This window comes from Perognathus longimembris, chromosome 3 (assembly GCF_023159225.1).
Source record: "Perognathus longimembris pacificus isolate PPM17 chromosome 3, ASM2315922v1, whole genome shotgun sequence".
Lineage (NCBI taxonomy): Eukaryota > Metazoa > Chordata > Mammalia > Rodentia > Heteromyidae > Perognathus > Perognathus longimembris.
The window spans coordinates 19,599,331-19,741,526 of record NC_063163.1 but is presented as its reverse complement, the minus strand read 5'-3'; the positions used below and the strand labels follow the sequence as shown (position 1 = coordinate 19,741,526).

General features: G+C 37.3%; 1 protein-coding gene across 1 annotated transcript; it reads left to right on the top strand.

The window, feature by feature from the left end:
* The first annotated feature begins 20,848 nt into the window (after positions 1-20,848).
* Positions 20,849-79,954, top strand: Ndfip2 (Nedd4 family interacting protein 2). Its single transcript, XM_048341201.1, has 8 exons — positions 20,849-21,202; positions 55,979-56,144; positions 59,596-59,729; positions 66,043-66,136; positions 70,052-70,176; positions 73,040-73,106; positions 76,029-76,134; positions 78,967-79,954. Exons 1-7 carry the CDS (start codon positions 20,864-20,866, stop codon positions 76,130-76,132), a joined length of 1,029 nt encoding a protein of 342 aa, XP_048197158.1. The 5' UTR covers positions 20,849-20,863; the 3' UTR covers positions 76,133-76,134; positions 78,967-79,954.
* The last annotated feature ends 62,242 nt before the right edge of the window (positions 79,955-142,196 follow it).

Below are 142,196 nucleotides of genomic sequence, written 5' to 3'. Positions count from 1 at the left end.
CTAGTGGCTTTAGTGTGGTCTTGCTTGTAATCTTCTGGGTGGATGCCCAAAAGTGGGACTAATGGGTTGTAGTGGAGCTCTATTAAACATAGAGCTCTATTAAACATAGCCTTCTGCGGAATCTCCATATCTACCACTTTCCAGAGTGGTTAAACGAGTTTACATTCCCACCAACAATGTAGTAGGGTTCCCTTTTGGCCACATCCCTTCCAGCATTTTTTATTGTTTTTGGCATTCTTTTTTAACCAAAAAGATAAGACTCACTGAAAGATAAAAGTCAAAATAGGGGCTGGGGATATAGCCTAGTGGCAAGAGTGCTTGCCTCATATACATGAAGCCCTGGCTTCGATTCCAGCACCACATATGTAGAAAATGGCCAGAGGTGGCGCTGTGGCTCAAGTGGCAGAGTGCCAGCCTTGAGCAAAAAGAAGCCAGGGACAGTGCTCAGGCCCTGAGTCCAAGGCCCAGGACTGGCCAAAAAGAAAAAAAAGTCAAAATAAATGTACTGGGAAAATAAAAAGAAAATGATCATTATCTTCTTCTTACTTCTCTTTTTCTCTTCCTCTTCCCATTCTGGTTGAATTTTGTTAAATGTTATTTTTTTACAATAATTAGTAATCATTATCTGTTGCTCTTCTTTAGATGGTTAGTATGATAAATCATATTAACTAAAACAGTCTTGCATTCCTGGGATAGCCATTTTAAGCTTGACCTGTATATTTTTATATATTGTTATCTTATATGCTAATGTTTTGTTAAGGACTTTTGTGTCTCAGAGAGATTATATAGAATTAGTTATTTCTTTGAAAATGTTGGTAGAATTCCTTAGTGAAATAATAGGCTTTTTTTCCAGAAGACTTTCAAACTATGAATTTCAGTCTTTTAAGTAGTTATCTATTTCAATTTAAATGATTTTTGGTAGTTGTGGTTTTTCAAGAATTTCCTCTTATCATTCATGCAAAAGGGTTATTAAGCTTTTTTGATAGAGTTATTTCTACCATTCTCTTATTCTTTTATTCTCTATCTGGTCTGTAGTTATACACCCTCTTTCATTTGTGATAAACTTTGTCCCTTATCTCTATTTTACTGAGTTAATTACTTTTACTTTCACCCCAGATCATCACCTCTGTTTCATTAACTTTCACTATTACTTTTAAAATGTTATTCATTCACATTCTGTTCTTCATTATTTCCTTTTTCTTCCTCCTCCTCCTTCTCCTCCTCCCCCCTCTCTTCTTTCTCCTCCTCCTTCTCTTTTGTCTTCTCCTTTTCTCCTTCTATTTCCTCATTTTCTTCTTCCTCCTCCTCCTCCAGTTACAAAGGAGAAGTAGAGCTTCACTACACAGGAGGTGGGCAGTGTGATGAATTTAGGAAATTCTGTGCCAGGCCTCTTACGTGCATAATTGTATGAAAATGATATCCCTTCTGCAAAAAAATTAACCAAAGCTTAAAAAGAAATTAAAACAAAAAGAGAGAAGATTATTGAGAATACAGATCCTCTAGTAATTATGTTTTGGATTATTACACTGGTAAAGCACCCCAGCCAGCTCAGCTTCCTTCTTAAGAACACTATCGAAAGAGCAGCTAAAATAATGATCAGAGGGTAAAAAAAGACAAACAACTACAAAAGCAATACTTACAAAGTGGTGAAAATGAACTGAACAACTGAACAACTCATGGGGGGGAGGGGGAAAGGAAGGGGAGGGGGGGCATGAGGGACTAGGTAACAAACAGTACGAGAAATGTATCCAATGCCTAATGTATGAAACTGTAACCTCTCTGTAATTGAGTTTGATAATAAAATATATATATACATAAAAAATGATCAGAGGTGCCAGATAATGCCAGCCAATTACAGAACCACAGTAGTCACTTCGCATATTTTCTATTGTTTATTATATATGTACATTTATTTGTATAAATTGATTATTGTTTTTCCTCTCTTGTATTTTTATTTAAAAGTTTTAAAAGATTATACTTACAATGTAGCCTTTATGTCATAGCCTTTAGTAGAACTATGATGGAATTACAATAGAGTATTTGTAGTAACCCCAGGATTTGTTGTCTCCTCATTTTAGGAAGAGAATAAGAACTTCTACTGTGAAAAGGCATCTATCTTGGGAGGGGAACTTGAGTTGTTTTGTTGCTTCACGGAAGTTTAAACATGTGCAGTAAGATATGGGTGATAATTGAGAAGTCAATGAGGTACTGCACAATTATCAGTTTATTGTCTTCTAAGCTCAAAATGCATCATTCTTTACCCTGCCTTGTGATATTGCAGCTGGATCTGGTAAGCAGATCACACTCATCCTTTGGGGAGTGTTAGATTTGTCAGATGAGATCCCACAAGACAATATTAACAAAAAGACAGTTCCCTTCCAGGCTTCATTGGTTGGAGGGTATTGGGGCTTGAACTCAGGGCCTGGAACTTCATTTAATGGCTGTCAGTCTACCACTTGAGTCAAGCCTCCAGCTAGTTAATTGGAGATAGAGTCTTTTTTTACTGAATTGACTTTGCACTGTATTCCTCCAGGTCTCAGCACCCTGAGTAGCTGGGATTACAAATATGAGCCATCAAAACCCATCTCCAGATTCCATTCTTTATGTACTATTATTCAGAGTACATCAGTAGCTAGCTGCGGATCCTCTTAATATTAACACATCATTATGTTTCACCATATAAATTTTGAGATAACACCTTTGGACCATAACACACTGTGAGCAAGAAACCAGATTTTTAAAAAGCAAGTAACTTGCCCTTATTTACTGAATTTATCAAGATAGGAAAAGGTCTAAATCAGATTGAAATTTAATTTATAGTGTATTTCTTGTTCTCTAAGCTCCTGTCCCCAAGAAGAAGAGGATGTAGTGTGGAATTTGATGTTATCTATCATGAAATAAACAAAAGGAACCTCAATGCTTGAATTAATGAGAAGGTTTGGAGAAGCACTGTTGTAAATAATTGCCTGGAATTATCAAAGAGAGGTGAAATGGAAATTGTTGACGGTTCATAAATTTTATCAGTTGGAACAAATGAATCAGTGGTAAGTTACCTATGTTTTCTCCTTTTAGATATTTTATTTTCAGAGCTATAAAAAGCTCATTGTAATTCTTTGCAGTTAGGAAAAAATGACATTCTTATCTCTGGAAGGTCTTTTTTTTTAACAAAAGAGTATATGACTAATACCTGAAGCGTAAACACAAAGAAAAGATATGGATAACTTTTTACTTTTAAAAAAGAATTATTTAATATACAACAATCAAGACAGAAAAAAAAGTTCCATGTTGGGAACTAGAAGATTTTGAAATATTCTTCATAAGCCAATTTAGAATTCTCCTTAGGAAATCTGTAGAATGATCTTTCTCATTTTTACCTGAATTTTTGATTATCTTCATTTTTCCTTCTGTCCTGAATCTGTATGGCATAGCCCCTTAAGCACATGCAAATTCTGTCTTGTCCATTTTGAAATGCTCTATCCATTTGAGATTCACCTTATGTATTGTCTTTTTGGAGAATTCTTGTTAGATGTGTTTCTCCCTACTGGATTAACTACTATGAAATTATACATCCCACAATGGACATGAAACTTACCCAAGTTATCAGACATCACTGACATGTTCTTGGCAACCTATCATTTAATTGTGGGTTCTTATCTTTGCTAGTATTAATTTAATAATTGTCCACCAAACGGTTAATCTCCTTAGAGAAAGCATAGGGAAAGAATAGTATGGGAAATTAGAAGTGTCCTCTTTCTGTGCTAGCATACCACTGACTCATTTCAGACCCATCCTCTAAAGTTCATCACTGTGACATGTAGATAGTACCTGTTAAGGCCAGAATTGTAGCATTTCTTCTTTATTTGGACCTGAAACTCTCTTGACCATTACGTTTCAGGATGCGTTTCCCTACTTACTGATTATGTGTCATTTTTTTTTCCTTTCTGAACTGATGATTGACATTGTTCTGTTACTAACCTAAGAATTCTATCAGCCCATACATATCCAGTTTAAATAAGCCCTATTTCCAGCACCATAGTCTAGACTGTGTGATAAAATGGTGTCATGGAACATGACTGTACAGTATCAACAAGTGAGTACTCTGATGTGCATATACATATTGTATAATCTCTAGTGATACATTATCAGCAAAAAATACATGGGTATGAAGCTACTGTAACCTGTCCCCTATTGCCTTGATCTAATCCTCTTGTACATACTTGAAGTGGTACTGGGTATGTTACTAATCTTGGAAGAATTAAGGAAATTGTCACTCAAATAATTTTTCCATATTTTGTGACTTAGAATGAGAATGTGGCATCTCAGTGCAATCAGAAAATATGTGTTTGGCTGTGCTGTTATCTAATAGTATTCCTTCAAATTATATCTTGACCCCTAATCAACATAGTAATAATATTACATGATTATCCTTTGAAAGGTAATTTGGTCATGAGACTCTTATGAATATAATTAACCTAAATGAGAGACATAAGAGGGCTGATTTGCTCCTTGCCATAAGAGGATGTAGCTAGAAGCAGCATTTGTGATCCTAAAGGTGAGCCTTCACGAGAAACTGAATCTAATGGTCCCTGCATCTTGAATTACCCAGCCTCAAGAATGTTGAGAAATAAACTTCTATTGTTTATAAATTACTCAGCTTAAGATATCTTGTTATAGAAGCCCAAAGGACTAATACAGATGTGGTGAATATTTTTGAAAGATACAATTCTTAAATTTAGGAAATTTCACCTAGCTTAGGCTTTAGTGTTTTTTTTAACATCAGATCATGCCTACCCTTTCTCTCCAGACTGATTGCAAACTCTAAAATGATAAAAATTCAAGATTTTTAATGCTGTCTCTCCTAAATAATTTCCTACTAGTCTTACCCTCGTACTTTATGGTCCAACAAAACTGGAATACTTAGAATTCTCTAATCTAGTTGAATCTAGAACTAGGGATAGAAGTTAAACATACTTACAAGGAATGTATCTTCCGTAAGCCATCTGTACATGTCTCAAACTTATGGGAGGTTAAGTTCTAACTCATAAAATATTTAGTTTCTCATTTCTACAAGGCATATTTAATTATAATAAGTTTTAAACAATAACAATAAAAAAAGGTATGGGAATATGGCCTAGTGGTAAAGTGCCCGCCTCGTATACATGAAGCCCTGGGTTCGATTCCTTAGCACCACATATATAGAAAAAGCCAGAAGGGGTGCTGTGGCTCAAGAGGTAGAGTGCTAGCCTTGAGCAAAAAGAATCTAGGAACAGTGCTCAGGCCCTGAGTCCAAGCCCCAGAATTGGCAAAACAAAACAAAACAAAAAACAATAAAAAAAGAAGCAAATATATTAGAACCAAGATTAAAAAAAATTGCTTACCATCAAATCATACACAGATTGGATGCATCTATTTCATGCATTGACAATCCATCTAACTCAGGAAAAGTATAAGTAAAGTTATGAATAAAAAGATCTTGAGTAAGAATTCCAGTACTGCAGATCTATAATTTATTTTAGACAATTAATGACAAAATTATTGAGAAATAAAATCGAGTGTCTCATAGGAAATAAGATTTCCTTGCACTATATTTTTAAAGGAAATATTTTATCTGGGAGCCAGAATTGAGAGTCAACTTGATATAAATGGCATGCATGCAAAACAAAGTTATTGATTTAAACATAATTTTAGCACATGTTCAAGTACATTGAAAGGCCTACAAAAGAAGTTACCAAAAATATCAAAATAGAGGTAACAACTATTCCTTTGAAGTTCAGTAAAAAGAATGGATGCGTCACAAACTACCTCAGCAAAGCTGAAACTTGGGGCAGTTACCCAGAACTCTGTGAGGGAGTGGGAGATGGAGACAGAGGGTGTCATTACTGGCCAAAAAAGCAACTATGATCAATGGAGCCTGGCTCAGGGCAGTTGATGATTTCACACAGAGGAACTAGTTCAGTCACTGGAAAAAACAGGTGAGAGCTGAGGCTAGTGTAAGCCTCTGCCAGTCTCTATCTTCCAATGAAGAGTTGCATATTTTCTCTCTTATTCTTCTTAAACAATACTTTAAAGCCCCTTGTTCCTCACATTTATGCAACTCTTCCTACATAAAACGGTTATTCAAGCCACAGGAAGGAGGATGAGGCTGTCATGTTGAAAACAACCCAAACTGGTAGTATAAAAGATTGAACTCTTTATTTACTGTAACATAGTAAATATATTTGTTTTTTTAATTTAATTTTGTTGTCAAACTGATGTTGAGAGGAGTTATAGTTACATATATAAGGTACTGAGTACATTTCTTGTCATAATTGTTACCCCCTCCTTAATTTTTCTCCTACCTTTGCTCTCTCCCAGTCCTTCCCCCCCAAGCTGTACAGTTAATTTCTAACATATTGTCTAGTAAATATCACTGTTTAGTTGGTTCAACCTTCATTCTTTCTCTCACCATTTTGTTTTTCCTTTTCCCTTCCCAAATTCAGATAAATGTATATACAATACCCAGGATACCAAAATCAAATAACATGACAACAGGGGCTAAAACATAGGAAAGAAAAACAAAAGAAAAAATAAATAATTTCACATAGCACATTAAAAACAAAAACAAAGAAAGATCTCTTGTTTCCATATCTTTTTTTTTTTTTTTTTTTTTTTTTTGCCAGTCCTGGGCCTTGGACTCAGGGCCTGAGCACTGTCCCTGGCTTCTTTTTGCTCAAGGCTAGCACTCTGCCACTTGAGCCACAGTGTCCCTTCTGGCATTTTTCTGTATACGTGGTGCTGGGGAATCGAACCTAGGGCTTCATGTATGGGAGGCAAACTCTCTTGCCACTAGGCCATATCCCCAGCCCTCTTGTTTCCATATCTTGGAGTTCATTTCACTTCGCATTATCTTATATGATCATATCTACATAATCATTGAGCTATTGTGATCCTCTGCTAGGTCTATCCTAGACATACACTAATTATTACCAATGAGGGAAACCATGGAATCTGTATTTCTTTGAGTCTGGCTCACTTCACTTAATACATGATTGTTTTCAAGTCTTTCCATTTCCTTATGAATGGGGCAATGCCATTCTGATGGAAGCACAGAAGTCCACTGTGTATATATACAATATTTTCTTGATCCATTCATTTACTACTGAGGGGCATCTGGGTTGGTTCCATATTTTAGCTGTGGTAAATAATGCTGCAACTAAACATAGAGCTCCTATATGACCCAGCAACCCCACTTCTGGACATTTACCCAAAGGATCACAAACAAAGCCATACTAAAGCTACCAGCACAATCATGTCCATTCCAGCATTATTTACCATAGTAAATATATTTGAAATTTATGAACAAGAAACCAGTATAAATACATTATTTAGGAGTATGGTGATGAACACCATAAGAAAATATGTAAGTTGAAAATGTTTTCATATGAAGAATGTAATAGAGTTTGGCAAGGGAGTACAGTAAGAATACTGATCTTTTTTCTTCTTTTCCTTCCTAATTTTTTAAGAGTCAAAGTCTCTTCATGGGAGCTGGGACTATGACTTAGTGGTGGAGTGCTTGTGTAGCATGGAGCCCTGGGTTCGATTCCTCAGCACCACATAAACAGAAAAAGCTAGAAGAGGCACTGTGGCTCAAGTGATAGAGTGATAATCTTGAGCAAAAAGAAGCCAGGGACAGTGCTCAGACCCTGAGTTCAAGTCCAAGGACTGGCAAAAACAAAATGTCCTTAATTCAGTCTCCTACATTCTATTTAAGGGATAAAACCAGAGTGTACATAAGGATCAACTATATCCTGGACCCAGTGTATCACTAATAATTAGTTTAGAACAAATGTGATCTTATACTTAATGTACTTCTTCTGAGAGGATGTTTTTAAGACCTAAAAATAATATCATATAAACTAAAATAAATATACCTTGGTGAAATGTTACATTTTGTAGAAAAGACAGAAAACTTGAAAATTGGAAGTGAGAATTTTTGAGATAGGCCTCCTCTGAGAAGTAAAACTTAACAATGCACACAAGGACATTGCTGGCTTGAACTGGTCTGGTCAGGATAGACTGGGACAGAAAATTCCAGTTCTGTAGTTACAGGTAAGGTTGACTGTCTCAGACATAGGTGTGGGTAGGGAACCAGCAGCTCAGGACCCATGACCTAAACAGCCTTGCTTTAGTTGTTGCTATGTTACAGTGTGGTAACATGGCCTTATTTATGGGTGAGTCATGCTTACAAGTAGAATAAATATTAATAAATGAAGATGGTTTGCATGGAAAACTCCTACTTCAGCTAACTTATGAGATCATAATCCTCACATCTGAATTTTTTCAAGTTCTCATGAAGTAATATGTATGATGGTCAGTTAAATTTGATTCTCAAATACCTAATGAATACCTAATGAATTTCTTAGTTGTTCCTAATATTGCAATATTGTTCCTAATATGCTTATGCTAAACAAGAATCCATTATACAAAACAAGAATTCAGCTGGATGTCCTGCATTTTTATTGCTATATTTGGCAACTTTTTACAAAGAAAATGAGTACAGTTTCTTACCTTGTTATAGGTCTGCAATAGACACAGCATCTTTTCCTCTTTCTCTCCTGAGTCCACTCTCATGATCTCTAGATCCTTATCTTTTTTCTCAAGTACATTAGTTTTCTTTTAAAAAGATCCTGACATCTTACCGTAGGATTTACTGAGAAAAGGGAAAGAGCAGAGGACAGACAGATGGAATTCTCTGCTCTTTTCTCTGAGTGTCTCCCTTCTTCCTTATTCATGTTGTGGAACTAGGATCCTCTTCCAAATGAAAGTCTTCTCCTTGCATAAATTCTGGATCATGGGAATCTAGTCATTCTTGCCACAGTCTCAAAGTTCTCACTCACTGCTGGTTTGTTCTTTGGCATCTTGATGGCATTGGCACAATCAAGATTTATCATGCTTAATCAAAGACTGTCTTCTTTTTCCTTTAACATTCTGGCTCTTTGAGTAGTAGTCTGCATTGATCAGTCCCAAATCTGATTCATCATTAGTGTGCATAGTTTTTGTTTTATTTGGGAGATAGTGTTTTTTTTTTTTTTTTTTTTTTTTTAATGAAGCCTAGACTGGCCTTGAACTCATGATCCTCTTGCCTCAGCTTTCCAAGTGCTAAGTATATGCCAGTAAGCCTGGCCTAATCATTAGCTTTATCTGAAAATTTTTATTTAAACTGTTGTTTTCAAATTCCCCCTGCAGACATACTAAATCCTAAGGTAGTTCCCTTACTAGATCTCACCAGTTCTTCCATATCTCTGAACAATCTTGGCCTGTGCTAGCTTCTGAGTGCCCATTATTTGTGCTTTGGTTCAGGCCAAGCATGCCTCCTGCCAGGATACTGTTGCCACATCTAGTGTGTTATGTATCTCCTGCAATACTCTCCTACCAGTCATTTACATTGATTGTGCTAAAACCATATCATTCCTAATTTGAGTTCTTCAACAACTTCTTCTTGCCTTCAGATTAAAATCCAAATTCCTTAGCACTCTCTCAACAGTGTTCTCAATTATGTGAGTACTCTGAACCATGTACCTAAATCACTCATCACTCTCCCTGCCCCCGCCTTCCCTCACTACTTAACACTTGCAATTCCTCCAGGCATTGCTCATTCCTGTTTCCTAGGTTGTATTTTGTGAACTTTGAAACTTCTACTTGGAACATCTTTGGCCTATCTCCTTACTTCACTTGTAATGTTTTAAGATGTAGGAATTAGCCGTATACCTGTCTGTCCTTGCCATTGATAATGAGTTCTTGAGGACACACAGGGTATCAGATCCATTTTTGTGGGCCCCATTATGTCTTGGTTAGATCAGACTACTATAACAAAAGTACTACAGACTGGGTAGTATAAACAACAGAGCTTGTCTTTTCACAGTTCTGGAGGCTGGAAACCCCAAACGAAAGAGCCAGCAAACCTGTGTTCATGTGAAAGCATTCTTTCCTATTACACACTGTGAACTTTTTGTCTTTTGTAGGTGGGGAAAAAACCAAAAGAGCTCTCTCTCTGGGGCCCCTTTTATAATGCTATTCATGATGGCTCCACCTTCATGACTCAATTACTTCTGAAAGGCTCACCTTCTAATACCATCACACAATACGAGGTATGATTAAGATTTCAATATAAGAATTCTGTGAGGACGAAAACAGTTTCTAGCACAGACTGAAATATTTTACTGAAAAACAAAACCAAACCAGACATTATATCTGAGATTTGTTTCAAAATGCGTAATTCAATGAAGGACGGGGGTTGAGAGAGACAGGTTATAGATGAAACAATTGTTCAAACAATCTGACATTTCATGGAAGTTTATTATTACTAGTATATCTACATCTGAGTATACTGTAATTTTTATTCTGAAAAAGATAAAGAAAAATAGAGGGTGAGTAAATTTGAGATATACCATAACTATATAAGAAAACAACATAAAGAATATCAATGAAAGCTCTTGATTAAGTGGGAGAGGGGTTGAGTCTGTTGAAGTTGATTTAGGAAGGAAGATGAGAATAAGGAAGAGTGAAGGAGTAGCAATTCCTTGGAATACATTGTATACATATATACAAATGTCACGATGAAACCCCCTTTTGTATAGTTAATTCTAAAAAAACTTGTTATAGCTAAGTATTTGAAATGAATACATTGGTAAGCATGTTGCATGTTTTTCCATTTAATGCCCATAATAAAAACATGAGATGATTGGCATGTTACAGTTACTTTATGAGATCTTTACTACAGATGAGCAATTCCTTCAAATAACTTAGTTTAGGCCACACTACAAACAACTTTAAATATTGCATGAGACTTTAAAAATTTAGGGAAAAAATACTAAACTTGAATTGATGCATCATCAAAGCATGCCATTCTGTCTATAGTCATAGTACATTACTGTCCACAAGAACTTTCTGCAATAAGAGAAAAATCCTACACAATCACTACAATATGGTAGCCAGGAGCCATATACAGCTACTGAGATGAATATCCTGAGCAAATAGCTAGAATATCTGTCAAGTGTCTAATGCAATTAAAGGAATGAAAATTGAAATTTTATTAATCCTCATTGATGTGCTTAAGTACTTTTAAAAGATCAGACAAATTATGTTTTTAGTAAATATATGTATATATATAATCCCTTAGACACGTGAAAAATAAAATCATTTTATAAACAAAATTGAGGATCAGTAGTTACACTACTTGATCTTAAACACTTTGGTCAATGCTGAAATTTAAATTGAGAAAGTATAACACATTTTCTATAAATTTATTAGACCCAAGGCCTTCACAACAAATTATCACAGACCAGGAGGTCTGAGCAACATAAATCTTTTTTTTTTTTTTTCTGGAGGTTCTGGAGGTTAGAAGTCCAAGAAAACAAGTGTTAGGGCTGTATTATTGCTGAAGCCTCTCTTCCTGGCCTACAGATGGCTACATCCTTGATGTTTGTGAAAGTGACATTTCTTTTTTGAGTGTGTGGAGACATAGCTTGAGTTTCTTTCTCTTCTTATACCAAACCAATCTTATGTGATTAGTACTCAACACTGAAGACTGCACTGGACCTTCATTATCTCCATTAAAGCACTTAGCTGTCAGTACAGTCTCTTTGGAGTGAGGGCTTCAGCACATGAATTTAGAGGAAGACACAATTGAGTCAATGACAAGGTTTTAATGTAATTAGTTAATTACTATATCTACCTTATTTTAAGATTTCATTAGTTAGAATACCAACCAAGGATTTTAAGTAGCTAATAACAATAGCAGGTAAGAGTCATAAAGTACTTCTCATATATAAGGCATTATTCTAAGCATTGTATATATATATATATATATTAAATTAAACATACACCAATGATTTAGGTAGAAAAAGACCATACTTTTTGTATTAGGTTGGCATTGATAAGGTAGGCCCACTATTAATATTCCCATTTTTTTCAATAAAGAACCTGAGACATAGAGAATTAGCAACTAACTCAAAATTGCCTTTGAAACTGGGGGAGAGGCTGGGATTTGGATGCAAAAATTTGACTCAAGTCCATTCTTAATTGGTTTGTTATATCATCTCTCTTAAAATAATTGTCCTAGAAAAGATTAAAAGAGAATGAGTAATTACACATTAAAACATGTTCATAAATATTTTTCATCACTTTGGAAATGTATTATGGACGGTATTGCCTTTTACAGTTAAACAAATACAAGAAAGTTAGATTAAAGACAGAAAATCATTGTTCTGTCTCACCCTCATACTTTTATATCTTCAAAATTTCTTTAACCAGAAATTTAGTATTAAACTGTTCCTATTAAAATGATTAAGAATACTTAAATTTCTTTATAACTTATATTAATATTTTAGATTAAAAACAATCTAAATTCAGTTTATCATTACAGCTCATTCAAAGTTATCCTGAAAGGTTTGACTACTTATTTTCCCAGAATCTCATCTTGAGAACATTAATTTTAGTTGGATCTGAAGATGCATTTATTGTTATTAAATACATATTTATAAGTTATTAAATAATGTGCTATGTATTTTTTGTCAGATAAACAAAGTGAAACATTTTCCCCTAAAAAGGAAAACCATTGATTTTCCTGAAACTATACTTTTTGAATTGGTATTTTAATCTTGCTGAGTTTGGCAAACAGATTGTGGGTGGAAGAAAAAGTACATGTCTCAGAAATTATTCCTGTCTTCCTTCATTGATTTTAGAAGCTTAAAAGCCAAAAATGTCTTCAGGAGATGTTATATAGATTTGACCTAAGATGACTTTTCACAAAGCAAAAGACACATTGCATATATTAGTTTGAATAATTCTGAGATACATGAAACAAACTCTTCAGTTGTCTGCTATCAATATTTCTAGCTGCCAGTTGCTAGATACCTATGATATCGCCAGATGTATACTAAATATTTTCTCATGTTAGTAAATCCTCATTCTAGTTCAGTGAGGTATTTTATTTCTATTTTTTCTCCCTTTATTGTCAAAGTGAGATACAGAGGGGTTACAGTTTCATATGTAAGGCTAGTACATTTCTTTTCTTTTTTTGGGGGGGGAGGTTTATTACATATGTTTCACAGTATACATTTTGACATTCACAATGATGAAAATTGTCGTTCTACTCTACATAGCTTATGAAGTCTGACCTTTAACAATATTTGTATTTTTGACTTAAAAAATGTTACTAAGAGAATACTCAACTTGGCCAGGGTCAGCTGTCCAAGTTGTAAGAGACAGAGCTTTAGAATTCAGTTGAGAAACTGGTTGTTTACAGGTAGAAAAAAAAACACACCCAATGTCCATTCATGGCTGATTGGCTAAAGGAAATCTGGCATGTAATTCAGCAGAAAATTATTTAGCCAAATGAATAATCCAGTTGCATAATATAAGATGGAATGAAATTTTGACACATACTACAAACAAAAAAGAATAACATTTGATACTTTTTCACATGGAAGCATCTACAGAACTTGATGCTAAGTGAAATAAATTAAACACAAAAGAAAAAATGGTGTATGATTTTACTTATAGAAGGTATTTTAACAGTCAATATCAGAAAGAAGGGTAGTTACCAAGGAATTTAGAGTTAATGTTTACAGAGTCTCAGTTTGGGATGCTAAAAAGGTTCTGGAGAGGAATGAATGGTCTTGGTTGTGGAAAAACAATGTGATTGTCCTTGATGCCTTTGAACTGTTTGCTGGAATCAGTGAATTTTATGTTTTGTATATTTTATCACAATAAAAAGGCACCAATGAATGCTTCAGTAGTATTTGTGCTTCCCTCTCCCTCCTCCTCCCAGAAAGATGACAATTTTCTGGCCTCAGAATTTGACCTTGTTAGGGAATAGGGTTGTTGCAGATATGAGTAGTTAAGCTAAGGTCATGCAGGAGTAAGGACTAATGTGGATCACTAATACACAATGACAGATGATCTTATAAAATGGACTAATCTGGGAACAGACATGATATAGAGAGTACAGTGAGACAATGGAAGCAGAGATTGAGTGATACTTCTACAGGCCAGTGAGCACCAAAGTTAGAATCACTGGAAATTGTGGAAGAGTCACAGAACAGATTCTTCCTTTGGGGCATTTGAAGGAACCAACCTTGCTGATATGCTGATCCTGGACTCAAAGCCCGAATAACAGTGAGACAATAAGTTTCTGTTTCTTAAGTCATTCTGTGGTCCTGTGTGCTGACAGTCCCAGAAAGTACAAAGCCCAAACTAGAAACAACTGAAATGCCTATCAGTCATATTTATTCAGTAAAAATTGTAAATTAATAAATGGTATATTAAAAGATTATCAGCAACCAAATGAACAAACTACAATCACAGTTAACATGAATAAATATTAACAATATGAGTAAGCAAAAGATAATCAGGATACACATAGTTTGATTATACACACATATATAAAGTTTAAAAAATTGAAACTAATGTATGGTATTGCAAGTCCACATAATTGGTATCCTTTATACAATGAGAGAGAAAGGGGTGTCTTGAATTCTGGTAATATTCTACATAAAGAATTATGTAGGGCTGGGAATATGGCCTAGTGGTAGAGGGCTTGCCTCGTAAACATAAAGCCCTGGGTTTGATTCCTCAGTGCCACATACATAGAAAAAGCCAGAAGTGGCGCTGTGGCTCAAGTGGTAGAGTGCTAGCCCTGAGCAAAAAGAAGCCAGGGGCAGTGCTTAGGCCCTGAGTCTAAGCCCTAGGACTGGCACAAAAAAAGAAAAAAAAGAGAGAGAGAGAGAGAGAGAAAAAAGAATTATGTAGGGCTGGGAATGTGGCTTAGTGGTAGAGTGCTTGCCTAGCATGCATGACCATAGGTTCAATTCCTCAGTACCACATAAACAGAAAAGGCTGGAAGTAGCACTGTGGCTCAAGTGGTAAAATGTGATCCTTGAACAGTCAGGGACAGTTCCCAGGCCCTGATTTCAAGCCCTAGGACTGGGAGAAAAAAATTATGTAAATTTTAGCTTCATAGGTTCATTCTGTTCGTGAAAATCATCAAACTGTAGACTCTTATAAGTAGTGTAGTTTCCTATGTGTAATTATATTGAAATAAAAAGTTGTTAAAGTAAAAAATATCCATCTATATCTCTTCTTAAACTTGTTTTATGGTCTCTGGTAAATTTCTTATTTTTTTAAAATAAATTCTTTAAGTCTCATTTTCTGATAAAATGCTAATAACAATAGTGCTTATTCCATAATTCATTGAGAAAACATAGTAAGACAATACATAGAAAGCACTTAGCAAAATCACTAGTGGCATTTTGCATGTTAGCTATTATTATCCTAACCAGGATTGACAAATATACAGTATAATAGTTTTACTACTGGATAAACAATTGCTGACACATTTTCTATGGTTACATACATAGAAGTTTATTACTTATTCTATGATGAGTCAGTAGAATATAAGCTCAATCACTTAGCCTGGAAAAGAATATGATGTGGTCCAGCAATAGTATTCTACTGGGTAGTCTCTATCTTCTCTAAATTATAATATTCATTCAGCAGTATAAGTGCAAAAGTTTATTTTTTTTCCTTTGGCAACTACTAAAAAATTAAAGAGATCTCAAGAATAATTATCTTTTGTATTAGTATGGTTACAGTTTTTTTCCACTTGACCTTTATAACAACCTGTGAGACAGGAAAGAATTATTCTATTGTAAAGATGAGGAAACTAGCTCAGCAGGCTAAGTCACTTATCCAGCAGCCACATTATTAAGATATGTCTGAGTTGAGGTCAAGGCCATTACAAATTATTTAGCTACTTCAGGAAGTAAGGAAAGAGGGTATTTTAAGACCCAATGAACCTTTCTGTGATACAAATGTTTTTTCTAAATCTGCAATATCTGGTATGGTAGCCAATAGACTCTGATAACAACTGAATACATGAAATGTGGTTATGGTGACTTTAAAAAAAGGAAGTATTTACATTATTTAACTGATGTGTAGGTGGTCACATGGTAGGTAGTCTACTGTATTGGACAGTGTGGCTGTATGGTTACAGAAATCACATCGTCGGGCCACATTGTCACAGAGTGGCGGCTGGGCCAAGAGAGGTAGAATTTTGTTTACTTTGTATGTTTTGGTTCTCTTATAACCAACGTTATATATATGGATTTGTATGATATACAGAGGGGTTAGAGTTGCATAAGTCAGGTACAGAGTACATTTCTTTCTGGACAATGTCACCCTTTGCTCACTGTCTCCATTTGGGATTGTTTACTATCTGATTATCATCATCATTTCCTCCTTCAGATACTGAATGCCCTTTATCCTCAGTAATGACACCAAGCAATCTTATTACATGGGAACCTTATTAATTGCTGTTGTGTTATGTTAATGATGAAGCAGTAAACTGACATGAGACTACATTTAACAAGTTGAGGCCTTGTTTTTATTGTGGAGGAAAATGAACCAATGGTCATAAATCTTTATAAACTGACACACAGGAGATAGTTTTCTCTCCTAACTTTACACACACACACACACACACACACACACACACACACACTCACACACAGCATAGGGTAGCAGGAAGGGAGAAGGAAGGAAGGACAGGATGGGAGAGAAAATAGGGAGTGTTTTATTTTTACATGAAGATCACACATTATTTAATCCAGGGAAATCTGCTGTCAACCTGCTTTTTTTTGTGGCAGGATAGGGCTGCAGAGAAAAATGGAGATAAAGAAAAGTATATAAAGCCCTGCTTTAGCAGAGCCAAAGAACAGTCTTCCATACTCAAGGAAAAAGAAAGATCATTTTAATAATTTATGAGTTATACAATTTCAAGTTTGAAATCCCAAAGGAAAAACAACTATTGATTTGCTCACATTGTTGTCCCTGACCAAAGAAAAATGGGATTGCTAAATATAAATATTGTGAAGACTTAGATACAGCTCATCAGAATTTAAATCTTTTCTATTTGTTGCTTGATGTCCCCATATGCAAATATACATAACAATATATAACTATGTATATATATACACAAAATAAGGCTGATAGAAAACTTAAGTATAGAAAATTATTTTAATCTATACACTAACTTTTTAGTACTTTAGCTTGTTCCATTCTCTATTTATTCATCTTTATTATAAAAAGCCCACTGAAGCTCATAATGATTAATTAATCATGTGATGTCAGGTTGTGTCAACATAGCTTAGACTGTAGCCTCAATTACTGAGTCAAACACAACTTTAGTTGTGATATTTTATAGATGTAATTAAAGTTTCAAATCAGCTGACTTTAAGTAAAGATAATTTTCTATAAGGGGCCTGCCTCAGTCAATTAAGTGTACTGAGAACTGAGGCTTCTCTAAAGAAGAACAATCTGTTTGAGAAGTTTTAGCTCTTCCCGCCAATGATATAGTGGTGCACTTGCCAAAGCATCCCCTACAACTGCATAAGCCAATTCCTTGTAATAAATTTCTCAATATTTATCTTCTATTGATTCTATTTTACTACTTGAATTGACTGATGAAAAACATTAGGTGTATTCTAGATATTTTTCCAATGTACTAGAATGAAGGGCAACCAAGAGACAATTCAATTCAGTGTTAAATTGCTTTTTTTTAGACTTCCTCTCTAAAATTATAGAGATGAACAGATGACAGGAATCTAAGAATTCATTAAAAAAGAAACATGATATGAGGTCTAACCTTACACATTGTTTAAAAAGATGCACACACACACACACACACACACACAAAGAATGGAGATAAAACTTCAAAAACTTTGGAGTGGAAAATGTTTTTTATTTAATATAGTAAAAATCAATAGTTTATTCTATTTTCTAAAATATATCTTACAATTGAATGTTCAGGATATACTGACTAGTGCCTTTTCAGTAGCTATGGACAGAAACTTTCCGATAGAGAACTAAGCAGAAAAAAAAATATATATATATATATTTATATATATATATATATATATTTTTTTTCAGTACTGGGGCTTGACCCCAGAGCCTAAGTACTGACTCTGGCTTCTTTTTGCTCAAGGATAGCACTTACCACTTGAGCCACAGTGCCACTTCTGGCTTTTTCTGTATATGTGGTCCTGAGGAATTGAACCCAGGGCTTCATACATGCTAGGGCAAGCACTCTACCACTAGGCCACATTCCCAGCCTAGAATAAATATTCTTTAAAGGGAATGTTGGCAATTCATTTGTCTAATACTGCATGGTAAAATTTTGGGCTGTTGTATTTAGAGATGAAAATGAAGTAGACTAAAATATGAAGTTAGTCAAGTGCACTAAAGTCCAAATTTTACTTAAGGTAACTTATTTAAAGATTGCTCCCAGAGAGATAAGTCAGTGCCTTGGCTTGTGATGGTCTGTTAAATACAGGTCAATGGGCTTAGATAAAATGGGCAAAAAGGACTTCAAGAAGGCTCTTTGGGAGATGATAAGGAAAAAAAATCACTATTTCATATAAATGAAGAAGGTGGAATATTTAGAGAAGTCAGATTGGCTCTTTGTGGTATCACTATATACACTGGGGTTTTGTTGTGTGTGTGTGTTTTTTTTCTTCAGTGAGAGTTTCATGGTAGTGGTGTCCAGGAGAGAGAAAAACAAAGGTTCCTTTTTTTGCCTTTTCTTTTTATGAGGGTGTATTATATAGCATAATGCTTAATAAAATGGAGGCTCTGATATCTATTATCTCTTACTGGTGGTTTCGTGTTAAAACAGTTCTTGTGATTCTCTATACTTGTTTTCTCATCTGTTAAATGAAGGTTTTAATCATGGAGTTATGAGAATAAAATGATGTGTATTTTATAGCTTAAGAAAAGCTCAGTACTTGTATACTGTTGTTATTGTCTCCTCTTTCTCTTACTCCTCCTCTTTGAAGTTGTTAGATGAACAAAATGTCCAGAGAATTTAGAGTAAAACGGGAAGAATCTGTTACACTGACTGGATTCAAGATTCCCTGTAGTTTTAAGGGTTTTCTTCTCAGTGCTGTTCTGGGGGTGGGGGGGGGAATGGCATCTTCTCTGAGTAGTCTATTTCTATTTCAGAAACAAATGAGCATACAAACGGTCAATGAATACACAAGTCTATATAAAATTCAGTTCTACACCAACTTTATAGGAGATAAATGATACAGGAATCTAATTTTATTTTGCTAACACTGGCTGTTCTTTTGGCCATTGAGAGACAATTCCTTTGGGGTGACATTGTGAAGGGTATTTATATCACTAAAATAGCTTATGTTTATTACCTTGGGATCCAAAATACATTATGCTAGATCATAAGAAAGCAAGTTTAAGGAAAATGTAGTCAAATGATTGCCTTTTATCAGTTTGTCTAGTAACGTTGTCTTCTATTAGATGGTTTGATATGGTAAAAAATAGGGAGCTGATGAATGCATTGAATAAAATGTCAGGAAGGCTTAAAATTTCTAGTTGGTAATCTCTCAATTTCCATCTTTACTTTTTCCAGTCATTTAAACCAGCTGGTCATGCTCATTTAATGGCTTCCTTCACTCCACACTTAAGAAGGACTTAAAAAGGGTGGGGCTCCAGGTACTTCTTGCTGCCTTTGGGTCTATTCACTGTAAGAATATTTGGAGAAGAAGGTTTAGGCTATTTTTAAAGACACTTGGGCTGACCATGTTGGATCATAGTCTATAGGGTCCAAAAAAACAAAAAAGAAAAAAAGAAAAAGAAAACATCAGGTATTTGGGTTAAAAGGTACTTTAGTTGAAACCTGCCTCAAATACTCTTCTACTAGTTGTTGAAACAAACATGTTTTGTGCCAGAGCTGAACACAGTTCATGTGTGGTAAGTCACTGAAATGTTAGTATAATGCTCTCCACACAAAATAATTCCTTACTCTGTGTGTATGCGTGGTATTTGCTGTTGTTTTGTTTTTCTTCTCAAGACTAGCACTCTACTACTTGAGCCACAGATGCACTCCAACTATTTTTTTTTAGTTAATAGGAGATAGGAGTCTTAACGGATTTTCCTTTCCTGGGTTGGTTTAGAACAGTGATCCTCAGCATAAGCCACTGGCTTCAGACTTTTATTTCTTAAACTCTGGAAATTTTGAGTCCTACCACAAAGCAGTCCTACCTCATTAATTTTTTTCCCCATCCTTCTTACATTCTAGAAGTCTAGGACACAGATTTCCCTTGCAAGTCATCTGAGTATGTCTTCAATCGGTTAAGATTCTTAATCTTCTGTCAGGAAGGGAAGAAACAAATTAAAAAGTGATCATACATAAGATTTTCAAGGCAGATAGAATGTTATATGGTCTTACAGTCGTGCAGTTATCACGTATTTGCCAAAAGCTCCCGGGTGTCTACCACCACCAGAATAAACAATGCCAACTGCGCACTCCAGGTGACAATGGTATGCTAACGTAACAAGACGCACTGCTCCAGTGGGGGAGGCTCCGCCATGTGAGGGAAAGGGGCGAGGAGTAAATGGGATTTCTCTGGTCCTTCAATTTCGCTGAGCCTAAAACTGCTGTAAAAAAAAATCTTAAAAAAAAAATCCTTTACCTCACTAATGATTTTTGAATGCACGTACTAGAAAGGCGTCTCGGGGATGTTTTAGGCTGGGTGCGTAGTAAGAGAAGTGTCGGGTTGGCGGCCACCTGTCCCCAGGTATCCAGGAAGGCGTCCTCTCTCTCTCCACAGCAGTTTCCGTGCGGTGTTTGTGCATTCGCCCAGGCCCTGTGCCGCAACCCGCGCACTCGGAAAACAAAACCAATCAAGGACAGCTATTTCGATCTTTTTTTTTCTTGCCACCGCCCACTCCCGACAGGCTGACAACCTAGTCAGCGTCCCCGTACTAGCCTGACCTCCCTCCTACCCGTCGGTAAGCAGCCGCGGGGCGGATGGGGCAGCGAAGGAACCAGGGAGCATGCGCGTCTTCCCCGAGCATGCGCAGCAGCGCCCACGGCGTGCCGGAGCACCGCCGCGGAGACGAGGTCAACGCGGAGATTTCCGCGGCTGCGGCGAGAGAAACAGGAAGTGAACTGGTCCCGCCGGGCGGCCGCGGCGGCGGCAGCAGCAATCGAGGCGGAAGGGGCCCTGCGGCGACGACGTCGTCTTTGTCGTCGTCGACGGAGGAGGCCGAGGGAGTCGAGCGCGGAGGAGGTCGGCCCGCTCGGAAGCGGGATCCCGAGCCGGGCAGGATGGACCACCACCAGCTGGGGACTGGCCGCTACCAGGTGGTGAGTTCCCAGCCGCCCGGGCCGCCCCCCGCCGCGGCCCCGGGACCCCAGTCCTCGGGTGGTACGGAGGGGGGGGGGCGTGCTGGCTGATGACTGACGGTGTAGGCTGTTCTAGCCCGAGCTTCGTCCCTCACCTCCCTGTCAGACCTCCGCCGCGACCTCGTCACGACCCCTCCCGGTCGCCCCACAGCTCCTCCTAGCTCCCCTCCCCCTCCCGTGAGACCCCGCGCCCCCACCCGCTTGAAACTTGTCTTGACTTTTCTCCCGATCATTTCCTCTTTCCCCGACTCGGGCCCTCCGGAAGCATTCCCATCTTTTTTTTTTCTTCCTAGTGCAAACAGGAAAATAGGACTGAATTCCCATACCTGGCCCGGAAGGTGGTGTGCCCTCGTCATAAATGGGGTGGATGGTGAGGAGCTGTAAGCACCATGTAGGATAGGATGTGGATCTGGTGGAAACGTGGCTTAGGAATTGAAGAACTGTAGAGAATACCTGGAGTGCTCATCTTGCCTCTGCTCTGGTTAACCTTGCCATTTTGTCGTTTTTCGTTATGTTAGTATACCAATGGTTGTATTCTTTCTCCATTCCAACGTGTGAGATATACATATATATATGCACCCATGTGTATATACATACATGCGTGTGTACATATGTGTGTGCGTGTATATACATAGATGTGTATCTGTGTATATGTGCATATACACAAATATACAGGTGGGAAGATAAGTTTTATTAGAAAAAATCTTGTTTGAAAAATTAGTTTTTATTTAAGGTTTTCCATCTTAACCATATAAACTTCTGTAACTTTAAATGAGTGAGATGTATTCTGTATTCTCCTTTTGTGTAGCTATTCTGTGTTCTTTTTTTTTTTCTACTGTGTTATTTGTTTTCTCTTGGTGTGTTAATTCCAGTGTTATCACTGGAGATTCCTCTTTGGAAATCCTATTCAACAATTAACTTGGAAATAGTTGACTACTGTGTTGCAGCCAGGTAGTGTGCTAATCTGTAAACTTTCGGATGGTCATTTAGTTAAACCTGATTAGTAAGGGAGACAAGAAAAACATGTATTGCTGATGGTACAATACAGTTTTACAAATGTCCATATGTTTGTCCCATATTTCACCTTCTAGACCTATTTGTATGCATGTTGTGAAGTAATAATTTCTGTTAATAAATACAGTTTGACAGCTATGAAGGATATTGGAAGATGAGGTGCTGATGTGTAGTTTTCCGTTTTTTTAAGGTAATAGATCATGATACTATTGTCATCTGGCTTATGCCCTGTAAAATATCCAAAAGGTTCACACTTCAAATTTTCTGAAAGTTGTCAGTATTTCCAGACAGGTTTGGAAAATAATTGCTTTCAGTATAGAAGGTCTTTTTCAAGTTATCAGTTTATACATTTTTAAGTGGGTTTATTTTTAAGAGTTTTCTTTTTTTTTTTTTTTTTTTTTTTTCCAATCCTGTCCCTGGCTTCTTCTTGCTCAAGGCTAGCACTCTGCCACTTGAGCCACAGCGCCACTTCTGGCCATTTTCTGTATATGTGGTGCTGGGGAATCGAACCCAGGGCCTCGTGTATACGAGGCAAGCACTCTTGCCACTAGGCCATATCCCCAGCCCCAAGAGTTTTATTTTTGTAAATGTTAGGAAAAATAAAATGTAGTAGATAACTAATATCAGCTTATGTGATTCATTTTTCTATTTTTAAAAATTCTTAAATTTTTAAGTCATATAGGTGATATACAGAAGTTTCATTTCTCAATTTTTAATTTTTATTGTCACAGTGCTGTGCAGAGTGCATACAATATCATATATAAGGCAGTGAGTACATTTCTTGTCAAACTTGTTACATGCTCTCTCCTTCCCTCCCCCCAGTTGTATATAGTTGGTTTACAGCATATTGTCTTGTAAGTATTGCTGTTGCATTGGTTCGTACCTCTTTTACCATTTGTCTCACCATTTTGATGATTCTCTCCCTTCTCTGATTCAGATAGACATATATGCTATACCTGAGGTATCAAAATCAGATACAGTGACAACAGGGGTAAAACCATAGGGAAGAAAAACAAAAGAAAAAGGCATAATTTTACACAGTATGTTGAAAATAACAACCATGATAAACCATTCATCGCTGCACAATTTACCATAGCTAAAATATGGAACCAACCCAGATGCCCCTTAGTAGATGAATAGATCAAGAGATTGTGGTATATATACTTCTATCATAAAGAATGACATTGCCCCACTTGTAAGGAAATGGAAAGATTTGGAAAAAAATCATACTAAGTGAAGTGAGCTAGACCCAGAGAAACATAGATTCTATGGTTCCTTCATTAATGTATGTCTAGGATAGTCCTAGCGGATGATCTCAATAGCTCAGTAGCTATTGATGCTAAGTGAAATGAACTCCAAGTTATGGAAATAAGTGGTTTATCATTTTTTTATTCTTTCTTATTATTTGTTTCTCTTACTGCATGAGCTGATTTAAATTCTTTTTTTTTTAAATTTTTTTTATTTTTTGCCAGTCCTGGGCCTTGGACTTGGCCTGAGCTTCTTTTTTTGCTCAAGGCTAGCACTCTGTCACTTGAGCCATAGCGCCGCTTCTGGACGTTTTCTATATATGTGGTGGTGGGGAATCGAACACAGGGCTTCACGTATAGGAGGCAAGCACTCTTACCACTAGGCCATATTCCCAGCCCGATTTAAATTCTTTCACATAGACTTTTTTTTTCTTTATTGTCAAAGTGATGTACACAGAGGTTACATTTTCTTTTTTAAAAAATTTTTATTATCAAACGGATGTACAGAGAGGTTACAGTTTCATATGTTAGGCGCTGGATACATTTCTTGTACTGTTTGTTACCTTGTCCCTCATTCCCCCCTTCCCCCTCCCCCTTTCCCTTTCCCTCCCATGAGTTGTTCAGTTCATTTATACCAAACAGTTTTGCAAGTATTGCTTTTGTAGTTGTCTTTTTTACCCTCTCTCGATTTTGGTATTCCCTTTCAATATCCTAGTTCTAGTACCAGTCAGTATACACGGTTTCCAATATACTCAGATAAGATACAGAGATAGTGTAGGTACAACCACAGGAAGGGGTACAAGAAGACCATCAATAATAGAAGCTACAGTTAGTTACACATAGCACGTTGAAAGTAGTTCCAACCGTGATGAAACAATTGTTTCCATAACATGGAGTTCATTTCACTTAGCATCATCTTATATGTTCATAAGGGTATAGCTATTGGGCTCTTGTGATCCTCTGCTGTGACTTGCCTAAACCTGTACTAATTATTCCCTATGAGGGAGACCATAGATTCCATGTTTCTTTGTTTCTGGCTCACTTCACTTAGTATAATTTTTTCCAAGTCCTTCTATTTCCTTACAAATGGGGCAATGTCATTCTTTCTGATAGAGGCATAAAATTCCATTGTGTATATGTACCACATTTTCCTGATCCATTCATCTACTGAGGGGCATCTGGGTTGGTTCCAGATTCTCGCTATGACAAATTGGGCTGCGATGAACATTGTTGTGCTGGTGGCTTTAGGGTGATTTTGTTTTTGGTCTTTTGGATAGATACCCAAAAGTGGGGCTGCTGGGTCATAGGGGAGTTCTATGTTTAGCCTTCTGAGGAATCTCCATACTGCTTGCCAGAGTGGCTGAGCCAGTTTACATTCCCACCAACAATGAAGTAGGGTTCCCTTTTGGCCACATCCCCTCCAACAATTGTTATTGTTAGTTTTCTTGATATAGGACATTCTTACTGGGGTGAGATGGACTCTCAATGTTGTTTTGATTTGCATTCCTTTTATGGCCAGTGATGTAGAGCACCTTTTCATATGTCTCTTGGCCATTCTCATTTTCTCATCAGAGAAGTCTCTTTAAGTCTTTAGCCCACTTGATGAGGGGGCTATTGGTTCTTTGCGGTTTTGTTTTGGAGGAATGTAATTTTTTTAGTTCTGCATATATTTTAGATATGAGGCCTTTGTCCGTTGTATGACCAGTAAAGATCTTCTCCCAATCTGTGGGCTTTCTGTTTATCTTGCGAGCTATGTCCTTTGCCCTGCAGAAGCTCTGCAGTATGATGCAGTCCCATTTGTCCAACCTTTCTTTGATTTATAGCCTTTCTGGGTCTTTGTTAAGAAAATATAAAGGGGATCCAAATAGGAAAAGATGAAGTTAAACTTTCTCTCTTCGCAGATGACATCCTATACCTAAAGAACCCCCCCCATACTCTGCCTCCAAGCTACTAGAGCTGTTCCAAAACTTTGGCAAAGTTGCAGGATATAAAATAAACCCTCAAAAATCAATGGTATTTCTATATGCTAATGACCCGGACGCTGAGGCTGAAATCAGGAAAGCAAGTCCTTTTGCAATAGCCTCAAAATACATAAAAAAATCTAGGAATAACCTTAACCAAAGAAGTGAAAGACTTCTGTGATAAGAACTTTAAAAACATGAAAATGAAATTAAGGCAGAACTAAGGAAATGGATAAACCTCCCATGCTCCTGGATTGGGAGGATTAATATAATCAAAATGGCAATATTGCCAAAGGCTATCTACAAATTCAATGCAATACCCATTAATATTCCAACACCATTTTTTTTAATGAAATAGAGGAAGCAATCCAGAAATTCATATGGAACAATAAAAGACCACAAATAGAAAAAACAATCCTAAGCAGAAAGAAAAGTGCTGGAGGAATTACAATACCCAACTTCAAGCTGTATTATAAAGCTATAGTAATAAAAACAGCTTGGTATTGGCACCAGAACAGGCCTGAAGACCAGTGGAACAGAATTGAAGACCCAGAAATGAACCCACAGAACTATGCCAACTTAATCTTTGATAAAGGAGCTAAGACAATAGTCTGGAAGAAAGATAGCCTCTTTAACAAATGGTGCTGGCAAAACTGGTTCAACATATGCAACAAACTAAAACTAGATCCTTATATATCACCCTGCACCAAAATCAATTCCAAACGCACCAAAGACCTCGAAATCAAAACAGATACCCTGAAAACACTAAAGGAAGGAGTAGGAGAAACACTTGGGCTCCTTGGCACAGAGGTTACATTTTCATACGTTAGGTATTGGATACATTTCTTGTACTGTTTGTTACCTCCCTCACATAGACTTTTGTTTATGGGACTTTGATACACAAGCCACTACTCAAAAATATGTGTGTGTGCGTACATACGTGTGTACCAGGGTTTGAATATAGGCCCTCTTGCTCACAGCAGGCTTTCTTGCTTACAGATAGCACTCTACCACTTGAGCCATGTCTACAGTCTAGCATTTTTGTTGGTTAATTGGAAACTGAATCTCTGACTTTTCTGCCCTAATTTGCTTCAAACAGAGATTCTCCAGGTATCAGTCTCCTGAGTAGCTAAATTTCCAGAAGTGAGCCATTGACTCATGGCTCAAAACATTTTGAACTAGTATAACTACCCCTTAAATAATTTATTATTGTTTCATTTGCTTTCAGTAGATATGACTAGTTTGAGACTATTTAAATTCCTCCCCTGAAAACAGTGGAATGTACGCCTTCAGTTTTAAGAGATCTCCTGTGCAATTTCTTTCAAAATAAAATGGATATCATATTTTACTGCCTTTTCCTCCCTCTGTACTCCCAAGCTGAAGCTGTGTGCTGTGTAGACTTTGAATAGGCAGAGGCATTCCTTGAGAGTAGAGGGCAAAAATCATTCTAAAGGTACATTCCCTTTAGCTAGGAAATGTTTGTTTTACTTGTAAGGCAGAACTTTACAAAATCTTAGCACCATTTAAATTTGTGATTTTTTTTTTTTTTTTTACTGTCTGTGTAGGAATTTCATGCATCTAGACTCTTGAGTTCATTGAGAATTCACTAATAACTATAGGTATATGGCATATGGCACAGAAACAGCTGCATTTAAATTCTGAGCAGATGTTATACCTAGTTATCAATCAACAGTTCTAGCTTGTATGATAAACATAGCTGTTTTATGGCTGTCTTTAGCCCAGTTCTTTTAAAAAATAAACTGGAATGATTAATAAATGAGCAATATAAGCATCTTTGGTTGTTGAGTGTTAAAATATAGTTGAGTCAGAAGATGGACAAATACACTTACAGTGAAATGGAATGCTGTGTAAATTATTACTTAATGAGCTAAAATTTATCTTTCCATATTTGTAATACCTATGATCATCAGAATGACAATGATGTTCTACCATAAACCAGTGTACTTTATCTGGATTGCTGCCACCTCCCTCCATTAGCCTCCCACTTCCCCCATACTGGGGATCCAACCCAGGCAGGGCATGCTTGGAAATTACTCCTGTTTATGCTAAGCAATTGCTCCATACTGAACTACAACTCCCCTCCACCCCCAACTCTTATCTTTCTGAGTTGAGGGATGACAGCTTTGCGTCACTGTGCTGGGTATAAAAACTGAAGTGGAGGTGGTGTTGCTATTATTGTTTAATCTCTTGACCCACATTTTGTGTAGTAAACCAAAAGTTAGTATAACCACTGTAACAATGTAGAGCTACAGTATTGTTTATTACCTTCCTAATTTCAGAAATAAAAAACAGGTATGATATATAGTTTCATTGTGTTTTAGGTTATAAATTTGGTTTTGCTTGGTAGAAAAAGAGCAGTGTTGCCATACTATTAAGTAGTTGACTTGCAGTAGTTAGACCACTTTGATGTTCTCTATTTTGAAGGCTCATATATCTAGAAGGCTCATATATCTACATCAAGTGGACTACTAAGACATATTGTGCATAAAAAGTAAGTAGCATTCATTGTAGCAGTAGTGTCCCTGAGTGTATTTCAGAATGATGACAGTAAGTGTCGAATAATATAATAATAATAACATAATAAAGCCACAAGAAATTGTATTATAAAGACAATGGTTTAGATTTGGCTGTTCTAGATCTTCCTAGTCTTTGACCATAGTGATTTTTTTCAACATTATGTTAACATTTCCAAAATGTTACATTCCTATGACATGCAATTCGATTCAAATTTTGTGAAGATCTGAGTATTTTGCTCTTGTAGAGAATTAAAGTTGGCTTTGATATATCAGCTAGGAAGGAGGCAGCTCGACAATTAATGGTTAAAAATAAGTTTGGGGCTACAGTGGTATAGTGCTTGACTAGAAAGTGTACCCTCAAGGCCCTGGCTTTTGTCCTCAGGACTACAAAAACAAAATGAAACCTGCTTTAAGTCATCTGGATTTATATTGAGGTTATATTAGGTGCAGTTTTTGAAATGTTTAGTCACTTCACATCTTGAAGGCTCAGTTTCCTTATATTAGCCTCAATGTTTTGAGAATTAGGCACTGTACTATATGTATAATTAGAGACTGATTCATGATAAATAAGTACCCTATTTACAGCTAGTAAGTTAGTCTGCTAATGTTTTGTGGTTGCTGGCACTGCCAAGACAGAGGCAAACAACTTTGCTTATAATACAACAAGCAACATGAACACCAGCAAATTTGACTAGCTTTTCCTTGGTGGTAAGTCACAGGAGAATAGTGAGTGGGTGTTCATATGGACACAACAGTAGGTATGCATCACTGCTGAGGATCTCTGAGCCAAGGGTGCAGCACATTTTAGTTATAAGCAGCAAACATTGTAACAAACCACAAGCATGCTAATGTGTCCCTCATAGGGAGGGCAGTTACTTGATGTGCTTTCTAGCCTTAATCTTCTTTGTTTGCTATATAACTTATTACACAACAAACAGTTCAGTCTTTGGGATAGAAATCTCTAAAAATGATGAGCACTCTCAGCCAGAACTATAGGGACAATAAAGCCCTGGCAGGCTACCTCTCCCCAATAGTACAGATTCTGAATAAGAAAATATGTGGCATTTTAAAAATTGTGGTCATTTGCTTTATTTTTCCATTTTAAAGAAGTACTGTGTTCTAGATTCCCTTGATTGAATTTATCAGTACACTTTATCTGGTTTATAGTCTTACCACACCTCTTTTTACATAATGAAGGTTACCTACTTACATAATTGAGTATTTTCTCATTCTTTTCTTGCTTTAGTTCTCTGTTAGGTTAACACTGAACTTGATTCTTTGGATTCCCTTATTTTTGATACCAAGAAGCTGATCTTCCTCTTTTGACTTTTCTTGTAGTGAATGCTTTTTGTACTCAAGTGTTGATACTGTCCATGTCATTAAATAGGTATTACTATTTTCTTCCATCATCTGACCATCTTTCAGTTTGTTTGCACATCATCAGTCATATTTGTAGGATATAAATGTGATTATTTCTTTGCCCCCCAAAATGAGAAATTTCAAATATGAAGAAGAGTTGAAATATTTATATAGGCAATTGGACCACTTATATAAATTGTAGTTAACAGTTTGTTGAATTAGTGGTTTTGTATATCTTTAATCTATTTCATTTTTGATACTTTAAGCTACAACCAGTGTACTTCCTTGAAAATATGCCTATCATTAGCCTAGAGTTTAATATCTATAGCTTTTTTTTCCTTTAGATTAAAATAAACACATAAGTGAAATGTTCCATGATGTGTTGGAAGAACTTTGACGAATATATATACCCACCTAACTCCATACTATTTTAAGGTAACAGTAGGGATCAGTAAAATACAGTCCTATTCTTGTTTTTGCAAATAACGTTTTATTGGGACATACCCATCCCTATTCATTTACAGTGGTAGAGTTGATTATGTGAGGTAAAACCTACAAAGTCCAAAATATTTACTCTTCTGGCTGCCTTAGTTAACTTGGGCTGTCATAACATGTACTATAGACAAACAACAGGAATTTACTTCTCAGGTATTGAGGCTCAGAAATTCAGTATCAAGATGCTAACTGATTTGGTTCCTTGCTGAGTCCTTGCTTATAGATGATGGCCACTTAAATATTTTGTCCTCATTTGCTGGAGTCCTCTTCCTCCTTCCCCTCTTCTCCTCCTCCTCCTCCTTTCCCCCCTCATGTGTGTGTGTGGGGGGATGGGGGCAGGGCCATGCATGTCTGTACTAAAACCAGAGCTTGAATTCTGGACCTTGTGATCTCAGCATTCATATTCATCTACATTTGGGCCACATCTCTGTTCTACCACTTTTCTGGTTAATTGGACATGGACTCTCTTGTACTTTTCTGCCTAGGCTGATTTTCAACCATGATTCTCCATGTTTCAGGAGCCACTGGTTTCTGGCTCTCTTACTCTTTTAAAGACGGTCCACTACAGGGACTCTACTCCTAGGTCCTTCTCTAAACCTGATACCTCCCAAATACAGTAACTTTGGGAGTTGGAGCTGCAACATAAAAATTTTGGTGAAACAAGCAGTTTTTACCATTGCTTCTTACATGTAAAACTTCCTAATACGAGACAGGGTGTTTCCAGCACCCTAGAGATTCCCCCCATGACTTTTTTTTTTTTTTTTGGCCAGTCCTGGGCCTTGGACTCAGGGCCTGAGCACTGTCCCTGGCTTCTTCCCGCTCAAGGCTAGCACTCTGCCACTTGAGCCACAGCGCCACTTCTGGCCGTTTTCTGTATATGTGGTGCTGGGGAATCGAACCTAGAGCCTCGTGTATCCGAGGCAGGCACTCTTGCCACTAGGCTATATCCCCAGCCCCCCCCCCCCCCATGACTTTTTATCAGTTTTTATCTCCCAGGTAACTGGTCTGATTTTTTTTTTTCACTTCAAATTAGTTTTGACAGTTCTAGAATAACACACGTACCCCATGAAACTTTAGTTGGCAGATGTCAGGATACCTTGGGACCTCTGTCTATTCTGAAGGAGTAGTGGTCCTTGATTGAAATGTGAAGATCTTGTTCTAGTTGAAAATTGTTTCAGGTGTGATAATGGCCCATGGTGGATATGAGTATGTTGGTTTAAGAAACAGGAAGGAAGCTGTGTGGCTGCAGCAAGGTAAAGAGAATGGCTTACAGTTGAATGGAACAAAACACAGAATAACTTGTATGCTGACTTCAACAGAATCATGAAACTCTCACTTGTAACTCCAGTTTATAATTTTTGTTTCATGAGAGCAATCAAGCCAATTACATAATTTATAAGATCCAGTGCCAAAGGAAAAGGTAGTAAGACTGGCTTAGGGTGGTGAAGTTAACCTCCTCTTCCAGTAGTCTGCTGTCCCAGATCATGGCAGGAAGCCAGCCATGCTTGGACATTCTCAATACCAGAATCAGCAACAACCAACAGGCTCTGATATGCCAACTGAAAGTGCCAATGTGTCAGTCTGGGATGGAGATGGTCAGTAGCGTGTAGCTGATTAAGAACCATTCTTGGGGAAGCAAACTATGATCTGAGGTTCTAACTCCCTGGCACATGCTCTGTCCTATTTGAGTCCTGTTTGAGTTCACTTATAAAACTCAGATTCAAAGAGTATTAAGAATTTCAAGACAGTGGACAGAAAGTATTAAACCCGAGTCTCAGCTGCCTATAATCCCTAGCACTTGGGAGGAAGCTACAAGTTCCATATCAGCCTGGGCTACATAGTGATTTTGAGGTCAGCCTAGTCTGTTTTAAGACACAGAGGTACCTTACTTAAAAAAAACACAACAAAAAACCAAAACTCAAACACCTCCCCTAACCAAACTAAACAAATGAAAACATCATCAATAAAGGGGCCCATCTGGGGTGGGATCCTCTGTGAACGCAGTGGTAACTTGCTCATAAAAAGGCCCTTATTGGGGCCAGGAGTTTGGCCTAGTGGTAGAGTACTTGCCTAGCATGCACAAAACCCTGGGTTCGATTCCTCAGTACCACATACACAGGAAAATTCAGAAGTGGCATTGTGGCTCAAGTGGTGCTGTCCTTGAGCAAAAAGAGGTCAAGGACAGTGCCCAGGCCCTGAGTTTAAGCCCCAGGACTGGCCAAAAAAAGGCCATTATAAGATCAAATAAGTAACTTATTCTGTAAAGGGCCAGGTGTAAGTAAGTATTTTAGGCTTACCAAACCATGTGATTCTATCCCAGCTACTCCTATCTGCCATTGTAGCATAACAGTATCTATGCCAAAAATGACAGTGAATGAGTATGGCTACTACATTCCAACAGCTTTGTTTCCAAATCCTAATGGATTTGACCTGCAGGCTTCAGTTCACCCATCCTAGAATAGATGTACCTTGTGTAGGCTTGTCGAACCTTTGACCCATTGAAGGATATTTTTTTTGGTAATTTATTTATTAATTAAACACAAATTTTTTGACAAGGTGTTGTGCAAAAAGGGTACAGTTACATAGTAGGGCAGTGTGTACATTTCTTGTGATATCTTACACCCTGTTTTTCTTTCCCTTCCCTAGGTCAGGTAGACATATATACAATACACAATGTACCAAGAACATATACCATAGCCACGTGGCCTATGCCCAAGAAAATTCGCCTAGGGCTTTAAATGTAATGTCAATATTAGACAGTATGTCGACAGTAGTCTTATATGAATGTACATACATAGCTTTTGAGCTATTGTATTCCACTGAGAGGTCAATTTTTGACCTTTATATGTTGAGTAGTTGTTTGGTTTTAGTTACATAATGTTGGGTCGCTGACCCAATCCTGTGGGAAGTACCATTTGACAAGCAGTTTTTGGTTTCACAGACCTGGTCTCTACTGTCTCTCCATCACCCCATCTTTTTTTTTTTTTTTTTTTTTTTGGCCAGTCCTGGGCCTTGGACTCAGGGCCTGAGCACTGTCCCTGGCTTCTTCCCGCTCAAGGCTAGCACTCTGCCACTTGAGCCACAGCGCCGCTTCTGGCCGTTTTCTGCATATGTGGTGCTGGGGAATCGAACCTAGGGCCTCCTGTATCCGAGGCAGGCACTCTTGCCACTAGGCTATATCCCCAGCCCCTCCATCACCCCATCTTAATAGTCATATATCAGGGAGATCATGCCCCTTTGTTTTCTGTGTTCTAGGCTTGTCTCGCTCAACATTATTTGTTCAAGTTCTGACCATTTCCCTGCGAATACCAATATTTCACCATTCCTAATCGCTGTGTAGTATTCCGTAGTGTATAGGTACCACAGTTTTTGGATCCATTCATTTGTGGAGGGACATCTGGGTTGTTTCCATATTTTGGCTATTGTGAATTGTGCAGCGATAAACATGGAAGTACAAATGTCTTTTTGATATCTTGGGACCTGTTGTTCAGGATAGATGCCTAGGAGTGGTATGGCTGGGTCATAGGGTAGGTCTATATTGAGCTTTTTGAGAAACCTCCATACTGTTCTCCAAAGTGGTTGTACTAGTTTGCACTCCCACCAACAACCCCCTCCAGCGTTTGTTGTTGCCTGAGTTCAGAGTATAGGCCATTCTAACTGGAGTGAGGTGGTATCTCTGGGTTGTTTTTATTTGCATTTCCTTTACTACCAGGGATGTTGAACATTTCCTCATATGTTTCTTTGCCATTTTTATCTCTTCTCTTGTGAAGTCTCTCTTTAGCTCCTTTGCCCATTTCCTAATTGGTTTATTGGGCTTGGAGGGGCTTAGTTTTTTGAGTTCTCTGTAGATGACAGATATTAGGCCTTGGTCTGTTGCTGTGCTGATAAAGATCCTTTCCCACATGGTTGGCTGTCTTTCTATTTTAGTGGCTATGTCCTTAGCTGTGCAGAAACTTTTTAATTTGTAGTAGTCCCATTTGTCGAGCCTCTCCCCTATTTGTTGTGCCCCCGGGACTCTATTCAGGAAGTTCCTTCCTGTGCCTATAAGTTCTAGCATCTTTCCTACTCTGTCGTTCAGTAGTTTCAAGGATTCAGGTCTGATATTGAGGTCCTTGATCCATTTTGAGTTGATCTTTGGTGCATGGTGATAGGCTTGGGTCTACTTTGAGTTTTCTGCATATGGCTGACCAGTTCTCCCAGCACCAGTAGTTGAAGAGGCTATGTTTATTCCATTGTATGTCTTTAGCTCCTTTGTTGAATATCAGCTGACTGTAAGAGTGTGGTTTTATTTCTGGATCTTCAGTTCTAATCCATTGGTCTTCCGGTCTTTTTATACCAATACCAGGCTGTTTTTGTTATGATGGCCCTATAATAGAGCTTGAAGTCTGGTATTGTGATACCTCCTGCACTGCTTTTTTTGCCTAGAATTGCTTTGGCTATTTTAGGTCTTTTGCTGTTCCATATGAATTTATGGATTGGTTTCTCTATTTCAGTGAAGAATGTAGCTGGGATTTTGATGGGGATTGCATTGAATTTGTATAACAATTTGGGCAATATGGCTATTTTCACTAAATTGATTCTGCCTACCCAAGAGCATGGGAGGTCTTTCCATTTCCTTGTGTTTTCTTTGATTTCCCTTATTAGATTTTTATAGTTCTCATTAAATAGGTCAGTCACGTCCTTGGTTAGGTTGATCCCTAGGTACTTTATTCTTTTTTTGGCTACTGTAAATGGAATTGTTTCCATAATTTCCTTTTCTGCTTGTACATTGCTGGTGTACAGAAAAGCTGCTGACTTTTGTGGATTGGTTTTGTATCCTGCTACTTTGCCAAAATGGTTTATTAGGTGTAGGAGTTTGGGGACTGAGTTTTTTGGGTCCTTTAGATATAAGATCATGTCGTCTGTGAATAGGGATAGCTTGATTTCTTCCTTGCCGATGTGGATCCCTTTGATGTCCTCCTCTTGCCTTATTGCTATGGCTAGGGATTCCAGCACTATGTTGAAAAGAAGTGGGGAGAGTGGGCATCCTTGTCTTGTTCCTGAGTTTAGGGGGAATGATTTAAGTTTCTCTCCATTTAATATGATGTTAGCAGTTGGTCTGTTGTATATGGCTTTTATTGTTTTGAGGAATGTTCCATCTATTCCTGTTCTCTCCAGAGCTTTTAATAAGTATGGATGTTGTATTTTGTCAAAGGCTTTTTGGGCATCAACTGAGATAACAATGTGATTCTTGATTTTAGTTCTGTTGATGTGGTGAATTACATTGATTGATTTACGGATGTTGAACCATCCTTGTGACTGAGGGATGAAGCCTACTTGGTCATGATGTATAATCTTCTTGATCAGTTTCTGGATCCTGTTAGCTAATATTTTATTGAGGAGCTTTGCTTTTGTCTGTGTTCATTAGTGATATTGGTCTGTAGTTCTCTTTTTTTGTTGGGTCTTTGCCTGGTTTGGGAATGAGTATGATATTAGTTTCATAGAATGAGTTTGGGATTTCTCCCTCTGTTTCTATTTCTCGGAAGAGTTTGAGGAGTATTGGTATTAGCTCCTCACTAAAGGTTTTATAGAATTCGTTGGTGAATCCATCTGGGCCTGGGCTTTTCTTTGTTGGGAGGCTCTTTTTTTTTTTTTTTTTTTTTTGCCAGTCCTGGGCCTTGGACTCAGGGCCTAAGCACTGTCCCTGGCTTCTTCTTGCTCAAGGCTAGCACTCTGCCACTTGAGCCACAGCGCCACTTCTGGCCATTTTCTGTATATGTGGTGCTGGGGAATCAAACCCAGGGCCTCATGTATACGAGGCAAGCACTCTTGCCACTAGGCCATATCCCCAGCCCCTGTTGGGAGGCTCTTGATTACCCCCTGTATCTCGCTGTAAGTTATTGGTTTATTTAGTTGATTTATTTCTTCTTGGTTCAGTTTGGGCAGTTTATACTTCTCTAAGAATTGATCCATTTCTGTAAAATTATTGTTTTTTAGTGAGTAGAGGTTCTGGAAATAGTTCCTTATGATTGCTTGAATATCGTGTGTACTTGTTGTAATTTTTCCGGTGGAGTCCCTGATTTTACGTATATGAGTCTCTTCTCTTCTTTTTTTGTAAGTCTTGCGTGGGGTCTGTCAATTTTATTTATTTTCTCAAAGAACCAGCTTTTAGTCTTATTTATTTGTTGAATGGTCTTTGTATTTTCAATCAGATTTATCTCTTCTTTAATCTTGGTGCTCTCTGTCCTCCTAGTCATTTTAGGTTCGATCATTTCTTGTTTCTCCAGTTGTTTCAGTTTCATCCTGAGGTTATTCACCTGCTCTGCTTCCATTCTTTTAATGTGAGTGCTGTGAAGGATATTTCTTGGAAATTATTTTTTTTATTTTATTTAGCTTGTAAGTACATCCTCAGGAATATGAAAGATTGTTTTACATTCCTTCTACCTTGTATTCAGGCATATACAGTCTTTCACTAGAATGTGAGGAATGGGATAGAGTTAAAAAATCTTTCTGTGCGTATGACAAAGGCAAGTTTCTCAACTCTGGTAGAATCTTCATTCTGTTTGAGCACTCAGACTGTTGTTGACCACCCTATGTAAAATCACCATACCCCTTCAGAGTACTTCCTATCTCAATTCCCTGTATTATGAATCTTCTGCTTATTTATTTCTGACTACCCATCGTCCTCTCCCCAGTTAAGCATCACAATGGAAAAGAAACTGATTTTTTTCACTGCTGTTTTCTTCTGTATTTAGTATATGATAACCAATCAATATTGATAAGACTTCATGGGTAAATGAATGTTGTACCTTGGGACGTTGCTTCTGTTATTCATATACATAGATAACTATATTTTATAATTTCTACTAAGATATGAACTCTAAGGTGGTGGTGGCAGTGCCTTTTGAAGTCTCCTCTTGTTTAACATATTGACAAGCTCTTTCTACATTACTTGCCTCTTCTGAATTGGTTTCTCCTAGATTGTTCCTTAAGTAATGTATGGGATTGTAATGCAATGGTCCAGCTTTGTATCCAAATTAAATAAGAAGGTGTGGATTCTGCTTTGATTTTCCTCATCTGTTTTGTATTGATTGCAATGTTGTTTTTATTCTATGCTTGATATCCTAAAATACTGCCCCATTGTATGTGTAATAATGATATATTATCTTAGAATTCTATTTGTATTCTATATGTGTAGTCCTATGGAATATGTTCCTCTGGCATCTCTTAAGTGTAAATTTACTGGCCAGAGCATTGTAATTAAGGTTGACCTGCTCACCACATAATGGTAAGGCCTCACATGTTTCATGTCTGTGTTTTCAGGCCATGTTGTTATGGTTTCTTTCAAAAGTTTAATCACTTAGCTGGAATTAAGGTGTGGGTAAAATTCTTGTTAAAGACGTGCCAAATGCAAGTTGAGAAATGCTGCAGTAGTTGAAGATTTAGCATCAGATTATTTCAAAGTTTTAACTTGCTTTTAAGATTTGTTTGAACATGAACAATTTAATAATTTAAAAGTTCAGGAATGTACTGTGCTTGTCTATGATGTTTCTCCAGAATTACATATAACATATAAAGAAATAGTGCTATTTTGACAGAGGCTTAGAGAATAAGGAATTAAGCTAGAGTACTATGTCAAAGAATTTTTTAGTGGAATGGTGGTAACTTTTTTTAAAATTTTTATTACTTTTGAGATCTTAGGATACCAGTTGAATATTGAAGAAATCCAATTGTGACATTTTCTATAGAACATTTGTGCTCATATGACTTTTTGTGTGATATCTCCCAAAAGGGAAGGATTTTAAAATAACACTTGAATTTATAGTCTTTGTAACCTTTAGAGAACAGCTCGAACACCTACCTACCTACCTACCTCATCATTGCTTAGTTTATTATTGCATTACACTCTTCTGTCATGTTTGGAGTGATAATTCTCTTACTCTCTGTCCTCTAATCATTTCCCCCACACCATGCTCTTTTGTGTTCCAACTTTTAGCTATTTTTTTTGTTTGTTTGTTTGTTTTGAGAGCTGAGGACTGAACTGAGGGCCAGGCAACTACTCTTCCACGGAGCCAAATCCTCAAACCCCACCTTCTGACTTTAAATATAATGCTCCTCCTTTTTCTTTTCTCCTTCATTTCTTCAGGACTAACATCTATTCTTTATTCATATCTATATGCATATGTTGTGTTATTTAGAAAACCTTCTCTTACTCTCTGCCTCTCCATGTCCATTGTTTAGTCTGTACTTTCAAGTTCTGTGTACTCTTAACAGTGCACTCATACCTGTTTTAGCCTTTATTTTATGGTGTTTGTTTCTCCTAAGTAGGACTAAGATCTCCCCTAACGTGGTCATTGATCTGTCTGGTTTATATTAGTAAGCCACGTTGTTCTGGGCTTCTTTATTGTAGGAACAAAATAAATACTTAAGAAATAAATGTCTTTTCTGAATGATTACAATTATATGCAAGGAGATGGGGGCTATATTTTATTATATTTACAAAATGATAAATATATTTATAGAATTCTGTGCTAGAAAAGTGATAATGTAATTTGAAACTAGCTTGAAAATGTTAGCTCATAATTAGAACATGTACTTTGCTATTAATATTTTAGGTAGATTCTAATGTTACATAATCCTTCTGATCGGTTGCTTGCATTTACAATAGTGCAACCTTGGTTAGATTATTTAGAAAGGAGAACAGGGTATTTCTAAGTATTGTGTTAGTAGGGGAGTGAATATTTTCCTCAGTTTTTGAATTTGATAGAAGACTGTGTGGTACTTTCTGTTTCAAAGTTATGCAACAAAGCTTAGAAGAGTGGAAATTTCTTAGCTTTCCCCTCTATTTCCTGTATTTAACGTTTCTCTTAGTATTTTTGTTTTATTTTCCTTTCATATTGGCATTATTTATTTTAAATACTTAACCTTTTTCTTCCCCTCCTTCTTTAAATTTGGGTGTTACTTCTGTGTCTTATTTACTTCCTATTGACTTTATATTGTGGACTTGTTGATCTGTGTGTTTTAGAGTTGTGTCTTTTTTTTGGTGAGCTAACTTTTTCTTTGAAGCATTTCCAAATGTCAGCATCTGCCATTTAGTTATGAAGCTATAGCAATAATTTAATGAGGTATTGGGAAAGGTGGATTGATAGGCCAGACAGTAAAGTTAGAGCTAAATAGAAAGAAGGTCTTGTATTTCATTGTAGTAAGGTAACTATCGTTAAAGAAGAGGTATTTAAATGTTTACAACAGAGAAATGAAGAATGCTTAAGGTGATAAAAATATGCAGAAAAGTAGTGGAAAAATATAGTGTCTTTTATTAGGGAAGTGGCAATGAAGTGGCTAGATTTCACAAAGTTGAAGGTGAGCGTGCATGCATATGTGTGTGTATGTGTAGGCACTTATGTGTGTGCATGCTCGTGTGCATCTGTATGTATTTAAATAATTATTACAAAATTCATAGAAGTCAGTTTCTGGAGAGAAGGACTGTTGCTATCTGAGAACTTTCTGTTGGAGTCATCTTGAAGAGCCTGAATTTAGAGACAGTAGAATCACAGTTTGAATCTTGACTTTCTGCCTATGCCTAGGTGTGCTATTCCAATTCTTTAAAATTTATTTAGTCATCTAAGAGAAGGTATATAATAGTCAAAACATACCTATGAAAGTAGAAACTTTGAGGGGAGGGATTGGGCTGGGAGGCGGGATGGAGGAGAATGATGAAAAGGATGACATAGGTCAAGATGCATTGTATTTATAAACTGGTTTGTTGCATAGTAACTCCTTTGTACTACTACTTAAAGATAATATAATTAAAACGTGACAAGGGCAAGATGCCTTTGTTCCTCTGATTACTTTGAATATTTATGAATAGTTAGGATAATGTTTTTACTCTGACAAACATTATACTATTAATAATAACCCATATTTTGTAATTCTCACAGTGCTATAAGAAATTGTCTCCATTTTATAATTGGTAACAGAGTCCCAGAGTCAATTATTAAGTGCTGAAGCCTGTATTTGTGTCTAGGAAACTTGATTGCAGTCTGCATACTTAACCTATGTACTTATTTCTATCCTAGCATTTATGATTGAGAGTAGAAGTGAGCATAGTTTGTGCCATAAGTTATTTCAATATCTGTATAACATTCCTTCATAATGGTTTTCAAAAGTACTTTTTAGAAAAGTACTACATAATGAAGTATTTTCAGCTCTTTTCATTAGGGTATTAGTTATTTAACTAAAACTTACATTTTGAAGCAGAACTACTTTTGAGAAAACACATTTCACGGGCTGGGAATATGGCCTAGTGGCAACAGTGCTTGCCTCCTATACATGAAGCCCTGGGTTCTGTTCCCCAGCACCACATATATAGAAAATGGCCAGAAGTGATGCTGTGGCTCAAGTGGCAGAGTGCTAGCCTTGAGCAAAAAGAAGCCAGGGATAGTGCTCAGGTCCTGAGTCCAAGCCCAGGACTGGCAAAAAAAAAAAAAAAAGCAAACACATTTCACAATTTAGACTACCAGATTTTTTCTCTCCAAAACTGTTGGAGGAAATATATACTATTATGTGTGCTGATAGAAATTTGTTGACAGTTGAAATTCCAATACCATAAAGAGCCAACTACTCATTTTTTTCTCTGGTTTCTTCAATGGCACATTGTAATATTACTTTTTTGTGTCTCTTTGGTCCACATGAATGCAGTGTTGAAATCTTAAGTGCATATTTTTTTTTTCTAGACAGTATTTTTTTATAGCTTAATTTCATAACTTCCTGTTTGAGGATATATTAGAAGCTAGATATGTGTCCAGAAAATAAGTTAGCTAAACGTAAGCTGCAGTAAAGTTATTTTTTAAAAAACAAGGTAAGGACTAAAGTCCTATCAAGGCACAATAGATTAAGAAGGCCTCACCCTGAATTATTTCATCAAGCTAATGAAACTGGTCTGCTTTGGCAGAGCTAGCTAAATTTTGTGCTCTTTTTTTTTCTTTGTCTTTTGTTTTTTAAACTTCAAAGGTTGTACAAGGGGGTTACAATTTGACATGTCCATGAAAGTGTCCAGTGCTTCCTGATCAGCCACTCCTTTCAATTATCTCACCCATCCCATCTGCCCCCCCAAACTCATTTAATGTTTTAGAAAAAAATGGTGCTAATCAGTTCTTTTTTTTTTTTCTTTTTAATTTCAGGTTAGCAGTATTCTTTTTTTTTTTTTTGCCAGTCCTGGGGCTTTAACTCAGGGCCTGAGCACTGTCCCTGGCTTCTTTTTGCTCAAGGCTAGCACTCTTATCAGGTGAGCCACAGTGCCACTTCTGGCCTTTTCTATCTATGTGGTGCTGAGGAATCAAACCTAGGGCTTCACGTATACGAGGCAAGCACTCTTGCCATTAGGCCATATTCCCAGCCCAGCAGTTTTCTTTATATTGATTAGCACTTGAAGAAATTTGACAGCATTGTCATTTTAACTTGGAAAAAAACGTATTATATAAGAAAAAGAAGTCTGTACTTTCTAAAGCAGAAAGCACTAGTCCCAGCTGGTTTTACTGCTGCGATCTACCAATTGTTTTAAGGAAAAAAGAAATCATTGCAGCTCTCTTGGTTCTTTTTCAGAGATTAGGTGATATACTTGAAAAGTCATTCTATGAGGCCAGCATTATCCTAATACCAAGGCTAGCAAAGATATTGCAAGGAAGAAAATCTATACACCAATATTTCTTGGGAATATAAATGTAAAAATCTTCAACAAAATATTAGCAAATAGAATCCAGCACAGTATGAAACTATAGCAAAGTGTGAGTTATCATAGGAAGTTCAGCATTAAAAAAGAGTCAGTTAATGCAATCTGTCACTTCAGGAAAAGCATATAATCATAAAACAGGTACAGGAAAAGCATTTGACAAAATCTAACACCCACATACAATACAGTTACTAATTTAGAAATATTAGAAGGGAAGAGCTACTAGAAACCATCAGATATTTTGTTTAGTTGTGATAAATTTTCAGCTTTTCCAGTAAGAATGAAAGTAAGACTAGGATAACCCCTGTCAGGACTTCTTTTCAGCTAGTAGTCTTAGCTGGTGCAGCATGACAACAGATGAAGTCAAAGGTACAGATTGGGAAAGAAAAGTATCCTTGTTGGCAGAGGACATGATTATGTAATCCTAAAAGAATCAATGAAAAAGCAAAAACGAAAAACCTCATGGAACTAATAGGTGATTATATCAAAACAGGAATTTTAATATCCCAAAGTCAGCCATTTCCCTGTATACTAGCAGGGAATAAGTGAAACTTAAAACATAGTACTACTTACATTAGTACCTGTCACAAATATTTAGAAACATAGTTAATAAAATATGTAAAATATATAAATGAGGAAGTTACAAAAGTTTGAAGAAAACAAAGATAAAATGGAAAGATATTTCATGTTAATGGGTAAGTAGGTCTAATATTACAATGTGCCAGTTCTTTGCACATAGGTTTGTAGATTTGATGAAGTCTCAGTCTAATCCCAGCAAGTTATTTTGTGATTGATCCTCACTTGTATGTGGAAAGGTATAAGATTCAGCCAAAAATTTGGAGACTAACAGTACCTGACTTCATGATTTACTAAAAAACAATTATAATTTAAATCGGGCCTGCCCTGGTGGCTCACACCTGTAATCCTAGCTACTTAGGTGAGATCTGAAGATGATGGTTCAAAAGCAGTTTGGGCAAGAAAGTCCATGAGACTCTTATTTCCAATAAACTATCGAAAAGCCAAAAGCAGAGCTGTGGCTCAAATGGTAGAGTACTTGAGCCTTGAGAACAAAAGCTCATGGACAGTATTGAGGCCCTGAGTTCAAGCCCCAGGACCAGCAAACAATGATAACAACAAAATTTATGACAATCTAAACAATATGATAATGGTGAAAAAAATTAGTGGAATAGAATAGAAAATCTAGACCTATATAATTGTATTCAGTTGATCTGGACAAAGGAACAAAGCAATATATTGGAGCAAAGATTGTTTTTTTTTTTTTTTAAGGAAATTATGTTAGAAGAGCTGGGCATTCAAATGGAAAATGATCTTAGACATGGACCATTGCACGCTTCATAAAAATTAGCACAGATTGGATCACAGATGTAAATGTAAAAGGATAAATGATGAAATGTTAAACAGCATAGAAAAAAAATCTCCATTAGCTTGGTTGTGGCAATAACTTTTTTTGTTGTTGTTTGTGACTGGGACTCAAACTTTGTACCTGAAGCTTTTGCTCATTGGCTGGCATTCTACAAACTGACCCATGCCTTCCCAGGCAATAACTTTTTAAGATTTAACATCAAAGGCACAATTTATGAAAGAAATGATAAGTTGGAGTTAAGTTTAAAAATATTGTTTTGAAAATTGCCAATAGAGTAAAAATTTAAACCATAGACGAGGAGAAAAGAATTGCAAAACATATCTAATAAAAGTATGCTATCGTGTGTGTGTGTGTGTCTGTGTGTGTGTGTAAAACTTCAAATTCATCAATAAGAAATGGGGGCCGTCAGGTGCAGTGGCTTATTCCTCTAATTCCAGATACTCTGCAGATTGAGGCTGGAGTTGTTAGAGGCAAGCCTGGGCAGCATAGAGAGACCTTGTTTCAAAAACAACCCAAGGATGATATTGTCCAAAAAGAAATATATTCATTACCTGACTTATGTAGCTGTAACTTTTGACATTGCAACAAAGAAGATATGTAAGCATACGAAAAATACTCCATATCATGTTACTTCCAAGTAAAAACAGCAGTGAGTTACTACTGCACACCTGTTAGAATGGCCCAAATGCAGAACACTGACAACTGAGAATGTGGAAAAAGAACTTTCGTTTGGTGCACGTTGAGATACAAAATGATACAGCCGCTTTGGAAGATAGTTTGGGTGGTTTCTTTCTGTTTATTGGTAGAAATGGGTTTTGGCATCACAGCCTTAGTCTGCTAGGTGGGCACTCTTACTATTGAGCCACTCTTCCAGCTCTATTTTTTGCTAGTTATTTTTGAGACAGAGTCTTGCTTCCTGACTGTGTACCTGGGCCCTATACACCTATGTTAGCTAAGGATAACATGCATGCACATCGAATCCAGCTCTTAACTTTTCTGCTGCAGCTGGCTTCAAACCATGATTCTCCTAGCTTCAGCTTCCCAAGTAGTTAGGATTATAGGTATGAACCACTGGTGCCTGACTTTAGTGTGTGTGTGTGTGTGTGTGTGTGTGTGTGTGTGTGTGTGTGTGTGTCTGTCTGTCTGTCTTCATACATGGCAGTCATGGGGCTTGAACTCAGGGCCCAGGTACTGTCCTGAGCCTTTTCTTTCTCTAGTGCTCTACCATTTGAGCCACAGCTCCACTTCTGGCCTTTTTGGTGCTTAATTAGAGATGAGTCTTACAGACTTCTGCCCAGGCTAGCTCCAAACTTTGACCCTTAGATCTCAGCCTCCTGAGGAGCTAGTATTACAGGCATGAACCACTGGTTCTGGGCTAATTTGGTGGTTTCTTTTTTTTTTTTTTTTTTGCCTGTCTTTGGGCTTGAACTCAGGGCCTGAGCACTGTCCCTGGCTTCTTTTTGCTCTAGCGCTATGCCACTTGAGCCATAGCACCACTTCCAGCTTTTTCTTTATATGTGGTGCTGAGGAATTGAACCTAGGGCTTCATGTATACGAGGCAAGCACTTTATTTACCACTAGGCCATATTCCCAGCCCTGGTGGTTTCTTTTTTTTTTCTTTTATTCTTTTTTCAAATTTTTATTATCAAACTTACGTACAGAGAGGTTACAGTTTCATACTGTTAGGCATTGGATACATTTCTTGTACTGTTTGTTACCTAGTCCCTCATACCCCCCCTCCCCCCTGGTGGTTTTCTTAAAATCAGCTTTCCTTTTTACTATACAGTCCAGCAGTTTCTCCATGGTATTAATTTTAAGAAATTGAATATTCATGGTTTATGTTAAAACATCCACCTGTTTATAGCATCTCTGTTTATAAATTCCCAAACTGAAGCAACCAAGATGACCTTTAATAGGTGAATTCAGAACTCAAAAGTTGAGCTACCCAGACATCAAAACACTTAGAGAAAATAAAAATTTGTATTACTAAGGGAACAAAGCCAATTTGACAACTTTATATATTATATAATTCCAGGTTTATACAAGGTAAAGCTGTTCTGGAATGTTAAAACTATGAAGACAGTAAAAAGGCCCATGGATGCTATTATGTGTTAGTGGGAAGGAGGGATAAATACGGGAAGCACAGAAGAATTTTAGGGCAGGGAAGCTGCTCTGCAGCTTACTGTGGAGGTGGATAGATGTCATTATACATTTGTCAAAAGCCATCAAATTAATCTCTGAGAGTGAACTGTACTTCACTCTGTAGTTAACTATGGGCTTTGAATAGTAACAATGTAGGTTTATCAGATACAAATAAATGTACCATAGGTAGAAGCTGTTGATAATGGGTTAGGTTTTGCATGTGTGGGGTTACATGGAAAGTCTCTGTACCTTAAGCTGACTTTGCTGTGAACATAAATCTAAAAAATAAAGTTTTTTTAATAATGAAATCTTTTAATATTTTAAATGAAATATTAAAATCAAATACAAATTGCAACTGCATTGTATTCCTCCCACCCCAAAAAATAAAGTTTTAATTATTAAAATTAATGATATACTGAATCAGTATAGAGGTGGATGATTTCTAACTTCCATAAAAAGACAAAGAGTGGGTAAGTGAGTGGTTGTCTGTGTTTGTCTTCTGATGTAGGAGCCAAGTTTTGGGAGTTGGTGCTTTTGCTTGTAACACTGATGGACAATTTCTCTATTTTCATTTTTTTTTTTCTTTTGCCAGTCCTGGGCCTTGGACTCAGGGCCTGAGCACTGTCCCTGGCTTCTTTGTGCTCAAGGCTAGCACTCTGCCACTTGAGCCGAAGCGCCACTTCTGGCCATTTTCTGTATATGTGGTGCTGGGGAATTGAACCGAGGGCTTCATGTATACGAGGCAAGCGCTCTTGCCCCCAATTTCTCTATTTGCTATAGTGGTGTCTTGGAACTTGTTGCTTTCTGAGGAATCAACAATAATTGTTATGTCTTAGTAACTGATGTCATTGTATTTAGTTTTGCCTGAGCGTTCTGTTAGTAGCTTTTTGTATGTTTTCTGAAGGAAAAATGAAACTTTTAATGAGACATGAATGTGTTGTGGCTCAAGTGGTCAGTCAGCCTTGAGCAAAAAAGCCAATCAAGATCGTGTATCCCTCAGTTTAAGCCCAAATGCTACATACAAAAATAAATTTAAAGACAGGCTTTTTTGGCTCATGCCTGTAATCCTAGCTCCTCAGAAAGCCAAGATCCTGAGGATTGTAGTTTGAAGTCGTTTGTACTGTGCCAGGTAAATTTGTGAGACTCTTATCTCCAATTAAACACACAGGCAATGCCAGATGTGGAGCTACGACTCCAGTGGTAGAATGCTAGCCTTGAGCAAAAAACAAAAGCTCAAGGTCAGCAGCCAGGCCCTGAGTTTCAGCCTCCTACCGGCATAAAAAAGATCCCCCAAGCCCCAAACCCTTTATTTGAAGAAAGTTGATGTTTCAAATGTAGTTCTTGTTAATTGAATATGTTAATATTTGAATATGTTAATATTTTATTATGTTAATATGTTTATAATATGTTAATATGCTAATTCTTATTTTCCTTTATTGATATGCAGCGCTAGTCATACCATATTAGTATTTTTCCTTAGAATTTCTTGTTTTTAGGAACTCCAAGCTCCAAATATTGATGAGATTGGATTTGTACCGATATTAGTGTTGTTATTGAATGGCTGATGATAATTGACTGACTGAAAATGCATGAATGCTAGAATGAAAACAAAGCTCAAACAGGTTAGTAATTCTAAGTTATCCTGCTGGTAGTAGGACTATATCTTAAATTTAGATCTCTTGGCACCAAGTCATGGTTAGTTTGGTTGTTGTTGTTTTTTTTGTATACTTATTTAGCAACTACCTGATACTTTAAAAGAACAAGATATCAAATAGGATAGAACAGCATGCTAATTTTTAAAATGACAAATGAATTCTATTAAGAGTAACATTAGCAATATTACATAGTTGTTTTAATGATCTTCCAAATGAAACTTAAACCAAACAACCAGTTACACACCATTTAGCTGTATCCAGTTCCTATGTGTGAGAGGCAGTATCCATTTTGTTAATTCAGTTGCTGCTGTGTCTTTAAATTAGCCAGAGGAGAATAAGGACCCTACAGAAAAAACACAATGAATGGTCAAAGGTAGGAGGAACACCAGAAAGGGACTCATTGTCTGGAAGTTTGGACTATGGTCAAGTGGGTTGAATAGATGGGAGATTTAGCTAGGCTGAGGATTGAAAATAAACTTTTGAACTTAACTATCAAAAGGGCATCATTTTTTAACACTAGTTCAAAGCCCGTTAATGGATTAGGGAGGAAATGAGAATTAGAAGTTCAGAGAATAGACATATTTTCGCTCGGTTTTATTTTTTCAGCATATTTGAAAGAAGGAAGAGATAGAAATGGTTCAAAAAGCAGGGGAAAGTATTTTTAGGTGGGGGCAGGTTTTTTCTTCTTAAAAATATGCAATGAATAAATTATACATATGGGTACAAAGAAGTTTCCACTGTTAAAAATGAAGGAAGGATATAATTTAAATGAAAGATCTTCTGGCAGGCCGGATCTTCTTGGTATATTTGTCTGGCATTTGGGAGTGAGGAATATGAGGTAGGATGGATGCCATAATGCTAAGTTTAGAGCTGCAGATGAGAGCCGTGGAATAAGCTCCCCCTCACCCCTCCCGCCCCCCAGTAAGAAGCAAAGATTTTGTCTCCAAGTTCTGTGGTTAGAAGTAGATAGAGGAAGAAAGGATAATGGCAGAATTAAAACACGTGTCATGGTGACCACTAATTGTGACAGCCTTGCTAGAATTGGAAGCTGAAATGGTGACATCAATCTACATAGTTGTGTGATTTGTTTCTTGCCTCCAGAGGAAGGCAACAGGCTTACCCCAGCTTATTTCTTGATGGGGTATTTGTGGCTGTGGATAAGAGGACTAGGGAATTGGGATGCTGGTGAGTCTCATTCAGGCTATTCATTTTATTGCCTAGGCTATAGAGGATAGAAGGCAGTGAAAGGAACAGACTTAGTTTAAGAAAAGGAGAAAGGTAAAAACCTGGAAAATGTTATCAGAATTCAAGGTGTTTAAATTTAACATTTTTTAGAAGCATGTCTAAATGATAACTTGGTCAAGAAGTCTGCCAAGGGAATAGAGAACTGAAGCAATCACTGATTGCTTAATTCCAGATTCCATTACTTGATGTTGTCTTTTTTAAGATTAAGAAAATATTAGGTGGGAATGTGGTGGAAGAGCTGGCCTACAAGTCTTTTACTAGGGGTTATTTGGACTCTTGTGAGTACTACTGACAAGAACAGGATGAAAAAGGTCTGACAGATTGGATGGATATAGCATGAACTCAAAAAGTGATTTTGATATGAAATTGCAATATCCTAAACAACTTTTTTCATCTTATTTCTAGATAAGGAATAGGAGTGAGAGGAATACTTTTCCTACTTGAAAGGGATAGAGTGCCATCTAGGGAATGATGGATTCCCAACCATTTTTTTAAAGCAGAGACTCCATTTTATAAAGTGGCTGAGTATGCGGAAGAGTTAATGATCTTAAAGGGTTTCTAGAGATAAGAGTGGAAATTTGTAGGAAACGAATTGTGTTTAAAATTAATGTATTGATTGTTACATGCTGTATTGTTACCCACTTTAAAAAGGACTTCATTTTAACATAATTTTAGACTCAGAAATGTATGATTAAAGACCCTCCGGAGTTCCTGTGTACTTCACCCAAGCGGTAACATTTTACATTTTGCTCTTATCTCTTTATATGTATATAGGCAAATACACATTCATTCCCGAAACAATGAAAGTAACTGGTAAGATGTCCCTTTGCATCTAAGTATTTGGGTATTTTTGCCTAAAAACTCTTATACAGCTATCCTATGATTATCCAAATGTACAACACCAACCTTGTTGTAAATAACCACTTTTCCACTATAGAGATTTTTGTTTTGAATTAGAACCTAATTTATGATTAAACAGTATGATTAATTATCCAGGCAGACTCTTTATTTTTTTGTTTTTGTTTTTGCCAGACCTGGGGCTTGAACTCAGGGCCTGAGCACTGCCCCTGGCTTCTTTTTGCTCAAGGCTAACACTGTACCACTTGAGCCACAGTGCTAACTTCTGGCTTTTTCTGTATATGTGGTGCTGAGACTTGAACCCAGGCCTTCATGCATGCTAGACTCTACCGCTAGGCCACACTCCCAGCCCCACAACTCCTACTTTTATAGATCTTTAGTTTAGCTTGGAGAACATTGTAAATGAATGACTACATTTAAAAAATGCTATTGTGATAACTGCTCTGAGAAACAGCTAAGGCTCAGATCATGTGACACAGACTTACTCTGGGGTGACAATAAAAGGCTTTCCTGAGAATTTGCCTATAAGCTGAATGCTGAACAATATATCAAATGAGCGGGCCTTGAAAAAAGGTCAAATCCAGAGCTCTTTTTTTGTGTGTGACTTTTTTTTGGGATGTCATAAAAAAGTGACGGGGTGGGGGGGTGGGGAAAAGGGGGATTAAAGAATGGATGTCCAATCTGAAGCTCAGAAGGCTCTAAGTTGGCAATAAAGGTATCTTCATGAAGTGCTGGTTCAATCAATTTCTATTAAAAAATCTCTTCCCTTTTTAAGCATCCATCTTCAAAAATAGTTTCTTATTTGCATTGTTTAGATACATTTTTGTTTGAGTACAGTTCCAGCCTGTACTGGAGAAGTCCTCACTGTAAACTGACCACAAATCTCTGTTATGGGGTCCATGGATCTATAGTCAATGAGTCACTCAGATTAAAATTAAAAAAAGATTTTACTGCAGTTCGGGATCTCAAGATGCAGTCCCCAGCCATCTCAGAAGGCTGTTTATATACCCAAAAACTACAGGAATTTTCCCTTTAGCTTAACTATAGCTTTAACTACAGGGGCTTGTTACTTCCAACATGGCCTTGTTACTTGTAAGAGGTATCAGTCACAACAGGTCAGGGCATCTTGATCATCACGACCATCTAACAGCTAGGTGGCAAAACAGGATGGAACTCTGGGGTGTGTGGGGGTGTTACAGGTGTGATCAATACCTAGCAAAAACAAGTTTAAAGCAAGTTAGGTGAATACAATCTACATAACTTTACATCAGAGGCCAGCTTCCGAAAAGTTTTACATTGAACAATATAGAACACTAAGAGTTGTACATGGAACACTACACTATTAGCAACAGAACACTATTTGTTGTTGAAAGCTAGCATAGGAATAGATTTATCTTCATCACTTCAGTCACCACTGAGGAGGAGTGACCATGAGAGGTATTGGGAGGAGGTAGGACTTCTGAGTGTTTTGTAGGGTGTGACTAGAAGAGGGGGTTGGTTTCATTATTCTGTAACTAGAGCTAAACTGCCTCAGTAATTGTTTTTGTCTTTTGAGAAAGCATTTTATCACAGGACATAGTGCATATCTTGATATTTTGGCTTCTGAGACATGGCAAACCAGAGATTAGAGGTTTCATACTGCATTTTGATTTTTATTAAAGATTTGGGTTTAGTGGGAAAAGTATTTGGAAAAGAAACCTGAATTTGAGGGAAAAAAGCTATTTTTTTTTGCTTAATGGGTATACATAGGCGAAAAACTGCAATTAAGCTTTTTTTGGTGGAAAGTCTAGGTCTGAAACAGAGCGGCATGGTTCAGTGAGAACCCTCTGAGTTTCTGGTTTTGATTGAGGATTTCTTAGCACCTGTGTTGCCTAACGCCTTGCACAGATGAGGTGAGCTCACTCTTGTGTAATTAATAAACAGCTTGACTCTGTTCTTTGATTATATTGCAATTCCAATCTGTTTTCTTCTCTAAATTAGGTATTAAATAAGGCAATGTTGGATGATAGGTTTTTACTATCAAGATCTTAAAAATTAGAAGACTTGATCACCTACTCCCTAATACCTTCTGGAGACGACAATTACATAATATATAGTTAGATCATTTAATTACCAAACTTGAACAACTCCTCTTCCTTCTCTTCCCTGTCCTCCCCCACCTCCTCCTCCTTTCTCTCTCTCTCTCTTTTTGGTACTGGTCCTCCTGATTCTTGATCCTAGCTAGCTAGGATTACAATTGTGTGCCACCAGTGCCAGGCTAAGCTTGAACACTTTTGAGAGTGAAAGAGATGAGATATATGCTAAACTGGATGAGTCCCTGAAAAGTAGGCATAAAGTAGAAATATCTTTGGGAAAACATGGAATTGTCCTAGTTTATACTGTAGCCTTAGCAGATCACCATCCAAGGCTAGTGCCACGTGGTATCTTTAATAAGAATTAAGAACTCAGGTAAACTTAATCTCATCGCACCTGCTAGCTCTCACTTACTATGCTTTCCTCTGTTACTAAGTACATAATTTGGCAGCACACAAAATACATCAGGTCTTTGGATACTGCTTCTTCTGAAAACTTAAAAAAGTGAATATGTTTTTTCTTCTGCAAGGTCATAGTTTTTCTTTTCTTTTTTTCCATAGATTTTCTTTTGTAGTAACAAATGATGCCCAAACCTGAAAGTAATGAATTAGAGGTTGGGGGTAAGACCATTCTCCTGCTGCCAGATGCAGGTGACTGTGATGTATCCATATCATTTTATAGCACATCTCCGCCATCTCTTCGTGGTGCTATGTGCTAGGAAACCTTCTGCCTTCACAAAAGCAAAGCATCTGATGCTGCATTTATATTTCACCACCTAATAATAGATTAAGAGTTGTTCTGTAGGAGACAAGCCCATTTGAAGCAACAGTACTTCATTTACTAGAAGTCTGGACTTCAGTTAGTTTATTATAATGTGTATAGTTTCCTAGCCATTAAATACATATACATTTGATATATATACATTTGTAGAAAGAGTATACTCAATGTACTTTTGTAGAGAGTAGCTACTTTTAGTGCAGCCCTAATCTTTAAAAAAAAATTGTTTCATTTAGTATGTATCTCTTCACACCTTCTCTTGCTTTATTAAAGAGAAATGGTAGCTTTCATGTGCCACACTATATTACCCACATGTTTTCTAGGGGTTCATGAGTGTGGATAAGGCCCAAGAAGTCAGGTCAGCATTGTTTACAAGTTGCTCCCCACTGGACTCCTGTTTTCTGGTTTTTCTGTTTAGGTAATTGCTAAAGAATATAAAATAAAACCTTGGAAAGAAATGGTTTCCAAATTGACATTTTCTAACTTGATAAACATACTTTGATTTGAGTCCTTGTATAGATTTATTTAAAAGGTAGTCACAGTAGGTTGGTATATACAAGCAATTTCATTGCCTGCAAAGATGTAAAATTGCAGCATTGTACTTAAATTGGAAGTTACATGCATTCATGGATAGCTTGTTGACTGAGTTACTTGGTTTTACTGTTGATGCATAGCAAATCTTTCTGTATATCATAACCTTATAAAAAATAAAACTAGGTGTTAGGCAAGTCAGTCAAAATAATCTAGGATATGTTTTTGTAATGTTGCAGAGTTTTATTCCTGAGTCATATGTGAAAGTGCCGGTAGTTATTCTTTTTGTTATAATTAAGTAAACTTGACAGCTTTCAAAAATGGCTTAGTCATTGAGGAGAGCAGATCTGTATACCATATTTAATGTGGTAAGGAATATATTACCCAAGAGTAGTGAAAGCATAGGTCTCAGCCATCTCAGAGGACCATGCGGAGATAATCACAGACAGGAGAAGTAGGTTCATAAGGAGGTTTATTAGTGGGGCACAGTTCCCACAGGAGAGGGAGAGCTACATGGCGTCTGCACCTTATCCAGGTGGCAGCTTCTCTCTGGGGGTAAAGGGGAAGTAGGTAGGTAGTGAGTAGGAGTGGCTCATTAGGTATGGGTGGACCTGGGGGCTAGTGGGAGGAGCTGAGGACCTGAGGCTAGGGAAATGCTGACTAGTAGAACTGAAGAGCTATTTTGTTATAATCTTTTCCTTCGAGTATTTGAATTTCAAAGCGGCAGTTACAGAGTTCAGGGTGGGGGCAGGGCTACAGGGAGCTAGGGTTTCTACATCCCCACCCTGCTTTGAGGAATTCAGCACGCCCATTACCTGGGGGTGAGTGGGACTCCACCTCCAAGAGTTTTTGGAATCTTGATGGAACCAAGATGGCGCTTGTTAAAACCAATTCTATTGTCCACCACGTGGTCAATGCTAGAGTAAATTTAGGATTTAGCCAACAATGAGCAGAATTTAACAGAATCTCCAATCTTAACAAATATCAGTAACAAGAACAGAAAACCTTCCTTTGTGTCCTTCAGAGCAGATGTTAAACATCGGTACCTTTGGAAACTAGTACCAGCCAATCCTATATCACAGGAAGGAAGGCAGGCAGAGTTGAGAGAGAAAGAGACAGAGAGAGAGAGAGAGAGAGAGAGAGAGAGAATTCCATCTGCCCGAGCACTCATAAAAGTTAATGTAAGTCCTGTAAAATATCAGGGGTCCAGTGTCCCATGAAGTTCCAAATTTGGGGTCATGAGGCTTAAGATTGGGCTCAACTTGAGCAGCTTTCCTGAAGCATTTTAGACTGTCCCCCACCCTTGATGAGTGACCAGGAGAGCTGAACTAGAGATACCCACCAGCATCCCAGTGGGGCTCTGTTCAGTTGACTCCAAGATGGAGTCGACTGTGAGGGAATAAACAGCTAATTGGAGCTGTCACCCGCAGTTGCTGATTCCCTTGATCTAGCCTGGTGACTTATGGTCCCTGGGAGTGGGCCTTGGAACTTGGCACCAAGATTTTGGTGAGGCCTGGTAGCCTAGGCCCTGTGACCTTACGGAATCCAAGCCCTGGTTAATGGTCACTCACCCTGGTTGGAGGTTCAACTCTGTTGTCGTGGTGGATAGAAGTAGAGCACTTGGTCAGGAGAAAGTTACCTCAGTGCTCCTCTGGGTGGGCTTAGGACAGCAGAATAGGTCCCGGGGGCAGCTTGGACCCACCAGAAATGGGGGAGCAAATCCACCGGGGAACCTATCCCAGGTTTCGGTACCAATGAAAGGATATGTCCCAGCCATCCCAGGGGACCATGCAGAGATAGTCATGGTCAAGAGAAGAAGGTTCATAAGGAGGTTTATTAGTGGGGCCATATCTCCCACGGGAGAGGGAGCAACATCGCACCTGCACCTTATCCAGGTAGCAGCTTCTTTCTGGGGCTAAAGGGGAAGTAGGTATGTCTTAATAGCGAGTAGGAGTGGCTCATTAGGTGTGGGTGGATCTGGGGGCTAATGGGAGAAGCTGAGGACCTGAGGCCAGAGAACATATCTAACATTTGGGGCTTTAATACCAGGTATGGAAAAATGATACATGTTTTTCCTTTTTAACAGCTTTGTGGTTACTTAGTTTAATTGAAACTTCCAAGTAAATATCTGTACTAACCTTTGTCTTATGTTGCTGATGTAACATTTTGTTCTAAAGTCTAGTAAGGTAAAGATGACTGGTCTTAGAGGATTCCCTTGGGTAGGTTATAAGGGGACAGCATAGGCAAGGCTCTGAGCTGCAGCTATAAGATGTTGCCAGTCAAGAGGTAGTAATTTAGAGCCTGCTTGGAAAAGTGCTACAAGTAACTATAAAGCACATACAAAATTCACATTGTGATTACTTGAACCAAGAATTTAGAGGGTGATTAATTTTATTATTCAAACTCTTGCTGTGATGTGTGTGCAGTGTCTTAATGTGAGAAATTATTTTAGGTATATTTGTGATGGTTCTATTGAAAGTGATACATTTATCTTTTAATTTTCAAAATGCTTTTGTAGTATCACATACTAAAGCATATTAAATCAGCATTGTAATAAATTACCTCCTACTTGACTTTGCTTATGTTGTTTTTATATTTTAGAGACATTAGTGGCTACTTACTGGACTGCTAGAGACTACTTTGTAATTTGTTTCTACCTCATGAATTAGAGTTGGAGACATGTATTTATTAAATGCCTTCTCTGTGCTAGTGGCTATGTCATGTTATCCAAATACTGTTTTACAACTCTTTGAAGATTCTGGCTGTACTCAGAACCTGTAGGTGAATTCTGAGACACAGAAAGCCAACTTTACCCAGGTTCCTCAGGGGTAGGGAGAAGGGGACTTGCATGCTCTTCTTTCTGAAATCAGGAATCCATGGTAGTTTTGCTACATCACAACATTCAAAATGCAGTTTGTACTAGTAATGTGATGCATTTCTTTGGAGGACGTTTTTAACATTGTATTTCTTAAGGGAATGAACGAATGAAAAGTAATAGTGAAAACAGTAGTTTCTTTTCAAACTGAGATTCTAGTTTAAAAGTCTCTTAAAATGTTTTAATAAGTAATAAGTTTTAATATGTTAAGGATAAATTATAGTCTCTCTTTGATGCACCACTTTATGATATTGATGCCATTGACTTACTTCATATTAGTTTGCATGTAGTTATCAACTACTGAATAGTGATCATTTCAAAGGTCATCATAAATGCATAATTTCTGACTTTAGCTTTCCTGGCTGTTGTGATATTTGGGAAGTTATGTTAAGTCTGTGCTTCAGTGGTTCCCCACCATCACTTCTGTTTAGTCACTGGGGATAAACAGAATCTCATACATTTATTGTGAGGATTCCGTAAGTTGAGTGGTTAAAAATTTTAATATATTATTCTTACTGACTGAACTATTGATAAATTACTTTGGATGAAGAACTTTTTTAGGATATAGACTGACTCATTTTACATATTTCTATACTTTGGAAAGCTTAAGAATATTGTGCATTTTTAGATTGTTTCAACATTATTCTATTTCCAATTATAGATTCAAGTGTAATAGAGATGGTATTGTGCTTGGGCTCACAGGATATTTGCCTTTCTTTGCAGTACAAATGTAGTATTTGCACAATGATAGACAATATCTACTAAGTGTAGGCTTATGCAAGTTTGAATCTATTTTGAATTCTAAAATCTTTACAAATTTATAATTAAAAATAAGGGAAGTAACATTGCCTTGATTCTTTTTCCTTTGTTTTCTTAGCTTCACAATGAAGAGGATAATTCTGAGTCATCTGCTTCAGAGCAGCCATCTACTTCAAACTCAACACCACAGACTGTGCTGACTACCCCTTCTGCACCAGCACCTGAGACAGATTCCTCTCCTCCACCATATAGTAGTATTACTGTGGAAGTACCAACAACTTCAGGTATGAAACTGCTTGCTGCTCGTGTTTTTACCAGTTGCTTTTGTTGACATTGTTTCTTTGTGATTATCAAGTCTGTTAATTAGCTTTAAATATATCCACACAATATACATGCACATACAATACCCAGATACATACACATGTGTATGTGTACATGTTTATAGAGTGTTAATAGTAATGATGATGAAAGTGATGGGGACCTTGTGGGTAGCTATGGCTGAAGGGAGAAATGTGTACTTAGTGTTTTCAAATACATGTGATAGTTCTTGAATGCAGTGCAGTGATTATTGCTAGCTGCTGCTTTTTTCTTCATTCAGGCCTTTTTAGAGAGATACTTTCAGTTATCTTTTCAACAGTGCTATAAGTTAGTTAATGTGTTGATGTGTGTGAATACTATTACAATTTTTGTGTACTATTTGATTTGTACTATTTTGAATACTATTATAATGTTTCCAAGTCTGATTAGTTTCTAAAGTATGAATCAGGTTTCTAAATATTTTATACATGTACATTATGAATCATTTCAAAATCAGCTGTTTAAACATTTTAACTGAAATAAAACTTCCACTAGAATATTTTATCTTTCACATTTCTTATTCTATAATTAATGCCATTTACATCTCCAACTCATGCCAGCCTTTTCTGGTTACCATTCATATTCATTCATTCATTTATCAATCGACCATGGAACTTGAACTCAGGTCCTGGGCACTGTTTCTGAGCTGTTTCTGCTCAAGGCTAGTGGTCTACCATTTTGAGCTACAGCGCCACTTCTGGCTTCTGGTGGTTAATTGGAGATGAGAGTATCACCGACCTTTCTACCTGGGTTGGCTTTGAACTGTGATCCTCAAATTTCAACTTCCACTACCAACTTCACGCCACCAGCACTCGGCTTGGTTATTGTTTTCAAATGTGTGAAAAATCTAGTATTTTTTCATCAAGTTCCTCTGTTTTTCTAATGCAGTTGCTGAAAATCATGTTCTCCATGAAAGTGTCTTTACTAAAACATTGACAAATGTATATTCCTTTTATTTGTATATAATGTTTATTTGATCCTCATGCTTATTTAGTACCCAGTTTATGCAGTTTTCTTGTTTCAGGTTGCTTGCTTTTTTTTTTTTTTTTTGGTGCTGGAAATGGTACCCAGAGCTTCATGCATGTTTGCCAAGTACTCTACCACTACCTCCAGCCCCTCAAGCAATTTATTTGTTGACTTCCATGAGATCTATTTAAACTTCTTTGAAGATTATTAAATTTTATTCTGAATTATCATCAGTATTTTCAAGTTTCTGGGATAAAAGATAATAAATTTGCTATCCTAGCTTGCTCTTCCTTTTTTTCTCTTTCCCTCTCCCCCATTCTCTTCTTTCAAAGTGTGCCACTTACTGGTTGTTCAGTACCTGGCAAGTTACTTAATTTTTTCTGAACCAGGAGAGATGCTCAAATTAATGTATAGAGGAGTAGTATATTAAGTGTTTAGCATTATTTTTCCTGATATTTAATAATTTTTTCTGACTATGAAATAATAGGAAAAAGTACTAATTTCTTTGTGCATACTAATAAGCGTATAGACAGGGCTCAGGTTTTGTGAGATTCTTAATTTCCTCCTTTGAAACTCCTTTTCCAAATCTCCTTCTTGATGCCCTTTTTTATTTTTATTTATTTTTTTAAATTGAAGATTCAGACATTTTATTTGATTAAAATAAATTTGAAATGTGCAAATGATTGACTACTAGTCTATCTGGAAACAAATCAAAAGACAAGGACAAATGTACTAATTCTTTTTCCAATAATAATAATAGTGTTGTGTGGTGTGTAGTATGTGTTTGCTGTATATTGTGGTATGTGTGTTGTATATGTGCACAAGGATAAAAATATAACGCACTAATAAATAGAACTGCTGCCAAACTTACAAAAATACAAGTTAAAGAACTAGGTTAATAAGCTAAGTCAAACTTCAAAGTTCTTATAGCTAAAAATAACAGCAAAAATGCTGTTTTGTTTCTTTTTAAATTGTTAAAGAGGAGCAAACATGGGAATCTTACACCTCAGGCTATCGGAAGTCTTTTTCTTAAAATTAACCTAAATTCAGACACTTACTGGGCCATTACACCAGGACATAGGTGACATTAAGGACTCAGTCTTTACTTGCATACTTTACACATGGCTTAAATTGCCAGGCACTCAATCACTTCCCACAATAATTGAAATTTTTATTCTATCAAACACATTTCTTATAATAAATTATGGAATATAATGGAATGGAACCTGAAACATAATACTGTCCAAAAGCCAGCTATGCCATTATGATGTGTATTTATTTTCACTCAAGTTCACCTATCCCTTTAAAGCTGGGATTTAAGGAGAAAAAAAAAATCAATCAATAAGGTTTAATTTATGTTAGTATCCAAAAAAGTACAAATTTCCCATTAAAACTGGAAAGGTAAATAATTCTTCTCATTCACATTTATACAAACTTTCTGATACATATCAACTTTCAAAATTAATTGCAGCTATAATCTTACTTGTAAATAAACAAAACTTATTGTATAGGCTCAAGAAAGGCTGTTTAGATTTTTCTAGGACAAGAAGTTTAGTTGCAGCTGCTAAGTTAAGCATTTCTATTGACCTTCATGGAAAAGGGGATAGAAGAGAACTTTTTTTTTTTTTTGGCCAGTCCTGGGGCTTGGACTCAGGGCCTAAGCACTGTCCCTGGCTTCTTTTTTGCTCAAGGTTAGCACTCTGCCACTTGAGCCACAGCGCCACTTCTGGCCATTTTCTGTATATGTGGTGCTGGGGAATTGAACCCAGGGCCTCATGTATACGAGGCAAGCACTCTTGCCACTAGGCCATATCCCCAGCCCAGAAGAGAACATTTTTAAGAGATTATCATAGTGGTTTTATTCAACAGATTCCATGAGTCAACTAGACCTAGAAAAATTCTTTAAATAAAATAACAAAGCCAATCTACCTAGCATATTCTCACTTGCAAAAAAAAAAAAATCTACCAAAAATATTTAATGTTTCATTAACTGTATGAAGCAAAATCATTAAAATAATACAACTGTTAAACAGAACAAATCAAATAGTTTCATATCTAATATATAGGCCCAAAACTGACTTTTTACTCTTTTTTCCTAGTATATTCTATGGATTTAATTATAAGGAGCTTATTCCTATAAGATTAACTAAAATGTTGAGGCCCTTTTTTTAGTGTACTAGTGTTTAGATGGTATTTATCAGCCTTTCTGTTTATAATAAATACATGAGTAAGGTAAAATATTTGGTAGTAATAGTTTTTTATGTGATGTAGGGAGCTTAAGGCACAAGACTACAATCACAATAGTAGTCTTTAGTGTCCCATTGAAAATAGAGTATTAAATAAATAGTCATGATTGTAACATTCTATGCAACTGTTTTTAATGCTTATCCTTTAAAAATTCTTTTTGCTCAGATACAGAAGTTTACGGTGAGTTTTACCCTGTGCCACCTCCCTACAGTGTTGCTACCTCTCTTCCTACATACGATGAAGCTGAGAAGGCTAAGGCTGCCGCCATGGCAGCTGCCGCCGCAGAACCATCTCAGAGAGTAAGACATTGGTCGTTTATTTTGACATTATTGGCTTTGTTGTTTGATATGCATTATCAAAAATAGTTCTTTGTGTGTAAGAGCATGCATTTTCACTGTGTATCATTATGTGTCATATTGCTGAGACTGGTACTCTTTTTGGGCTCCTCATTTCACTGGCCTCCTCTCTACTCCACCTCAGCTTGTTATTTCAGGCCTTGTTTGTACCCATGCTTTATTGTATCTCAAGTCATGACCCCAGGTGTTCACGTACTAGCTGCCCATTCGAACTTACCCACCACCTAATACTCTCTTTCACCTGGACTTCATACCCACTCACCTTAACTGTCCATGTACTTACTTTTCCTCCTTTACATAGTTTAGATTTCATGGTCTATCACAGCGAGTCATCTTTTTAATCTTTTATATTTTTACTTTGCTAGTTCTTTAGAAAAAACTCCAAAAAAATAAAACAAAGTCTACAAAAATAAGGTGTAAGGGCACCGGGCACTGGTAGCTCTTGCCTGTAATCCTCGTTACTCAGGAGACAGAGATCTGAGATCATGTTTCAGTGCCAATCCCAGTAAGGAAGGTCTGTGAGACTCTTATCTCCAATTAACCATCAGAAAACTGGACGTGGCACTCTAGCTCAAAGTGGTAGAGCACTAGCCTTGAGCAGCAGAGCTCAGGGATAGCACCCAGGTCCCCCCAACAGATATGAGGGCTTCGTCGTTTTATTCATCTACCGTTTAACATATCTTACCCTAGAATTTTGGAATGATGAGTAAAGATTTCTCTTTTCTTTCTCATTAATGCACGCATGTCTGGCTGTTTCAATAATGTAGAGACAACAGGATGCATGTGTGCTATTCTGTTTCCAAGTGAAAGGCAGGCATTATTTATATTTTAGTCTGCCTGCAAGCTAAGTTAGAGGCTTTTGTCTTCTTTGTTTATTTGTGTGCTTGCTTCAGACTTTAGAAGTCTTGTTTCAGGTTTCTAGATTCATCCCAGTTTGCTTAGAAAAAAAAACAACACAAACTTTTACCTGGGAAAGTTAGGATGAAGTGAGGAAGTGAGAGGGAAATGCTTCCCTGTTTTCTCTTGTTCACTCTGGTCACCCATGCTAGGCCTCATTACTCTAACATGTCATGTATGATCCTGTCTTAGGACATTAGCACTTTCTGTGCGATATATACATAGCCAACTGTTGTACCATTTAAGTCTTTCTTGAAGTCTTACTCTGTTGATCTCTCTGTCAACTTTTCTTTGTTTTTCTTGCTAGGAGTTTGAGCTTGGACCTCTTATTCACTTGGCTTGCTTGCTCTGCTGGTGCTTTTGTCACTTGAGCCATACCTCTAGCCTAGCTTTTTTTTCTGATTATTTAGGAGATGACATCTCAATATCTTTTCTGTGTAAGTACCGCGCACTCACCGATTGTGCCACTGGAGCTCCATCAGTATCTTTTCTGTATAGACCAGCTTCAAACTGTGATCCTCCAAATCTCAGCTTCCTCAGTAATTAGGATTATAGGCTTGAGTCACTGGTGCTCAGTGTTACCATATTTAAAATTTCATTCTTTTTTTTTTTTTTGCCTGTCCTGGGGCTTGAACTCGGCCTGAGTACTGTCCTTGGCTTCTTTTTGCTGAAGGCTAGCACTCTACCACTTGAGCCACAGCGCCACTTCTGGCTTTTTCTATATATGTGGTGCTGAGAAATCGAACCCAGGACTTCATGTATACGAGGCAAGTACTCTTGCCATTAGGCTATATTCCCAGCCCTTAAAAGTTCATTCTTAACTATTTCATTCACAAACTTTTCTTTCCTTCTCTTCTTCCTTCTCTGCTCTGCTTCCTATTTTCCCTTCCTGTCCCCTCTTTTCCCTTCTGCCTATCCCTTCCTACTCCCTCTTTGCCTCCCTTTATTCCTTCCCCACTCTACTCCTTTTCTCCTCTCTGCCCACCCTTTTCTTCCTCCTCTTTCCCCCCTTTCTTCCTTCCCCACTCCTCTTTTCACCTCCCCTCTATTTTCCTTTTCTTCTCCCTTTCTCTTCCATTTCCCTGGCCCTCTCTCCCTCCCTCCCTTCCATTTTTAGACCTTTCAATAATTATAAAAGTAACTACCGTACCTTTGTTTATTGACCAACTCCCCTGACTATAAGATAGGCTCCAGAAGGGCATATGTACTTGTTTCATTTACATTGTCCTATCCTGAGGCCGAGGAAGCAATTTTGTATAGAATGACTATTTCAGTAATATTTATTGAAAATTGGAAGTAGTCATTGAAATTAGGTTTATATATACTCTCAGAGAAGTTCTTTACACTTATAATATGTTTTATTACTGTACTTGGATTTTAAATGGGACTTTACTCTTGTTAGGTAGGTGCTCTACCACTGTAGCCATGTCCCAGTCCTTTTAGGTTTATTTTTAGGATCTTTGTGCATTTTGCATTGGGTTGGCATTGAACTGAAATCCTCTTACAGCCATGAACCTCCTATATACTTGGGATTATAGACATGCACCTTATACCCATCTTGCCTGCTAAGATGGAGTGTTACTAACTTTGTGCCTTTGCTGGTCTTAAAATATGATCTTACTGATTTCCACCTGTAGAGTAGCTATGATTATTACTTTCAGCACAATTAATTTCTACTGAATGTTTTTTGGACATTATTACTAGAATATTAATAGAATATGCTAGGATGTTAAGGATGTAAATATTTTCTCTAATGTACTTTAAAATGTTTACTTTTGTGTATATGTGTGTGCACACATTTGCCAGTGTGCCAGTCCTGGGGCTTGAATTCAGAGCTTGAGTACTATCCCTGAGATTCTTTTTGCTCAAGGCTAGCTAGCACTCTTATCACTTGAGCCACAGCTCTACTTCTGGCTTTTGTTGGTAGTTTATTGTAGATAAGAATCTCATGGACTTTACTGCCCAACTGCCTTCAAACCATGATCCTCAGATCTCAACCTCCTGAGTAGCTAGGTTACTAGCCTATACAACTACCTGTCAACAATCTGAGGCTTTACTCAGCTTACAAACTAACTGATTAATAGTTTCTTAAATGCTGGCAAAAGGAAACTGCTTGAATCAGAAACATATTTCATTATTCACAGCAGTTGTAGAGTATTAGCATTTTATTGTCCCAATTCTTTGAGCCCAAGTTACCACAGGCAACACAAAGAAGGCTAAGTGATTGCCTCAAGCAATGATGTATTGGTAGAAGAACCCTCAGTCTAGAGATCTTGATCTTCCATTGGTCAATAAGAATGCCCACACCTTTGCTCTGAAGGGAGATGTGCTTTCTTTTCTAAGGCTCTCACCAGATAAATATTTAGAAGAAGGCCTCTTTTTGGAAGTCATGTAGAAGCATGAAAGAGGTCTATAGAGCATTACTTCCTAACACAGTCCTTTACTGATGGACATTTAGATTGTGTCTAATCTTTTGGGCTTATTAGTATTGCTGTAATAAATTATCTTCAATATTTTACATCTGTGTGTGTGGAACCTCAGGTCTTGTGCTTGCTAGTCAAGTGGTCTGTGACTCGAGTTATGCTCTAAGTCATTTTTGCTTTTAGTTATTTTTCAGATAGTTTCCTGTTCCTTGACCTAGTTGGTTCTCCTATCAATACCTCTCATATAGTGACAGTTTAGCGCCATACTTTATGGTTTGTTTGTTGAGACGGAGTCTTGCTAAATTTTTTCCTGAACTGATGTTTGGACCCAGATCCCTCTGTGTCCCTACTTTCTGAGCAGTTAGACTCAACAAGTTTGAGCTACCAGGTCTTGGCAATACTTTATTTCTTATAAGTAGGAATTTGCATATAGGAATTTGTACAATATATTATAAAAACTGGAATTGCTGGCTCAGAGGGTAGTTTTTAAAAGAGAAGACACATTTGCTTTACTTCCTTGATTTTGCAGGGTTCAGTCCATGACTTCTTGACTCTGATACTGTATATCATAGAGTTATGAGTATGTGGACCTCATGGTGGCCAGAGGCAGACTGGAGTAGTTTATACTGTGGCAGACAGCATGAGGAGTGGTGGGGGTGGTGGATAGGGGCCAGAGCAAGACATGCCCCCCAACTCCTTTGTACAACTACTTAAAGATGATAACAATTTTAAAGAAAGCTATTCCCTCAAAGACACATTCCATAACCCCACCAGCTGGGAACCAAGCCCCAACAAAGAAGCTTTTGGGAGGCATACCTTATATCCAAACCACAGCATTCCAACTCAGTGCCTAATAGGTTCATAACCATGTCAGTACAAAACTAGGCCATGGCCTAGAGTCCCTGAAGTTGTAACAGTTCTATCTTGTTCAGAACTATAAGCTTAAAGTTTATACTGAGATTGAAAGCAGTCTCTTACTTGTAGACCTTTGTAAAAAAAAAAAAAAAAAGTCACATACTTCTAATGCACAATGGTAGAATAACCAAAAGGGGGAGGATTAATGCATAGAAAGGGGAATGGGATCAAAGCAAGACCAAACTTTGTAAGGCAAACATTAAATACTGTAGCTTCATGTTCAGCATGTAGGGCATGTGATGATGTGATGTGAGCTCCAGTGGGCTTTAGTAACTTAATACTTGTGACCTTGATATTTGCTAACTCCGTTGAGCCAACTTCACTGCTTCCTGCAGCTTTCCTCAGAAGATGTTCCATATTCCTGGCATCTCCAACATCCTGAGGTCTCCATCGCAGCTTAGTCTTCACTCTCACATTTCTATATATCACTCTCTCAAGGGCTACTTTCAGGGAATATGACCCTGTTACACATTACCTGGCCTCTGGACTTTTCTTTAAAAGTTGAGTGGTCTTCCATGACCCAAATCCCTTGCTTTCTATACTCCTGAAGAAACAGCATCATATGGATGACACCAAAGACCTTTGTCAACTCATACAGTAGGTTTGGCTGCAGTAACCTCTAGTCAGCTGACCACAGTGAGATGAATCCCGAGGAGAAAACTTCCTTGTCCACTCTGTGTGAACAGGGAGACCTGGAAATATTTTCTTCTCAAGAGAAAGTCTTTTAATCACGTTATTCTTTCATAAGGTTGAGCTAGCAGATAGGTGGATGCATGGTTAGTTTCCATCTGGCCAATTCCTGAGATGCTCTGAAAGCATCTTTTCTATTTTCGAGATGCAAAGTGTGTTTTTTAATTGATGTTAATCTCTTCAGAAACTATGCCTTTCTTAGCTCCAAATGAACACTGGCTTTTCTGACAAGTTTTTCAGGTGTTTCTGCTTTGCTTTTGCTCCTAATTCTACTATAAACACAGCTGAAGCAGCCAGTGGTAGCTATGCAGCTTCTTGGATGCTGTGCTATCTTGAATTTCCTCCACTAAATAGCCCATTACTTTTAAATACAATTTCATTCAATGAGTGAGGACACAGACAAAATATACACAGGTTTATTTTCAGAATATAACATGAGTTGCTTCTAGTACAATTCCTAATGGAATCCTCATTTCTGACTGAATCTTACCAAGACAGCTTTACTGTCTGCATTTTTCTCCACATTCTGGTCTTCTGGGCTTCGACTAGAATTGCCTGTTTAAGTTCTGCTTAAAGTACTCTCTCTCCAGCACACTTTTCCTAGCAGAGTCTTATCTGCCTCCTGGTGGCAAGGAAACAGATGGGGAGAGGGCGCAGTTTATATTAGGGAGAAGCAAAAGTGTTATTTTTATAAATAATTGCTAAATTACAAACCAGAGATTGTACCAATTTGTGTTCTACCACTGGTTAATAAAGTTCCTGTTTTTTCCATTTGACAATAAGGCAGCAGTGTGATACCACTATCACTTAGTACTATTTTTTGTGAACTTAGCTTCATTCAGCTTTTTTATGTTTACTTTTAACCTTTACAGAGGTGCCCATGAAAAAGTAATATTTGCTGCAGACATTGCAGTCATCTCATTTTGTCTATACAACAAATTGAGAACAAGGGGCTGGGAATATGACCTAGTGGTAGAGTGCTTGCCTTGAGGGGGAAAGAAAAAAAGAAGCCAGCAAAACTGCTCAGGCTCTGAGTTCAAGCCCCAGGACTGGCAAAAAAACAACCCAAAACCCACAAACAAACAAAAACCAACGAATTGAGAACATTAGCTTTTTTTTCTTTTACTATTATTTGATACAAGGTCTCACTGTGTAGCCCAGACTGGCCTACAACTTGGCAGTTCTCCTGCCTCAGCTTCCCAATAACAGGAATTTCCATTTGTGCCATTGAGACCCTGCATGGAGCATCACATTATTACTAAAGTGTTCTTACTCTTAAGGTTAAGATGATAATTACTGTAGTAAGATGTCTTGATTTCTATGATTTATAGAATCCAGAGGAAGAGTGTCCACAAAGAGATGACTTCAGCGATGCAGACCAGCTTAGAGTGGGTAATGATGGCATTTTCATGCTGGCGTTTTTCAGTAAGTAATCTTTCCAAGCTGTCTTTTTATTTTTATTTTTTTAAAAATCATGTTGCCTGTGTGTTTTTATAGCAACATATTGAAAACATTGCTAGCATGTATTTACCTCATTTAAAATGTAGATTTTTCCTGATAGTGAGCTAATAATGAACACAGACTTACAATCTTAAAGCACTTAACTGCAAAATTATAGCCATTATGCTAGATGCTGATCATGTGAAGGTAGGTAAGTGTATTTAAGCTCAATAAGATTTAGTAAGAGAAATGCTGCAGTACTGATGTAGATTTAAGCTGTATTTTTTAAGGAATCCTTAACGAAAAGGATGTTCTGGTGACCAGGATGATGTCATTTGAGACAAAAAAAAAAGCATGGGTGTGTATGATTTATTTTTGAAAATGGTGCTAAATTAGAAGCTTAAGTAATATTTTAGCATCTTATAACATGTAAATTAATATTTGACTTAGAAAATAGATTTAAACTCTGTGAGAGAATATAGATTAGTGATGAAGTACTTAAATAATGTGGTTTAGGCCCTAGATTCAGTCTCCTGATCTCCAGCACCAAACGAGGAGAAAAGAAGCAAAACCCTACAAGGGAAGACTGTGTTACAGGTTTTGTTATTTCAGTCCCTAACACAAAGATTAGCATGTAATAAACACAGTAACTCAATCTAACTGCAAATTGTCTATGATTGTCTAACCAATGCTTCTCACTCTACTGTCATAATCTCTGAGTGGAAGGGATAATTTCTTTCTGCACAGCCTTGTATATAAAATACCAAATGAAATAAAGAATGGGATTCTTTTTTTAAAAATAAAAACACATAATAACTCACTGAATAATATGAGGACACAAATTATTTAAATAGCTCAAACCTATAATAGAAACCTAGTGTTCATTAAGAAAATTAGACTATGGTATGCTTAGTTTCTGCCCTCAACCTGTATAAATGATCAAGCTTTCTTACACTTGTGGATAGAATGATGATTTAATTCAATTTAATAGTAAGATTTATTTTGATGATAAAACTGAGAAAGAATTGGCACATCTAACTGTACAAACAGAAAATGGTACTTCATGCATTGAGTGACTTTTGTTTCTGGACATTGCCTTACCTTTTCCATCTTTGTGCAGTTGTGGATCCTTGCTTTAAACTCTTTGTGTCACTACTAAATAGAGGTAGGGAGTGGAGTGGGTCCAACAGCAATATTTTTCTTTTAAAACTTCCTAAATTCTGTGCAGGTTGTCAAGCTGCTTGTGTATATGTAACATTTAACTCTTAAACTGGTTTAACTGTAATTTTTAAGTCAGATAACATAGATAAATGAAAAGATAATCAGTTCTTAGAGTACAAATGACTGCTGTTTTGTGTTATTAATCTGATAAAGTTTAGTTTTTGGTTTTCATTCAGCCAGTAAGTGTATACCTTGTCTTAAAAAGAATAGCGTCAACATTAATTCCTTTAATGGTTGTAGCTTTTAAAAGATCAGAATTAGGAAAGATTCTAAGTTCACTGTCTGTGTAGTTTATTATTTGTAACTAGTTATTTGAAATTATGGCTATTATTTTTGTATTACTATATTTCACAGAACACCATATGTTTTTTATTTTGTTAGATTTGAAAATATTTTACAAATGTAAATATAGTAAATGTATGGTTTTTTTTAAAGACATACTAGAGGGCTTTATTTTGGGTAGTGATAGTATATTAACTAGTACAAATGTGTTGACTAACAGGTTATATAATTATATAGATTTTTTTGTATCTATATAAGGATTATACATATAAATGATTTGGCTTTTACTAAAGTTTTGCCAATATATGTTCCTGTAATTCATAGTTTTATACTTCTTATTTTACAAATATTTACCAATATTATGTCAGTGAAATTGTGTCTTTTACTAAAATTTCCTGTTCCCTGTAGGTTGCAGGCTTAGACCTTATTTTGATAAGTATAGGTTTGTAATTACTACCCTCTAGTGGCTATTTTTAAAATTGCAACTTGTTTTATTTTCTGTGCTATTAAATATGCTATCAAACAATAGCTATTGTTGGTTAAATAAGGTCTAAAAATATATGTTCCATAATATGGTTTATACAATAAGCATTTTAGGTTACACCTATGCAAATAAAATAGCAATAATTAATTCTATTCCAGTGAAAACCTTTCATAGGTTAATTCTTGCTTTCTTTATTTTCAGTTTTGTGTCTCTTCATATAACTCTAAAACAAGTTCACACTTAAATTTGATAATATTACAGGAAGAAATGTATTTATATATTTCTCATTATCCTTTAAAGTGCTACCACAAAGTATCTCCTCTTACACATGCTTAGTCTGAGTATCTCTAATATTAATTTTTATGAAACCTTTAGAAAATAGGATAGATTCTAGTTCATCAGTTAATTAAACTCTAGTAATTATGATTTGATCCAGTGGATAATTGACAGCTTCTGGAAATTTGCTTGAACTCCAGTGCTTTAAAATGTAATGGATTATTTGGCTCTGTTTAGAAAATGTTTCTCCTGAGACTCAGCTATTTCTCTCTACAATGTGTGACAGTCCTGTCTCAGCATGCCCAGGCTGTCAGTAGTCTCCTGTATTATTCTGACTTTAGACATGAGGGAAGCATTATTAGAGAGAAATTAAGTTATTCCTAACTTAAGAAGAATTGGGAGAGTATTTTGAAATATAAATTCTGAATTGTAAGAATTTGTAAACTATTCTTCCAAAGCAACTACTAGTTTTCATTAACACCAACAAAAAATGAGTGTTCTTGTCTGTGTTTCCTTACCAGCAATTGGTATGGATATTCTTTGTGCTCAAGACTAGCACTCTACCACTTGAGCCACCCTGCCACTTCCAGCCTTTTCTGAGTAGTTTATTGGAGATTGGAATCTCACAGACTTTCCTGCTCTGGCTGGCTGTGAACCTCTATCCTCAGCTCTCAGCCTCCTGAGTAGCTAGGATTACAGGCATGAGCCACCAGTCCCCGGCTTGGACATTCTTGATTATTTTAGATATTCTAATTAGGAATATGGTGGATCTAATTTTAATTTGCATTTTGAGCATCTTTAGTGCATGAATTTAAAAATATTCCATATATGTGAAAAGTAAACACTTGTTCTGTTGAACTGTTTAGTATTGCTTTTAGATGGATTTGCATTTTGTTAATGAAACCAGAAAAATAATACAGAAAACTACAGTATAATTATACTGTAAGATATTTGTGAAGAATTGTATTTCATTGTTTTATCTTTTTTTTTTCTTCAAAAAAGCTATTGTGGGCTGATCATTTAGGATAGGGAGCTACATTATGGTCTAGTTTGTAGCTGTTTTAAATTATTACAGGCACTGATGGTTTATGTCTGTAATCCTAGTTACTCAAGACACAGAGTAGGCAGATTGTGGCTCTGTGCAAAAAGTTCACAAGACCCTTTCTCAACTAAATAGGATTGGGTGCTGTGGTATGTACCTGTCACCCCCACTATTTCAATATGTTGAAATAGGAAGATTTTGAGCCTGGTGAGTCCATACAAAAAGTGAGACCCTAAACTAGATCAAAAGGGCTTGGATTGTGATGGGAGTTGTAGCCCTCTTGCCTAGAAAGTGTAGAACCCCAAATTCAAACCCTAGTATTAAGAAAAAAAGAGAGCGAAAAGTAGTGTCACCCACCAGTAATAAGCTTTACAGAATTGATTCCTCTTAACCAAACTGACAGGAAACTAAGCTTCTCCGTTTGCTGACATATAGCAGATAACTTGCAAAGGTAAGTTATAGTAGTCTAAAAAGCAGTTCACTTGCTAGAGTTAAAACAAAAGGAACTGCTGTGTCACTTGAACAGTGAAATGCTATATTTCTGTTACTTTGTTTCCAACTTAACATTTAAAAGAACTGTTTTTGTTGGTTTTAGTGGCATTTATTTTCAACTGGCTTGGATTTTGTTTATCCTTCTGTATCACCAATACCATAGCTGGAAGGTATGGTGCTATCTGTGGATTTGGCCTTTCATTGATCAAATGGATCCTTATCGTCAGGGTGAGTGTCTTGATGGGTTTCACCTCCACTGTCAGAGATGAAAGAAAATGTGAAATTTTCTGTATGGTTCATAAATGTCCACTTTATGCACATGTATTCAATCAATTAAAGACTCCTACTTTTGTACTTAAAGTAGTCCTTGTGATGTGAGTATTTTATAATTTATGTTTAGGAGAGTATTAGTATAGCAGGGGAAAAAACCCTTCATAGTCAAGAAATTTGAGTCTGTCTCTGGCTCACCTTTTTTCTCTGTTTTCACCTTAAGTTACTTAATTGTTCCAAGTATTGGTTTTTCCAATAGGTGCCTTACAGGGTTTTGTGGGGTATGGGAAGTAAAACATACTGCCCTGTTACTGTAATGCACTCAGTAAATCATGGCCTCTACTATTGTGATATAATGCAGGGATTCCTAAAATCAAATGAAACAAAAAACCTCTTTTATTTAGTAAGTTACTATGAACTTAAGTAACATTCAGGTCTCAAAAGTAAAGGCCTATAAAGTAGCTAAACTTATCCCTGTCCTCTGCATTCCTTCTACCTTCCCTGTTGCTATAAATCACCTTCTGCCCTCTTCTTATCGATTGCGAGATAATGTGCTGGGAGACATTGATGTGTCCTTTACTTTTTCTTGTCTTAGCAACATTTCTAGCTCCAAAACAGTTTTCTGTGGTAAGGAATGGATACCCTTAAAATAGTCATCCCCTTTAGACTGCTGCTTCCCCTCCCCTCCCCTTCCATTCTCTCTCTCTCTCTCTCTCTCTCTCTCTCTCTCTCTCTCTCTCTCTCTTTCTTTTTTTTTTTTTTTTGGCCAGTCCTGGGCCTTGGACTCAGGGCCTGAGCACTGTCCCTGGCTTTTTTTTGCTCAAGGCTAGCCCTCTGCCACTTGAGCCATAGCGCCACTTCTGGCCGTTTTCTGTATATGTGGTGCTGGGGAATCGAACCTAGGGTTTCATGTACATGAGGCAAGCACTCTTGCCACTAGGCCATATTCCCAGCCCCCATTCCTCTCTCTTTTCCTCCCTCCCTCCACCCTTTAAAATAAAATAAAAATAAAATAAAATCAGGGTCTCTCTGTGTAACCCAGGCTGTCCTTGAACTCTTGATCCTTCTGCCTCTGAATATTACCACTATTATAAGCTTAGGCTTCTTTTTACAAAAGTTTCTTCCTTGCTTTTTAGTACGTACGTCTTTCCTTCCTTCCTTCCTTCCTTCCTTCCTTCCTTCCTTCCTTCCTTCCTTCCTTCCTTCCTTCCGTCCTTCCTTCCTTCCTTCTTTCCGTCCTTCCTTCCTTTCTTCCTTTTTTTAATAGGTCTTCTGAAAAGTTACATATACATGCATACAGTGAATAGTCTACAAATTACATTTAAACGTTGATTTCTATTGAAATCAGCTAATTGCTTGCAAGGTTTTTCATAGAACGTTAAGTCTAATAATTTGTCAGCTCTCACAAATGCTTCAAGTGCTTTGCTAATTCATTTGTATTATAAAGTCACAAATTATTCATATATTAAAATAAATGTTAGTGTGAATATAATGCATTTATTTATTATTTTAAAATTTAGAACTTCCCAGGGTTCCAGTAATCTTATCAGAACCTTTTATTGGTTCAGACCATGTTACAGGTTTTGGTTATCAATTAATTGATTCTTGGTTGAGATTTGTGGACAGCTTTTTAATCTGAGTAATTGTGAGAATTGCCCTCATAGTAGTCTCTCATTTTAATTTTACTTATGAATTAAGTATGGAATTTTCACCACATGAATAAATCTGCTGAAAAAACAATCACAAATAGTGGCCTTATGTAAATGCTTTAAATAGTAAGCATTTCTGTTATTACTAAAGCTATACACTTTTCATCTTTTATGGAAATTAACAGGAATTTTGAAATACTTTATATTAATTTTGGATTCAAGTGCAAACCTACATTTAACAAAATAACTTTTAGCTAACTGATTCCATTTGAACTGCAGGAGAAACAGTGCTATAAGTTTTTAGTAGTAGCGTAGGTTATATGAAACACTTTAAAAAATAATTATTTGGGACATATTTTTAGGTGCTGAGTAAGTAGAGAAGGAATAAGAAAGAAATACCTGAAGAAAACTGGACTGTTTTTAAAAATCTTTTTAAATGAATAAGTGCAATATCTGGAGTCTAACCAAGGAAAACATACTGTGTCCTATGCCTATGCCATCAGAGTCTGTCTTCCTGTTTATTTTCCACATCACACAGAATGGGAAACTGTCTACCATGGCTACTAGTAGGAAGTGTTGAAATGCCACTTCAAAGTTCACTTAGCGGTTCTCAGCTCACTTGTTGGGAACTGAATGCTGAAGCATCTAGTTTGAAAATAAAAAGACTAATGAGTTAGGGGTCTTTATGTGTTAAGTATTTTCGGCAGTGATTAACAGCAGGGGGTGTAAAGAAGGTTAAAAGCGCTTCTTTTCAGAGGTCACCAGAACATCCCCATCTGGTAAGATTAAACTATTGTGGCTTTTGGTGTTAATATCCAAAGCAGCAGGCTGCTGTAGTAGCATATTGGGGATAGTAGTTGTGGCTTTGAGAGTATGTTAAAAAAAAGACTGACATGAACTCTTTGAGAAAATATTGATGCTTATACACAGCATTTACTTTGCTTTCTTGTAAGCAGTTAAAAACTTTTTTGTTTATAAACCATTTTACATGTTTTCTATTGCAGAGGGATTTTCTCAGTTATACATGCACATCATTATTTCTTATTTTTCCTTTTGTGCTATTTCAAATAAGAGAGGTTATTTGAAGTAGATTATCTTGAAACTGAGGATAATCTATATTTCTCAGAGTTAGGCATGCACATTTGAATGACATATTTATGTTTACTTCATAGTTTTCTGATTATTTTACTGGATATTTCAATGGACAGTATTGGCTTTGGTGGATATTTCTGATACTTGGTAAGTTTATTCTGTATGCATTTCAGTTTAAATTAGTTTAACTTTGGTATTTCCTACAATTATAAAATATAAATAGGTTGTTAGAACTTGTGTAGAAATAACTTCTTTGCTATGATATTCTTATACTCAAATATTTATCGTGGTTTTTCAATTAATTCTGTATAGCCCTCCGGATGTCTTAGACTCAAAATCCAGAGATGGTAAATGTAAAGAATCTGTGGTTCATGTTTAGTTTTTTACAATGATGTTAGGAAATTGGAGAGTAGGGTGGTTTGGGTGTTTTATCCATTCTCTTTAATTTTGAATCTTGGAAGCATGCTTTATGCTTTTAAAGTGTGCCCTGTGTTAATCATTAAACATTAATAGGGAAGGCTTCATGCCTAATGATCACTGTGCTTCTATTTAGGTGTCTTTTCATTAACAAAGATGAACTTGATGGATTTTAAATAAGGACATATAATAAACAATTTCAAAATCACATTCTTTGACTTCATAGTTCAAATCTGGTTCATCTATTCATGATTCTGCTAAAAATCATAGCATTTCAGTAGGTGGCAGTGTTCTCTGAGTTTTTATCTAATCATGCTGTTGGATACTTTGGGAGAAGTAAATTAGTGGTGATCAGTTAAGGTGACTAAATTCTTTAGTAATTACAGTGAAATTATTTTAATATTGTGTGATATTGGAGGAGGCAGTCTTATATAAAGGTTAACTTAAGCCAGTTTTATATTGTTGAGTTCTGGCTGCCTAAAGTGTGTTGTCTTTGAGTTTCTTACTTGAAGTAGAAAAAGATTATAATCTTGTACGGGCTTAAGTGTATTGATTATATTTGCATATATGTACATTTTCAGTAGACAGAAGAAATCTTAAGGAAGGTAACTGTGGGCAGCGTAGAATGCAGGAAACAAGTCCCAATTCCTAGAGTCACAATCTAGCATTTATGTAGGAAGATTTGGAAATTTAATAAATTATTAGAGTATTTGTAATACTCAGAAGGCTGAGCACATTCTAAATTGCTGAGAAGCAATGGACCCTGAGTCCTTAGGTTTGAGATATGAAATTGGCTTCTTTTAGAAAATGCCTGAGCAGAACAAAATGTCTTAGAAACAGCAGCCTCACAGACAAAAGAAAGATCTCACAAATACTTTTGGCTTATGTTTTTCAACAGCATTTCTGCATTTAGAAAACACTTGTCTCTGAGCTGCATCTGTCAGGGAAGAAGGGTGCAAGTCAAAGAGTAACAAATAGGAGGAATTGGGATGTGGAAAACAGGCAGGATGGGATTTAGCTTCAGTTTAGGCCTGTGATTTAGTTATTTGTATATTTCTCTGTTTTACCCCTCTAGTGTATTACACACATGCTTCTTTAAGTCTTTTGATTATTGTCTTGTAGTTGGGGGGTGGGGGCAAATATGTTTTTGGATATTGTATTTTAATTTCCCCAGTACTTACTTTCTTAGAGAAAGAAAGTACACTCATGTATCTTCTGTCTCTATCCTCCTCCATTTTCTGGTTATAAATTTACTGGAGTTAATGAATGCTTCTTGAGTACTTAAAAGGCTTATACTAATAATGTTAATGATTTTTTACTTACCTAGTATTTTTTTATCTGCAACTTTGAAGCATTTCACAGGCATTGATTTTGTGATTATTAGAAATGCCTGTCATGTAAATGATTATTCCTTTTTTTTTTTTTTTTGCCAGTCCTGGAGCTTGAACTCAGGGCCTGAGCACTGTCCCTGGCTTCTTTTTGCTCAAGGCTGGCACTCTGCTACTTGATCCACAGTGCAACTTCGGCAACTTCTTTTCTATATATGTGGTACTGAGGAATTGAACTCAGGGCTTCATGTATATGATGCAAGAACTCTTGCCACTAGGCCATATTCCCAGCCCAATATTTATTCTTTAGGACAATGTTTTAAGATGTATAATTACGTAAGAAATCACAGTCTTCTAAATATTACTTCTTTTTTTTTTTTTTTTTTTTTTTTTTTTGCCAGTTCTGGGCCTTGGACTCAGGGCCTGAGCACTGTCCCTGGCTTCTTCCCGCTCAAGGCTAGCACTCTGCCACTTGAGCCACAGCGCCGCTTCTGGCCGTTTTCTGTATATGTGGTGCTGGGGAATCGAACCTAGGGCCTCGTGTATCCGAGGCAGGCACTCTTGCCACTAGGCTATATCCCCAGCCCTAAATATTACTTCTTGAGTCTGTTTCCATTTTTAATCATACATTATTCTTTTATTATTACTTAAATAATTCGTAGTAAAAATCTTTATAATACATTGTATCTTCAAATACAGATGACAGATACTTGATATTTATTGCTGGTCAGATTTGATTTTTCCTCTATGTTAACATGCACACATATATATTCAGTTGAATTTTTATAAATAAAGATGCCTTTATTTGCTTAGTAGTTATATTGAAAAGTTCGATTAAAAATAAAATAATTATTTTGACCCAAGACCCAGATTCAATCTCAGACACTTTTTGCTCACTGGCTAGTGCTCTACTAACTGAGCCATGCCTCCAACCCCAATAGGATCAGTTATTTCTTCTCTTTCTTTTTTCCTTTCCTTTTATTTTATTTTGATTAAAATGACTTCTACGAGTGGGTCAGTTTACAAGCATTGAGTACTTAGTGACTCAGCAAATGTGTATTTTGATGTGATTATAAAATCACATCATAGCTGAATTGTTTTAATTTTGATATATATATATAACATTAAGAAATTAAATGGATATGACCAGTCACATTTTATTTTATATTTTATTTATTTTTATGTTTTCATACATATTCTATGTATTTTCTTATGATGGATTAATAATGAGGAAGGATCAAAAGGGTCTTACCAATAAATTTCTACTTTAATCATGATCTCTTTGTGTAAGAGCATAATATATACATTATTTGAATTTTCTCAGGACTGCTTCTTTTCTTCAGAGGATTTGTTAATTATTTAAAAGTTAGAAACATGTCTGAAAGTATGGCAGCTGCTCATAGAACAAGATATTTCTTCTTATTATAGAGGTAAGAAAATATCATGTCTGCTTATTCCTTTATGTAGTCACATTTACTAGATACATGTTAAATGCTTAAGCTATACTCATAAGTTCACTCAGCATATTTATTTTGTACTAGTAATAGCTTATTGAAATTTAATATTTCCTAAACTTTTAGATACTTTTCAGATCTCTAAAACCGAGTTGCATTATTTCAGTTATTATAGTACATAATGAATATACTCTATTAATTTTTTGTTTTTATTTTCAAAATAGCGAAGATTGAACCCAGAGCCTTGCATGTGTTAGGCAAACACACTACCACTGAGCTGCATCCTTAGTTCTTGTTTTGTGAGATAAGGGTCTTAACACATAGCTCTGGCTTGCTTTGAACTCAGGATCCTCCTGTCTCTTCCTCTGTAGTGCTGGGATTACACATGTGTACCACCATAACCAGCTATGACTTTAAACCATATATTTTTTTCTTTTTCTTTTTCTTTTTTTCAAATTTTTATTATCAAACTGATGTACAGAGAGGTTACAGTTTCCTATGTTAGGCATTGGATACATTTCTTGTACTGTTTGTTACCTCCTCCCTCATTCCCCCCTCCCTCCTCCTCCTTTCCCTTCCCCCCCATGAGGTTAAACCATATTTTCTAAAGTTTCTTTTGAAGGCTTGACCACAGGATATATTTGATGTAATCACTAGCACAACATTTGAAGATGTCCAAGAACTCACAAAGTATCCTTCTTACAGAGAAGGGATGAGCTTTTTTGTTGTTGTTGTTTTGTTTTTGGTGCCAGTTCTGGGGCTTGAACTTAGGGCCCAGGCACTGTCCTTGAGCATTTTTGCTCAAGGCTAGCACTCTGCCACTTGAGTCACAGTGCCACTTTGTGCTTTTTGGTGGTTAATTGGACATACGAGCCTCACAGATTTCCTACTGAGGCTGGCTTTGAACCAGGATCCTCAGATCTTAGCATCGGAAGTAGCTCACAAGCGTGAGCCACCAGTGCCCACGTTGGGATAAGTTGTTATTATTACTTTTTTTTCTTTTTTGCAAAAATCTATTTGACATCCAATTAGATATCTGGTGAGTAAAGCTACAGTGGTTAGGCTTGGTAGCTCATAACTGTGATCCCAGAGACTTGGAGGTAAAGAAGATTATGGTTCAAGACAGACCTAGGCAAAAGTGAGACCCTATCTGAAAAAATGCTTTAGAAAGAATAGAAAAGAAAAACTGAGAAAAGACAAGACAAAAGGACTGGAGTGGGTGGGGTATCTAAAGTATACCACTTACCTAATAAATAACACAAGGCCCTGACTTTAGCCCCAGTACTGTACTTAAACGCAAAACAGACAAAACAAAATCCCACAAGTCTGTGGGAAAGCAGTTTGTTGCACAGAACAATCTAGCTCAAGGAATAAAACTTGTGGGAAGAAAATAGTTCTGTTATTGTTTATTTTTTTAAAAGTTGTGTCATTGTTACATTTTTGTTTCCTTAATGTGTATCATAAAGAAATAAGCATAATTATCATAATGACCACCCTCCTTGTACTGTTAAATGTGTGTTAATAAATTAATAAAACATCCAAAGAAATTAGAAACTGCACTTCATTTCTGTGTACAGTCATATTTATGTGTTCGGCACCCATGGTTTCATAGAGACCATGTATCTGTACTCTCTGTTCTGATTTTAAAGCAAGATACTTCATATCTGGAAATGACTTAAGCTTTTACGATATCTGAGCTTGTATGCAAAATTGCATTACAACACTCCATTTTTGAGTATGGAACTGAAAAGACAAGGTGTTACTAGATACCAAGGCTAAGTATAATCAGTACTCTTGTTTTTGTGAGTTCTGTGTCAATCATGCATTGAAGAGTATTTGAAAAAGCAAATTACATACATACTGCCATCATTTCCTAAACACCACATTATTACATTGGTTTATATAATAATTAAATTATATCAAGTATTATAAAAGTGTACAACATTAGGACGAGTGTCAGTTATATGTAAATTTGTTACAATTTTATATAAGACCCTTAAGCAGTCACAGCATTGGCATCTGAGGAAAGTCTAGGAACCAGTCCCTTGTGAATATTGACAGATAATTGCTTTCTATAAATAGATTCTATGGCTTGTGATTTAACTTTATAACTTACATGTGTAATTGATAAACATATATAGTTGTTTTTATTGAATAGTATAGTGAGTACAATTTCATTTCCAGATTGTATTAAAGCAAAAGCCTTGGGAGAAGAATTTTCTAGGTATTCCATAAAATCATCCTACTCCCAGGGCTGGGAATATGGCCTAATGGTAGAATCTTTGCCTCATATACACATGAAGCCCTGGGTTCAATTCCTTGGCGCCACATACATTGGCTCTGTGGCTCAAGTGGTAGAGTGCTGGCCTTGAACAAAAAGAAGCCAGGGACAGTGCTCAGGCCCTGAGCTCAAGCCCTAGGAATAGCAAAAAAAAAATAAAAAATATATATATATATATATACACACATTTACATATATATACATATTTTATATATGGATATATGTGTATATATATGTTTGTCAGTATTAGTAACAAAGTAATTTTACTAATTTGAATGGTATTCTGTGAGTACTGTGATTACTTGGTGTATATTTTAAAGAGTCAGTTTCAAATATAATGTAATTATTTTCTAGATGACTATCTTTTATGGGAAATTAATGCTTTAGAATATATTCTGATATATACTATACTTATTAGATTTAAGAAAACATTACATACCTAGCATAATGCTGCAATAAAATGCTTTTATTATGATTTATAAGTGCAACTAAACACATTTTAAGACTAATTCTTTCTTTGTCTCTAGACTACATCAACTCAACATTCCTTTCTTATGCCAATGTGAAATTTCCAGATCATCTGTAAACCTACAACTTTAATAGGATAGAAGACTACTAATAATAAAAGAAAAATTAGTGAAGAAAAGATGGCGCTTCAAAATTGAATGGCAGGATGGTTTTATGTTTACAAGCCATTTCTGTTCATTCCTTTGTATTTCATTTGTTTTGCACATTTGCATATGTGCCTATTTAAAATATTTGCATATACTTGAAAGAAATCATAAAGTTGTAGCAGTAAAGTCCAGCCACATTTGGTTAATGTTTGCGATAATTGAAATAGCTGAATGATAAACAGTCTTCCAGTGTGTAAATGCCAATGGCTTCTGACTTGATGGTTAGTATAATAAAAGCAACATTATTAATCTTGTCACATGCTTTAGTTTCCAGCTCTTAGATTCATCTGATAATTCTATATAAGAAATACATTTGATATATATATAAAGTTTATTAATACCTGCAGTGCTGATTATAAGAATGGATTTGTCATATTTTTGAACATGATGTTAGTCAGATTCTTTCTGTAAATAACCATGCATAAATTCGTTTTTACATTGTTTTCTTAGAAATTGTGTCTAGGTATATGTTCATTAATTTTAAATTAAGTGAACTAATATGTACAACTTTGAGTGTTACTCAATTTTAAGAAGTAGAAAAATTTTAAGATGTGGATATTGCAAATGACCTTTATTTAAAAAAAAAAGGTTTAAGGAGCATATTGGTTTTAGGGAAGCTTGGTTTTTAGTATTATTCATTTTAAAGATTCAGGAAGAGATTGAATTAGATATTTATCTCATTTAAGACAGTTTTAAAAAATTAATTGTCCAAATAAGATATTCTCTCAGTTGCATTTGTCTTTTAAAAAGCCAATAAAAATACCTTTCAATACCACTGTAATTTTTCTTCAGATATTTAATTTGTTAAGCTTAGCAAATAAAGTCTTGTTCTGTTACTTTATGATTGTCGAATTAATTTGTCAAAGTCATACCCTGAATTTGAGATGCGTCAGACCTTTTTTCAGAATTTGGCAACATCTGTGTGTAATTTGGGGGCAGGGGTTGTGTGTATATGCATGCACAAAGAGTGCATAACCACCCCAGCTGGAATGTGCTTACATTCATAAGCTACTATATCTTGCAAATCATTTTATGTCTCATATATTTGACTTTTCAATTTTCTTTGCTTTTGGTTGTCAACATTAAAAATGATAAATGATGTTACTGTTTAAACTAAATCCTTTAATACAGCCATACAGTTAAACAAAATTGATTGTTTACTGGACACTGATTATCACTAACAGATACATGCAGGGCCATTTTTTTATTTCTAAAAAGAATAAAATGTATTATGCTTTTTATCTCTTGTATCTTTCTATTTTCTATTTTCAGTGTCTTTGATGAACAAAACAGTTTTGTTTGCTAGTGAAGTCTTCTGTATTTGCTTTTAATTTGCTATCCTGTTAAACTTTTTGTTGTTGATTAAAGTATCTGTTATAATATTTGAAGTAAAGTAATAGCATGGGGTAAAGAAAACAAAATATTAAATTTAGCTGTCTTAATTGCAAATCAAAATAGCAAGAACTTCATGTCCTACCAGTATATACAAACTGCTGCTGGGTCTTTTTCTGCCTCTTGTGCATTTCCTGTAGACCTATATTTTTGTTCATTTATTTTTACATGAAATGAAGCTTTGATACATGATAATTTAAACTAAGATGAAAAACTCACCTATCAGATATCAGTTTAGGCTGGGAAATTGGTAAAGTGCTCACCTTGTATACCTGAAACCCTGGGTTTGATTCCTGAGCACCACATATATAGAAAAAGCCAGAAATGGTGCTGTGGCTCAAGTGGTAGAGTGCTAGCCTTGAGCAAGAAGAAGCCAGGGACAGTGCTCAGGCCCTGAGTTCAAGCCCCAGGACTGGCAAAAAAAAAAAAAGGTAGAAGAACTAGGTGAGATTTTTGTTCTACTGGGCCTATCTATGGATATAATCATGCTCACCCATGTGAGTTGGGGTCTTTTTACCCAGCCTTCTGATTAAAATGATCCCGTGGAAGTGCCCCCGAAACACAATTTTAAATGATTTTGTACCATCTAGACATTCCTTAGCTCAATCAAGTCACAAAAATAACCATCATAACCGTCTTCCTAATTTCTTCCCGAGCTCAAGTGCATGACATCTGGAGCTGCAGCAGGACTCCAATGAGATGTGTGTTGTGTAATGGGAGATATGTAGTGTCAACTGGTTGTGAAGTTGCTCTTAAAATTCTGACATCTAAAATCTGAAGGAGCAAGAGAGGTGTGGCTCACAATGACACGGAGAATCTTGGACTTAAGTATAAAAGGTGCTTATAGTAATATTTCTTCCCTTGAGGTGGCAGGCTAGGCATTTCCATCATGAAGGAACGAACAGTCACAAGTCTGCTGGGCACCAGTGGCTCACATGCATAAATCCTAGATACTCAGGAGACTGAGATCTGGAAGATTGTGGTTCTAAGCCAGCTTGGGTCAGAAAAGTCCTGAGCTTCCCTAATAGCCAGCAAATAGCAGGCCTAGAGGCATGACTCAGATGGGAGAGCACCAGCCAAGCAAGCAAGCTGAGTACATGTGAGGGCATGCATTCAAATCCACATACTGGCAAAAAAAAAAAAAAAAAATCCCAAGTCATACTCCTTACACTTGGTTTGTTGACCGTCACACAGTGTACTATGGTGGTAGGGTATAAGTGAATTTATATCTGCTTAACGGTTAGCATTCATTCTCTTTATTTTCCAGTTGTGAGTCACACAGAGACTTAAATTCCTGATTGCTTCTGGGCTTAGTGGTAATGTCAGCAACCACAGTTCAATAGCTATTGGAAATCTGATTCAGTGCTCCCCACCCTGATTACCAACAAGGGAAGTCTATACCAATTTCAACTCTTTGCTTGGTAAAACAAGAAAAGGAGCAAGGCAGGTACAAGAGGATTTCTCCTTTCCAGCAATCCAGCTTCCAAATTCATAATTTCATTTTATGTTTTCTATTTATGCTTTCTATTTAACTTGCTAGCTATATCCTTTGCCATGCAGAAGCTCTGCAGTTTCATGCAAACGTATCTGTCCAACCTTTCTTTGATCTATTGTGCTCCTGGATCTTTATTAAGAAAGTTTTCACCTGTGCCAAGTGTTTCTCCCATTCCTTCCTGCAATGTTTTCAGGGTATCTGCTTTTACCTCAAGGTCCTTGATCCATCTGGAATTGATTCTGGTGCAGGATGATATATAAGGATCTAGCATTAGTTTTGTCGTTTTTTTGTTTTTTGTTTTTTACAGGTGTTTGGCCAAACATGTTTGCCAGCACTATTAGTTGAAGAGTCTGTCTTCCATCCTTTTTTTTTTTTTTAGCTCCTTTATTAAAGATTAAGTGGGGATAGGTCTGCGGGTTCATTTCTGAGTCTTCAGTTCTATTCCACTGGTCCTCAGGCCTGGTCTTGTGCCAGTACCAAGCTGTTTTTATTACTATAGCTTTGTAATAGAGTTTGAAATTTGGTATTTATATTCCTACAGTGCTGTTCTTCCTGCTTAGGATTGTTTTTGCTATTCAGGCTCTTTTATTGTTCCCTATGAATTTTTGGATTGCTTCCTCTATTTCATCACAGAATGAGTACTGCCTTTGTCATAATTGCCATTTTTATGATGTTAATCCTTGCAATCCAGGAGCATGGAAGGTTTTTCCTCTTCCTTAGTTGCCGCTTTAAATTCCTTTTGCAGGTTCTTAAAGTTTTCATCATAGAGGTCTTTTACCTCTTCAATTCAGGTTATTCCTAGGTATTTTACTTTTTTTTGAGGCTATTGCAAAAGGAGTCACTTTGCTGATTTCAGTCTCAGTCTTCCCATTGTTGTTCCCATTGTTGTTATATCCTGCTAATTTGCCATAGTTTTGGACCACCTGAAGTAACTGGTTATGGGCTTTTCTTGGAGATCTCTTATCGCCATTTTCATTTACTTGACATGGGTCTGTTTAGTTGGTTTAAGTCTTCTTGTTTGACATATCAATATTTGTTAGAAATTCATATCTTCCAGATTCTGAAATTTGTTAGCATAGTGTAAACTTGTCAATCACTCTAGAAAGCAGTGTGGAGGATCCTCAAATGGCTAAACATAGAGCTTCCCTATGACCCAGCAACCCCTCTTCTGGGCAGTTACCCAAAGGATCACAAGGCCATATTAAGCTACTAGCACAACCATGTTCATAGCAGCACTATTTACCATAGCTAAAATATGGAATCAACCCAGATGCCCCTCACTAGATGAATGGATTGTGGTATATATGCACAATAGAATTTTATGCTTCTATCATTAAGAATGGCATTGCCCCATTTATAAGAAAACGGAAAGACTTAGAAAAAAAGTCATTCGAAGTGAGCCAGACCCAAAGAAACATAAATTCTATGGTCTCCCTTATTAGTAATAATTAGTCTATGTGTAAGATAGTCCTAGCAGGTGATCACAATAGCTCAATAGCTATGTACATATGATCACATTAGAAGACGCTAAGAGAAATGATGTCCAGAAACAAGTGGTTTATCATTGATGATGTTATTTCAACATACTAAGTGAAATTATTTCTTCTATTTGATTCTGTTAAACTGGGTGTTTTATATGTCTGAATTAGGGAAGTGAAGGGGAAGGGAACATTAAAATGGTGAGACGATAAAAGGTGAATCAATGCAACAGCAATACTTACAAGATAATATGTTGTAAACAAACTGCACAACTTGTACAGGAGAGCGAACTAGAAGCGGGAAGGTGGGAAAAAATGAGGGAGGGGGTAACAAGTTGGACCAGAAATGTATGCACTACCTAATAATGTATGTAACTGTAACCTCTCTGTATATCACCTTGACAATAAAAATTTAAAAATGTTAAAAAAACAAAAAACTATTCTGGCAGGAAAATGGATGAGAACTTAGCCAGTCATGTCACTTTGGCACATCTCTTGGTCCTTAAATCTAGGGAAATGTTTCTTGTCATCTCACATGTCTGTTAAGTAGAGCTCTTTCTTCCTCCCTCCCTCCCTCCCTTCCATCTTTTCCTTGATTCTTTCCTTCTTTTCCTCCTTCCCTCCCTCCCTCTTTCTTTTTAAAGATTTAATGTACTGTTGGAATGGGATGGGGAGTTTTTTCCCTACTTTTGATGTTTCCTCCATGTGGAGGGAATGTAATTAGTGAAACTCCTGACCTCTCTTCACCTCTTTATTAGCTCTTCCCCCAAGGGAGCCATTTATTTGATGGGTAAATTTGAAATGTAAATACCTGAGTAGGCTCTGCTCAGCTTCCCTTTTTCCTCTGTGGAGCTCACAGCTCACAGGATTTCTAGCTGTGCTCTGTTTTCCAGAGTGTGTTCTGCCTAGAGAACTTGGTCCCAGTCCAGTCATAGGGAACCAGGTGTACAATTCTGATGCACATTTAACTAAGCTGTTTCCTCCAATCTGGTTTCATTAGTAAGGAAGTTGACACTTTGGTATTCCATATGGCACTGCTTGTTTCATTACACATTTGTAGATATCAAGTGGGGAAAAAGGTACTATATTAGGATCTTCAGAGATTCACAATATACATCACAGTAGGTATGCAGTTGACTAGCTGTTCCATCAGCAACCTTCTGTACAGATGACTCAGACATAAGATGATTTTTCCCCCCAGGGCCAAAGCACCCTCCCTTATATTTTTCAATCAAGGTTGACAGTCACTTGAGTCACACTTCCACTTCTGGTATTTTGCTGGCTAATTAAGGTAAAACTTCCATGGACTTTCTCTTGGGCTAGGTTTGAATCTTAATCCTCAGATCTCAGCCTCTTGAGCCCTCAGCACCAAACTTGATGATCAGAATTCTTATACTGGAATTCTTCTAGGGGAGGATTTCCCTCTGGTAGAATCTTCAGACATGACCTGACTTGTAAGTACAAGGCTCTTTGCTTTCAACAAGTTATACTCTGAAAAGAAATTCAGTGTCTTCTGTAGTGCTTTAACAAGTTGGACCAATATAGTTCACTTCTTATTTGTGTACTTTCTGCACTCATTTGGATTTAAGATGTCTAATAGTCCATTGATCCCCACCCAGTATCATTTACAGTGTGTCATTTAAAAATTTTTTTTTATTTTTTAGGGTATGAATGGAATTACTGAATGCATTCTCATCCATTAGCAGGATCTATATTTATGTATGTACTTATTTTAATTTTTGGTTGGTACTATGGCTTGAACTCAGGGTCTGGGCACACTCCCTGAGATCTCTTGCTCAAGGCTAGTGCTTTACCGTTTTGACCACCGTTTGTCATTATTTATGCCAGCTACTTAGTACTACTGGGTCCTTCTTGCTGGGCAGCAACTTACTTCCAGACTTGTAAGGGAGGAGATTTGAGTTTGATCCTCTTTATCTGTCTATTAGGCCTTCCTTTATAAATGCATTGTTTTCTAATATGTGTGCAGTTATTTCTGTTTTCTCCTTCTAGTCTATAGAGGATTTCGAGCCACTCTTGTCCAGTTATGTGTCCTTTAGATCTTTGTATTCCTATTGATTATGAGTGCAGTATTTCTCAAAATTCAATAATTATGTGAACAACAAAGTAAGATAGGTCTAGAAGAAAGGGTGAAAAGAATAGGCACACGTGGAAAATAAGGCATATTATGTGGGCAGAGAGTGTTTCTAGCAACCATTTAGAGGAAGATACTCCATGCAGTGTTAGAGTATCAGGACTAAAGGCTCATGCTTTTCCAAGTCTTGCACAGAAATCTCAGGGGTGGGAATGTATTCAAAGTAGCACAAGGACACGGGGGACTCTGACTCATAAAACACAAGAGCAGGCCATATAGCCTGTATGTACACGGACCCTACTGGGCAACTCTGTAATGAGGAGGGGGCAAATCAGAAACACATAGCCTCTCTCTCTGGAACCTCAGGGTTTCTTTTGTTTTAATTCTCTTTCCTTTAACAAATTTGTTGCTTTGGTTTATTCCACTTGGACCAGCCTCATGAGAATCACACTCTCCAAATGCCTAGCTCGGTCCTCTGTTTGATTTGCCATTTTGAACTTGCTGGAACCTGATTTTGAAATCAAAGTCCCAATCTCAAAAGTCCTAAGGGATAGAGTTTAATGTGGCTCTCTTGGATTTTGCTTATGGGCAAAGTTGTGCTTGTCCATAGTGCTACTAAGAGGAAGAATAGGATCATATCTGAACCATGATAGGACCAGATTATGTAAAATTTGGCAGAAAATGATTGGCTTCTTTACTACATGGTAGGCCCCTGGATATAATCAAGGTGGAAGTATCTACCTGACTTAGAATGGGCTTTCACAGAGCTCATTTAAAAGCAAAATACTTCAACTGAAAAATCAGAATTTGAAGGTAAAGTGTTGCTTTTTCATAATGGTATATATTCATTCTATTTAATTCTAGGTAAAATAAGATTGAAAGTTGAAAGATTTCAAGTGACAACTTCTGTTTCTAGAAAGATGGAGTGCAGATATTTTTCCTGTTTTCCACTAAGGACAACCAAAAATGCTAGTCATGATGTGTAAAATGAACACAGGAGGACACTGGAAGAAAGGGAGTGACGGCTGGGAATATGGCCTAGTGGCAAGAGTGCTTGCCTCATATACATGAAGCCCTGGGTTCGATTCCTCAGCACCACATATATAGAAACGGGCAGAAGTGGCTCAAATTGCAGAGTGCTAGCCTTGAACAAAAAGAAGCCAGGGACAGAACTCAGGCCCTGAGTCCAAGCCCCAGGACTGGCAAAAAAAGAAAGGGAGATGACAGTAAAATGGGAATAATACCAGGATGAGTTCTTGCAGATTTCTTTTACCTCCATTTTCCAGGACCCATGACAGTAAAAGATAGTAGCCCAAAAATATCTAAGACCAAGACACAAAATGTCTACCCAAAGGATAGGAAGACAGGTAGACAAGCAAGGCAGAACACTTTCACATAGTAACCAACCTTCTGACAGGAAAACAACACAGGGACTGTGTGGTCTCAGCCCTATCTCCTCCAGCAGAGTGGGAATCCTAGACTTGTCTACTTGTCAGGCTTTCACAAGGCAGCCCCCACCCCCCTCCTAGGATTGGAAAGTCAAGTGGAGATTGAACTTGGAGACTGCCTAGTAGGGAGTTAGAACTTCCTGCCATTTCAGAGCTCTGCCTGTGAAACAGGCACTCCCTTTTACAGCAACACACCTCCCAAATGCATGCTTTTAGTTATTTTCAGAAACAGAATGAGGTTCTATTCTCTTTTTGAACCAAGGAGAATTGTGGGTAAAGACCTTGCTATCCTGTTGAAATCCCTTCCCCAGCGAATCTCTCTACAATGTGAATGGAGATATTGCCGGGAGTCAGAATACCTGTTTTCCCTGGCTGGAAGAGGAGACTTGGAAATACTTTCTACTTCCATTTGGTACTAACTGCCACAGATTCCTTGCTGGGAAAAACCAGTTAAAACAGAAGGATCCAGTAGTATCAGGGTCCTATAATATGAATGGACCAAGTGACATTAAAAAAATTCTCATCACAAATATTTCCATTTTGCAACTATTAAAAATCTAAGCCAGGAGAAAGATCAACAAATGCTCATGTGACAGTGTTTAATCTTACAAATGGCTTAGCTGGGAGGGAAATATGATTGTAGTAACTGTCTATTAATTTCAGTGTCTCTCAGGAGTCTTGCCAGAGATAAGTACACAAAGCCTTGCAAATAGTGTGCACTGAGCTTGACACTGTGCTAAACACATAAAAAACAGAGCCCTTGTGAAAGAAGCCTGGAAGGAGAGTGACATGAAGGGAACATGCACTAATGGTTTTGATTTAAGGGATTAAAATATTCAGATGCAATGAGATGTATATTTGTATTTTTTTCTTAAAATACTAGGAAAGCAAAGTTTTCAGAGGGAGGTAAGATTTTAGCTATTAATAGAGCAGGTTCTATGTTCTAAAATAATATGTATCTATTGCCCATTGAATTAAATTATTAAAATGCTTTTATAAGTCTCAAATCCTCAGCTAAGGCTCTAACACAAAGCAGGTGATCAATAAATACCTGCTGAATGACTGGCTTACATTCTTTTTCCAGATACCTTAGTAGCAGCAATATTGAGGATCTTTAGCTAGTGCACTGTAAGGAAGACTTGATAGTTTTGACATTTAAGATAAGCTGAAGCAGATGCTATGTAAAAAGAAAACTCATGAGCCTCTATTTGGTTTCATTCTGAAATTACAGTAAAAAATGAATTATATTCTAGTCAATCTGGATGATGAGTCTATATTCTATATATGAGGAGAGAGAGCAAGAGAGAGGGAGGGAGAGAAGGAGAGAGGGAGAGATAGAAATAGAGAAAGAGAGAGAGAACAATGTATTTCTGATATTCCACAGACTTTCTGGCATATTCTGAAGAAATTTTAAAAAAAGAAGGCCTTATCAACTCCTCAATTTGTTTGTTTTGCATTCTCTTGTCCCAAGTCAGGCATTCATTAACATACACATTTCTGTAAGAATATGAACAGTGATTTATTTGCTTAAATTACTTGACCAAATTTTTCTTCTCTTGACACCCAAGAAGACAACAAAATCTTTACTTAAGGATAAGTTATAACTGAGTGTTCATTGAATGGCTAGATGAACATATGAAGGAGAAATAGCTTCTATAGGCTATGGGTTCTGCTCAAGGCTATGCCACACAGGGTGCTATAAAATTTTCACTGCTGTTCTCCAGATCAAACTTCCTGATTTTACCATATAAAATTTTAATGAGTTCCCTATTTGCAAAACTCCCTTCCAGATTAGCAAATACAAACTGATAGAGAAATTCAAATGAGGGAGGAGGTAACAAGTTGTACAAGAAATGTACCCACTGCCTTATGTATGAAACTGTAACCCCTCTGTACATCATTTTGACAATAAATAAATAATGATTCAGAAAAAAGAAATCCAATTACTTTTTTTCTTATAACCTTTCCTTGTATTTTTCCCCTCTTGGTTCTTATGAAAGTGGGAAACTATTTCTTTCTCTTTCTCTGTCCCAGCAGACTCATCAGCCAAGCCCAAATGTTAAAGTATGAAAAAATTCCCTGTAGAATCAAATTCATAATTCTAGTTTCATATTGTAATTTCAGAGTGAAATCAATTAAGTACACTGATTTTTATTAAAAATTGTATCTGCTTTGTATAAAGTTTTTCATTTTTTTAACTGTAAAGAAAAAGTTCTCATTGACCACTGTAGGTTATCTAATTATTGAAGGAAGAATAACACGGGATCATGACACTGAAAACAATAAAAAGAAAAAAATGGAGGTTTTTGTTTTTAAGATTTCCATTTAAAGTAACAATTAGTACACATTAACAACTCAGCTATTTTGTTTATTTTACAAATAAAAGAAACACTTTTTTCACTTGTCCACACAATGCAAAAGGCACTTAAACTTTAATGTTTCCATATTTCTGTTTATCCTTCTTCTGGAATTCACATAATTTATATGGCATAAATTAAAATTTCATTGAATGGGGACTAAATAGGAAAATATTACTACTCATTTAATTACTAGCTCAGCCATTATTACAATCTCCCAAAATGTACATGCTTAGGATAAACAATAGTCCAGTAGAATAGGGTACCATTTTTTTATTGTTATTGTCTTGTAGATACTTTTCAAACATTGAAATCTTCAGCAAACAATACAAGTGTAGTTTGTATATAATTTAAAAGATATAATTGGGCTCTGAAAGAAAGTCATTTTTTTTCTATAAGATTTTTAAGAAATAAGAATAACTTTCAATGAGAAACTAACCTGCTCTTATCCTTAGGAAATGTCAATAGCCTTTACAAAAAAAACTCATCAAATTTAACAGTACTTTACAAATATTGAAAGGGAAAGGGAATAATTCACTATGTTGATACCATTTTCATTTGGGTATATATTTTTTCCAAGACTTGACCACATGCACAGTTATTACTGCTTTAAAGGCAAACACTTTGTTCTTAACAGTGCTTTGTCCTCTCATTTTTATAAAATTATCATTTGTAATAGTTTTAATAATCTCATTTATTAGAATTTATCCCATGGAAAAATTCAACAGAAGAGAAATGTACTCTATAAAGATGTTCATGGCAGCTTTAGTCATGAAAATAAAATCATGAATACCATCATTGTACACCAGAGGCAAATCATGGCATATAAACTGTAAAGGAGCATGAGGTTAGGGTTTTCAACAGTAGCCAAAAGAATAGATTCTAATCCTGGCTCTTGGTCAGCTCCAGTGGCTCTAATGGTCTAGAGTGAGTCATTGTCCAGTGCTGCCTTCTTTGTTCTGTCTTACAAGAAAAAAGAAAGAAAAATCTCACTTGATAAACAGAATATAAGGACAAGAGTATTTAGTGCAGGAGTTCCAAGGATGAGCCAATGATTTCTTGACATTTAGAATAAAACCAAGGGGAAGCGTACTCACAAACATGGCTGTACTTCTGGCCGAAATGAGTTGACACATTGTAGGCACCATTGATTACCACTGTGTTTTCTATAAGAAAAAAAAGTAATGTAAAAATATGACTTGGCTCACCTGGTCCTGGAAAGTAGAATAGAGGAAAGTAACCTGATAGATAAAGAAAACAGTGTGGAAAGATGGAAACAAACCACTTTGAAACCCTAGAGTCTTGCAGTCTGGGTAGGACTGGTCTAATGTGACTTTCAGCAACCTGTGATGAATGTAAATTGTAAGGAGCTCCTCTACAGAACAAGGCAACTCAGGCTGTGACATACTCAGGGTAGACATAGAGTTCCATCTGTTTTCACACAGGTGGTCAGGCCAAATTGAGACTTTGGGGTTTTATTGGGTACAATTTTCCCAGGTGAAATAGGTTCAAGGAATGTTTCTGTTAATATCATCACCTTTAATAAGGATCTTCAACATAACATCCAAAACCAGCCTTAAAATAAAGATGGGCCAGTGTGTAATGAACAGATTTGCTGTTAACTTATATATCATTAGTAAATGTTTCTTTTCATTTATATATTCTAAGTCAAAGAGGAAAATAATGGATACTTTAATGCCATGTTTATTTTAAAGTAAGGTATCAAAAATATTTTCAAATTTTTCCTTAGTGCAATGAAATAGTAGTCTAAAATTCTGATCTATGCATGTGTCCCTGATCTCTTCTATGACATCAAAAGTTTTTCCCCAGTTAGGCGACAGAAAAAGGTACTCACTCTTCTCCGTTTATGATTACTATAAAAGCAATGCAAAGACTGAAAACAAGGAGCTTAACTAATACAGAAGTCAATGTTCAATTTCAAATTCTCAAATATATATTTGACTCAAGGCAAGGATTAAAGTTGAAGAGAATAATGTTTGGGAATTTTAAGAAAATTGTTGTCACAAAACAATTCTGGAAAAATGAAGCATAGACAAGAAGCATAGAATAATGCTGGTCAGAGAAAGGGGGCTACCTGCTTAAACTACATAAGATTAGAGGAAGGGAAAATGGGCATGAGACAAAGAATTCCACCATCATGCTTGAGGATGTAGGCATGCATTACAACTAGCTGTGTTTCTTGAGTAGAATCTGGAAGCGGGGTGAAATTTTAGCTTTCTTCTCCCACATTGTGGCACAGTTCATGGCATCTAGAAAACCAATACAGAGAATATCTAATAATTTTCTCTGTCCCTAAGATGGTGGCGGAAATACTCAGAGAGGGCTATTGGGGATCGCCTAGGCATTTAGCTGGAAGACTGGATGGCTTTGAGGAGCTGTCAATCGCAGCCTCCAGGTAGCTTATGATGACAGGTGTATACAACATCTCCCATCTATGGGTTAAGAAGGGATCTTGCAAACTTTTCTACTCAGGGTCACCTTGACATATAATCCTCCCATTCTTAACTTCTCAAGTAGTTTGGATTACAGGAATGAGTCACCAATGCTTGGTGGTTCATTTTTGATTTATTATCTTTTATCTGAATGAAGAACTACCATTTTAGACTGGACATTGTTATTATCAGTATTGTAAGCCCACAGGAATTTTCATATAAGATGAAAGAATAGCAAAAACTATTATAAAAGAGGACAACAAGAGTGGTGGTTTGGAATGAGGAATGGTTGTGGGATGTAAAATCAAAGTTATTAAACTTAGTTCTGTAGTAGGCATAGGTAATTTAGAGAGAGTAATGGAAATTTAATTCAATTTCTTATCCTCTGATGGGTCCACAGAATCTTATTTTTAAGCAATGAGGAAAGAGGCACAGGAAAAAAAATACAGATTTTTAAAAGTCTGAGCAGTGATGAGGAAGAGAAAGGAAGGAATACATGGTAAATACTCAAGTACTCTAGAGTTGCTGAGACAAAGCCACAGGGCAAGTGGCAAGAAGCTAGGGATTTATGTAGGACTGATGACGATGTTTTTGTATGAGAGATGAGAGAAGCTCCAAGATATGAGAGAAGACACAAGGCTCCTAGTGGATAAAATTTCTAATAGGACAACGGTTGACAGTGTCAACCATCCAAATAACGAGATATTATGCGAATCGGGAAAGGATTTCCTACTTCCTTTCCTGAACATGGAGTGAAGGAAAAAAAGAGATGAGCTTTTAGAAGTTGAGCAGGTACTTGCTTGCTGGCTGTGATCTTCTTGTTTATAGGATATAGCTTCCCAAATGTGTAATATCTTTAATGATTGCTATAGTTTACATACATAGAGTTTACATACATACTTCATGTACTGGAAGCTTACTCTTCAAAGTGAGGGGATTGAAAGGCAGCAGAATCTCTCAGAGGGCAACCCCTGCCCAACACACTGAATGTATGAGTTCAGTAGAAATAACCACTATGGTATTATATACTAGGAGGCTTGTATCAATTGTGATTTTAGCCCTGCATCCTGAACAGGTCTGACCATATTGAGTGATCTTCCAGGAATTTGATACTTTGCTTCTCAATCTTCTCTCTCAGGGATGTAGTACAAAAGAGATACCCATCCTTATTCTATGTTACTTGTCTTCCGAGGAGCTTTGGGCCACCAAAACTATAACCTCTTATCGCCTCCTAAGCTATTCCTCATTTCCACCATCATAGAACAGCTAGGATTCTCCCATGCCATTCAGTGAAGGTGGACAGGTGCCCACAGGAACCAACAGAAGTCGTATTGCTTTGTACACAATGCCCTATTCTCAGAATTCAAGCAGGTTCATTTCCCCACACTCTATTGGTTGGAACAGCCAGAGGGTCCAGACACATTTAAGGGAAGGAAACAGTAGACCTAATTTAGAAGCATGCTAAATGCCACTTTGGGGGAGGGCAACTTTAGGAAATAATACTTTTAATTTTGTGTTAGACACTGTTAATGGGTTTCTTTCCCACAGTGATTTTTTCTTTACAGTATCTAAGTTATTTTAGATGACTGAAAAAAAAATCAACAAGAGTTGGGGAGGAAATTGGGGAGGTGGGAAGGTGGGAGAAAAATGAGAGAGGAGGTAACAAGTTTGATAAGGAATGTACTAACTGCTTTACGTATGAAACTGTAACCACTCTGTACACCACTTTGACAATACATAAATTTAAGAAAACCAACAAGAGAAACAGGCTTTTGCTCCTCTTCTGTGACACGCTCTCATAACCCTAAAGAAAAGGAGAATATCGGTCATTTATTGTGATTCAGGATGAGTTACCATATTAGTGTTAGTCATGTCTCCTTTGGCTTTTCTGGGCTCTTTCAGTTTCTCAGGCTTTCCTTGTCTTTGCTGACCTTGGCAGCTTTGATGAGAACTGGGTAGGTATTGTTGAGGGTAGCTGATGTTATTCGCATAATGAAACTGGGTAGGTATTGTTGAGGGTAGCTGATGTTATTTGCATAATGAAACGAGCCTGTGAGATTTGGGGAGGAAGAACATGAGCAAAGTGCTGGCCCTATCACATAAGAAGCATGTGTACTATCAGCATAAATGGTTGCTGCTGTATTACTGCTCTGAGGTATTGTCAAGTTTCTCCACTGTGAAATCTTTACCCAATCCTCTTTGCAATATTTGGAAGGAATTCCTGCATAGCCCACAATGAAAGAACTAAGTGTTGGGAGTTGAAGGCACAGTAGAATTTTCTACTTTGTAAACCTGACTTTTAATAATCAGTGTGATCATTGGCTAGCCAGCAATGAGATCTCTGGTAGTCCCTTTGCCTTGAATAATTTGTTTCCTTACCTTTAAACTCTGTCTTTATATACCTTTTGTGAGATGTGAAAGGCCATGTACTTGATGCTGTATGAACTGTGTGAAGATTTTAGCAGTTGTTTCCCTTGGTTAAGATTTTCTGTGCCCCCAAAAGGGCCTCTCAGGGGGTTATGTCTGTGATGCTTTCTCTGTGGAACTTAGGGACAAGGAGCAACCATTGGTCAAGGAAGAATTAAGGCCTGGGTGAGGGTTGGGGGAAATTTCTGCCTTGGGGATGGACTCCCATGGCACAGGTTGGGAGTTGTACCTTGCTTTAAATTCCTCCCCTTCCTGCCAAAAAAGCTCCTCTTCTAGGGTGATTGCTGTAGCTAGGATTACCCAATATAGCTTTATGAAGGCTGGTAAGCAGGGCAGAGGTATGAGGAAAAGAAGGCCTTTTTCTAACCAAGTAAAATGAATGAAGTCTGAAGTCTGGAGCATTTTGGCTCAAAGATTCCAGTAGCTGCCTTCTTCCCTGATGCTTGAGGGTTTACTTCCATCTAAAACACCCTTCTAAATGCATTTTTGGTTTCAGTTTTGTGCAAGTTCATAACACCATGGCAGGTTGTGATTAGAATAACTGTCTTTATGAAAGATACTTGCAAGTCAGGTTCCAACAAGGCACACGCACGTTTTTTGCAGAAGATGTGAAGCTTGTTGACTGGAAGCTTGCCTGCCAGAACAAGATTCTTCTGCACACCAGAAACAATCTGCTATTGTCTCTAGGGATACAACGGTGCCAATAAAACATGAAAACTCCTAGCCAAGTGGAGGAATGCTGCATTAACTGCTTCACCACTAAAAGTAATTATGGGAAGAGAGAGTCAGGGTGAAACCCCCTCTCCTTTGTTTCCAGCCTGGAAATTTACATAGTACACAGTGGTTCTTAGAGCAAAGCCTAGCCTGGGTTTGGTTACACGGAGTTACTTGTCAGGGTTAGGACTCGTATTTTGTTCTGGGGGTGTTAATGATACTGGGGGAGAGAGCTAGGCACCTTTGCCATCTCCTTTTCTCTGGTGTTGGCTTCAGAATCTGTAACTTCAGGGATGGTACTGTGCCAGCACTCAGGGCAGAACACTGTACGGGAAGAGGAAAACACATAGTGTCTGTGGAAGAAATAGGGAAAGAAAAGTGAGAGAGAAAGCCAAAGAAAGCTAGCTGCTAGGAAATGAGGAGCTGTCTTCATTTATTCTTTAATGTATGACTGTACCATACTCTCCCTTAACCTCAGATAAAAAAAGGAATATCAAGTCTCTGTGGAAACTATTTACATTATTTTCACAGTCTGGTTCAGCATTGGACTCCCACTACCACCCACAGGAGATGTGTTGATGTTAGTTGAGTTCCTTCCTTCTCATCTTCCTAGGCCTACCCTAAATTTCCCACCTTCATGTTCATTTTATTTAAAAATTCAAGAACTCCATAATGTTTCAAGACTCCAGTTTTAGGAGGTTCTGCTTTATGGAAATAATAACCAAGGGGTAAGGAGATAAACCAATAGGAAATGGGTCACAATTTTCCCAATTAACATTGCACATAGAAAAACAGCCTTGAAGGAGGAACTACCAAGATTCCCAGCCCAGGTCTCTACTATTGAGTATGCTCTGTGTGTGTGTGTGTGTGTGTGTGTGTGTGTGTGTGTGTGTGTGTGTGTGTGTGTGTGTCCTTTTCCACTTGTGTCTCATGATCTTCCCGACACTCTATATGAAGACTGGAGAAAGTCTGGGTGGTATTACTGTTTCAGGGAGCAATGCTAAGCAGCTTGGAAGGAAGGGACCTGTTGGAGCAGATTGTCTTAATACAGCCAGAGAGAAGCTGATTGATGCTGTATTTAATCTTCAAGATTTCCAGCCTTTGGGGTTTGACCTTATTTCTATCTCAGTTGTAGGAAGTCTCAAATAAAGTCCTGGAATGTTTACTTGGGCACCTCTATTTTGGCAGTTTCTGAATTCCATTTTTTTTTTTTTCCATTTCCTAAGCCCAGGGAGACTGCCAACAACTCTGCTTAGTGATTCAACCTCTTAGCAGAGAGTTTTTGGATCAGCTTTTCTCTCTCAAGTTTACTCAGAAACAAATGATGACCATCTCAAGAAAAAGCAACCTGGACCGCAGGCATACTTTCCTCTCTCCTTAATCTGTAGGATCTTGGCTTCTCTTATTGTGGGCCTCTTTATAGTCTTGAACTCCAGTTTTGTTTTTCAAACTCAAGACTGCTGAACGGTTGTTTGACCTGTCTGGGCCTCCATTGCCACTTTCTGCCCAGTCTCTCTGTTTAGGCTCAATTTTATTTTCTTTTGAAAACTTTTTGTAGTTCTTCAAGGATATTGAGTAGAATCTGGTGGGTATGTCTGTTTTTCCAGGATTAGAAATTTTCTAGTAATTGTACTAGAATTAGTTTGCTATAAGCCAGAAAGCCAAGTCCTCCCCTGGTTTTGTGTCCTACAGATGGAAATGTAGAGGGTTTAGCAATGTGCTGAATATTTACGTCCCCTCAAAGTTTGGGGGTTGAAAACTTAGCCCTCAACCGGATGGTAGGTGGAGACTTTGCAAGATGATTAGGTCATGAAGGTAATTAAAGTGAGATTACAACCCCCCTCCTTCCTCTCTCCCTCCCTCTGTCCCTCTCTTTGTCTCTGTCTCCTCTTTCCTCCCCCCCACCCCAGCTCTGGCATGAGCCACTGGTGCCTAGCTAGCCACTCACTTTTTCAGAGATCCTCTTCAGCATGGTATTAGTTTCTTAGGGTAGCCATAACAAATTACCACAAACCTGATAATTCACAACAATAGATAATGATTCCCTTGTATTTCTAGAAAGCCTGAAATCGGGTGTTGACAAGTTTGTTTCCTTCTGGAGTCTCTGAGGAAAAACTATGCTATGTTTGTACCATGACCTCCAGCTGCTAGCAATCTGTGGCACTCCTTTCCTCTTAGATTTATTAGTGTAATCTCTGCTGCCAGCCTTCTATTGCCATCTTCTGGGGGTACCTTGGTACCCAGTCATCTAAGGAACCAGTCACTGAATTTAGGGCTTAGCCTAAATCCAGGATGACTTAATCTGAAGATCCTACAAATATTTACATCTACAAAGCATTGTATTTCCTAATAAGGTCATATTCTGAAGTTCTGGATGGACATGAAGTTTGGAGAACACTATTCAACCTACTATTCAACCCTATTCAACCGATTCACATCAATCTTAAAACAATATGCTTTATGGGAGCAAGTAGGATCATGTCTGTCCTGTTGGCGATGGAATACTCAATGCCTTGTATATGGAAGGCACTTTATATTTGTTGAATAAATGAGTGAATAAGATTAAAATAAGGCCTGCGGCTTAGGAACTCAGTACATGTTGCCAGCTATGTTCAAATTAAGATGTTATTCATGGGCCAATTTTCTGAGGTGCTTGCTGTTTATGATTTTTCAATGTGTTTATTTATATAAGGTTCTATGCCTCATTAGACTGATAGCAATACAATCCATTAGTGAAAACAGTGTTACTTTGTAGTTTACCATTGAAAAAATAATCTTTATACTAGCTCTTTACTTTCACTGTCTCTCTTGTTTCTTTTTACTGTCCTCTTCTTTTTGGTCTGTCAAATTTGTTTATCACCAGCTGCCAGTTTGTTTTTGTCTTCTAAATTTTCCTTTTCTCATGTCTCTCTCTTTTTTTTCTTCTCTTAAGTGTGCTTTTAAGTGGCATGGTCTAAAATTCTGTTGACATAGGATGAATGCATATATGTTAGTAGAATATACTTTTATATAAGATTTAGATGAAAGGTTCTCAAATGTTCAGATTTGAATAAAAAATGATATTTAGTGATTTTTATACTCTCCCTAAAGAAAGGGCAGGATTTTACATGAGTTATAAGAAGAAAAGAACCCTGTTTTCCAGTGTACAGTCTTTTAAGGTAACACTGTCTGCATCTTTTCTGACTATTAAACAAGGGCATAATGAGGGAGGCGACATAAGACATAATAAGCTGCTAGCAATCCAACTAAGCAATCCTTTCTCACGCTATTTCCTGCAGAGTGGGATTGTGGGGATGCCTGCAAGTGTCGAAACTGGCTGCACTGTTTGAACATCCTTATTACCTTTCTGAGCCTCAGATCTAGTTCTTTGATTTGTTCTCTCAAGCTCCTTAAAGCTTCTTCCATGCCAGTTTGGATGGTATTTAGGGATCTTGATGAATATGCTCATTATCTAATACAAAGTGACATAAAACACTCCTGCCATGAACTCTGCCACATAACCATACCCTGCTGAACTCCCGTGATTCATTCACTACTAGATTAATAGCATTTATGTTATTCACATATCTTAGTTGACCTTGATCTACTAGAAACTCCCTCCTTTTTATCTCTGTTCCATACTGGGGAGGTTTTGTCCCACATTAACAATGGCTCTTTTGTACATCAAAGTGCCCCCCCCCACCAGCATCCTAAGTTTTAATTTTCCTTGCATGCATAATATGTATCTCTCTTCTGTTCATTGTCTGTTACTTCTTACCTATGTTTAACTGCTGGATAATAGAATGTTCTACTTATTTTGCAAAACAGATGCACTTAAATTAACCTTTTCATATCTGAATTAAAAAAAAAAAAGACTGCCGCTTCATTAAGTGAAACTATTCACAGAAATGATTTTCTTCTCTTTCACATGTAAGAAATACAGATTATGCACTTCAGCTGTGATCTAGTCTCATATGCTTTTATTTTTCCAGCATCTTTCAAATAATGGGATTTGTCTTGGAGAACTAAGAGTTAAAAGCACTCTGCAGTATCCTTATTGGGATATTAACGTTTGTGTATATATAGTACATGCATGATTTTTATTTATAACACTGTAATATATGTTTTCTGTGTGTGATAATGTGATGCAGAGTTGGAAACTCTTGAGTAGAGCAGGTTTGTGGGTAGCAACTGGGAATTGAATTTAGTGAATCATTTTTGTTGTGCTTGATGGGAAACTTCATTGTAAGGCACTTCATTGTAAAGCAACCAAATTCTGAAAACAAAATACTTGTAACTTAGAAATCATTTTTTTTTTTTTGGCCAGTCCTGGGCTTTGGACTCAGGGCCTGAGCACTGACCCTGGCTTCCTTTTTGCTCAAGGCTAGCACTCTGCCACTTGAGCCACAGCGCCACTTCTGGCCGTTTTCTGTATATGTGGTGCTGGGGAATCGAACCCAGGGCCTCATGTATACGAGGCAAGCTCTCTCGCCACTAGGCCATATCCCCAGCCCTAGAAATCATTTTTAATGTGTGTTTTTCCCATTGTCAGTAAAATATCTTAGTTGAAAAACACTCATTCTTGGTTATGATTACTGCAGATTACCTTGTTAGTTTATTTTTTTAATCAACGAATGTTTATCTGGTATGAAGTAGTTATGTGTAAGATATCTGTAATTCAGTTCTTCATCAATTACTGTAGTAAAATAGTCTTCTTGATTTTTTAATATTCATGACAGTCTGTTGTTTTTATTTGAAGGCTCAACTCTTTCTTTGACATGTTAGTTGTTTTGGTCTATTATTTCCCTGTGAAAAGGAATTCCATACTATTTGAGATGGTAAGCTATATAGTAAAAATTATCTTGAATATCATAGTGAATAATTACTCAAATTTTTGTGCATATAAGTACCAACCAAGAGGGAAGCTGTTTAAAAATGCAGATTCCTGGCCCTCTTCTGGAGAAACACTGACTTAGATAAACTTGGGTGTGTGTGTATTGCAAATGTGTATTTTAAGAAACCAGACCCACTGATTCCTGTGTGCTTACATATCACCCATGAAGAAATCCTGTTCTAATGTATTACAGAGTAAAAAGCTTAGTTTTATTGCTGAGGTGCTTAGATCCTAAAGGTTTGAAGGATTTAATGGACATTTGCCCTTTGGTATAGAATGGTGCACCAAGCAAGATATATAGCAAACTGCACAGAATCTAAAACTATGAAGAAAAATATTTAACAGATTTGGATGGAATTAAACACTCAAGGAAGTAGTTTAAACATAGCATGGAATGGTAGAGAAATGCTGCCTGTCTTGTTATCCTTATTGGACTTACTGAAAATGAGAGGGGGCCCATGATTAAACATGCAAAAAGAGTAAGGAAAAGATAGGAAATAAAACCATTTCATAGGACTAAAAGGATAAAACTACTTCATACAAATAAAATGCTTTGAGATTCATTTATCCTTTTGTTTTTTTCACTCTTCCCACAATCATATTATGGAGATACTTTGAAAATGAATTTATTCTGCAGGGTAAATTGTTCATTTTTACAGAAGAATGAAGGTGGGGCTTGTCGCAGCATAACTTATATGGCACCTACTTTATAATTAGGTCATAGGGTTAATTGTTTCTGCCTATATTTAGTTTTTGTTAATTACATGAGATAATATATGTGAAAGTGCCCAGCAAAGAATCTAGTAGTTGTCAAGTATGCCCCTTTACCTATTTAGCATCTTTTCTTAGGTACCTTCTAACCACTTCAAATTTAATATAAGCCAAATCAAACCATATTTTCTACATTTACTCTAAGTTGTTCCTAAGTTATCAACTTCATTCATCCATTGCTTTTGGAATCTAATAGCAAACTAACATTTATGTCCTGTGCACCATTTCTGGGCAAGTTACATGTGATCATTCTCAGGGCTAAAGGTCTTGGTCCATGCAAAGAACAGATTGAGTTAGAGTGCAAGATGGAGGGATGAGGACAGAACACAAAGGGTCTTTTATATAATCTGAAGAATTCTGAAATTTTATCCTAAGAACAATAGGGAAATGTTGAAGAGTTTCTATCATAAAAGTGAAACGATCAAAATTCCCTTGTCTCTCCAACCTCCTTTATCATAAGATTTGATCACAACCACTTGAGCTCAGAAGTATTGACATCCTATATCCTTACCTCTTTATTCCTTCTCTAAAATCCATGCTTCACATCTCAACCAAAAGCACATGAAATAGAACAAACAAAAATGTAGAAATCTGATTGTATGCTTTCCTGTTTCAAATCTTAATGATTTCCCTTAGGTTACTCAATTTTGTTCATTAAAAAAATTGAGTATCTTCTTAACTTATGTGAGGTGTCACTTTAATCACACACTGAAAACTTTTATATTTATATTCCCAATTACTACTGATTTCTGTTGATCTCTGCATATACTAGTACCTTGTTGCTTGTAATAACTAGTTTTGTAATTGATATACTATCTAGTAAAACTAGTTTCCTTTGACCAACATGATTATTTCAGAAATTCTGTTATTTTTGTTGTTCTTTGTTAAAGTTTTTAATCCATTTTCCCATTTAGTTTGTCAAATTAAACTATTCTGTGTGTATTATTATTGATAATTATAGTAATTCTAATGCTAGATAAATTTGTAATCTAACAGAGAAATCCTGCATTAGTTGATATCTTCTAGTTGCTATTTTGCCTTTCTATCAAAGGCCATGGTATACTTGCACCAACAATGCCCCAAGTGTTTTTTAAAGGACATTTGATTCTCTTTCTCAGGAGAAGTTTATCTTTAAAAAATATGAAAAATATAACTTGTTATTCTCTCTTTTTTTATCTTTAGGTTTGGACAAAACGTTTCTCTGAAGGTACACGTTTTGTGGTTGAACTTATAATGAAAACAAACACAACAACCAAAACCAAGTTTGCTTCCATAAAAATCTCATGAGTAGTTAGTCCTGAAAAATCTGAGTGTCTGGATAATGAATTATAGGAATGCTGATTTCCTTTCTTATTCTAAGAGAATTGGTTGGGCAAGGAAAATTATAAACAAGGAAAACTATAAACTAAAACAGGTGTTGTCATTTCCCAATGGTGTTTTGCCAAGTCAATTAGATCCTACAGCTGTCTATTTTCTGGGAATTAACACACTCTGTGGTGACCTTAGTTCTCCAATAGCAATGTTGAGGTCATCTGGTTCAGGTATTCCCATCATAAAGATCATATTCATATCTCATAACTAGACCCACTCCCACATCAACACTCAAAAAGGGCAAGCCAAACAGACACATTTGTTTGTTTAAGACTATTTTTAATTTCAGCAAATGAAACCTGAACCTTATTGATGAAATCAACTTCCTGGGGTAAAAAACAAAACAACAACATAGCCATCTTTATCCATGTCAGGCATGTGCTGAAATCACAGTGTCTTTGTTTGGAGAAGTACAGAGATTATGGTCAGATATCCTTTTCAGTGTAGAAGAAGCCACTGTACAAATGTTGTGAAATAGTTCTGAGTGCGATGCACGCTCTGACTTGCTATGAAATTAAGAACTTCCTCTCAAAGCTATCCAAACATTCTTGATTCCTCATGGCTTTAAGTTTTAAGAGTGCCAGTTTCTCAGAGATATAATTTGAAATTATTATTCATTTTATGTAAGAGATTTCATCAAAATCATTCCTATTTGCAGTACCTATACCAACATTCCTCTAATACCAAACTATCCCTTTATACTAGGGGGTCAGCATTTTTTCAATTGTTTATTAAACAGACAAAAATGCTGAGTTCTTTGGAGATGAAAGGAAAACTAAAAGTCACTGATAAATTAATCTTATTTGGCATATAATTAACTCAGAAAAGGATCCTGGAATGTATTTGCTACTTTCTTATTTCTTGCTGTATAGTGCACGAGTCCCATAAGGGCCCACGGTAGCATAAGAAAAAGTGAAGGTATGTTTCATGTCCCTGTGGAAAAGGGCTGGTTTTAGCTAATTTGATGCTTTATAACTTTGTAGGACTTATTCCATTCTCTGCTCATTAACTTGTCTAGCTTTAAGCGTTTTTATTTGATTGCTTCAAAAAATATTTTCAGCTGGGTGCCAGTAGCCTCATGCCCATAATCCTAGCCATTCAAAAAAACTGAGATCTAAGGATCACAGTTTGAAGCCAGCCCAAGCAGAAAAGTCCCCGAATGCTAGGACAAAGGTCCTCATCAATTAACTTAGTAAACTCAAAGGACAGGAAGAATGGCCAAGGTGTTGAGGACTTCATGAGCAAAGATGACTGGGTAGGTTCCAGAGTGGTCTGCTTCCAGTGATTCTCATCTTCAGGTATTGATGATCTTGTATAATTGCCCCTTGTGACCTAGTGAATTTTGTAACAGATTGCTTATGGAAAAGGTGAACTAATGTCATTTCTGCGATTATGTTGTAAAAAGCTGACTTCTTGATTGAGTTCTCTGTTTCCTCTCTGGCTCTATTTAGTGCACTCCTTCTAGTGAAGCAAGCTTCTGTCTTTTGAGTTGCCCTGTGGAGTGAGTCATGGGTTATCAATGAACTGGCTGAGGGCCTTTTGCTGTACTTGGATGGAAGTCATAAGTAGGCAAGGAATAATACTGGTGTTGGCAGTCCTTTGCCACTGAATGTTGAAGCCTTATGGGCCAAGTTGATAGACTCAGACTCCAAGTCCTGAGAAACAAATTTTAATGGCTCCTTAAAAGCCAGAGACTTAGAGCTTTAGGTTCAAGTTAGAGGCGTTCTCCTCTGGGTTCTGATTCCAAGCAGTTGGACACTCATCAGCTAGTGAAATTCCCAGCTTTAAGCAGCAGGTAGTGTCAGTTAGTGTTACAGCTCTTGAGCAATTGATGATGTGCTCTTGGCCTTTATAACAGCTCGTGCCATAGGGAACTGTCAACCAAACATTACCTTCTAACGCTAGTACATATTGTCTGAGATAGTCATGACTGGAGCAGGGCCTCTTGGAGCAAGAGTTGTGGCTTCAGTTGCAGTGGTCCTTGCAACGGGACTGTTCTCAGAATGGTAGTCAATGGTATTTAAGCAGCTGGACTAGAAGAAGGCTCTATATGGTGCCATTTGAAAGCCTGAATGACCCACTCCTGACAATTTTACTCACACAGAGACAAGAGTATCGTAGGGTACTTTTAATGAACACGTAACATTTTAGCCCTGCCTAGCCTCTGCCCAGTGACCTAGAGGGAACTGAGTTCTTCTAATTGGCTTCATATGTAGAAATGTCTGGGAGAATCCTTTGCTCAATAGCTGGTGAATAACTGACACCCAGAGACTAGCTGCCCACAGTGAACTGAATCTCAGCACTTACTACATGAGTGAGCCTGGAAGAAGAACTCTCTAGTCAAGCACAGAGAAGACTTGGAGCTCTAATACCTTGAAAGAGACCATAAAGAGACCCAACTAAATTACCCTTGGATTTCTACCTTCAGAGATTATAAGATTATAAAATGCTATTCCAAGCCGTTAAGTATTTGGGTAATTTATTATATAGCAACAGATAAATAATACAGATGGAGAGGGTTCGATGCTATGGAGATTTGTAGAAAGGAGTTTGGATTCTTATCACAGCTCAGGGAAGGATATGAATACTCTGGTGAGGCACCAGTGGCTCACACTTGTAATCCTAGCTACTCAGAAGACTGAGATCTGAGGATCATGGTTCTAAGCCAGCCTGGGCACAAAAGTCCACAAGACTCTTATCTCCATTTGGTCATCACAAAGCCAAAAGAGGAGCTGTACCTCAATTGAGACACACACACACACAAACACACATGCACATGCACGCACGCACACACACACCACCCTGACAGCAGTGTGGGGCACGGACAGCAAAGGACTAAGAATGGAAGCGGGAAACCCAACAAGAGATTCCCACAAAACTATGAATAGACATCCGAAATAAGAAAAATAGATTTAGAGTTGACTTTTATGTTTTTTGCTTCATCAATTGGTGCTGTTTGCCCAGATGCTATTTGGCAAAGAGGTAGTTTTGGGTAGAAATGGGAACATTATATTGTAGATTTTTTGTTCTGTAAAATGTTTGTTTTCCATGTGGAGATCGAAGTGGAGAGAGGTCAAATGTTCGGAGGTGCTTCGGTTCATGGTTGGTTTCTTGGGGGAAGATTAGTAGAGGCCTCTTGTGTGAAGACCATCCAAAAGAGAAAGCAAAATGCCCTTGTGCATCTGGGAAAAAAAAGAAGCTATGAATGAGAGATGGCTAGTTATCACACACACACACACACACACACACACACACACACTCACATTTTAATTTTTTATTTTGTGTGTTGGTCCTGGAATTTGAACTCAGGGCCTGGGTACTGTCCTTGAGCTTCTTCTTCTCTTTTCCCCGCCTCTGCTCAAGGCTAGTGCTGTACCACTTGAGCCACAGCTCTACTATTGGCTTTCTTGTTGATTCATTAGAAGAGTCTCACAGACTTTCCTGGCTGGACTGGCTTTGAACCTCAATCCTCAGAACTCAGCCTCCTGAGTAGCTAGAATTACAGGTGTAAGCCTGGAAATCCTTCAATACAATTGCCACTGTTCAGTATTCATCCCTGGGCCTACAGAAGTGGGAAATCACACAGATATCAACACAACTTTAGTTAGGCTTGATGGGAATATTGATGGGCCCCAGAAATAATGCTGATGATGACTACTACTGTGAGATACAGAGATGTAGAGAAATAAAAGGGGGATGAAATGATAGCTCTCTGATTGTGGCCCAAGATGGTCCTCCTTTTGTTTAAGAATTTGAAATGAATTGAATTTACTAAATTGGGATTGAATTGACAAATACTTTATTTAGGCAATACCAGGGTATGAAATTCAGGTTCTTTCACTTGGTAGGCAGACAGCATTCTCTATTATGTTGATACTTGTGATTGACAGATTTGCTTTCTCCTTAATTGTTACCTTTTATTTTATGACTTTATTTCTTTCTTTTTTTTTTTTTTTTTGGCCAGTCCTGGGCCTTAGACTCAGGGCCTGAGCACTGTCCCTGGCTTCTTCCCGCTCAAGGCTAGCACTCTGCCACTTGAGCCACAGCGCCACTTCTGGATGACTTTATTTCTTGATCTTACTGGTGTGTGTGTGTGTGTGTGTGTGTGTGTGTGTGTGTGTGTGTGCGCGCGCGCGCTGGGGATCAAACCCAAACCACTGAACTACATTCTCAGTCATCTAAGATGTTTTTTAGTATGTAGCCTTTCACTTTGTTTCAAGATACATCAGGAGTATAAACAAAATAAATTTATCTATTTTTTGTTATAAATGCCCTTAGTGCTTTTTGTATTTTTCAATATAACCTGAGATTTTTTTTCCATATGTCATTCCTTATATTTAAATACTTCTCATTTCTAATTAAAGAAAACTGAGATTCAATTAATTAAAGTGAGTTTCTCATCATCTTTTACCCCCTTTTAAGAAAGAAAAAAAGGCTGGGAATATGGCCTAATGGTAAAGTGCTCGCCTTGTATATGTGAAGTTCTGGGTTTGATTCCTCAGCACCACATAAACAGAAAAAGCTGGAATTCATGCTGTGGCTCAAGTGGTAGAGTGCTAGCCTTGAGCAAAAGAAGCTGAGGAACTGCTCACACCCTGAGTTCAAGTCCCAGCATTGGCAAAAAAGAAGAAGAAGAAGAAGAGGAGGAGGAGGAGGAGAAAGAAAAATGTACTCATTACCTGACTTATGTAACTGAAACCCCTCTGTACACCACTTCTACAATAATAAAATATATTAAAAAAAAAAAAAGAACTGAAGCATGGTTGTTGGGGTTGGGTGTTGACTCCTTTAAAAAAAAAAGAAAGAAAAAAAACACATGAGGGCTTAGAATATTGCGCTTTTTGAGAACTGAGTTCTTTTAAGGAATTTGTACAGCCGAGGAGACATTAGAGATGGTTTAGAATTAGAAAGTTGTTAGCTGAGTGGCAGGATGGGTTCAACAGAAGTTCTAGACTAGAAAAATTAGTATATAGATTCAAGGTATTTGCTCTAATATACTTAGAATAAAAATTACCTTTAATGTGAGATTAACATATAATTTCCAAATCACTTTTTAGCTTGAAAAATTTTCTGACATAGTATTTGTCTACGTTTTCCCTGAAAATAGTACTTATTATTTCTGGGAAATGTGAGAATTAGTAATTTGAAACTGATAAATTATTAGATTATTAGATAGATATTATTAGATAGATGAAATTACTAATAGGAGTGATACATATTGTGTTATGTCACTGTTTAAAAATCTTCTGAACCCTTAAGTACTATCTTTGTGTTGAATAATATTATTTGTAGTTCAGCATTTAGAAAAACTGATGAAAATTGAGCAACCTACCACATAGAAGAAGCTCAATAAAAATGTATGGACTAATTTAAATATTTTAGTTGAGATCTGGAAGTAAGCATTGCCTTGAAAGTTTATAAAGATATTTCGTTTGTGTTCATTCAGAGACTTTTTTTTTTTTTTTTGGCCAGTCCTGGGCCTTGGACTCAGGGCCTGAGCACTGTCCCTGGCTTCTTCCCGCTCAAGGCTAGCACTCTGCCACTTGAGCCACAGCGCCGCTTCTGGCCGTTTTCTGTATATGTGGTGCTGGGGAATCGAACCTAGGGCCTCGTGTATCCGAGGCAGGCACTCTTGCCACTAGGCTGTATCCCCAGCCCCAGAGACATTTTTTGATACTAGTGAAGTGCCAGACTTTGAAGTCAGGCCCCACTTTACCATGTGAACCTGAGATAAGCAGGCCCTGTGAGCAAACCCAGGACAAGCCCATTAGGACCCAGTCGGTCTAGAACTCTAACTGCTCCCAGAATGCCTCGAGCCCTGAGCCAATCAGATTTGTACCTGTGTCCTAATCTTGCCTGCTTGAACACCTGGTTGTTGTAACTTTGTTTTTTGCCTTTATAAGCCCTGTGTAATCACAGCTCGGGGCTTCCTCCTAACCTCCGCTGTGTCTGTGGGTAGGACGAGGGCCGAGTTGCAGCTCGCTTGAATAAAGCCTTGCCTTGCTTTTGCATTTCGGAACGTCTGAGTCTCGGTGGTCTTCTTGGTGGTTGTTTCGCGACTTGGCACAACACTAGGGGACAACTGACATCAGGGTTCTTGAAGATTGAAAGTATCGATAAGTCTGCCTTTCCCTAATATGCTTTCTTCTGCTGATTGGTCATATCCTGAGAGCCATAACCGCTTTTAGTGACCAAAAGGAAAATAAAGCTATGTCTTCTGAGCTTGTCATGTCCATATATTTGTTCAATAGATGTTTACTGAACACCAATATGTGTATAGGTTACCTAATAAAAATGTTAATAAAACCTAAAACAATTGTATGTTGCTTGATATGTGAGAGAAATGATTGAAATTAAGTGATGTGATTAAAATTGATCATTCTGATCAAGCAAAGGTAAGATACTCATTTGTTTGCCCATTCATCCTTATGATTTAGTCATTTCACTAGAGTGAAATGCTAGAGCATACTCACTAGAGTTTTTTTTTTTTTAATTCTTTTCTCCCCATCTGGCATGAAAGTTGGGCATTTTCTTTTCCTAAGTTGAGGATTGTTGTTCAAGCTCCTAGAGCTTTCCTAGCAATATCAGAATGGTCTCTCCTGGATTGATGCTATTGTGTTTACTTGTCTAACCAGAAAGCATAGAATACTATAGGTTCTTTATCCTTCCCTGTGTGCTCTATTCTCCCACATTCACTATCCTTAGGTACTGTTACGGGGTTAACACGTGTTATGGGGTTCGCAGGAGGGGATTCCCTGTCCCTCTGAGTCCACCACTCAGAGACAGTCTCAAGCAAAAAGATGGATTTATTGGGGAAGCATGAAGCAAACTGCCTGGCTGGAGATGCAGCACAGACTTGGGAGCTGAAACTACGCCAGTGAAAAGCGGGCTGATCGGCCAGGGACACGGTGTAGACTCAAGAGCGGCCAATGTGACCCTGAGCAGTCATCAAATTGGGGTTTATAAAGGTAAAAGCATAGCACAGATGTAGGGGCTTGACAGAGGAGGCAGAGCACGTGATAAGTTCACAGATGTAGGAGGTTGACGCAGGGGGTAGAGCATGCAACAAAGCAAGTGTGGCACAGATGTAGGAAGTTGACACGGGGTAGAGCAAATAACAAGTTAAGCCATTTACAGTAGCAGAATTTTGGGGTCAGGTTAACCTAATAATCAAGATGGAGTCAGCTCTATTCCCCCCAACATTTCCTACCATGTTTCCCTAATCAAGATGGAGTCAGCTGTACAACCCTACCAGATCTGTATGTTTTCTTCCAGTGTTTCTGGAAGTCTACCCTTCAGAGTCCTGCAGGAGTATTAAGGTATGATCTCTTTGCTTCCTTCACTGAACTGATATTTTTTCAGTGGGACTAAATATTAGCCTAGTGAGTCTTGTGGCCAGGAAGTAAAAATAGATCAAGAATTCTGGAGAAGTAACCAGCTTCCTTTTTATTTTTAGTTTTTGGTTAGGCTTGTGTTCTACCTCTGAGCCATACCTCCAGCCCTGTGTTTGCTGGATACTTTTAAGATAGGGTCTCACATCCTGAATGAGTGTACATCTGGATCGTAATATGATTACTTTAACCTTGCTGTGGTGAGAGGGGTGAAACACCATACACTTTCATAGAAGTGGAATCTTGTGGACTTTTTGTGCCCAGACTCTTCTGGAACAGGATCCTCCCAATCTTAGCTTCCCACCTTGCGTGGGATGACAGGTGCATGCTAACATACACAATTATGGGTACAGAAGGAATCTCACAGTTGTTTTCTCCTTAGGCTCGGAATCAGCATCTTCCCAATTATGGCCAAAACATGAGCCACTGTGCCCAGCCCAGCAGCAGTAGCTTCTGATAATGAGTAGTGACCATTTCTGCAGACCCAAAGGGCTCAGGAACATATAGAAATTTACGATTTTTCAAATATCCCCAAGACATATTTTGGTTCTCCTTACTATAGAATGAGTGTCCTGACCTTAGAATAGCAAATGAGTCAAAGTTATCCTGGAGCTCTTCTGCTCTTAAATTAAGTCCTGCCTCTAATCCTGTTCAATTGTTTTTCATCTTCTGGTTATAAGAGGTGAGACTCTATATGCTTCCTAAGGAGGCACTATGGCTTAAAAATTTATACTTTAATTAGGTGATTAATCACTTTCAGCTATGTATTATCTTCCCCCAAAGCATTAGTTGATCCCAGCAACATGTATTCAGGTGTTTGATGCATTGCATCAGCCCATATGTCACATTCCCTTTTGCTGGCACACAGGCCTTGATCTTTTCCAGTGAAAAATTTTAACAACCCTACTATTTGTGCCCTCCCCCCAGTGCCAGTGTGAGAACTCATAAACCAGTAGGCCAGCTATTCATAACTTTGATAAAAAAAATCCCACCTCCGAGTGTGCTTCTCTATAATTCATGGGATTCCTTAGAAAGGAATTGCATTCAGGTGCAAGAGGTTGACCTTATGGGTGCCTGAGTTTCAACATATAGTAGGGGGAAAGAAGCAAATTTGAGCCCAGGAGAAGTTAAATGACATTGCACTTGCAATAAATCCCCTAGCCAATCCTCAAGCCTGTATGTATGTATGTATGTATGTATGTATGTATGTATGTATGTATACTTAGCCTGGGTCTCCCTCTGTTGCCCAGTTTTATATTGAACGTCTAGGCTCAGCTGGTTTCAGCTTACTGAGTAGCCAGGGCCACAGGGGAACATCATCAGAGGTAGGTCAAGAAGCCATCACCTTTCAGTTGGCCAACTATTGAGTACAGGGACTGAGACATTTAGCGGTGGGGGCAGGGCAGCCTTCTATATAGGAAATCGAGCAGGGTTTGGGGAAAGAGTTTCTTCAATCCAGTTGGCTGGTCTAGGAGCAATCGAAGAGACTGCACACTCTTTAGAGAGCGTTCTATTTTCTGTTCATGGATACAACCAGAACTGATTCACTGCATGTTCAGCAACAACTCTTCAGACTTTTGATGGAGATAGCAGTAAGCCTGGTGTGCAGATACTATTTCTTGCCTATTCAACATAACCTTTTTTGTTTATGCCAGTCCTGAGGCTTGAAATCAGGGCCTGGGCACTGTCCCTGAGCTTTTGCTCAAGGCTAGGAGACCACTTCCAGCTTTCTCTGTTTATGTGGTACTGAGGAATTGAACTCCGGGTTTCATGCATGCTAAGCAAGCACTCTACCACTAAGCCACATTCCCAGCCCTCAACATAAACTTTTGCTGAGTCATTTGGTTACACTGGTATTTTTTCCTGACAAAGTTAATTAATATAACAGAGCAATTGCCAAAAAAGCCCTTCCTTATTTACATAGCATAATTCTTTAGGTATTACTAATAATTTTGTGTATTGTATTTTCTTATTGTTGTGTACATTTTCTTCTCTTTGTAGTTATGTTAAAGGGTAGACACAGGCATCTTAAATGTTTAAAGACCTTACTTGAGCAGAAAGGGATTCACAGACTGGGCAGCTCTTGGTCTTGTGGTTCGGGGCTCTGCAGTTGGGTCACCAGGGCAACTTTAATATTGTGAATATGCAAAGCAAATATTGAATTGGTTTTATGAGGCAAGCAGTCTTCCTCCTAGGCCATACTCTCAGCCCCCTGAACTGGTTTTAAAGTGGAGCAACAGTCTTTTTTGGATCAAATGACCCCAAACAAAACAAAACAACAACAAAAAACCACCAAGAACGCTAAGAGGTTAGTTAACTGTTTTCTCATTGGTTAAGCTTAAACTTCATTTTATTGTTTACGCAGAGCTGTGTTTCAGCTTGCTTACTCAGGAACCTGGAGTCACTTAAGGCTGATGGCCTTCTGATTAGTTTTCCTATCTTAAAGATGAGGACACTGTAGCTCTTGGGAGTTAAATGAATCCCCAGATTCCACAATCTTCCTTCCAGAGCCTCTGGCCTTTTCCAGGTACTCCAGGACCTTGGATTTATTTATGATCCCTGGTTGTCAGATAAGTTAGCAGTTTATCTATAATTCTGGAGCAAAGACAGGGAGGATGGGGAGTAGAAACACTTCTGAAATCAATCCAATTCCATGGCATAAAAGAAAAGTTTCATTTTGCCTTGGGCCGTGAAATACCTTGGACCCACCCTGGATATAGGAAGAGAGAAAAAGACCAAAGTGATGTGAGGAATTCAAGAGATTTACCCCAGGGTAGGAAAGGGATTCTGACGAAATGGCACCTGAAAACCACATTTGTTCTGGGAACCTGGGACCAGGAAAGACATAGACATTTTCTTGGAAAGGGTTCAGACAAGAAGTCAGGAAGATGATTGGGGGTGAAGGGAGGTGGGTTGAAGGAACTGACTTAAGAGGACAGGTTGAAGGAATTAAATAGGTTGGTCTTGGCTTAGAGACAGCAAACATAGGCCTTGATAACCATCTGCAATTATTTGGGTGTCTAAACACCAAGGAAGGTAAAGTGCTACTTGGGGTTGAACAAAGGATTATAATTACATGAAAATTAAGGCAATGAAAAATATGAAACAATTCTCATTTATGAGAATGTTCAGGGCAGTTCTGTTAACAATATCATGGTTTTAAAGGAACGCTGAACAATAGACATAAAACTATACAACATCATTTATTAACTCAAAAGAATCTCATTTCAATGTTTTAAATTGCATTGAACATGAATTAAGGGTTATCTAAGCAAAATGTTTTGAGATTGCATTAATCAGCTCCTGTTTGTTACTCAGACGTATCCCTGGTCGCCTTTTAATCATTATTCTGTGTGTGTGTGTGTGTGTGTGTGTGTGTGTGTGTGTGTATGTGTATGTTTTCGTTCATGTGTGCACATGGGTTCCAGTCTTGGGGTTCAAGCTCAAGGCCAGAGAGAGAGAAGCTTTTTGCTTGAGGCTGTTATGCCCAGATTTGGGGTCCCCCCAAACCACCAAGGAGCCGATTCTGATGCAAATGCATGAGAGTCTTATTGCAAGCTCGAGCCTAGACTCACAACCGTCACTGACACAACAATCTAGATTGACCCTTCAGTTAGCAGGATTTATAAAGGTAAAAGCGTAGCACAGATGTAGCGGCTTGGTGCAGGGGGTAGAGTAAGCAACAAACGAGCAAGGGGCATAGATGTAGGAGGTTGACACAGAGGGTGTAGCAAGCAACAAAGAAGCAAGCCACTTACAGAAGCAGAATTTGGGGGGTCCGATTGACCTAATAATCAAGATGGAGTCATCTCTATTCCCCGCAACATTTCCTACCATGTTTCCCTATCAAGATGGAGTCAGTTCTACAACAAGGCTAGCACTCTACCACCTGAGTCACAGCTCCAAATCTGGCTTTTTGGTGGTTACTTAGAGATAGGAGTCTCACAGACTTCCTTGTCTGGACTGGCTTTGAGCTGTCAGCCTCAGATCTCACTCAATAGCTAGCATTATAGGCATGAGCCACCAGTGCCAAACGTCTTCTCTATTCTTGACTCTGAGAGCCACTCATACTGGGGAGGGGTGGTGAGTGTATGTTAGGGGAAGAATGCCCAGTGGAAACTGGGGTAGTTGATCTGAAGGATGCCTGAAAGGGTCAGCCAGCACGGGACAGTGGCTGTGGTTCATTCCATGGGCTGTGAAGATATGAATGTTAAATTCACCCTGTGACCTTCTTTTGATTAACTTTAGTTTCTAGATGCTGTCCTTGCTACTTCAAAGTGGGTAGTCTTTAATTCATTTTAAAAATAAGGTTTAGTTGTACAAAGGAGTTGCTGCCTAACAAAGCAGTTTATGAATACTCTCTATCTTGGTCAGTGTCATCCCTTTCTCACCCATCCCTCCTCTCCTGAATCCTTCCACATTCTTGTTAATTCTGTAGGATATACAGTGGATTCTTGTTTGCATTTTCCCCTCTTCATTTAACTACCCCTTTCCATTTGACCCTATTCTACCCCTTTCAAGTACCTGCTTCCTGGTGTTTTATTTTGCTGAACTTTGACCTGTCTTTTTAAGGACTTACACTGTTTGAATTTTCTTTTATATTATATTTTGCTTTTGTAAACCAGAAAGTTCTTCTATGTTATAAATATTTGTCTTCCTTAACTATTGCTTATCTGTTGTGACAGTATGTTGAACTCTTAACATGTATTTATGTTCAGCTGCATACTTAGAGCCTGGATATTCATTTACTTTGGGCAAAGATCTTAGAGTCCAGCAGTACCTCTCAAACTTTCTGGATGGAAGATTAGTTGCTTTAATTGTCAAATTCTGTAGATACTTTTATAAAACATCAAAATTAATTATGAGAAAACTGAAGACATATAAAGAATAAACCCTACTTTAGTCTCTACAATTAGCAGAGATATTTTACACTGTAAAAATCAGTTGGGTCACCAGGGCAACTTTAATATTGTGAATATGCAAAGCAAATATTGAATTGGTTTTATGAGGCAAGCAGTCTTCCTACTAGGCCATACTCCCAGCCCCCTGAACTGGTTTTAAAGTGGAACAACAGTCTTTTTTTGATCAAATGACCCCAAACAAAACAAAACAACAACATAAAAAACCCACCAAGAACGCTAAGAGGTTAGTTAACTGTTTTCTCATTGGTTAAGCTTAAACTTCATTTTATTGTTTACGCAGAGCTGTGTTTCAGCTTGCTTACTCAGGAACCTGGAGTCACTTAAGGCTGATGGCCTTCTGATTAGTTTTCCTATCTTAAAGATGAGGACACTGTGTGGATTTCACTACTTTTGTTTCTGCCATTTCCTGATTTTATTGCTTTGGCCAAGGCACTACCCACCTAGAAGTAGCCTTTGCTCATCCCTGAAATTCACATAGTAATGCTTATCTAGTGAAAACCTTGGGCTTAGTGAAATCCACACAGTAGAAAGGAAATGAGCTTGATTTGGTCTCCTTTTAGTCAGTTGTGTGGCTTGACTCAGGGCCTGGGTGTTGTCCTTGGGCCTCTTTATAATCAAGGCCAGCACTCTACCACTCTGAATCACAGTGCCACTTCCAGTTTTTGAGTGGTTAATTGGAGATAAAAGTCTCACAGGGACTTTTCTGTCCCCGTTGGCTTTGAACCATGATCCTCAGATCTCAGACTCTTGAGTAAGCTAGGATTATAGGCATGAGCCACCGGTGTCTGGCAAGTTTTCTTGATGTTACAAAATGTGGTACAATGACGCCCAGGGATGGGATATCCTTGACAAGTTCTCATCTGTTGCTATTAAGAAAATGGGAGGTTTTCATTCACTTGCATTCCTTACACATGAATAATTGCTTCAATTTGTAATGCCTATTACATGAGTAATTGTGTTAATTTTGAATTCTTTTTAGGACTTTTTTGTGTTAGATTCTTACTGTTCTACAAGATCTAAAAGTCAGAGTGACATTGGTATAGATCTCAAGAAGTTAGATAGCTTCTTGTGTTAGGAGAAACCTAAACTTTTTTTCAACCATTCACATTGACTTTTGTACTTAAACTCTGTGGTATTCCCCTTCTTCCAGTCTGGAACAGAGTTAGCCTTCTGCTTTGTAACATAAACAAGACTATAATTCTGATTCAATTTGAAAGTGGTTTCTTGAATCTAAATTTTTTTTTTTTTTTTTTTTGGGCCAGTCCTGGGGTTTGGACTCAGGGCCTGAGCACTGTCCCTGGCTTCTTCTTGCTCAAGGCTAGCACTCTGCCACTTGAGCCACAGCGCCACTTCTGGCCACTTTCTGTATATGTGGTGCTGGGGAATCAAACCTAGGGCCTCATGTATACAAGGCAAGCACTCTTGCCACTAGGCCATATTCCTAGCCCGAATCTAAATTATTTGACTTAGATCCTATGAGGAGCTATTTTGAAAACAAACAAACCCAAATTCTCTTATTTTTCTTACTAATACTTAGACTCCACAAAAATACAACAAACCCATTAAAACTGAAATAACAGTGAAGCTAATTCGAATGTCACTCCCTGGACTGTCCTGAGGCCTATGCTGTTGTCACATTCATGCTGTTGTCACTTCTGGCAGGCTCGTTTCATGGCCTCACACAGGAAACAGTAGCCATGCTCATGCCCACAACTCTCATCAGGATTTAATGCAACATGTTCTTGCCTGTAATCCTAGTGACTCAAGAGGCTGAGATCTGAGGATTACAGTTCAAAACCAGCCCAGGCAGAAAAGTCCCTGAGGCTATTAACTTCAATTAACCACCAAAAAGCTGGAAGTAAGCTGTGGTTTAAGTGATAGAACTCTACCTTGATCAAAAAAGCTCAGAGATAGCACTCAGATTTTGAGTTCATGCCCAGGGGGCAACACACACACACACACACACACACACACACACACACACACACTCACACACACACACTGTTTATCTGTGTAGTCTTTGAATATCTAAAACTTTCCAATCATGTATTTTTTCTTTGCCTTCATATTTGTAAAGTGATCTTTCTAATCTACTTATTTTCAGTGACACTCAGGACCTGGTAATTGCTGAGGTATGTTCCTTTCTTTCTCCTCAGTGCTACAGAGATCAAAAGTAGAATTTCAAAACCAAGTTTCAGTTTTTCAGGATGAAAAGACAATTGTGGAATGGCTAGACAAAAGTGTACATTTTAAAAGGGTTAAATTTTATGCTATGCATATTTTCACTCCAATTTTTTAAAAAGACCTCTGTAATTTGGAAAAAAAGCTAGATGAAGTGAAAGAATGTTTCTGTATCTATAGATCTTTTCCCCTCTATTTACCACCTTACATAGTCCAGTGTACACTTAAACTATAATGACCTTGGTATTAGGACATCAGGCATGTAATTTGTACAATTGGAAATGTTATCATTTTCCATGACCCCCATTGCCCTCCGTCATGATTATATATATATGCAGTGCTGTAGAAAATTTGGGAAACTCCTAGAACTTAGCAGTTTGCAGGCAAATATAATGAGTACATCAGCTTTCTCTGATCTTGATGCTCGTAGAGTACAGGTCTTCAAAATCCTTTTTTTTTTTTTCTTTCTGTGCGTGTTTCCCTCATAGGTTTTCCTGTCAGTCAGTGTCACAGGGCACTTCCGGCTTCATCCTCGCTTGACAAGGTTAAGCCTGTTGACGATATGCAGTTCTGTTTGGCTTTATTTTCTATAGATTTCTCCTGATAAGCGTGGCATGAACTCTGGAGGATGTGTTAGAAACTGAAAAGAAACCAGAAGGTTTTTATTAAAGTTGTTATTCCCACATTCACTAATTTTTTAAGTGGCAACAATATGTCAGGGTACTCCATGAAAACAAAAAGTAATTAGGAGGAAAGCATTTTTCTACATTAAATAAAATTAAACTCTAGTCTTTACTGATGAGGTGGGCCTTTAATGCTCTCTGCAAAGTCAACTTAATATTTTCCTTTATCCATTTCTTAGAATACAATTAAGCATTTCATTCTGTTATCCCTTGCTTTGATAAATTTGGGGCTAATATGAAAATTGTTACATTTAATTTGCTTTTTAAAGATTAGTAAATATTTAAGGAATGTTGACCATTGTGTATTGTAAACATTAAGATATATCATGCTTGCTTTTTCTCTTACTACATGATAGACAGATATGAATGTGACCAGTCGACATTTTGATTATCTTAGATCATAATGGAGAAACCTCGGTACTACTCACGTCTTTTTTCTTCCCGCTGTACAGAAGGTGACTGTAATGGACTGCTAGCTCCTTGTTATCCTATCAGACACTGTCAGTCATCATTTGTCTCCCTCAGCTAACACATTATGTCCTCAGAACTGGGTGATAAGTATGCATACTAACGGATCCCAGTGACCTTTATTTTGCACCTTTTGACGGATAGAGCAGATTATAAATAATTTCCATAAACCACAGTCCAAGCTTTCTTTGTTTATAGGACCAAACCTTATGAGTTCAGAATGAAGGGACCCTAAAGCAAAACAACTTTCTAGAATTCATGTTTAGGAATAGTTTCAGCATAAAGATGTGTCACTGGTGTGTGGCATAGACTTCTGATGGTGCCACAAGATCACAATTCCTGTGAAACTTAGAGACAGGGTGAGGAGTGATATATCATTGACATGAAGGACAAAGGAATGGAAAATGAAAATTAAGGATGGACTAGTATGAGTCAAAGTCCTTCCCCACAGTTTTGAGGTCAAGTATCATGGTTAGGCCAGATTTGAGGTGGTAATTAACGTGGAAATTCTCATCTGCCAGAAAGAAGTAATGGTGATCCTTCTGTCTGTCTTTCTCAAGAATTGGTAGCAGTTCTATGTACTAAATCTTACCAAGTGATGAATGTTTTGTGCCAAAGAGTGGCCATTGGGAAACTTGAGGAACACAGACTGAAATGCTGGGGAACCAGCTAGAGTGAAGAGCTCAGGTCCTGTCTCCAAAGAGAAGTTCGAAGCTTGAACACCAGTACGCTCAACTCCTTCTGCCCCCATGCTTATTACTATGATAAGAATTAGGACACAATGTATTATTCATATCACATGAATGGTATATGAATTGGCATAATTGAGCTGATTAAAACAATATGATTTATAATTGGCTCACACAAAATAATATCTAACTGTGCTATGATATGTGCTTAGGATATGACTAGCTGTTCCATTCCTTGATAGAATTCCTGGAAACTTTTCTACACAGGAATTTTGTAGGAGTATGTGTAAAATGCTTATGGTAGCATATTCTGTAGAATGTAGAATTGGAAGAATCCAAGTGCTCACCAACCACAGAATAGTGTCACGTATAGAAGGCGCTATGTCTAGAAGACATTATGGAATAGTATTGACCCATGCTTGTACCATATTATGTATATAGTATACACAAATGAGTGAAAAATACAAGTATCAACATGGATGACTCAAACGATTGAGTGAAAGAAGCAAGCCATATGAGTAAACACATTTCTGATTTTGCTTACATAAATCTAAAAAAACCTGGCTAAATCAAATAGTAAATTGTTTAATGGTACATACAAAGAATAACTGAAAAGAAAGTAACAATTGATAGATTTCATGATGGTGTTTGCCCTTAGAGGGAATGAACAGTTTATCACTAAAGGGCACTTATGGTTCTTTAATATATTGGAATCATCTGTTTCTCTCTATGTATTTATATAAAACATAAATACCAACATATATTCTTTAATATTCAATATATAGGATATATGAAAAGAAACAGCTTATAAAGAAAAATAAATGTTGCCTGGAAAATATTTAATACTTTTTCAAGAGCCTCTGTTCTTCTAGGATGTTGTTTGTAGTTTTAGAGAGAAGCACATATGATATTGGTTTCTCTCTAGTTTTAGTTAAAATGAACCAGGCACTCTAAATAAGACATTTCACCATTTGTGAATAAGGTCATGAGTTTCAAGGCTCTTTCTCTGATCAAGAGGATAAAAACTTGGCTTCAGTTCCATCCCACACTTAAGTGACTAAAGAACATTCGTTCACACTCGGCCATCTGCCATGTAGTATACAACCAGGGAGAGAAAGGAACTCATGAGAGGACTTATCTCTCTGACATTCTGGCACAGAAAGGAGAAAGAGGGATATAGTGCTATCCATTGAGCCAACATTTTCTCACAGTCTGTCTCAAATTTCATAGACCTTGTTAAGTAAGTTGATAGTATCATCTCTGTTCCCAGTAAGCAAATGTTAATGTCATTTAAAGGAGAATCTGAGAAGGGGATTTGATGAACCAAAAAGGTCACTGAAGTTACTGGGAGAACAAGAATGGAGACGGTATGAGGAAAGGAAAATTTCTCTGCCTCACCATTTTGCAAAGTATTAAACCACATGTACTTAGGAAGGAAAGGGAGGCAAAGAAGGTCAGACATCTAATTGGCACATTTCACATCAACATTTTGTTATTTCCTTAAGTTCTATCATTCATTCAGCATTATTGAACATTTAGGGAAGATACTTGCTGACATTTGCTTACTATATTACTAAAGCTTTGAGGCATATTATCTGTATACGGACTCAGCTAATATGCTTGAAACAAAAGGATAAAAAGAGACAAATCATCCTTCTTAATCTTTAACCTAAACTTGTCGCTATACAATAGAGCTACAGTTTAAAAATTGAAAGAATGTGTTAAAAATCGGAATATAATGAATGAGACTGTAACCTCTCTGTAAAAAAATAAAAATAAAAATTGGAATAACACCAAAAAAGAGGAAGAGAAAAAGTGAAAAAAGAAAATCAGAAGAATGAATTAGATTTATATATGTGTGTACACACACACACACACACACACACACACACACACACGTGTAGAGCTTCTTCCCAAAGATCCCAGAGTGAGAAAAATGTGAATAACTGAACATTCTACAAATAGGCTAAAAAGGAATTAGTATAAATTGCAGTGAGGGCATTCTAGCATTCTACTTTGCTTTTAGATCCTTTAGTGGTACTCCTGTGGGGTTTTCCATTTGAACAAAGGATCAAAATTTTAAGTGGAAAGGATTAGGCTCTTATTAAGGGGATTTCAAGTTTCACCCAGTGGGTGAGGGAGTTATCTAGGGGGATACTGAAGAACTTTTCATCACCCTCAAACTCACACACTGAACTGGCAGCTCCTTACTTTATTCTGATGGTTGATTATGCACTATCGACATGGTTATTGTAAAGCTGGAGTTTTAAAATAATGGAGTTCAAAGTTCAAACAGTACCCTGAAGTAAATACTTTGAAGCACCATTTTTACACATGTTCTGGTGTATCTGATTGGAGATTTATTTAGATCCGCCCTGACACCCCTCTTAGGAAGCAACAATTGATTGGGAAGAACAAAAAGAGAGAGGAAGACCACACTGAAGCTGGCACTCATACTGAATAGCTAATAGTTTTTATTTAGTCCCAGAGTCTGCCTAAGTCTCAACTTCCATATTAGTAAAATAAGAATAACAGTATCTATTGCTTGTTGTTGTTTTAAGATTAGAAACACATCAAGAAATAATGAAGTGATTGTAAAAGATGAATGTCTACTAAGAGACAATGAAGAACATTGACCCTATCTTGCTTAGAATAACCAAGCAATGAATGTCATATTGGTACATAGGTCAACTCAGACCAACTATAGAGAACCTTCTAATATTATTTATCAGAAAGATATATAAACAGTTTATCTCTCTCATCAATAGTGCCTTCAACTGAAAAGAAGTGTTAAAGAACAATAGATTTTTCAAGTCAGTTCTCAATTCCATCTGTGTGGTCTGTATACTTAATTCTTCTTGGCATTTTCACTAATACTATTATTTCATTTGCTGGATGAGGATTTTTATATTTAGTTTTCTCTTAATGAAGCATGTATAAAACCCATGCTGTCTTAATTAAGAGCATAGGGTATGCCTTAGAACATTCCATAGGGGCGATCTTTCATATTCCAACATTAAATATAATCCTGTTAACTGTTTTGTAATGATAAAGGGCTCTTTCTTATTTATAGTTATAGGTATGTTACAGGTTACAATTCAAGGAAAATTGCATCTAGTAAGTGATCTCATCCTTGTGCAATCATAGAGTATACTGTCATTCACCTAGAAGGTAGAAGCTACTGTCTGCCCCACCATATCTGCAGTCCATTGCTGACTAGAGCATCAATATGTGGTGCATGGCTATATTTTTTAGGAATTTAATCCTAGCAAAAAAAAAAAATTGGTTGCTTTGCTGAATTATGTTCTCTTATGTCCTCTAACTCTGAACCCAGGTCAGCTATTTGTTTAATTGCATTCCATTTGTAAGCTTCTTTAGCACATCTGAATATTTAATACTTGTCAGCATAAGTCCAACAGCAGATATTTTCTCCTATGGTGACATGGAGGATTTGGGCTGGTAGAAATACCAATTCTTCATGCTACAGGGGTGCTAGTACCAAGTACAGCCCTTCTCTAATGTCCCTACTAGGGCCTGGTTTCTGGAAGGCCTCAAAGTGATTGAAATACACAAATGGCAAATGGCAAAACCATATATAAGGTAGACCACCCATTACTTAACTGGCCTAAGAAGCAAATCTATGCTCTCTAAATTAGACTTGTGGAAGTGAGACAACTATGTCTAGAAATCAGCCCAAAAGATATTCCTTTAACATCAACTCCAAATGCTGAGGAATTGACTAGTAATTGTCACCTTTTCCATTTTCTGTCTCTACTTCCAACTCAGTACCAACCAGAGAAGGCCCAATATATATCATGCTTCTAGATTGCCAGCCTAAAGCTTCTCCTTTGCCAACAGCCTACAGATACCATTTACCTGAAGCTCTCCCTGTCCCCAGTCTTGAGCTGTCTTTGAGGCTCTTGTTGGGATTATTCTAGTTTGAGAAACATTAAATTATAGATCAAAAGGTATTTTGGAGTTGAAAAGTGCAAGTGGTCATTGTTTTCTGTAGCAAACTCTGAATAAACAGTTGCTATCCATTCTCACTTAGCTTTTCACTTGTTTCTACCCAAGCACCTAGCATGGGCCAGGCCCAGTTTGTCAGCTTGTTTCTTGCATCAGGGCTATGCCTGACCCAATGCCTAAGCTGCCATTTCTCGATGCCAGTTTCCTCAGCCCAGGCTAGATGACCCTGTCCAGCTCTGGCCACCTAGCCAGGGATCAGACTTCATGCAATTCTTTGGAGTAAGAAGTGTTAGTTCTTTCTCACATTGTCAGGTAGATTGCCTGGTGGGCAGCACCAAGGTGTCAGGTTTTGTAGGGTGGGAGTGGAAGTATAGCTTTCTCTTCTCCAACAAGGCAGTCAGGTGCTCTTATTCTGAGATGGATCCTCAGCACTGAACCATTGTACTACCTTTAATATAGTTCCCAGTATCTATATTTATGCATATCTCAGTGACAGCCCTTCCATATTTTTCCCTTCCAGCCCTAGTTCATCTTTTCTTTTCTTTTTTCTTTTTTGGTAGCTATCTTTAATTTCAGAGTTTAGGAAATACTAGCTCATATGTATTAGCTAAAATTATTAGAGTTCCAGAGTAAAATATCTGTTTCATAAGATGGCAAATTCTTGTCCTCTACTGTATTGTCTTTTGTATACACTATGCCTTTTGTTTCAAGGCTGCTTTATAATGGTCTCTATGCAATCAAGTGAGACAAGTGAGGCTGCATCTTGTGTTATGTTATGCAATCCATGAAAATAACATAGGTGACTTGACAATGTGTCGAGTAGATGTCTCCTGCCCCCACTGAGTTCACATACGTTCACATACTCACATGTGATCACAGTGTTGCCATGACTCACTTCTCTGGAGTTTTTGCTTGATAGAGACTGTAAGACACATCCTGATTTCACAAGCATCAACCTAAGGGAAAAGATCTTAAAAATGAGAAAAAATCTTCACTAAGAAACGGATAACAAGACCCATTCCTCCCCAGTTCAAATGTTTAGCAGGTAGGACACCACTTTTACAGGTGTTGCAAACCTGAAGGCCTAAAACACAAACCCTTTCCTTCTTGTTTTTCAAAGGTAGTCCTTTGTTAAGTCCTAGTACTTTCCAAACATATCTCAAGTCTTTGCCAATGATGCTGTCTCTTTACCACTGCCATATTCTGAGGTACCAGCCCTTTGTCTCTAGGACATTGTGGTGCCTGCCACAATCCATTTATAATCTCTGCCACACTTCTTCCCCGATTCTCCACAGCAGAGGGAGAATTATCATTCTGTAATCATTATCACACCATTTTGATGCTAAAAAGTTGATCATTGGATCCTAGCTGCAAAGCAGATAAACCTAAACTCTTCCATGACTGGGCTTTCTACCTCTCCAGACTTCCCTGTCCATCATACTTCACCCAAGCTGGCCTCTTTCCACGTTCTTTCACTTTTCAAGACTTCTTTCTCTAGGAAGACCAACTTCAGCAATACCGCTGGGTTTTTCTCAAGCACACTGGGATTTCTCAGATCTAGGCTGGAATGTCAATTCCTAAAAGAAGCTTTCTTTTTTAAAATTAATTAAATTTTATTGACAAGGTGTTGTGCAAAGGGGGTACAGTTACATAATAAGGTAGTGAGTACATTTCTTGTGATATCTGTTACTTTTCTTTCCCTTCCCTAATTCAGGTAGGCATATATATATATATATATATATATATATATATATATACACACAATATCCAGTGTACCAAAATCATATACAGTAACCACGTAGGGTCTGCCAAAGGAAATTCACCTAGAACATTAAACATAACAACAACAATAGAATCCTCTAAAAGAAGCTTTCTTGACATCCCTGTTTAAATAGGTTTCCTTTGTTATTTCTCCCCACCTGTGTCACCTGCATTTCTTAGGCCGTCCTGTTTAAGTCCTTTGTTGCACTTGTGTGAAATTATACATTTATTTGTAGTTGACGAGTAGTCTAACCTCAGGAAAGCAGCATATTTGATTGGTCACAAATCAAGTGCTTGTGCAGAGTAAGCATCCACAGGCCTGTGGGTTACCAGTATCAAAGAATCTGAACTCCAGACACAGACAATACTCGAGTACTTTGTTGGCCAACAGGACCTGAGTCCTGAGCACAGAGGAAAAAGTTCTTTCAGTAGAACAGTAGTTTGTAGTGCAAAAAGTATCAGCTAGGGAATGAGAGGTAGGACTATAGGTCTTGACTTTGCCATATCATGGTTTCAGTAACTCAACTGTGTAACATGCCTTCCTTTCAGTTACTTTTATCTGTGTAGTGGAATAGTACCTACTCTACACATTACTTATTGTAAAGATGGCATAAGACTGATATATAGGAAACTGCCATGCAAGGTTAAGTCATTACACAGAGAAGCAGGTAAGGAACCAGTCATAGGAGCTTTGTTGAGGCAGATGCTTTCTCTCGGTTGTTGACAAAAGGCTAAGTAAGCTTTTCACACCAGGCCGGAGCTGAGCTAGCTGTTGGTATACCTTACTATGAATTTCTAGGAATGTCTGTGGGTCCACACGGCCTTAACTCCAGGTGGGAGGTGGTCTTAGAAGAAGGGATTCCAGTCCCCTTCCTCCTCCTCTCCATTTCCTCAGGCTTCCTTCTCCTTGGGGCCCCCTTCATCTTCTAAATATCTCCTATAGAGAAAGAAATAATATTCCAACCATAATGTAAACAATTGGACAAACACTTGCCTAACAGCAATGTTCAGTTAATGAGACTTTGTAACATTTCAGACTCTGCCTTCTCTTGCATTTCCTCATCTTTTGCAACTTGCAGTGGGTAAAGACAAAGCATGAAAAATACACAGGGCTATGGGTGGGGAGGGAGAGGAAAAAACTGGGAGAGAGCAAGGGAAAGGGTGACACTATCCAAAACAAATGTACTCATTACCTGACTTACATAACTATTACTGCTCTGTATATCACCTTTTAAGACTTTATTTTATTTTTAAAATTTATTTTTGTTATGTGATACCAAGTAATTGAACCCAGGACCTCATGCATGCTAAGTCTCTACCCCTAAGCCACGTTTCCAGCCCTGTACATCACCTTTATTATAACAATAATTTTTTTTTAGGAAAGGGGTTGGTCCTGTGCATTGGCCTGGAGTGGACCCCACACATGGCCAATCTTGAGAGCCAGGGAACACAGATGGTAGTCTTAGATGGGTAGCCAATGCTCCTCGCTATCTTGGAAGCAGAGCATAAATTCTGAGGGACTGTGAGTCACTTCTGCCTCATGTATACACCTATAACAATGAGACAAAATAATTTCTAAATGCTTTCTCATCATTAGTCTTTGAGCCACGCAGCCAGGATACTGGACCACTGGTGTTATAGGGAACTCTGCCTTTCTTAGCAACAAATGTAGGCTGTTCTATGAATGAAAAAAGGCATTTATGGAATCTAAATTTTAGAAATTTGCTGTTACAGTCACTAGTTTTTATCATTGACATGGGAAACAATTTCTAGGATTGAAAGAGAAGATAAGAAGTAATATTACCAGTTTTATCCTATCCTAATAAGCATTGTGTGACATATAAATTATTTTCTACATGAGGAGGAATCAGCTTTAGTTACCTAGTCTACATATCAGCATGAAATTTAATAAGCACCAAAGATAATGACATACATCATCATTGGCAGAATATTTTTTAATATGTAAATGAATTTAGAAACCCTTTTTCCTCATCTTCTAAGAAGATGACCAAACTGCCAAAGTGGAATTAGGCAAACCTGTAAATCAAGTTAAAGGCTGTAATCTTTGCATTCATCAGACAGTGATGATTTATTTTTACTTTGACACTGCATCTTCCTGCCCTTTTTATCTTCGTCTGCCCTATTGTTTTCTAATATTGCTTTGAGTGTAAGCCAGGAGGTGGTAAAAAGCCTATGTTTCTCCAAGTCACGGAAACAGCTGACATCCTGTCTCTCTCTATTAATGAGTAATAGACAGGTGGATATTTACCAGTGGCTCCAGCTGAATTATGACAAGACCCATCATGAGCCTGGCTGGGAGGCTGTCTACTGTGTGAGTAAGGATAGCTCACCAGAACAGCTCCTGGGTCTCTTTAGCAAGTGGGGACAAGTTTGCACATTGCTGGCTCTCTCTAAATAATCCTAACAGTTGTTTTTGTAAAGGGCATTACAATGATTCTCTCTGCTGATGTTTATTCTGTAGGAAATCTCTGTCAGGTCTTTCGTCAGTAAAGCTAAAGCACGCAGAGGGTTTTAAAAGGCTTGAGGATTAAAGGCAGTGTGAAAATGTGGTGTTCCCCCAAACTCTACCTGTTATTGAGACCCCTGACAAGATATTGGCCTGTTCACACAGAAGCTCCACTAATGACTTTAGGATAAAATAGTCTTCTTGGTGGGCACTGAAGTAATGCAGCTTGTTAAAATGTTAACCTGGGAAAAAATATACAGTAAGCCTGCTTCTGAAAGCTTCCAGGATTTACAGGCATTATCTCATTCTTTCTTTCACCACGTTCTTATTGAGCAGGTGTGAAGTATTATTGGCCCTTTCCAAAAGGTGGTGGAGACTAAGAAGGTTGAAGATGTTTTTCACTACCCATGTTTTCTTTAACTTTTTCTGGTGCTGTTTCTCAGCTACCTGACTGAATCTATAAATACAGCAGGTGGGGTCTGGAATGCTTTAGTGCATCTTAGAGCATGCTGCTCTTCTATCCTAATTCTTCTTTATACAAAGAAAGAACAGTATTTACTGCTCTAGTATAATTCTTATTTCAGGCTACTTTTTAAATAGCTCTACCCTCACATAAGTGTTTTTGACATGATAAGTCTGGCACATTTAAAATATTATGATATAAATCTCTTGTATTGTAGGACTGGAACTCAGAAAATAGACACATGCCAGTAAATCACATAACTCAGGAGGTTTATGAAAGAGAATTTCAATTCAAGGCCAGTGTGGGCCAGATAGCAAGTTCAATGCCAGCCAGGGTTAATTGTGAGGCCTTGTCTAAAAACAATACAGCAAAACCAACCAATTAAACAATAGCCCCAAAGGAACAGAAATGACTCCATAATCCCCTGTAAATATCCCCAATGCCAACAGGTAGTCAGGTGGGCTGTGGAAATAGGTGAAAGTAACTGTTTGGGAATCAAATAACATAAAAGTAAGAATGATGGTGCTATTTGATAAATACTAAGAAAAAAATGGCTGTATAGTGGGATCAGGGAAAAGAAACAAAACCAAGGCTCCAGATATGTCTCCCAACTTGATGCTATAATTATCACAGTGCTAAGTGTTGACTTGACGGTTGATAGGAGCAGAGAAAGAGAGAGAGAGATGACTACAGGAAAATAGAGCTTTTTAGGTTTTTCAGTTGGGGTTTGTACAGAATATTTCAGAAGTGAGGTATCTGATGTGCTGCAAAATCATGTGCTTTTGTTTCATGTGGTTTTGGGCTTACATATCTGCTTTGTCACTCAACAGTTCTGAGCATTTGGATGTAAACTCTCATTGTTGCTGTTTCCCTATTTTTAAGATGAGTTACTTGTTTCTGTCATTATTGCAAGGTAGCTTTGTACTAATTATTGTAATGAACTTAATTAAGTTCTTTGAATAACTGTTTGAGTGTAAAGTATTTTAGAAGGTGGATTATGTGTGAGAAAGTAATGTGTTTTCTTATTTAATGCTTGTTTTTAAATATATAACCTACCAAGTGCCATTATTTTAATGTTCCTTCAACTTGAACGAAAGGGTATGCATATATCTCTTATGGATCCAACCAGGTAAAAATATAAGAGTGGGAATTCTCATTACTGAGCAACAGATGTTCACCAGTTGAATAGCACAATCTCGATCCCAAGACTAATGGCTGGTTAGCAGATGAAAGAAAGACGTACCTTAAAGGTTGAGAATGCATCTACTCAGAAATACTAATATGCAATTACTTAATATACATAGCTTACACATTTAGAAATAGATTCCTGCCATCTGTAAATTTATACATATCTACAAAGTATTTCAGTATATAGCAGCTATCTAGGATCTATAGTAGCTGTAAATCAGAAGATTGTCATGTGAGAAGATTGTTAGCAAACAAATGATGCTTATATTGAATTGATGGATGAGAACTAAGCTTCTTAATTCTAAACTTAGTAATTGGTCCAATTTATGTAGAACTCTAGGATACACACACACAAAGATGGTATTTATTGATTATACTTTATTATTATTCTGTTTACCTTGTCTTTCAATGAAAAATTTTAAAGCACATTTAGAAGAGAGAACATTGTGGTCCACAGTGTTATTATATGCTATTAAGTCTGTTTTTATTCTGTTTTATACACGTGTGTATTATTCTGTTTTATCTGGTCACATACATTGTGTGCATACACACATGCATATATATATATATGTGTGTATATTGCTAATTAATTTTAGGTAAGATTTTCTTGGATGTGACTGCTTGGGCAGGCTTTGAATTACTATCCTCAGATCTAAACATATAGTCATAAACCACCAACTTCTACCTGATATTTTTAAATTAGCTTAATTTTAAAACTACCTTATATTTATAGAGAAGTTGACTAGACAATGAGGAGGGTTCTTGCATAATTCACATTCAGTTTCCCCTCTTAATATCTTCTCAAAGATGAGTGTTACCAAAAATGAATAATAGCAATGTGTTATTGTTAACTAAGTCTGTGGTTAAGAATGTACTTAGGTTTGCTCAGTTTTTGCCTACGCTCTTTTTCATTCCCAGGTTCCTATCCAGAATACCATGTTACACTTAGTTGCCTTGATATTCTCAGACTTCCTTTGGGTTTAAAGATCTTGATGGCCTGAAGGAGTCCTAGTCAGACATTTCAGAATGCCTCATGTTGTTATTGAGCTGATGTGTTCCTGTTGTATAAGATTGCAGTTATGGGCTATTGGGAGGAAGACCATAGAGGTACAGTCCCAGTTCATCATATTGTAGCAGGTTTCATACTATAAAAATGAATTGTGACTGTTGACGTTGGCAGACATAAAGTTACTCTACCCTTGCAGCCCTCAGCTTAGTGGAGAAGTTCCTCTACCCAGCCCATGGCTTACTAGTGTCTTTCTGTGAGTTATTACCTTAATAAATTTTTAATAATTATTGTACTTAGTAACTTTCTCAAGTATTTATTTTTAGACATTTTATTTTGAAGAAAATTCCAGATGTTATATCTTTGTCAACATTTCAGTTTTTATCTCTAAATGATAAGAATTATTTTCTTTAGTATATAAGCAATTCATGATCACACATAAAAATACATAGTAATTCCTTGATGTGCCATCAATTACCCATCCCATGTTCAAACTTGCACTCATTTTATGCATAACTTAAGAGTTTTGCTTAATTCCAAACCAAATTAACGTTTAGACATTGCGTTTCTTGATATGTTGAGTAAGTTTTTCTTCTCAGTTTCTCATTTTGTCTCTCATAATTCCGCCCCCCCCCCTTTCCTGGAGGATCATTTTTATGTCAAAAATTTTATTTTAAAAACCCTCCTTTATTTGTTTATTCAACAGATAGAATTAAGAACATGAAATTACCAAGAAATTAAGACATTCTGATACCCATCAAGTCACAAAATAAAAATCACTTTAAACCAATTTAAATTATCTTTTTTCCCCTTTGACTCAATATAAAAAATAAAAGTGAACATTTAGGACTTACTTTGTGCCAAGCACAGATACTTATTTTCCTATTTTTAAGATGAAGGAAGCTGTCCTAATTTGAGCTGATCTGAGGCAAGATAGCACTGTCATCTAACCCTGGGTTGACAGTTAATATAAAGGACATCTTTTTTAGGCTTTTCAGACCACATATGGTTTCTGTCACGGCTGCTGCTGCTTCTCTTCTAACCCCTAAAAATGTAAAATCCTGTCCCAGCTGCGAGTGTTATAAATGCAGACCATAGATGAATGTGGCTCACAACTCATAGTGTGTTCACTTTTGTTAAACTGCACAACACTCTTGTCACGCTCAGAATAACTTCATACGCTGCCATTTTATAGTGCTGAGCTCTTCCTTTGTGATGCACAGGTTCCTATCTTCTCTTGCTTTCATTAGCTATGAAACTATGCAGTGAGAGGCTCTCATTTCCAGGTAATTTCTTGACCAGATGTATTGCTCAAGGGCCTGGGTAAAGAATATAACAACTCAAGACACACCATACGTCAAAGGAATTTAAATATGGGGTAGATGATTTCCAGAATACAAAAGAATGTATGTCCTATGTAAGGGAGGAATGTGGAATAAATAGTTCTTCACAAATGAAAAGGGAAATTTTGCCCTATTATGGTCCAGAGTCCACTGTTTAGATGGAGAATCCACTGCACCCTGGGACATGAGAAAGCATGAGAGTAGCTTTGTGATTGAGAAAAATACTCAGACAACTCAATATCTTATTTTGAAGGAAGACCTCCTATGGGCCATGTGAATTTGGAGGCCAAGACACAGTCAGTCAAGGGCCTGGCTGTGGTCATGGCTTTCTATCAAAGGACAGCAGATTGGGGTTCTTGCTGATCTACACATTTGCAAAATCAGAAACCAGACTAAGGTGTCATGGTGAAACAGAAGCTGATAGAATCTCAATGGAAAGCTGGTATCTTTAACTACTTTTATTGGGCACTTAATGTGCTTTGGATTATGCTAAGCAATTTACACACATTATCTCACTTGATTCTCATAGCTTAATGAGGTTCACATCATTATGTTCAGTTTACTGATGAGGAAATGGAGGCTTTGAGAAGTTAAACAACTTACTTAAAATCATAGAACTAGTAAGACTGGTATAATGTACCAGGTATGTCTAATTAGAGTTTCAACTGGTAATCTTTTTACTATGTACTAATTAAGCACCCAGTAGGTACTTACCCAATCAATCTTACCAACCATCTTCTAAGTACCAAGCATAGTGTTATGTACTAGGGATATTATAAACAATCCAACTTCCAGCCTTAAGGAGGAACGTACCCACCCTCGAATACAAATCAATGCCCCATCTTTCATGTATAACTACACATTCACCTTCATCTGTGATAATATTCATTGTATACAAAGTCCACATCTGTGCATCTACATAGACATTTGCTTTCCATCTTCTTTCAAAGTATAGAGTCATGATATCCATAGGTATTTTGACAATGTCCGAAGGTCACGTGATTTGGTTCTCACTGGCCTATTGATGTTTCAGTTTCTTTAGCTGCAGAGATGACTGCACTTGACAACCCTTGTCCAGGGAAACAAGGAAAGCTTATCGTTAGCAACATCTGCCATAGAACGTATGCACTGCCTTACCTATGAAACTGTAACCCCTCTGTACCTCACTTTGACAATAAAGAAATAAATTAAAAAAGAAACATCTGCAGTAATGCATATCCATTACACAATTTGTAGTGGGATTATATTAACACATATCCTTTCCTGTTATTTAAGCTTTCCAAGCTAGTGGTTTCAATATGCGTTCCTAGAATTTTATATAGTTCAGAAATACAGAGACCAGAACTCCTAATTAGTCAGTTATAGCTGAAAATGTGGGTTTTGTAATTAGACAGCCTGTGTTTAAATTATAATTGTACCACTTTGAATAGTAACTAGGACCATTTTAATTTCAAACCTCACTCAAAGCACTTATAAATTATTACTATACAGATCTGAGAAGATGATTTAAAAAGTGCTTGTTGGTATCTGCTATAAACAACAAATACATATTGGCCATTCCTAATATTATTTAAAATACTCGTATTATTAATTTATATGAATTGGTTATGGTCTTAATTTTGGCCTTCATGGTCTAACTTTTTCCCTTTAAGATTCTTCATTTAAAAATTCTATTCATGCTTTAATCCAGCTCCTGTTACTTTTCTGTAATGCTTGGTGTGGTAGCAAAACAAGAATTAACTAGTTTCTGTTTTGAGGAACTGATCACTTTGCTGGAATATTAGTGTTACAGACTTGTATTTCTCAAGGCTTATTTTGCATAGCTATCACTTGGGGGTCTTATTAAAATGCTGCTTCTAGTTCAGAAGTCTGGGGTAGGGTCAGATTCTGAAATTCTAACAAGCTCCCTGGTGACACTAATATTGCTGGTTCATGGAATATAATTCGTGTAGAGAAATATGCCTGTGTTCCAGAACTTCAAGTGAGATTAATGTTCACTCTACCCTGTCCACATTAACAAAAGAAAAACAGTAAGTGACATGTGCTTTCTTTCTACAGCATCTCATTGGTAAAAGTTTAATGTTTTTTCATACTAATAAGAGCTCTTATACTGTACCCAAAATATCCTAAATAATGTTTTCAACTTGTTCACCAAGATTGCAAACTCTAAGGCAGAGACTGGTTATATTTTTTTCAAGATTTCTATTTTTCTCCTTAAATTTCAAGTTTGTCGTGTATTTTTTTTTTGCTGTAAATCAACTAAAATCTTCTTTGTTTGAAAGGCATGGAATATAAAAAAATGCATTAATCTTGTTTCAGTTAGGTAGCACAGATTTGAAAAACTAAAAGCTTTAAGTTGGAAGCTACAAGTAAAATCATGTGTTAAATAACTGCAGTGATTCAGTATATTTCATCAATGAATCAGAAGTCTTTCGATATTTCATTATAACGACAAGAACGCTCTGTGTTAGAGCCATATTTACAACATGATCACTTATTTTCATTGAGGTATTACACAGATCAACTAGTGATAATTCTCCTTAGAAATAACAATAAAGACTAGAATCCTCAATGAAAGATTTTTTTAAGCTTTTTCTTCAGGCCCAAGTGTTGGAATGTCAGTGAGGGTTGTCCAGACAAGGCTGGGTTCAAAGGAAAGTGACCACTGGATGTCTCTTCTTTACTTAACTATTTCTGCCCTATTCACTTTGGTCTGGAGTAGCTATTATTTCTACTTTTGTTCTACTTTCATCTTACAGATCAAAAATCAAAACCCTCATTCCTTTCATGGTGCCTGACACGAAGCAGTCAATCTTATCTCTGAGGCCTTTATTGAAATGTTCCAGATGTGGGTGCAGAGTCTAGGGTTGAAGACAGTGATGCTTAAGTGGTCAGTGCATCCTCTCTTTCCCCAGCCTCCAGGGCTGTCCATAAAAGGCATGCATATAATGATACTTCAAAGTACTTTTAAAAAATTCACTCTTTTATTTGCCTCCTCAAGAAAATGACCAGCATAGAATAGCATTGTCTCTTATTGCCAGTGTGCATGTCTCCCATTCCCAAGGGAGCACACTGATGGCATTTTCCAAAGCGATGTGCTTCTTTAACCCATGACACTGAACATCTATCAAGTGCACCTAGAATACAATTGCAAACTTCTATCGTCTTTGCATAATCCAAAAATCAAAGAGAAGTATATAGCCATAAGCCACGTGTCTTGGGCCCATCATTTAATCATTTAACAACACTTAATGGAGGAGGTAACAAATTGTACAAGAAATGTACCCACTGCCTTACATATGAAACTATAACCCCTCTGTACATCACTTTGATAATAAATATGTAAGTATTCAGAAGAAATGGTCTCTTGTGGAACTATACTGTCTTTTGTTAAAATGTTTTCGCCATTTCTGTTTTCTTCCAGTCTGCACTATAAGCAAGATGAACAACAAGATGAAATGACTTATTTTCAGGCTATTCCACTTCTCTATGTGAACTGTATTCCTTGTAACCTTTTAGGTCAATGAACTTGTCTAAAATCTGGACATATCTAATGGTCTTTTGCTTTTTTGTAATATCAAAGAAAAAAACCAGATGGTCTTTCTTCTTTCGCAATGTTGATTTCTTTTCATATTTGTATTACCAATTTATTGAACTGAATGAGCTACAAATGAATCTAGAGTTTGTTGTCTCAAAAATCTTTCCTCTACTTTTGAATAATAAAGTCAGGAAGCTAGGCAAATATATTACCATGTTTTGTTTAGTCAAGCAATACAACTCACAAACTTTTCATTCACTGTGGCTCTTTATCTCTCCTCTTTCCCTTGTAGTTGTTTCCTATCTGAGAGCAAAAAGCTGAAACTGGAAGTGGTTTAAGTGGTAGAGTGTCAGCTATGAGCAAAAACACTATGGGAGAGTAAGGCCCTAAATCCAAGCCCCAGTACAGTCAAAGAGGGAGAGGGAGAAAGAGAAAGGGGAAGAGGGAGAGAGAAAAGGAGGGGGGAGGGAGAATGTCACTTGGAGGAAGAGGGGAGAGGGGAGAGTGGGCAAGAAAGAGAAGGAATGGGGAGAGGGAGAAGGTAGAGATGGGGAGGGGGAAGAGAGAGAGAGGGAGGGAGAGAAGGAGGGAGGGAGAGAATGTCTGGCTTGGAGGAAGCTTAGACCATTGCCATCTAATTGTTGGAAATTCATTGTTACAGAAATGTGTCTATGCTTTGGTTCAAAATATAAAGTAAAAGAACGCGTTATTATCAATATACTATTTGAAATTCTTTTTTTTCTTGCGTTTTTCTTCCCTGTGGTTTAGCCACTGTTGTCACTGCATTTGATATTGGTACCCTGGGTATTGTTTAACTGAATTGGGGAAGGAAAGGGGAACATCAAAATGGTGAGACAAAGGATAAAAGGCGAACCAATCAATGCAATAGCGATAATTACAAGACACTATGTTGTAAACTAACTGTACAACTGAGGCGTGGGGCCGGGGAGGGGTGAGAAAAATGAGGGAGAAGGTAACAAGTTTGACAAGAAATGTAACTACTACCTTATGTACGTAACTGTAACCCCTCTGTACATCACCTTGACAATAAAATGAAATTTAAAATTTTTCAAAAATAAAGTAAAACAGAATTATTTTTGTGATAGAGAGGCATTTTGGGTCCTGAATAAGAGGTAATATTTAACGTGGGTGGTCAGGCTTCCTCTCTTAAGTAGGGTTATGTCCTAGGCTAGGGCAGGGGTCTGCGTTTCTAAGCAGCTCCAGGTGAGGTTGATCTTGGTATTCCGGGGATATTTTGGGCTCTAAGTCTTGTTGAAGCTTAGGGTTTTTTCCTCTGTGCTCAAATAACAGCTAGTGACTGGGGTGGCTTGGTAATTACATGTGTGTATGTATGTGTGTGTGTGTGTGTATTTGATTAGTATGTAGTAATTGCAAATTGCGCAGTGCTCACATGAAATCCAGCCTCTCTGCAGTCCAACTTCCCCTTCTCAGTCTCCAGTATTTACTATTCTACATTGTGTACTATTTTACATTCTCTCTACGTTACACACAAGAGAGAGAATATGTTGTATTTACGTGTCTGGCTTATTTTGCTTGATATAATGGCATCCAGTTTCATCCATTTTGCTGCAATTGAGAACTCATTTTTTTTCCTATGGCTGAATACTAGTCCATTGTGTATATATATTTATCTTTCTCTTCTGATCAAGATATATGATAAAAAATTGAGGTTGATAGGCATAAAAATGCAAGAAATGAATGTTCCCAGTAATCTTTTTTCCTAGAAAGCTGCCATCAACAATTTAATGCATATTTTCCTTAAACTTCGGGTTTTCAGGAAATGAACTCATACAAGTACTTCTGTAATTGTTTTTTTTTTTGTTGTTGTTGTTGCATTTTCCACTTTATGTTGGGCTCTCTTCCCATGAAAGAATCTATGGATCTTTCATCTTATTTAAAAGCTAGTTAATATATGTTTTAGGCACTCAAGTGTTTATGTTATTAAGAAGATATTCATGTAAACAAAAACTTTCAAAAACAAAAACAATAGCAGCATTTTTTGGCAGGAGTCTATGTTATGTAAATAGTTTAAAACAGAACCTAATAAACATACCCCCAGATTCTGCAATGAAGACTCTTTTAAAGGATTAAACAGGTAGAGAGTCGCAGGAGACATTCTGGCAGGTTAAAAAGGAGACCTGGTCATTATCTCTGCATAGGATAGTATTCCAGGATTCCTTTGGAGGCTTAGGTCTCAGGTATTTAAGGGATCCCCTTAGTCAGCCCCCTCAGGAACTGGAGATCAGTAGTATAGTTGGAGCAGATTCTCACCAAATCTCACCCACATTCCAGGATGGGGGTCTGTATAGGCCTTTCTCCAGGGAAAATGGAAAGGAACTATTCCACACAACTGCATGCCAGCAACACATTGTTCCTGCAAACAGGAACCCTGGCTGTTTATAAGTTGCAGAGAACAGGATGTTTTGCCCAGCAGAGAGAACCACTCTCCCCTATGGGTGAAGCTGCAGGGCTGCGTGGCAGGCATCTATAACCCCTAACACAGACAGAAGTTGTTTACTCAGGAAGAAACTGGTGTTGGTATTTGATGAGCTATTTTATACAAACAACAGGCAGAATAAACTGAAAATTGCTCTTCTGTGGCTGTTTAGGCTACCAGGACATCTGTGTTGGCTTGAGCTGTGTGTCTCTGATTCTACCTTAGGGATTCCTTAAGGCAAATGTCGATGTCCTTTCTTTCACTTCAGAATAAGGAGTTCTGGCTAGAAGAGTCTCTAAATCCCTGCTCCAATTGAAATGATGAGTTTGAGATTGTGGCAATTCCTTTGACCAAAAACATCTTTCTGCAATAAAGAAACAAAACAAAACAACAAATCACTCTTTCATCCTTCCCAATCAGGCTGGAAATGTGATAGATTTCGTTCATCTTCAACAGGCAATTTCAGGCGTTTTTAGAACCACTTCTCCTGGGTGATTAATTGCTTCAGCATTTGGCAACTCTGAAACAGGAGAGTTCTGTGGGGAGGAGGAAGGCGCACAGGCCGCAGCTGGCCCGCTGTTTCTTGCTGCTCAGGCCTGGCCTCTGTTCTTCCTCAACAAAGCACAGCTGGTTTATGTCTGTCACAATCAATGGGATGACATTTCCGAACTGGTAATTACCAAAAGGATTCCTGTGGATGCCTTTTGGAACTGCCAGTCTTAAAGGTAGTTCTTGGCTCCTGCGGAGGACAGTATGTCTGCAGTTGTTTTTTTTTTTTTTTTTTAATCTCCCTTTTCATACTTGAGCTGAAAGAAAGGTTTGTGTGGAGACTTGCCACTCATTCCTTCACCTCCTTGCCTTCTCCTACCCCACGGATGCATCAAACAATATCACAGAGACTTAAAACCCTAAGCATACGGGCTGGGGATATGGCCTAGTGGCAAGAGTGCTTGCCTTGTATACATGAGGCCTTGGGTTCGATTCCCTAGCACCACATATACAGAAAACGGCCAGAAGTGGTGCTGTGGCTCAAGTGGCAGAGTGCTAGCTTTGAGCAAAAAGAAGCCAGGGACAGTGCTCAGGCCCTGAGTTCAAGGCCCAGGACTGGCAAAAATAAATAAGTAAGTATAAAATAAAAAACCCTAAGCATGCACCAAATAATAAGGAAATGAGGGAAAATGATGCCTAAGAAATACTTGTGAAAAATTATGTCGGTGGGTTATAAATTTTATAATAAAATTTTGTTTTTATGCTCTGTGAACAAAAAGCCCTAAGTTTCTGGGGCTTAAATGAGAATCTTCCTCAGAATTTTGTGTATATGGGAAAAAAAAAAAGAGAAGAATTCACATGATTCATTAGCGTCAACCATCCAGGAAAAATACTCCAAGTTGACATTTATCTCTTTACATTATTGTATTCTGTTCTTCCAAGCACCTGGATGTGATTTGATAGGAAATTTTTGAGGGAAAATAAATAGTGCTTAGCTGAGTGGCTTTCTGGGAGAGGCAAGTCAGTAGACATCATAGAGGAAGATGTTTGTTCCTTCCTTCACTCAACAATGATTTATGGTGAGGTGCTTGGTGCCAGGCATTGTCTCAATGCTGAGAATTGGATGGGTACCAGGTGGAGCCTGAAGTAGAATGGGATGAACACAATTCAGGAGCTTTCTAAATTACTCTTGAGATGCACTGTCCTGGCACCTCTGCATTCCCTTCCAATTGCAGAATCTCAAATCCTAATACGGGAGCTTGTTCTAGTTTTCTTCATTGACATCTTCCTTTTTGTGTTTTGTTTGTGAGTTTGTTTGCCAGTCCTGAGGCTTGGGACTCAGGGCCTGAGCACTGTTCCTGGCTTCCTTTTGCTCAAGGCTAGCACTCTACCACTTGAGCCACAGTGACACTTCTGGCTTTTTTTGTTTATGTGGTGCTGAGGAATCGAACCCAGGGCTTCATGCATGCTAGACAAGCACTCTACCGCTAAGCCACATTCCCAGACCCATTGACATCTTTTGTTGATAGTTATTTATTGGCTCTGAAACTGAGAGTCAAAAGAATGAAGATCCATTGACTGAAGATCGGTTTGAAAATGTGGATGTCATCTCAGGAGAAATTCAGGGCCAAGTGGAAATTTAAAATGGCAAACAAAACAAAACAAAAAAATCCCCTTAAAGATGCATGAAAAAGAAGAGGAAAGAAAAAAAAATGCCCTTGACTGCAGTTAGGGTTATATTCTGATTTTCTAAGTTGAACATACAGCTAAGTGGAAATACATTTAGTAAATGTAACCTATCAAACATCACAGCCTGGGCACCCAGTGCCTTGTAGAGGCTGGAACTCTTCCCCCGGTGATCTGCATGGCCACTGTCCAGGATTGTGAGGATTGTAAGGGAGTATTGTCTTTCAGCCAGTTGAAGTATGGTTTCTACTGGCTGCATTACCACTTTCACAGCATAAGAGAGTGGAAAACTTTGTAAGTCTAGTAATAAGCTGAAGACTGCTTCAGCGTTTTGGTTCTAAAAAATGAAGACAAGAACTAGGTGCTAGTGGCTCATGCTTGTAATCCTAGTTACTCAGGAGACTGAGATCTGAGAATCATGATTCCAAGTTCGTCTAGGCAGGAAAGCCTGTGAGATTCTTACCTTCCATTAACCAAAAAAAAAAATAAAGCTGGAAGTGGAGCTGTGGCTCAAGTGGTAGAGCACTAGCCTTGAGGCAAAAGGTCAGGGATGCCTAGGTCAAGTTCAAACCCCCAGACTATGGAGAAAAAAAAAAAAAGAAGAAAGAGGAAAACAAGATTGCTAAGACTAAGAGTAGATAGATCAGTGAATTCCAGGGGGCAGTATTTGAGAATGAAAAGTCACCACCGTGAGATACAGGTTTCTTTTTGGAGTATTGGCAATGTATTAAATATGTTCAATAGTGGTAATGGTTGCACTGTTACCATCAGTGAATATATTGAAAGTCACAAAAAATGAGATGGTGGTTCATCTTAGTCAAGATTGAATCACTATTATGACATAAGAAACCAAGTGGGAATCCTTTCAACTGATTATCTTATTTCTGATTTAGTGAGACATTCAGATCCTACATAAGTTTGAAGAATCCTACACAAGTATTTGTTTTATGTGTTACAGCTGTTTCACTGAGGCAAAAGGTAAACAGCATCATTAGGAACTGCTACTCAGGGATGAAATGACCTGACTAAGGCATGTAGCTAGATAATGAGGCTACATGTCGGATTTTGCTTTTTTCTGGTTCTGTAGAGTGGGTGATTGCAACTTTTTTTTCTCTTGCTTGCTAATATTGAGAGAGGATAGAACAAAGGTGGGAGAAAAATCTTGAATTATCTCATACAACTCCTTATCCACGCAGAAAAAATATAAGCTCCTTGAAGTTAGGTGCTTTTCTTTACCTGTTGTCCTGTCTATTATTAATAGAATCTTTGGCTAGTAGTAAGCTGGTAGTCAAATGTATTATTCTCAGTCTTACAAGCAATAAATAAATTAATGTCTATTAAAATCTAATATAGCCAGTTACTCTCGCCACTTTCCCCCACTCCTTTGACATCAAATAATTCTTTGAAACTACATGTAGGAAAAGAAGTATGTATACAAAGTGGATTTTTAACTAAATAATGTAATTACACTGCAGGTTATATTCAACATACAAACATCATTTTATATTTTAGAGAATTTCCAAAGAGACTTTGAAATGTTGTATTATTTCCCCTCATTTTTTCTGCTTAAACACATATGCCATGACCAAAGCTCACTGTTCACTTTTTCTAAGAAAGTCTGTTCTATCCTTCCCTTTTATTCTTTTTATGAAAGCCAGTTTAAATGTAGCCAGGTTGTGACCATGTAAGAGACGTTTTTTTCTCCTACCGTAGAGCACTTAGGAAAACTGCGTTTGAACAGGCTTGAACAATGAGCACTTAAACTCCCCTGTTGCTTCAGGACCAGCGCCATCTGTCCAGGCTTTACACTCAATGGACTCTTCATGAAAGACTAAAATGTATGGAAATAAACCCTAAGAGTGTCTGCTTTCGTTAGGTGAAACACTGAGGAACTTCTGAGGGAGAGTCACTAAGGTGAATGGAAATCAACATCTTCCTGACTCCCCAGGAGAAAGAAAGTTCACAATAATTTCTCTTGTTCCTTATCTTTTTCATTGAGTTGTTGCTACCTGGCAGACACTGGAATGCGGCCAGATGCCCTGTTGTGTATTGATGGCAGATCTATGGCAGCACATTAAGTCTGGCTTTCCCACTGTTTGACAGTGATGGAATAACTTATAAGTGGTAATGTATTTAATCAATATATTATCTTTCCTTAATGCACTTCAAAGTTAGTAGGAATTAGCTTCATAAAAGTATCTGGAACAGTCTTACTCTATTTCCTTTTCATCTCTAACCGGTAAATCTTAGATGATTAGAGCTCAGCTCTCCTGTGGAAATCATGTTGCTGAGTTAAAGGAGTTGTGTAGGAGTTAGGATGGGTTTCACAGGTTGAGTCTGTCACATTATTTATTGAGTGCATTTTATTAAAATTTTTATAAAACCTTATCTCCACTAATTAAGAGTATGGATGTCAGATGTAAATGTTTATAAGATTGGTAGAGTCTTTTTAAAAAAATTCAAGAAAAACTATTATACTATTCCAACTATTGGCATCACCAAAACAGGTTGGCTGACTGACAGCAAAAGGCAAGAGCTGTAAACAAAAGGAACAGTCTCAGACTGAGAATACCACAAGTAGTAAATTCTATGTTTAGACTTGATGAATATAATGTCCACAGAAAAGTAATACATGAGCATTACAAGTCATGTTTGGTGATTTTTCTATCATGACATTCATCAAAAAACTTCCTAGCGATAACAAAATTTTTTGATTCTACAAGTATATGGTATGTTATACATTAACACAGCCAACTAGCTTATAAAAATAAGGACTTTAATATTACATATAAAAGGCAATTCAAAATAAAACTTCGAATGTAAGCATCTACTCCCCTTCCCCAGGTAAAATGTCTTGTTAACTCATGCAGTAATTCCAAATAAATTGATCCTACTACATAATGACTTCATTTAGAATAACTTATCTGATAGCTTTTCTCAAGTTTTGTAAGGTTCACTCATGTGCTGAACTGAGTACTCAGAGGGCAGAGTGCCAGGAAGTGTGGCTAGAATAACCTTTCACGTACAGCTGTATCATTAATGTTTTTAATCTAGTCAAAGAGAAAGGCAACAAGTTATGATAAACACTAAAAGAGCTATATTCAAAAGTGATATGGGAGTGTTAAAGGGGAATTATCTCACTCCTCTGGGCAAACTAATCCTGGTGGAGTTTTCAAAGGACAGGTGCTTCCTTTCACTCTTTCCCCTGATCCCATTGATGCCCCCTCCTCCCTGAGGGTTGTGTCAGAATCTGCCAAAGACAGATTTCCCATTGCCAGTTCAACCTAACTTCCTTTCCACAGCACTTGCTGGAATCTTGGGGCTGCTGGTGGTGAGCAGATTCTAGTCATATTTAAAGTACAAAAGCCCCTCTAAGATCTTTCTTCTTTATAGACAATAGGACTCAATCTTGTTTTTTTTTCCCAAAAGAATATGATCTTGGAATTTTTCCTAGTAGTGTGTCATGGAGGTGGGGCTGTGGGACATAGAGAAAGAGGAAAATGGTTCAAGGAA

Coding starts and splice junctions, on each gene's coding strand:
- Ndfip2 (XM_048341201.1), top strand. CDS start 20,864: ATGGGGCAGCGAAGGAACCAGGGAGCATGCGCGTCTTCCCCGAGCATG. Junction 21,203..55,978: donor GGACTGGCCGCTACCAGGTG/GTGAGTTCCCAG, acceptor TTGTTTTCTTAG/CTTCACAATGAAGAGGATAA. Junction 73,107..76,028: donor GTGGATATTTCTGATACTTG/GTAAGTTTATTC, acceptor GAATTTTCTCAG/GACTGCTTCTTTTCTTCAGA.